At 53.2% G+C, this 116242-nt stretch overlaps 10 protein-coding genes and 1 long non-coding RNA gene across 25 annotated transcripts in view; 6 read left to right on the top strand and 5 right to left on the bottom strand.

Annotated features, from left to right (window-relative positions):
• Positions 1–634: 634 nt before the first annotated feature.
• On the bottom strand, positions 635–7135 carry LOC115502344. Its single transcript, XR_003965062.1, has 3 exons — positions 6516–7135; positions 1566–2325; positions 635–877 (listed from the first exon to the last, which is right to left on the bottom strand). It is a non-coding gene; the product is annotated as an uncharacterized LOC115502344 (long non-coding RNA).
• PLAUR (plasminogen activator, urokinase receptor) lies at positions 5965–20297 on the top strand. Of its 2 annotated transcripts, none has more exons than XM_030297614.1 (7): positions 5965–6332; positions 8214–8324; positions 10115–10255; positions 16518–16676; positions 17243–17377; positions 18504–18650; positions 19727–20297. In XM_030297614.1, exons 1-7 carry the CDS (start codon positions 6275–6277, stop codon positions 19978–19980), a joined length of 1005 nt encoding a protein of 334 aa, XP_030153474.1. In that variant the 5' UTR covers positions 5965–6274; the 3' UTR covers positions 19981–20297. The 2 variants fall into 2 exon arrangements, with proteins under 2 accessions (XP_030153474.1, XP_030153473.1); XM_030297613.1 differs by having other exon boundaries at positions 5967–6332; positions 10112–10255.
• Positions 20298–27102: 6805 nt separating this feature from the next.
• On the top strand, positions 27103–41469 carry CADM4 (cell adhesion molecule 4). The gene is made up of 9 exons (XM_030299573.1): positions 27103–27166; positions 36752–36898; positions 37224–37376; positions 37628–37762; positions 38137–38301; positions 38430–38520; positions 38895–39067; positions 39905–40033; positions 40577–41469. Exons 1-9 carry the CDS (start codon positions 27103–27105, stop codon positions 40684–40686), a joined length of 1167 nt encoding a protein of 388 aa, XP_030155433.1. The 3' UTR covers positions 40687–41469.
• Positions 41470–43679: 2210 nt separating this feature from the next.
• On the top strand, positions 43680–51642 carry ZNF428 (zinc finger protein 428). 2 transcript variants are annotated; one of them, XM_030298194.1, is made up of 3 exons: positions 43680–43933; positions 46468–46672; positions 50977–51642. In XM_030298194.1, exons 2-3 carry the CDS (start codon positions 46597–46599, stop codon positions 51477–51479), a joined length of 579 nt encoding a protein of 192 aa, XP_030154054.1. In that variant the 5' UTR covers positions 43680–43933; positions 46468–46596; the 3' UTR covers positions 51480–51642. The 2 variants fall into 2 exon arrangements, with proteins under 2 accessions (XP_030154054.1, XP_030154055.1); XM_030298195.1 differs by lacking the exon at positions 43680–43933 and adding an exon at positions 44083–44384.
• Positions 46632–48933, bottom strand: SRRM5 (serine/arginine repetitive matrix 5). Its single transcript, XM_030298190.1, has 2 exons — positions 48135–48933; positions 46632–48053 (listed from the first exon to the last, which is right to left on the bottom strand). The coding sequence occupies exons 1-2, from the start codon at positions 48720–48722 to the stop codon at positions 46632–46634; spliced, it is 2010 nt and encodes a 669-aa protein (XP_030154050.1). The 5' UTR covers positions 48723–48933.
• Positions 51012–66415, top strand: IRGQ (immunity related GTPase Q). Of its 3 annotated transcripts, XM_030298192.1 has the most exons (4): positions 51012–51098; positions 53057–53185; positions 61867–62398; positions 63623–66415. In XM_030298192.1, exons 3-4 carry the CDS (start codon positions 61869–61871, stop codon positions 64980–64982), a joined length of 1890 nt encoding a protein of 629 aa, XP_030154052.1. In that variant the 5' UTR covers positions 51012–51098; positions 53057–53185; positions 61867–61868; the 3' UTR covers positions 64983–66415. The 3 variants fall into 3 exon arrangements, with proteins under 3 accessions (XP_030154052.1, XP_030154053.1, XP_030154051.1); XM_030298193.1 differs by lacking the exons at positions 51012–51098; positions 53057–53185 and adding an exon at positions 61355–61416; XM_030298191.1 differs by lacking the exons at positions 51012–51098; positions 53057–53185 and adding an exon at positions 61431–61565.
• ZNF576 (zinc finger protein 576) lies at positions 58176–61309 on the bottom strand. 2 transcript variants are annotated; one of them, XM_030298197.1, is made up of 3 exons: positions 61222–61309; positions 60334–60434; positions 58176–58903 (listed from the first exon to the last, which is right to left on the bottom strand). In XM_030298197.1, the coding sequence occupies exons 2-3, from the start codon at positions 60416–60418 to the stop codon at positions 58476–58478; spliced, it is 513 nt and encodes a 170-aa protein (XP_030154057.1). In that variant the 5' UTR covers positions 60419–60434; positions 61222–61309; the 3' UTR covers positions 58176–58475. The 2 variants fall into 2 exon arrangements, with proteins under 2 accessions (XP_030154057.1, XP_030154056.1); XM_030298196.1 differs by lacking the exon at positions 61222–61309 and adding an exon at positions 60659–61215.
• Positions 66416–71733: 5318 nt separating the features above from the next.
• On the bottom strand, positions 71734–75438 carry LOC115502872 (phospholipase A2 inhibitor and LY6/PLAUR domain containing). Its single transcript, XM_030298686.1, has 5 exons — positions 75369–75438; positions 74431–74547; positions 72467–72619; positions 72102–72245; positions 71734–71920 (listed from the first exon to the last, which is right to left on the bottom strand). Exons 1-5 carry the CDS (start codon positions 75436–75438, stop codon positions 71766–71768), a joined length of 639 nt encoding a protein of 212 aa, XP_030154546.1. The 3' UTR covers positions 71734–71765.
• Positions 75439–76683: 1245 nt separating this feature from the next.
• On the top strand, positions 76684–102638 carry XRCC1 (X-ray repair cross complementing 1). Of its 4 annotated transcripts, XM_030298684.1 has the most exons (17): positions 76685–76859; positions 77210–77302; positions 86699–86809; positions 96502–96660; positions 97534–97608; positions 97704–97809; positions 98028–98137; positions 98213–98324; positions 98506–98764; positions 99063–99179; positions 99740–99833; positions 99968–100100; positions 100402–100456; positions 100549–100688; positions 101764–101854; positions 102242–102317; positions 102423–102638. In XM_030298684.1, exons 1-17 carry the CDS (start codon positions 76809–76811, stop codon positions 102534–102536), a joined length of 1896 nt encoding a protein of 631 aa, XP_030154544.1. In that variant the 5' UTR covers positions 76685–76808; the 3' UTR covers positions 102537–102638. The 4 variants fall into 4 exon arrangements, with proteins under 4 accessions (XP_030154543.1, XP_030154544.1, XP_030154545.1 ...); XM_030298683.1 differs by having other exon boundaries at positions 76684–76859; positions 98028–98324; XM_030298685.1 differs by lacking the exons at positions 76685–76859; positions 77210–77302; positions 86699–86809 and adding an exon at positions 88620–88694 and having other exon boundaries at positions 98028–98324.
• A 4346-nt stretch (positions 102639–106984) lies between these two features.
• On the bottom strand, positions 106985–109564 carry ZNF575 (zinc finger protein 575). 7 transcript variants are annotated; one of them, XM_030299601.2, is made up of 4 exons: positions 109473–109564; positions 109078–109192; positions 108503–108700; positions 106985–108030 (listed from the first exon to the last, which is right to left on the bottom strand). In XM_030299601.2, exons 3-4 carry the CDS (start codon positions 108582–108584, stop codon positions 107372–107374), a joined length of 741 nt encoding a protein of 246 aa, XP_030155461.1. In that variant the 5' UTR covers positions 108585–108700; positions 109078–109192; positions 109473–109564; the 3' UTR covers positions 106985–107371. The 7 variants fall into 7 exon arrangements, with proteins under 7 accessions (XP_030155461.1, XP_030155458.1, XP_030155460.1 ...); XM_030299598.2 differs by having other exon boundaries at positions 108503–108659; XM_030299600.2 differs by having other exon boundaries at positions 108503–108758; positions 109097–109192.
• Positions 109565–114912: 5348 nt separating this feature from the next.
• Positions 114913–116242, top strand: part of ETHE1 (ETHE1 persulfide dioxygenase) — a 17443-nt gene continuing 16113 nt past the window's right edge. The window contains exons 1-3 of the mRNA XM_030298681.1: positions 114913–115057; positions 115429–115573; positions 115683–115831. Coding sequence (XP_030154541.1) covers positions 114977–115057; positions 115429–115573; positions 115683–115831 — 375 coding nt within the window. The 5' untranslated portion in view covers positions 114913–114976. The remainder of the gene's footprint in view (positions 115058–115428; positions 115574–115682; positions 115832–116242) is intronic.

Below are 116242 nucleotides of genomic sequence, written 5' to 3'. Positions count from 1 at the left end.
TAGGAGGAATTATGTAATGTCCACACAAGCCTGTGGACCCACGCACACCCCCCTTCAATGCTCAAACCACAGAGTAAACGGAAGCACCGTCCCGTCCCTAAAATTCTCCACCTGAAAATAATGTAACCAGAGTTACAGCTTCTTCTTTCCTTCTTTTCTTCCATTCGATAAGTGGACCTTCGTACAGTTCTGTATTTTCCCTCAGTTTGGGATTACAAACTCTGTTGCAGCAAAGAACTTTGCACCACGATCGTTTCACACACGCGCCAAGTTCCCCCACGCGGTAAGTGGTTTGTGTCAAAAGGTTTGTCTCCATTTGTCATTTTGAGAACAATTGCAAAATCACCCTTCCTGGGATTGTACCAATTTATGCTCACACCAGCTGCGTCAGGGAGTGTCGGCTTCCGCACAGATTCACCGACTCTGTGTATCATCACTTAGTTTTATTTTTGCCAGCGTGTAGGGGAAAAGGCCGTGGCAGGAGGGAAATGGCCATGAACTCTGAGTCTACCTGGGCGGCTCGGTCGGTTAAGCATCCGACGTCGGCTCAGGTCACGATCTCGCAGTTTGTGAGTTCGAGCCCTACGTCGGGCTCTGTGGTGACAGTTCAGAGCCCGGAGCCTGCTTCGGAGTCTGTGTCTCCCTCTTCGTCTCTCTCTCAAAAATAAATAAACATTAAAAAAAAGAGAGAGAGAGAGAGATGGAGTCTATCTCCCTCTCGTCCACTCTGAGCCAATCTCAGAACTTGCTTTGACCATAGAAGGTGGCAGAAGCCATGTTGCATGAGTTGACTCTTGGCCTCGGGAGAGTTTGCAGGTTCTGTTGTCACCGTCTTGCTGCTGCGACCCCTTTGCCACTGTACGAAAGAGCTCCCCTCCTGCAAGGGCGGAGACCGCTCAGAGGAAGGCTCCGGGCCTCCCAGCCCGCCCAGCGAGGACCTACGAGTGAGGCCATCCAAGACCAGTCAGGCCCCGCCGAGCCAGCCCGGACCAGCTGGGCCCGGCCAACCCGCAGAGCCTTCGAGTGTAATATGTGCTGTTTTAAGCCGCCGCATTTTGGGGTGGTGCAACACAGCAAAAGCGAACAGATGCGAATCGCATCATAGTATCGCTTTCATGCTTCCTCTCTGGTCCTCTGCTAATTTTCTGCTGGTTCTTGGGAGCCCTGTTAGTTTCCTGAGGCTGCGGCAACCAGGAGCCTAGGACAGGATGACTCAGAATCACAGAAGTGCCCTGCCGACCCTGCATCGGGCTCCGCACGGAGCCTGCTTGGGATTCTCGCTCCCTCTGTCTCTCTACCCCTCCCCCACTCGCTCTTTATCTCTCTTCCCCCCCCCCCCCCCGCCAAAAAAAGAATTAAAAAAAAAAAAAAGTGCCAGGACTAGCTGCTGTAGCCCTAGAGGGCATTACTCTGAATTCAGGAAAAAAAAAACAAAAACAAAAAACAAAAACAAAAAAAAAACAACAAATGCACAAAAGAACAACAGAAATGCACTGTCTCACAATTCTGGAGGCTGGAAACTGAAATTGGAAACCCAAAAGCAGGGTGTCAGCAGGCCTGCTTACTCTGAAACCCTCTTGGGTGAGTCCTTCCTGCCTCTTGCCAGCTTCGATTGGTTTGCGGGCAATCTTTGGTATTCCTTGGTTTGCAGCTCTCTGACTCCAGTCTCTGCTCCCTTTATCCCATGGCCTTCTCCCTGTGTCTCTGTCTTCATGCGACGATCTTCCCATGGAGACACCAGCCGCTTTGGATTAGGGGCCCCGCCTCCTCCCCTATGACACCATCTTCACAAATTACATCAACAACAGCCCTATTTCCAAATAAGGTCACATTCTGAGTACTAGAAGTTAGGATTTCAATAGATCTCTTTCTTTCTTTATGGGGGGAGGGGGACTGGGGAGGCCAAGGAAGGAAGACACAGTCAACCCTCAATCAGGGCTCTTTATCTATTAGCGACATTAGCCCTTGAAGTACAATGATTATTTCTGCGGTTGCAACATAGTGGTGTGACTTGAGCTGCAAGGTGCTAGACATGGGGAAATTGTCTTTGTTGCACTAACTCAGCAGATCTTTTCTCCCCTCCCCAAGTCAGCCCTGCCCCAGAAGCCAGGGGAAGGCGCAGCCAAGAACACCAGTGGAGGACCGATGGAAAGAGGCTGGTGGCTTCTGGCTCCTGGTTCTTGTCCCCTCCCAGAGCGGCAACGTTCACCGTGATGGTTTTGCACGTGGGCCCTGGAGCCAGGCAGCTTGGGTCCAAATCCTGACTCTGTGCCCACAGGCCGTTACAGGCAAGTGACAGCCTCTGGTATTAGTTTCCTGTTGGCTCTGTAACAAATTAGCATCAATTTAGCAGCTTAAAACAACAGCAATGTACTCTCTTACAGCCCTGGAGATCTGAAATCTAAAACCAGTCTTAAAGGGACAAAATCAAGCCCGTTGAGTGTCTGACTCTTGATTTCAGCTCAGGTCATGATCTTGTGGGTTCGTGAGATCGATCCCCGTGTGGGGCTCTGTGTTGATGGTGTAGGGCCTGCTTGGGATTCTCTCTCTCCCTCTCCCTCTGCCTCTCCCCTGCTCATGCTCTCTAAATAAATGAATGAATGAATGAATAAATAAATAAATAAATAAATAAATACCAGCAGCAAAGTGTCTTTTCTCTCTGACCCTGCTTTCCTCCCCCTCTGTGTATAGTCAAATGTCCACGTGCCTCCCTCTGTAAGGACACTTGTGATTACATCAAGGGCCCACGAGGGTCATCTAGATAATGTTTCCATCTTGAGATCCTTAACTTAATCGCATCTGCAAAGACCCCTTTTACGCAGACGGTAACACTCACAGATTCCAGGGTTTAGGACCTGGAGATTTGTGGCTGCCATTATTCAGTCAATCATGCCTTTTCATTTATTTATTTAGTAAAAAAATTTTTTTTAACATTTATTTATTTTTGAGAGACAGAGAGAGACAGAGCATGAGCAGGGGAGGGGCAGGGAGAGAGGGAGACACACAGAATCCAAAGCAGGCTCCAGGCTCCGAGGCATCAGCACAGAGCCTGACGCAGGGCTCGAACTCACGAACCACGAGATCGTGACCTGAGCCGAAGTCGGACGCTTAATGGACTGAGCCACCCAGGCGCCCCCAATCATGCCTTTTTAAACTTTAGTTCCCCCAACTACAAAACAGAATCCTGTGAGGATTCACCAAGTTATAAAGATAAAGCCCTCAGTGGGGCTCCTGGGTGGCTCGGTCGGTTAAGCGTCCAACTTCGGCTCACGTCATGATCTTGCAGTTTGTGGGTTCGAGCCCCGCATCGGGCTCTGTGCTGGAAGCTCGGAGCCTGGAGCCTGCTTCGGATTCTGTGTCTCCCTCCTTCTCTCTGCCCCGCCCCTGCTCACACTCTGTCTCTCTCTCTCTCTCTCAAAAACAAATAAACATTAAAATTTCTTTTAAAAAAATAAAAAATAAATGAACATTAGAACGATTTTTTAAATAAATAAAGTCTCTCCTTTATGCCTCAGTTTCTCTGCCTGGAAAATGGGGAAAGAGGGGTGTGGAGTTCAGGAGTTTCCCAGCTCTTTCACTTCCTGGGGTGGGTGGGTGGGTGGGGTTCCTCTTTCATTCCCCATTTTTGCAGAGGGAGGCCCTGACAGGTGATGTCACCACATCTGGGAGGTGGCCAGGCCGGGATGGGAAAGCCACATTAGTGTCCCCTGGGGCCACAGCCGTGCGCCCTCTGACAGCCAGGTCAGGGGCTTCGGGCTGGTGGCAAGAAGCTGAGGGGGTCGTGGGTGTGCACTCACACACGTGGTCTCTGTGTCTCCCCCTGCTCTCTCTGAAGGAACTGGGTGCCGTTCTCTCCAACTCCCTCTGCGTCTGCCTCTGTGTCTGCCTCTCTCTGTCTCTGTGCCTCTATTTCTCTCCGTCTCTGTCCTCTCAGGTGAAGAGATCTCTCTCCCTGTCTGGCCGCCCCTGAATCAGTCTGTCCATGGCCCCTCTCCTCTCCTCCCCGCCATCTGTCACTCTGTCTCTCTCACCGTCTCTGCCTCTCCGTGTCTCTGTCTCTCGCGGTCTTTCTCCCTGACTCTGCGTGGGAGTCTCCTCTCCTCAGCTGGGGGAAGCCCCCGAAACCTGCAGGCCCCCCCTCAGGGCCCAGCAGTCAGGGAGGAGAGGGGCGAGGCCCAGGTGAGTCAGGAGGAGGAAGGAGCTGACATTCCTGGAGCTTCTCTGGGATCGTACATGGACCCAGCCTCCTGCCTGCCCCCTCTCATGACACGTCACTGGACCTCACAGGTGTGTGTCACTTGAGAACGAGTCACAGAGAGAAAGAGGCCGAGAGATAGAAAGAAAGGCAGGCATGGAGGGGCACCTGGGTGGCTCAGCAGGACCAGTGCCTGACTTTGGCTCAGGTCACAATCTCGCGGTTTGTGAGTTCGAGCCCTGCGTCGGGCTCTGTGCTGACAGCTCAGAGCCCGGAGCCTGCTTCGGATTCTGTGTTTCCCTCTCTCTCTCTGCCCCTCCTCCACGTGTACTCTGTCTCACCCTGTCTCTCAAAAATAAATAAATGTGAAAAAAACAAACACTAGGCTCTACTGCCTCTTAGAAGATAGGATTTTGGGGTGACTCTTCTTACTTTACCTTAAAATTATTACCTTAAGGCTTCAATGAATTAGTAAGAATAATAATGCAATACCTGTTATTAGAGCGGTAGAGGGAGTACTACTTACCCATTGCCTACTCCTCTTTCCCTCCCTTATTCTGTTCCAGCCACACTGGCCACTCTCCTGTTCTTGATCCCACCAGGACACTCCCACCTCAGGACCTTTGCACTGGCTGCGGCCCCTCCCTGGAACTCTTCCTGGACCATCTACCCAGCTTCTGCCCTCACCACATTCAGCCTCTGCTCACAGGCCACCTGCTCAGGGAAGCTCTTCCGCATCACCCCACTTAAACTAACCATGCCTCACTTGTACCTTGCACTTCCTTCACCACGGTTCGCTTTCCACCTTCCTTATCACTGCCCGACAACCGTAGATTAAACAACACATGTTTACTCCCCATTGGCAAGGGTAGGGACTTTGCTTTGTTTCCTGCTGTGTCCCCAGTTCCCAGACCAGTGCCTGGTACAAAGCAGGTCCTTGGTAAATGTTGAAGGAATTTGTTGAGCCTTCCTTGGGGACCAGCAACTACTTCAGACATTCCACCTGCATTAAATTGCTCTGATTGGTCGGTCAGAAGCACCCCGAGATGGAGAGACTAGACTGTTTCATCTTTTACATGTGATTTTATTTAAAAAAACATTTTTTTAACATTTAATTATTATTGAGAGAGAGAGAGAGAGAGAGAGACAGCATGAGCATGGGAGAGGCAGAGAGGAGACCCAGAATCCAAAGCAGGCTCCAGGCTCCGAGCTGTCAGCACAGAGTCCGACGCAGGGCTCGAACCCACGAACTGGGAGATCATGACCTGAGCCGAAGTCGGACGCCCAACCGAGCCACCCAGGCACCCCTATTTTGCTTTTTAAAAAATCTATTAGGGACCATTACAAACACACAGAAAAGGAGACAGAATGGCAAGTCAGTTACCCTGGTTACCCTGATATAATTGATACAAGTATTCTGCCTTTCTTGTTTCCTACAGCATTTTAAAGTAAACTCAGACATCAATGACATTCACCTCTAAATATTTAAGTCAACGTCTCTAAAAACTAAGAACGATTTCTCGCATAACCGCAAACCCATTTTCATAACAGCAAGATCTACTTTTTTGGATCAAGTGTTTTAAGGCGAATTAGAGACATTACATTATTCCACCTCCAAATATTCCCGCGTGCATCTCTAATGATAAAGACATTTCCCCACATAACCGCAACAGCATTATCCCTTCTCACAAAACTAACAGAAATCGTTAACAATAACTGATGATCAAATGTCCCATCAGGAGTTTCAAGCGTCCCGCTGAGGTCCTTCGCTCGAGGCCCCATAGCAGGAAGCAGGAGAATTGGAATTTGCACCTTGGCTGACTGGAGACGGCCCGTGACCACTGCACATGAGTCAGAGCAGAGCCAGCCCCCCTACTCCTGGCCGGCCGCGCCCTGGCGAAGGAAGTTTTTGAGGAGGAGGGGTGTGGGGGGAGGAGAGGGAGTCACCCACGCATCTGCGGCTGACTCGCTCTTTCGCAAAATCTCTGGGAGGAGCCCCGGGGCCACAAAACTGTCTCCTTCCCCAGGCCAGACTGAGAGGTGCAGGGAGGCCGCCGACAGGACCTGCTGCCACCAGACATGGGCCGCCCGCTGCTGCTGTCGCTGCTGCTGCTGCTGTTTCAGACCTGCATTCCAGGTAGGGACTGGATGCCGGAACCTCTGAGCGGGGAGCTGGGTCTTGAACTTAGAGGAGAGGGTGGGGGAGGGCGGTGGGCTCAGAGTTCGACGGGTTGGAGGGCGAGGGCTCAGTCTCCAGCACCCCCCCCCCCCACACACACTCAAATAATCCTGCTGTCTGCAGCCCCACACAGCACCGTACCTGGCCCACAGTAGGTGCTCAGGCAATTATTAGTCGAGCGAAGGCGTGTAGTTAACCACAGCCACCGTTGAGTGAGTGCGTTCTTTATTCCGGCCGCTCTTCTAAGCGCTTTCCTTGCAATTTCAAACTGGACGGGCTGGACTAGTCTTAGCCCTGCTTCAGAGAAGGAAACTGGCACAGAGAGGTTAAGTAACCGGTCCGAGGTCACACAGCCAGCCCTTGAGTAAGTGGGATTCTGACCCCCGCAGCAGGAACGTTGCGCAGACTTCTCCACGCTGTCGGATCTCCCCCCACCGACCAGCCGCTTGAAAGACAGGGAGGACGGCGCTTCATTTTACAAGAGGTCTAGAGAGGCCGAACGTCGCGGAGGCAGGGGCTTGGGATCCAGGGCTTGTCCCTCGAGCCTCGAGGACCTTTGCTTTCACTATCCCCTGGCCGACGCTACCCTCTCTACTCTTTTCCCCCGGAAATGTACCGGAGAGGGTTGAAAAGCGAGAGGAAATTGAGAAGGAACTGAGTCAAGGCGGGGCGGGAACGCGGGTTGCGGGGTGGTTCGACACTGAATAACCCGAAAAGCTCTCCGGATCATTCGTGGCCAAGAATGAGTAATGACTCCAGGGGAGTGCGAATTTGGGGTGGGGAAGGGACCCCCTGCAGGGGAGGTCTGGTAGGCGGGGATAGGAGCTGGGGCGGAGCTAGTGGGCGGAGTTATAACCACAGGACACGCTAGCGGGCCGGGGCTAGAACCTCGGCAGGAACTGGTGGGCGGGGAGAGAGCTTCGTGGGAGGAGCCTGTGGGCGGGGAGAGAGCTTCGGGGAAGGGGCCGGTGGGCGGGGAGAGGGTTTCGCGGGAGGAGCCGGTGGGCGGGGAGAGAACTTCGGGGAAGGGGTCGGTGGGCGGGGAGAGAGCTTCGGGGGAGGAGCCTGTGGGCGGGGAGAGAGCTTCGGGGAGGAGCCTGTGGGCGGGGAGAGAGCTTCGGGGAGGAGCCTGTGGGCGGGGAGAGAGCTTCGGGGGAGGAGCCTGTGGGCGGGGAGAGCGCTTCCGGGGAGGAGCTCACGGTTAGCCGGGAGAGAACTTAGACCGAGGCTACAGTTGTGGGGGTTAGAACCTCCAGAGGTCTGGTGGGCGGAGTTAGAACTTTGGCCTGGGCTGATGGTCGGGGAGAGAACTTTGGGAAAAGAGTAGAGTTTGGGGTCGTTAACGGGGGGGATAGTTGGTGGAAGGCACCGGGAAGTGGGGTAGAACAAAGATCAGCTGCAGTAGGGTGAGCGTAGACCGCCCCTCGGAGGGTTTGAGAGGCAGAATAGACCGAGGCCCGGTGCGGTGGGGGAAAGCACCTAAACTGCAGTTAGGCCAGACGGTCCAGATGGAGAGAGGGTGAGGACTGGACTTTCAGGATTGGCCCCGCGTGGGTACAGAATTCAAGGGAAAATGAGCCAGGGCGGGACTTTGGAGAGGTATTGTGGGCGGGGATAGAACTTTAGGGTAGGGGGACGTAGATACAACGTGGGGCTAGAGATAGACTGGAAGCAGCTGGCCTGAACCCAGGGTTGGAACTAAAGGTCGGGCCGAACGCGGAGCATAAACTTGAGTGCACAGAGCCTGGAGACTTGGTCCCGGTATTGGGGCATGAAGGGGCAAGGCGGGACCCTGGCACGGAGCTATAACAATCTTTCCTCTCCTCTTTCTTCCCCCAGCCTCCTGGGGCCTGCAGTGCATGCTGTGTGGGAGGACCGGGAAGTGCCAGGTGGAAGAGTGTGCCCCGGGCCAGGACCTCTGCAGGACCACCGTCATGCGCATGTGGGAAGGTGAGATTCCCGCACTTGGTTCCTGCAGGGAACTCGAGTGGCCAAGAACCCTCATCTCACCAGTAATCAGGGATAGTGCAAAGGAAAAAGACAAGGAGACCCCATTTCAGCCCACCAGATTGACAAGCATTCGAAACACTGACAAAGCAAAGAATGGATGAGAATGTGAGGCTGCAGACCCTGTTAATAGCGGGGGGGGGGGGGGGGGGGGAATTGGTGCATCCCCCGCAAAGACCAATTTGGCAGTATCTCGTACAGGTGAAGATTAGCATACCCCACAGCCAGCAGTTCAACTCCTAGGAATATAGAAAGCCCGAAGAACCTTGGACACACGTGCCCAGAGACACGTGTATAAGAAGGTTCTCAGCAGTGACGTCTGTGATACAGATTAGTCATCAGCAGAGGAGAAACATAGCATAAGCATACAATGTAATGCTGCAGGCAGTTTATTTTATTTTTTTTTTATGAAATTTATTGACAAATTGGTTTCCATACAACACCCAGTGCTCATCCCAAAAGGTGCCCTCCTCAATACCCATCACCCACCCTCCCCTCCCTCCCACCCTGCAGGCAGTTTAAATGAAGGAACTAGAGCCTTAGGCATTAAAGTGGATACATCTCAAAAACATAAGGTTGAGAGAGAAAAAGCACGTTGCAGAGTATGATACCTTTTAATATAAATAGTATGTAACAATATACAATAAACACTGTCCAAATAAACAACAGTATGTTAGGCACACCTAGTGTGAGAATTGTCTGTATCAGTAATTGCTTCTGGGCAGGGCATAAGGGCAATGGATGTGGGGGAGTGATCAGGAGACTTTAAATGTATCTTTAAAAAATTTTTTTTTAATGTTTTTATTTATTTTGGAAACAGAGAGAGACAGAGCATGAGCAGGGGCGGGGCAGAGAGAGAGGGAGACACAGAGTCCAAAGCAGGCTCCAGGCTCTGAGCTGTCAGCACAGAGCCCGACGCGGGGTTCGAACTCACAGGCTGAGACCATGACCTGAGCTGAAGTCGGACGCTTAACCGACTGAGCCACCCAGGCGCCCCTAAATGTATCTTTTAAATTTAAGTTCCTTTTTAAAAATATCTGAAACAAAATACAGCAAAATGCTAATACTTTATAAAGTTTGGTGACAGATACACAATATTTATTATATCACTGTCTTATACTATTTGGCAAGCTTGTAACATTTTCCTTTAAAAATTCCTATTAGAGAGGAGCCTGGGTGGCTCAGTTGGTGGAGCATTTGACTCTTGATCTCAGCATCGTGAGTTCAAACCCAGCGTTGGGCATGCAGCCTGCTTAAAAAAAAAAAAAAAATCCTGGGGCGCCTGGGTGGCGCAGTCGGTTAAGCGTCCGACTTCAGCCGGGTCACGATCTCGCGGTCCGGGAGTTCGAGCCCCGCGTCGGGCTCTGGGCTGATGGCTCAGAGCCTGGAGCCTGTTTCCGATTCTGTGTCTCCCTCTCTCTCTGCCCCTCCCCCGTTCATGCTCTGTCTCTCTCTGTCCCAAAAATAAATAAACGTTGAAAAAAAAAAAATCCTATTAGAGGCATCTCACTGCTAAGCTGGGCAGGAGGGGTAGATGGATCCAGAAGTTCTCCACAACAGTGTTGTCCCTAAGAGAGAGTAGGTTCTCTGTGCTGGGAGAGGGAGAGGGGAGACAGCTGGCCCCAAGAGAAGAGGTCAGCCCCAGAAGTGGGTGACCATATGACCAGGAGTATCAGAGGCCGGTTGGGCCCAGTGGAGCCTTTGGGGTGACAGAGACGCATTCCTCACAGTAGGTGACGAGCTGGAGGTGGTGGAGAGAGGCTGTGCTCACCCAGAGAAAAGCAACAGGACCATGAGCTACCGGACAGGCGTGAAGATCATCACTCTTACGGAGGCCGTGTGTGGGTCTGACTTGTGCAACCGACCCAGAGCTGGTGAGTTGGGCAGCCCTTGCCATCCCCGACCCCCGCACCGTCTCTCTGACTCAAACTCGTCGTTCTCCTGATCCTGTCCCCACCAGCCCCCATGCAAATGCCCGTCTAACAAAAAGGCTTAGAAAGGCTCAAGTTCCCACAGGAGAGGGTAGGAAGCAACGGTTCCATGTTGCTTGGTCATGCTTGCCGATTCCTCTTTCTGGACCCAGTGAGGAAGGAAATTGGCTAAGTCCAGACCAGTCACAATGACGTCAGTTAAGCAGAGCACCTGCGTTTGCACTGTTTCTTGTTCATCCATCCTGACCTCAAACTTCCATCTGTTGGCGGGGACTGAATCAGATGTTTATTTTCAGGGAAGGGACACTAGCATCATCTTGCTGTTAGATTTGCACAAGGAAAGCACTAATAATGGAGTAGACTCAATTAATTCTAATTGCAGATAATATTCAAAATATTTTAACAATATCAGTCGATGCATAAGGCACTGACCAGTCAGAACAGACTCCTGGAGCACCCCCCTCCCACCTTAGCTGATGAATCTTGGGAACATAGAGTTCTAAAGAGAGAGTTGGGGGGGGTGCCTGGGTGGTTCAGTCAGTTAAGCATCTGAGCATTCAGCTCAGGTCACGATCTCACGGTCCGTGGGTTCAAGCCCCGCGTCAGGCTCTGTGCTGACAATTCAGAGCCTGGAGCCTGCTTCGGATTCTGTGTCTCCCTCTCTCTCTGCTCCTTCCCCATTCATGCTCTCTCTCTCTCTCTCTCTCTCTCTCTCTCTCTCTCAAAAATAAATAAACATTACAAAAAAAAATTTTTTTAAGGAAATAAATAAAGAGAGAGTTGGGAGTGGCCAGGGGTCCACTAGCAAGCTTGGGGCAGCAGCTGTCAATTCAGTAATTTAGTAAGTAGTAAAACTATATCAGCCCCATTTCTAAGGCCATTTTATCCTGCGGGTGGTGAATGGAATAGTTGGTTAAACCCCATCCTGTACTTATGTGATACTGGGGATACAGAGGTGACCGGGACAGCTTTGGGCCTTACCACTGGGCTTACAGTCCGGTGGGGTGGGAGTGGGGGTGAGAGACCCATCACCAGACAGCGACTGCTAAGATTAGTCAGCGCCAGGATGGGGAAACAGATCAGAGGGGTCAGAGCTGTAATGGGGAAGCATAGTCCAGAACTTTCAGGACTGAGATAAAGGAAACAGACACCAGAGTGATCGGGGCTGGGAGGAATGAAGCGTTGGGGCTGTGGGACCCTAGGGGGAAATACTGGACTCAGGTCAGGGAAGTCTTCCTACAGGAAGCAATGACCAGGCTGGATCTTGAGGGATGAGTAGGAGTCAGATTATTAAAAAGACAGGTGGGGGGCGCCTGGGTGGCTCAGTCGGTTAAGCGGCCGACTTCGGCTCAGGTCATGATCTCGCGGTCCGTGAGTTCAAGCCCCGCGTCGGGCTCTGTGCTGACAGCTCGGAGCCTGGAGCCTGTTTCGGATTCTGTGTCTCCCTCTCTCTGACCCTCCCCTGTTCATGCTCTGTCTCTCCCTGTCTCAAAAATAAATAAAACGTTAAAAAAAAAAAAAAAAGACAGTGGGAAGGGTTTTCTGGGGAGAGCGACAGACACAAAGGTGGGTGAAAGTAGCGTGGCTGCGGGGAGCAAAAAACCGGCAAGAGGAGCTTGTGCACCTGGCAGGGTCATATCACACACGGCCTTCTAGGCTGTGGTGAGGAACATAGACCATCTGGGGAACAGTGGGAGGTCATGGAAGGGTTTTAAGCAGAGAGTGTCACCATCAGATTTGGATTGTTAAACAAATTATCCTGACCTCAGAGGGAAGCAATGATGGAGGGAGAGTAGATGAGGGGAGTCCAACTTGGAGTTGGCTGAGGCTGTCCAGATGAAGAAGAGGGCGACTGGATTTAGAATGTCAGCCATGCAGCTGGAGAGAAGGGGGGTGGATTTAAGAACTGTTTAGCAGAGGGGGCGCCCAGGTGACTCCATCGGTTGAGTATCTGACTCTTGGTTTCGGCTCAGGTCATGATCTCGAGGTTTGTGGGTTCGAGCCCCACATCAGGGTCTGTGCTGACAGCGTGGAGCCTGCTTGGGATTCTCTCTCTCCCTCTGTCTCTCTGTTCCTTCCTCACTCATGCTGTCTGTCTCTAAATAAATAAATAAATAAATAAACAAAAAGTTTTTTTAATTTTTATTCATTTTTGACAGAGAGAGAGACAGACAGAGCATGAACGAGGGAGACAGAGAGAGAGAGAGAGAGGGAGGGAGACACAGAATCCGAAGCAGGCTCCAGGCTCTGAGCTGTCAGCACGGAGCCTGACTCAGGGCCCGAACTCACGAACCGAGAGATCATGACGCGAGCTGAAGCCGGCTGCTCAACCAACTGAGGCACCCAGGAGCTCCCATAAATAAATATTCTTTAAAAAAGAACTATTTAGCAGGTAGATGAGCAGGACTTAGTGATGGATTAGACATGGAGATTGGTTTGCAGTTCTGGTCATGATGGGATCACATGTATTGGACTAATCTGCCAGTCACAGCCAGAAAAGCTGGGCAAATTATAAATAATTATTTGAGGTCACTGGAGAGCAGCAAATGAAGAGAGGAAGTTGAGATGGTACGATCCTTGAAATAAGGGAAGCACAGAAGTTGAGTTATGCAGACAAGCTGGGTGTTTCCTTGGGTGCACTTTCCAACTCACTGTTGAGGAGAGGAAATAGAACCCAAATAAGGGAGATCATCACTAGGCTGAGCAGACAAGGGTCAGAGTCTAGGGCTGCCAGAGTGTCTAGAAAATGAGAGGTAAAATCCTGGAACACATGGAACCACAGAAAAGGGAGTCCCCAGATTTGCAAATTTCTTTTAAGTCATTGGCAGGCTGTATGTGCATAGGGTGAAACTCCAAGAAACTCAGCAGAAAATAGTATCTGGGAAGTTACAGAACTGAGCAAAGATTCCAGCAGGCATATGATGCTGGAAAGACCAAAGTTGCCAAGTTGGAGAGAGAGAGGCCTTGGTAACCACCCCACGCTTTCCTCTCAGTCCACACCCGAGGCGTAAGGGCAAAACTGAAATAGACCAGCCCTAAAAATGCCTCCATCTGATCGTCAGCAGGAAGAAACCCTACCCCTCTTGGGAAGAAAATAACATTATTTAGAGCCTTTACAAATTTTCATTGTGATGTCTGGCATCTAATCAAAACTTACAAGGTACCCCGAAGAAAATAAAAAGGACCAATTAACAGGAAACCAAGAGAAAAATCCAACAGTAGAAACAGACCCGTAACGATTCAGATAGTAGAGTTATTAGGGAAATTTATTTATTTATTTATTTATTTATTTATTTATCTATCTATTTATTTATTTATCTATTTTAATTTTTTTTAACATTTATTTATTTTTGAGACAGAGAGAGACAGAGCATGAATGGGGGAGGGTCAGAGAGGGAGACACAGAATCCGAAACAGGCTCCAGGCTCCGAGCTGTCAACACAGAGCCCGACGCGGGGCTCGAACTCACGGACCGCGAGATCATGACCTGAGCTGAAGTCCGACGCTTAACCGACTGAGCCACCCAGGGGCCCCGACAGGGAAATTTAAAATAGCCATAATCAGGGCACCTGGGTGGCTCAGTCAGTTAAGCGTCCGACTTCGGCTCAGGTCTGATCTCACCGTTTGTGAGTCCGAGCCCCGCGTCGGGCTCTGTGCTGACAGCTCGGAGCCTGGAGCCTGCTCCGGGTTCTATGTCTCCCTCTCTCTCTCTGACCCTCCCCCACTCGCACTCTGTGTGTCTCTCTCTCAAAAACAAACATTAAAAAAAAATTTTTTTTAATAAATAAACAAATAAGCCATGACCAACAGAGTCCAAAAAACAGAGAATAGGATAAATTTTAGCAGAAATGTGGTGTCCGTTTTTTCAAAGAGTCAAACAGGAAATACAGAATAGTGACTGAAATTAACAGCTCAATAGATGTGCTTAAAAGATGTGTGCAGTGCGGCAAAAGGATTAAAGAACTAGAAGACAGGGCAACTAGAGGTATCCAAATTGATGCTAGATGCCGAGGATCAAGGAACCTGCCAGATTTCTGCCCTGGGGGACTGAAGAACTGGGCCACCTCAGAGATGTGAAATTCAGGAGCGAAGGACCAGTTTAGAGAAGATGGAGAGCTTCCCTTGGGGCACGTAGCGATTCAGGTGTTTGAGGGATAGTCAGGGGGCCTCCAGGAAGCAGTTGGGTGTACAGATGTGGAGCTCAGAGAGAAGTCCTGCCTGGAGTGAGTTCCCAGCAGACACATGGAAATGAAGTTAGGTCGATGGATAGCATCCCCATGGGAGAGCGCGTACCGTGAGAAATGAAAACTGCCCAAGACAGAGCCCTGGGGATCACCCACATTTAGAAGAACGAGATAGAAAAGTTCACCAGGGGACCCTAGAGTGGTATGGGAGTGGTGACGGCAGTCAAACCCAATGGTGTTTGTTGTTGTTGTTGTTGTTTTCATGGGAGTTCATGTTGGAATTTTAGTTATTTTTCTTTAGGGTTGGGGAGGATTTGGCTTTGGATGTAAATGATTCACCTGATTCCAGCAGCTGGCCTGCCAGTTGAGAGAGAGGGGCCGAGACCGTCCTCTCTCTTATGTAAGACTTGGCCCCAACTCAACTTGGATGTTTGGGGTCAGGAAGGGGAGGGCATGCCAGGCTCAGGAATGGTATGGGCCAAGGCCTGGGCAGAGGAAATGGCTATGGTGTTTCCAGGGAAAAAGAATTCATCCTCTTGGCCTGGACCAGAAGGAGTGAGAGGCCGAGTTTTCACAGATCGATCAAGTGAGGCTTGGATCCCTGACACAACTGGGGAGTGTATGAATTATCTGTGGCCGCATTGCAGATTGTCCCAAAACTCGAAACAAAATTAAGCGTGTATTATTTCACAAAGTTTCTGAAGGTCAAGAATCTGGAAGTAACTTACACAGATGATTCTAGATCTTTCATGCAGGTGTAGTCAAGGTGACTGCTGGCTCCAAAGGGAGCTTCACTCTCACGGACGATGTGATCCCGTGACTTGGGCAGAAGGCCTCAGTTCCTCGCCATGTAGACGAGTACGCGGAGTATTTGAGTGTCCTAACAATGTGATAGCTGGATCCCCTCCAGACCAAGGAATCCAAGAGAGAGCCAGGGAGGAGTTGCAGTGCCTTTTACGATCTTGCACAAGAGTTATACACCATCATTTCCGCAATATTCCTCTTAGTTATACAGGTCAGCCCCTATAAGGGCACGCATACCAGGAGCGAGGGGTCATGGGGGCTCGGAGATTGGCTACCACACGGAACGATAGCAGAGTTTTGATCAATTGTTGATTCATTCATTTAGCAAATATTTATTGAATATCTTCTCTGGCCCTGGCCCTGTGCTGGGTGGTGTTGGGACAAGATAATGATGGAGACAGCCCCCCCGGACCTACCCGCTGGGGCTCCCAGGGAGGACCTAAAGTGGGCGTGGCTGGAAGGGGACCCCAGAGGGGTACCTGATCCGGCCTGGGAGGTGAGGGAGGACTTCTTAGAGGAGGTGAAATTTGAGATGATGCCTGAAAAATGAGTAGGAGGAGACAGGGAGAGTAGGGAATAAGGAAGCGTGTTCTGCCTGTACACTCAGGGGCTGTGGGAAGTTGTGGAGGGGTAGAGCCTGAGGGGCTAGTGGAGGGCGATGAGGCAGGAGAGGTGGCCAGGACCCAGACTTTGATGGGCCTTGAATGCCGTGCTGAGTAGCTTGGATTTTATTCTGAGGGCACCGGGGAGCCATGGAGGGGTTTTGCGCAGAGCAGAGGCAGGGTCGGATTCAAGTATTAGAAGCATCCTTCCAAGCTCTGTGCTGAGAGCTCGGATTCTGTGTCTCCTTCTCTCTCTGCCCCTACCCTGCTCGTGCTCTGTCTCTCTCTCTCTCTCAAAATTGAATAAATGTTAAAAAAAAAAAATTAGAAGCATCCTTCTAGGGCTGTGTGGGGATGCACTTGGTGGGGTTGGGGGGCAAGAATGGAAGCCAGAAGGCCAAAGACAAACCTGGTGTTGAAGGCGGTCTGACCTGGTCATGGGGCTGGAAAGGAGGGGATGGATGCTAGAAAGATTCAGGAGGTGGGATGGGCAGGGCTTTGATGATTGGCTGAAGGGTGAGATGAAGAGGAATTGACGCTAAAGCGAGTCCTCAAGGGAACTAGATCTCCGGGACTCTCCCAGGGAGTCTCACCCTCCCGCCCCTCCCCGAACAGGTCGGCCTCCCACCTTTCCCCGAACCCGAAGCCGTTACCTTGAATGTGTTTCCTGCGCCTCATCAGACCTGAGCTGTGAGAGAGGCTGGGTCCAGAGCCTGCAATGCCGCAGCCCTGGAGAACAGTGCCTGGAGGTGGTGACCCACCGGACCCTGGAAGGTGAGCCCCAACCTACCAGCAGCTCCTCCTCCCTGCTTTGTCCCGTCCCAAGGCTGCACTTAACAACCACCCCAGAATAACAAGCATTTAAGCAAGGCAGAAAGTTAATTGTGTCACACAAAAGTCTAGTGATCCAAAGTCCTGGGCCACTAGGACAGTTCTACAGTCACCAGGAACCCAGATGCCTTCTCTTCTCTGCTTCCATTCTCAAGATTGCCTCATAGTCCAAGATGGCTGCCAGAGCTCCAGACCTCATGTCCAAGTTCTAGGAAGAAGAATGAGAAAAAGGGACCAAAAAATAGGCACTTTTCCTCTCGTGAGGGTTCTCCTTTCTGGAAGTCCCATAAAATCTTTCTATTTATATCACATTGGCCAGAACTCAGTCACATGACTACACCTGTGGCGGGTGGAAAATGCGTCTTTTGGCTAGATAATGGCTGCCCCAAATAAAATGAGGGTCCTGTAGTGAACCGCGAAGCAGGAACCGGGCAGATGACTGCTGCCGTGGGCAAACCCAGTCTCAGCGGAGGGCCAGTAGCCTGATCTCTCTCCTCTGCCCCCTACAGGCAGTCCAAGGGATGAGCACCACACCCGCGGCTGTGGCAACCTTCCTGGCTGCCCGGGCCCCACCGGCTTCCACAACAACCACACCTTCCATTTCCTGCAGTGCTGTAACACCACCAAATGCAACGGGGGTCCAGGTGAGGGGCAAAGGATGCGCGCCACGTGAGGCCTGGGGTCGGGGCAGGGAGGTGTACCCAGGCTGCTGCCACTCACTCGCAGGCCACCCCTGCCCTCTAGGTCTCTCCGTCCTCAAAGATGGGTTGTGTGGGAATTCGATGAGCCCGGCAAACCTTTACCGAGACCCATGCTTTATGCTTCCTAGAATCTTTCCACTGCTCACCTCCCTGGTCTGAGCCACCTGGAGCCCTTGCCTACATTGTTACAGTAACCTTGCTGGCCCCCCTGCTTCCACTCCTGCACCCTCCAGTCCGTGCCCGGCACAGCAGCAAGAGTGATTTCTTAAAAATGTAAACCAGAGCAAGCATGGGCCCCTCCTTCCTCACGTCGCTGCGGCGACTTCCCCTTGCTCTCAGAATAAAATCCAAAGGCCGTCCTGTGCCCTATGTGATCAGCACCTGTCTGCCTCACGGTCTGCACTGATCCGAACTCCATCCTGCCTCATGGCCTTTGCACATGCAGTGCCCTCTCCTCCAGGAACACGTCTCGCCCACGGGAGTTTGCCTAGCTGTCTACTTCTCATTTGTTAGGTCTCTGCTTTAAGTATGGCCCTCGGGGAAACGTGTCCCTGTCCCTCCCCTCCAGTGTAATCCAGCTCCCTTGTGTTATAAACCAGTACTGTCCAACAGAACTTCTCACAGTGATGGAAATGCTCTGTATCCGTGCCTTCCAACATGGTAGCCACTGCCTCATCTGGCCATTGAGCACGTGAAACGTGAACTGAACTTTGAATTGTAGTTAATACGAGCTAACTTCAGTGCCCATGTAAACAACCACACTTGGCTAGTGGCCACCATACTGGACAGGGTAGCTGGACTCTGTGGTCTTCCACAGCTGCTTGCCCAGTGCCTGGCCAGATGGGGGCTCAGGAGGAGCCGGGAGGTGGGATTTCTCTCAGAGGTTCTCTGAAGAACCCGCCAGAAGAGAGTGCCGTTCAAATGCCTGACCACAAGGTGGCTCCAAGACATCTCAGGCTGCGCGTTGACAGTTCTAGGGAGGTAATACATGGAGGGACACCCCTCCACCCCACCTGCCCAGACCCCCGTGCTAATTTCCTTGGTTTCTGTGTCCTTGTCTTCTTCCAAGTTGTGGAGCTTCAAAACCTGCCTCTGAATGGCCTCCAGTGTTACAGCTGTGAGGGGAACAGCACCCATGGATGTTCCTCCGAAGAGACTTCCCTGACTGCCTGCCGTGGCCCCATGAGTCAATGTCTGGAAGCCACTGGCAGTAATGGTGAGCCCCTCTAGGAGGCTGGGAAAGGAGAGTTGTGGGTGGGAGGCTGTGGGCTGGAGGTCGCCTTGACAGAGATGGGTCTTCCTGTGGAAAAGGTAGGACTTCCTTTGGGAGGGTGCAAAGTGTAGTCGGGAATTAGGGCTCCCATTAGGAAAATGGGTGTTTCAGCAACAGAAATGTGGGCTTCTCTGGGGGCGGGGCTTCCCCAAGTGGGTGGGACTTCCTACGGACATCACGGGCTCCCATCCTGTGCCATCCCTTCAAGTCTCTCTATTCCAGTGGTTCTCCACGTTTTTCATCTCAAAATTCCCTCATTCTCTTAAAAACTATTACTTGTGTCCATGACCTCTATAGATATTTACTGCATTAGAAGTGAAAAGTGAGATGTATTTATTAATTTATTTTAAAATAAAACTTCATCCCATCTGAACATATTTTTCATTTAAAAAAAAATTTTTAATGCCACTTTCCACAACGAGAACATTTAATGAGAAGACCGGCATTGGCCTACCGTTTTGCAAATATCTTTAATGCCTGGCTTAACAGAAGACAGCTGGATCCTCCTATGTTTTCTTTTTTCACGTTTTTTTTAACTTTTATTTATTTTTGAGAGACAGAGAGAGACAGAGCACGAGCGGGGGAGGGGCAGAGAGAGAAGAAAACACAGAATCCAAAGCAGGCTCCAGGCTCTGAGCTGTCAGCACAGAGCCCGACGCGGAGCTGGAACTCACGAACCGTGAGATCATGACCTGAGCCAAAGTCGGACGCTTAACCGGCTGAGCCACCCAGGGGCCCCAGGAGCCTCCTATCTGCTTCTGTATTCGGTCGGCTGCAAGATCACATATCCCAGGGTTTCTGGAAGACCCCACTGCACGCGTAAAAGAGCGGAAGAGCCAAATGCTGTTTTAGCATTATTATGAGAATAATTTTGACTTCACACTTCCCCTGGAAGGGCCCGAGGGACCACATTTAAAACTGCCGCTTTCTTCAGGTGGCACCCACCACAAGGTGGCATGTCACCTGGGGAGAATTCCAGGCCTAGCCCCAGGAGCTCACACAGCCTTCTCTCTCCTCAGGCCTGGGCAACCCAAGCTACACAGTGAGAGGCTGTGCAACCCCCTCATGGTGCCAAAGTCTCCACGTGGCTGAAGCCTTCAGCCTGACCCATCTCAACGTCTCCTGCTGTTCTGGAAACGGCTGTAACCATCCAGTCCTGGATCGCCAGCCACGCACGGGGGGTGCCCCCCGGCGTGGTCCTGCCCACCTCAGCCTGACCGTCACCCTGCTTATAAGTGCCAGACTATGGGGGGGCACTCTCCTCTGGACCTGAAGCCCACACTCCCCCCGCCCTGGCTGGATCCAGGGGAACCCTTTGCCCTTCCCTCGGCTTCCAGCGCTGCAGATCTGCTGTGTGACCTCAGGCCGGTGTGCCGCCCTCTGTGGGTCTCAGCCATCCCAGCTGTCAAGACACCTGTCTCACAGAGTTGCAGAACCAGAGGAGAAAAGCTGGAGATAGGCTGCAGGCCAGCAGGAGAGGTCTTGTCATATTAGTATCGTTGCACCATCGTTGTTATTATTAATTAATATTTGTTTTATTTAATATTTTATACTGAAATAAAGATTTTTATACCAGTGAACAAGGCCCGATCTTCCCGTCTCTGTAGCATCTATCTTTGGGAGGATGAAGGCGGGGCGGGGGCACCTTTCCTGGAATCAGGGGTCACGCTGCAGGACCTAGGCATTTGAGGCCCTAGCCTTGGGAACGATCCCATGTACACTCCCACCCAAAGCCACCTCCACATCGATTTGTGGGCTCCAACTCGCTCACCCAAGCACTCACCTTCCAGTCTCTTCTCCCGAGCTCCAAAAGGTCAAGACTACTTTGTTGTTCTAAGGAGCAGCATCTGCCTCTCCCAGGGGGCTCTGAGACAGGAGATGAATGGGAGGGTTACTCTGATGGCCGGAGCTCCCTGGAGGCACTGCAGTGAGGAATAAGGACAGGATTACATCTCCACTGATGCCCTGGTGGCAGGAGATAGAGGCTGGGCTATATTTCCTAGGATGCCTTCAGACTCACCGAGAAAAAGACACAACTATCATCTCAATGGCACTCTGGGGGCACAACACTGAAGAATCCCATGCTTGCTGAGGCAAACCCGTAGAGACAAAATTACATTCCCCAGCACCCTATGGCTAATGAACAAAAGGATGAGACATCTTCCAAGGTATCTGGGGCAGGTAAGGGACAGGGTTTCCTTTTAGGACCTCCTCTAATCACACATCACTGATGGTCATTGTGGTGACTTAACGAGGTGGGGTGGCATCTCCAGCTCTTGAACGGGAGTGGCTCTGTGACTGCTTTGGCCAACAGAAGGTGGTCTGGAAGCTATGTCATGTCGTGTTCTGGGCCCAGGCTTAAGAAACTGGCTCTGGGGAAGCCAGCTGCCATGTGAAAGTCCTCCTACACTGAGACTGCCGTGCTCTGGGGACACCCACGCTACTCATAACATGGATGCCATATGGGGAGAGAGCCCCAGATGTTCCAGCCAGCTCAGCCCAGACACCAGACAAGTGGGCAAAGGAGCGACCCCGGACATCGCGACCCCAGCTGACGTCATGTGCAGGAGAATCAGGACGCCCAGCTGTTTTCATTTCCTAGGAGTAAGTACAAACTTTCGAAGCAGGTGGCTTCCAGCAACAGAAATTTATTCTCCGAGAGTTCTGGATACTAGACGTTGGAAATCAAGGTATTGGCAGTAGATGTGCTCCTTCTAAAGTCGCTGGTGAAGAATCCTTCCTGGCCTCATCCTAGCTTCTGGGGGTTGCTGACAATCCCGGGTGTTCCTGGGCTTGGAGCCACACTTCTCCAGTCCCTGCCTCTGTCATCACATGGCCTTCCTCTCAGTGAATGTGGCCGTGTGGCTCCAAATCTCTCTCGCTCCCTATAAGGACACCGGGTCATTGGATTTAGGGGCCCACCCTAATCCAGTGTGACCTCATCTTAATCACATCTGCAAAGTCCCTATTTCCAAACAAGGTCACATTCGTACCTCCTAGGGGTTAGAACTTCAACGTATTTCTCAGTGGGGACAGGGACACGATTCGATCCACACCACCAGCCAGCAGCGAGAGCCAAGGTTTGAGATATATGGCCCCAAATGAACCATCCCACCCCCCTACGGCTGTTTAAGCCAGCCCATTTGGGCCCCGGTTCATTGTGGGGCAAGACATGCACTGATCCTGCTGTGCCTTGCTCAAATTCCTGCCCCACAGCATCATAAAATAAAAAGGTGAGGGTTTTCCACCACTGAGTTTTAGGGCATTTTGTTATGCTGCAGTGGTTCACAGGAACAGTCACTGGTTTGGTTTTTTGCTAACTCTCCCCACTATAACCTCCAAAACGGGCAAGACCTTTATCGGCTCACTGCTGCTGTCTTCGCAGTATCTAGAAGAATAATGCCTGGAACGTGGCAGGTAATTAAGAAAGAAAGTAGGGAAGGAAGGAAGGAAAGATCACATCTTCTAGGGTATCGTGCAACAAAAACTGGGCTAGGGCTACGTCCTCTCCTGATTCCCAACAGCAGAGACAAGGCCAAGGTAACATTTTCTGAGACGCTCTAGAATGAAAATTGAGGGTAGTTTCACCTTTCCCATGATTCCCTACCACAGAGGTGGGAGGCAAGAACTACACCCACCATGATGCCCTACAGCAGAGATTGGAGGGGAAGGAATACATTTCCCATGATGCCTTACAGCAGGAATGGAGGCTAGGACTGCATCTCCCATGAGACCGTGGGGCAGAGGTTGGAGGCTAGGATTACACCTCCTGGCATGCCCTCCAGTAAGGATCAGAGGTTTGAAATACTCGTCCCACAATGACCAACAGCAGATATTGAGGCTCGGGGATACACTTCTCATAATGTTCTACACCGGAGCCTGTGATCAGGACCTCATCGTTAATGGCTCCCAGGTTTTTGTGGAGGGATTTCGGTTGCAAGAAATAAAACCTGTTTAAGCTGACTTAAGCAAAACGACAACGTTATTGGAAGTTTAGAATCCAAGCAAGAGCTAGTCTCTGGGCCTCACCAGGGACAAGAAACAGAATTGACAAGCTGCGCGAAATCACAAGGCTGTCTCCCTTTTGCAGAATCTCTCTGTCTCTCTGTCTCTCTCCGACTGTGTGGTTTCCCTCGTGGGCTTCCGCTTTATTTTTCTGTCTCTCCAAAGACCACCTTCTTCTGCTTCACACAGAGGAGCCAAACATGCCCTTGAAATGTCAAGCACCAAGAACTCCTCGTGTCCCGGTTCCAAACTGTTAGCTAGCAGACAGGTTCTGATGGGGTCTAGTTTGGGCCAGGCCTCTGCCTCTGACCCTCTCTGCTACACCCAGGGAAGTTCCTATCTAAGTCACTGCGTACAGTTGTTCAGGCTGCGAACAGGCATCCACTGCTCCTGTGGTCCTACTATGCAGCCCACTCGGCCAGAGCGGGGAAAGTGACCCCTAGGAGAGAGATCCGACCACAAGGTTGGGGGAACAACCGAAAAAGAAAACTATCACTTTAATCGTTAAGCTTTAATGCTTTAATCTGTAAGCAGGGCTGCCTCCATACATTCTATACGAATCAGAGGCAACATGGAGGCCAGGGATGTGTGTGATCGGGCACCCAACTCAGAATGGTTGAAACAAAGAAGAAATTGATTATCTTACATAACAAGCGATCATGAGTCAGGGCAGTGCCTGAGTTGACTAATTCTGCCATGTCCTGAAAGATCCATTCAGGCTTGTCCACCTCATGGCCTCAAGATGGCCGCGGCAATTCCAGACATCACACCCACATTCAGAGGCAACAACAAAAGGCCATCTCTTCGTGGGCCTCTTTTTTGAAACAAAGAAAGCTTAACCCAAAACTCCCAAGCCGACTTGCCCTCACATTGTGCTTGCCTGACTGGTTTCATACACCTATGCCTACAACAACCAGTGGAAGAGGCCGTGGAACCACAATATTAGGCAAAAGTATATTTAGACCGCACTCCTGAGGCTTCCCTCACATCATCTGGCTATTAAAGAAAGGTGGATGCCTGGGGCGCCTGGGTGGCGCAGTCGGTTAAGCGTCCGACTTCAGCCAGGTCACGATCTCGCGGTCCGTGAGTTCGAGCCCCACGTCGGGCTCTGGGCTGATGGCTCAGAGCCTGGAGCCTGTTTCCGATTCTGTGTCTCCCTCTCTCTCTGCCCCTCCCCCGTTCATGCTCTGTCTCTCTCTGTCCCAAAAATAAATAAACGTTGAAAAAAATTAAAAAAAAAAAAGGAAAAAGAGGGAGGGAATGTGTAAGGAAAAAAACAAACAAACCACCCAGTTCTTCCTACTGTGTCTTTCTCCTGTGTGCCTCCTGTCCCTTCACTGCCACACTGCCGCTGCCACGCTCACAACACTTCTGTTCACCAAATGTGGGGGAGTTTTCCCCGCAGCAAGCGGTTCTCTGTGACCTGGGCCGGGTGTCCTACAACGTCACCCAAGGTTGACACAATCGGCCTGGAGATCGCGTCAGATCCCACAGGTTAAGGGCTCAGTCCCACAAACACACTCTCCACTTCAGATGCCAGTCACAAGGGCAGGTGGTCACCTGTGCTTCCGACCTACCGGTTAAAACTCAGAGGTTCCCATGATCCCCTCTTAGGGGTGGGTTAATTTGCTACAGCGGCTCATAGAATTGAGGGAAACAGTTTACTTACATTTACCAGTAGATTGTAAAAGGATATGACAAAGGATACAGATGAACATCCTGATGGAAGTGACTCATAGGACAAGGTTTATGGGAAGGGGCACGAAGCTTCTCCAGGAGCACCACTAGCCCAGCACCTTCTGGTGCTCACCAACCTGGAGGACCCCCCCTATCACATAGGCGTGATCGTTCTCTAACTCCATTTTTCACTCTCTCCCTTCTTGGGGGGGTGGGGGGGTGGGGCAGGATGGAAAATTCCAAGCTTCCCATCTCATCATGGCTTGCTTGCTCTATCCCAGGAACCAACTCTCACTTAGGAGCCATCCAGAAACCCACCCAGAGTCACCTCATTAAAACAAAAGACATTCCGGGGCGCCTGGGTGGCTCAGTCGGTTAAGCATCCGACTTTGGTTCAGGTCACGCTATCACGGTCGGTGGGTTCGAGCCCCGCTTCGGGCTCTGTGCTGACAGCTCAGAGCTTTGGATTTTGTCTCCCTCTCTCTGCCCCTCCCCCACTCACACTCTGTGTCTCTCAAAAATAAATAAACATTAAAAAAATTGGAAAAAAAAAAAGACATTCCTATCGCCCAGGAAATTACAAGGCTTTCGGGAGCTCTGTGTCAGGAGTCAGGGGCAAAGACCATATACATACATATATTTCTATTATCTCACAGAATGATATCGAGTAAACAATTAACATCCAGTCTGCACCATCCCAACATTTCCAAAAATTTACAATGAAACCCAGTGAAAGGTTTTCTAGGAGCCTCTGGGGAAAAGTATTTCCCCACTCTGCTGAAGAAGCTTAAACCTCTTCTCCCCCTCTCTCTCTTCCCCTCCCCTCAGTCTCTTTCAGTCTGGCTCTCTCCATCTCCTTGTGTCTTGCTTTTTCCTCTCTCCAGATGAGAAGGAAAGGTGTGGTTGCCAGTCATCTTGCAACATGAGGGGAGCCACTTACCCTTAGGACAGAGAGACAGACGGGCCATGCTGAAGCCAGCTGTATCCGACACTTTTTTCTACGTGGCCCAGTTCTCTTTCTCTGAAGCCACTTGGGTCGGATTTGCTGTCACCTGAATAAAAACCCTAATGGATAAAGTACCCTGATGTACCGCAGGGTGTGGACAGGACCACCACTCTCCTGATATCCTTGGAAGGGAAAAATGGCGGGGCCCAAAGAAGAGAGACGAGAACCAAACCAACATCTACTGGGGTGTCCTTCAGCTGAAGCAGGAGACGTTGGTTGGAGCCATGGGCAAGGGGACCTTTCTCGGGGCAAAGACAACAGTTAGCGACCTACCTCCCAACCCAGATTCCCACCTCCAGGTCAGACATCTCTCTTCCACCCGTCCTAAGACAGAGAATGCGAGGCCTCTTCCCCCAGTTTATAGAAAGGTGAACTGAGAATGGAAAAGGAGAGGGGTTGCTTAGAAGTGTGATCCTGGGGACGCAGAGCTTGATGGGAGTCTGGGTCCCGAAGACAGAGAGGATGCTGGGAGCTGGACACCAAGGACAGAAAGGGTATCTGGAGCTGAAGTCCCCTGGTGGGCCTGAATGTAGAACACTCCGGTAGCGATGGAGGTAAAGAGCAAGGGTTTTCAAAGTTGGGATGTCTCCGTTTATCTGACTGTCAAACGGGCCTGGGAGAGGTCGCGGTCTCCTACCTTCCTACCTTCCGTCGTTTCTCACTCTTCCCGGGTTCCAAGGGTGATAAACTTGCACCGGGTCTACAAGGTCCCACAGAAGTGGGCTCAGGGAGACCACTCCCCAGGAGGGAGAAGGGACCCAAATCTGGAGGGGTGAGTCAGCAACAATGATGGGAGAGAAGTGGGAAGCGCGCGTGGAAAGTCGGGGACACAAAAGAGACTGGGGCAGGAAGAGCGGGGGGGGGGGGGGGGGGCAGGGGTGGGGAAGCTAGACGCTAGGGCGTGGGAAACATCCACAGGAGCCTCTCCCTCTCTGGGGCTCAGGACTTAGGCTTCCTTCCAGTTGGTTCCCTTTCAGGGGCCCCTTTCAGGGGAGGGATGCATGATGTGGAAACACTGGATTCCTGGGTCTGGACGGTAGGAAGGGTGGGACCTGACCCCCGCCCCGCCCAGCCCTGCCTGGGAGATCCAGGACCTGCCCAGACACCCCTGTGCCGCCCTCCCGGAGGAGCTCGGGGTGGCTAAGGTCACAATCCGTCATGTGACACCTTCACCTGCACTCACTTGTCCACAGAACACCTCTCACACTCACCTTTCCCACAGAACACTCCTCCCTCCCTCGATGCTCACACCCTCACGCAACACTCCCCTCCACACACACCCAAGCCTTCACACACACCACTCACCTCCTTCCCCTCACGCAACACCTGCACCCTCGCACACCCTTCCACCAACACACTCACACTCACCCCTTCGCACAGCACCCGCAACCTCTGCCCTCACGCAGCACCCTCCCGTTCTCCCGCATCCCCCGCACGCCCCCGCCCGCAACTGCCCCGCTCTTGGGGGGCCCGCACCCCCACCATCCCCCCCACCCCCACCGTCTCTCGGCCCCCTGGGTCTCCCACCCCCTACCCCCGGTCCCGGCCTGGGCCCCGCCCCGGCCCCGGCCCCGCCCCGGCCCCAGCGCCCCGCCCCCGGGCGGGCAGGGGGCGGGGCTCGGGGGCGGGGCGGGCGGCGCGGGCGGTGCAGGTGCCGGGCCGGGAGCGAGCGGCGGCGGCGGCGGCGGCGGCGGCGGCGGCGGCACCATGGGCCGGGCCCGGCGCTTCCAGTGGCCGCTGCTGCTGCTGTGGGCGGCCGCGGCGGGGCCAGGTAGGGTCGGGGGCCGGGGTCGGCCGGCCGGGCCGGGGCGGGGGGCGCGCTGCGGTGACAGCCCGGCTGCCGCGGGGCCGCAGAGGCCGAACAATGCGCGCGGGGCCGGGCCGGGCCCCCTCCCCGGGACAAAGCGCAGCGCGGGCCGGGAGCCGGGAGCTGAGAGCCGCGAGCGGGGGGAGGGGGACGCGGGCCCCGGCCGCTGTGCCGCAGCCCCCCCCCCCCACCCCGCACAGGCCCGGATCCCGGCGGGGACAAAGGGACCGAGACCACCATTACCTCCCCCCCCCCCACCCCTTCCGCAAGCCCGCCTTCTCTGGGCCGGTCCCGCTGTCCTTCTGTTCGGTCTCTGCGTCCCTCTGTCCGCCTGTCTGTGAGTCCCTCAGTCTCTCTCCTTGTCCCCCTACCGTTGTCCTCTGTCCCTCGGTCTGGAAGTCCTGTCCCCCCTGTCTGTCCCCCTTTCTCCTTGCCGCCCTGTCCCCCACCTCTCCATCCTGTCTTTGTCCCCCACCTCTATCCCTTGGTCTCTGCCCCTTTTTACTGGGTCACTCTGTCCCCCCATCATCCTCTCTATTCTCCTTCTCTGTCCCTCTATATTTCTGCTGTCCCTCTCTGCCCCCATTCTCCCTCTCTGTCCCTGTCTCACTGTCACCCTTGTTTCTCTGTCCCTTTCCCTCTGTCCCCCATCTGTCCCATCCCCTTGTCTCTATCCCCTATCTTTCCTGCCCGTTTCTCTAGCCCCCTCTGTCACCTCTCTTCTTCATTCCCCCCACTATCCATCCCCGCCTCTCTGTCCCAGTGTCCCCCTGTCCCCCATCCCTCTGCTCCCCCCTTTACCCTTACAACCTCCCTGACCCCATCCTTAATTCCTGCACCCCTTCATCCCTCTGTGCCCTGGAGAGGAATTGAGTCAGACAGGGCATCCTGAAGGGCCTTGGAGGGAAGTGTGTGTGTGTGTGTGTGTGTGTGTGTGTGCGCGTGTTGGGAAGTGTGTGAGGAACCTTGGCATGTGGGCACACACGTGGATTCAGCAAATGCCTCGCAAATGCTGCCCCCCCCATTCACACACCCAGACCATAACTTACAGAGAAGCCCCCCTCCAGGACATCTAGGGAGCCATCCACATAGCCACATCACACACTGTGAAAAGCCGGACACCTCCACGATAGGGTGACCCTGAGGCTGGGGACAAGGTCAGGAAACGTCACCTACACACTCACACTCTCACACTGCGTGTGCCTCAAACCTGTCACAGGTCACCCCCTCCCCAGCGGGTGAGGCCGCTCTTAGGAGGAATGGATGGCTGGGAGGTGGCTGGGCAGAAGTGGAGGGCAGGATGCTACGGAGAGATTTGGGAGAGGTGTGTAGCCAGATGGCACAGGGCTGGGGGCCAGGGTTTATTTACATCCTGCCTCCTGCCATTTGCCCCAGCAGCCGACCTCAAGCCCCCTCCTCTCTCTGGGCCTCAGTTCCCCTTTCTGTAAAGTGTTGAACCCAGTGACCTGAAAGGGAACTCCAGCTCGGACCTCCCAAGGGGTTTCTGGCAAACTGGGTGCGGTTACACATCCCGCACCGCAGGGTTTGGGGCACAGCCTCCCTCTCCTCAGGACAAGGCCAGAGGGGCAAAGCCGACCTCTCACGCTGCACCTTGCTTTCTTCTAAAGTCTTCTGCCATTGCTTGGAAGTTTTACCATTTCCTTCTTTCTTTGCAGCAGACAAGCCACAATCCCCCCGCCCTCCTCCCCATGAGCGCTTTGGTACCTTAGCTACATGCCCTCCAGTTTTATTATTCTGTCTTCTTTTAGGCTCCTGAACCAGGTTCATAGAATCCTAGAACCAATGAATCCAGTAAACAAAGAACCTGAGGGTGTTTGAAAACACTGGCGTCTTTAGGACTCTAGAATCCCCAAGTCTTTAGAATCTTGCCACCTTTCAAATTCTAGAACCTTGACAGCGTTAGTTAGGATTCTAGCCTCTTGACAGCTTTAAAATTCTGAGATCTTGACCTCCGGGAGATCCTGAGTCTTGACACCTCTGACATCTGGAATCTTGACAGCTTAGAATCATGGGATGGATTCTCTCAGAATCAGAACCTAAGATGACGGCTTGCCCAGTTCAAGAGTCTTTTCTCCAGCGCTCCTGGGAGGTAGCTCTAGAGGCTTGTTTCTTGTTTCATGTTCAAGTCACTGCTTCCTGGCACCTGCATCCTACTTCTCTAAACTTTCGCTAAATTAAATGGCATGGGACGTTACAAGTTGGGAGAGAGCTGGGTGTCACGGGGAGCACTCTGGACTGGGAGCTGAGGAACCAGCCTCTCTGGTGTGATTTTATGTCAGTCCCTGCCCTTCTCTGAGCCTCACTTTCCCCCTTCCTTACAGCGTGGGGCTAGGGGGCTGGGGTACCTGGTATCAGAGGGCCCTGTCTGCTTTCCTTTTCACTGGATATTTCTGAATGACCTTGGCCGCCAGATTTCAGGCGTTGCTCACGGTCCCTCCATCATCTTCCTCTCCGTCACCCCTTTCCTCTCTCACTTTGGCCAGCCAGCACGAAGGAAGATGGGGGTCCCTTTGTGCCCTTCCAAAACCGAATTCTCTTTCCTGGCTCACACATCTGCCAAGAATACCAGAGAAGGAGGAGGAGATTGATGCCAAAGGAAAGAAGGGCCCAGGGTGGGCAGGCAAGAGGAAGCGAGAGAGAGATGCGTTGCCTGACCAGATGCACGCAGGCAGAACCAGAGATCCACAGGCCGGGAATTGGACAGAGCCGAGAGGGGCAGAGGGAACGGATATCCAGATACAGAGAAAAGACACAGCGACCGTTTAGAGTTAGGGGGCTTTGTAGAGGGGGAGTTTGTTGTTGCCCAAATGTTTTCCTCCCCAGTGACTCACTTTTCCCTGCTAGAGTTCTGACAGGTCACTCTGAGAGCAGGGGGACCTTGCCCCCAATATGAGTCACCCCAGGGTGCAGGCCTTGGGTGGTTTCTGTCACTGACCCCCACCCACCCATGAGCTGGATGCCTGAGTCTCCAGAGCGGGGGGTCAGGTTCAGCAATGGATTCCAAGACCTTAGACACAGCAGGGTTGGGGCCCGGGGTGGGTTAATGTCGTGCGAGCCTGGCCTGTCCCCGTCTTGGGGAACACAAAGGCAGCTTTCTCTCTCTGGGTGGGGGAGGTGGGGGGGGGGATGCTTGGAGACAGTCAGACTCGCCAGCGCCCAATGGCCTGTGGCACCAAGACCCAAGCACCCACTGGTTCCTGCCAGTGCAGACCCCAGGCCCATAGTCCTCCGAGAACCAGGCACTAAGGCTCCTCTGCAGTAACTCAGTGGGGCAAGAGGGCAGCGACAGAGCCTGGGCTCTCCTGGGAGGGGGTGACTAGAGGGTACTGGGGGTGGAGGGTAGGACAGTGAGGGCTCAGTGCAGGCCTGCACGCTTCCTGAAGCAGGAATTCCCCCATGACCCCACGCCCAGGGGAAACCTCCCACCCCCTGGCTGGGCCTGAGGCCCAGAATCTAGGGAGTTCTGAATATCCCAGGAACGTGGGGGCCATAGGGGGCACTTTGTGTGTGAGGCTGCTGACTCACCCCTACGCCCCCACCTGATGCTTGGTCCCCAGATAGGAGGGGGACGGAGGCTGGGGGAAGGCAGGACTGTGATTCTGAGGGTTGAGGACTGTGGACCTGCAGTCAAGTTTCCAGGAGAGAAGGGGGCTGGGGGCCAGGACTCCTGGGTCTGAGGGAGGAGGGGTCAGGGTTTTAGACTCTGGGATCTGAGGTAGAAGGCTAAGTGTCTCAGAGGGAGGAGGGGGCTGGGGGCTTGGACTCCTGGGTCTAAGGGGAGAAGAGGGCTGGGGATCCATACTCCTAGGTCTTGTGGGAGGAATGGAGGTACAGACTACTGAGTCCTGGGAGAGGAAGGGACCGGGGGTCCCACTCCAGGTTTCCGAGGGAGGAGGGGCTGGGACCCTGACGCCTAGGTCCTGCGAATACAGGCGCCTTCACAAGGCTGAGCTGGGGAAGAATTGATGCTTTGTGCGAGGATGTTCGGACTCCGCCATTGATGGGGGGCTGAGGGGGGGTTCATTCAGGACGAAGGGATGTACCACCTCCCTAGGGGAGGAAGTGGGGGAAGGAGGCATGAAGCCATGAGCCCCCCGGGGAGCGGATACGGAGGGGGTGGCTGTGACCTTCCCGGAACCGTGACCTTGAGACTCCCTTGGGTATTCGCTGACTCAGGACCCAGGAAGTGCTCCCCCCACCCTGTTTAGTCTCCGTGGAAACATCCACCAGCTGTGTACTCTGGACCCCTGGCTCCTGGGTCCTGAAGGAGGAGGGGGCTGGAAGCCCAGACTCCTGGGTTTAAAGGGGGAGAAGGCTGGGGCTCAGGACTTCGGGGGATGAAGGAGGAGGAGGCTGAGAACCCAGACTCCTGGATCCTGATTGGAGGAGGGGGCTAGGAGTCTGGACTCCTGGATCCTGGGAAAAGAGGCAGTTGGGAGCTGGACTTCTGGGTCTAAAGGAGAAGAGGGCTGGATTCTGGGTCTCTACCTATCACCTGCGCAGCCACTCTTTCCCAAGCCCTCCCCAGTCCCTTTTTCCAGGCACCATCCCCATGACGACTCCAGGCTGTCAACACCGTTTAAAGGGCCAGTGCCCAAGTCCCAAAAGCTTAGCCCTCTCGGACTAACAAGTCCCGCCTCACCACCCCCCAACTCCCCAACCCTGAAACAAAAGCTCCTGGGACATTAATATTCCAGGCACAGACACTGTTGGTTACTGACTCCTCAGGAGGGGGAGGGAACAAGACAAAAGCCCCCCACCCTCACCCCATGTGCACCCTCAAGCAGACAGCAGAGGAATAATTTGCACGGTAGGGGCGGGGGCAGATGCAGAGGTCCTGATGGCTCCCAGGAGATGTTGAGTTTCTGCCACTGACTTGGCCTGGGACCCCTGAGCCTCATTCTCCACATCTGTAAAATGGGGGGCTAGCACTGGGTTAGCCCTGAGGCCCAGGATCAATGGCTAGGCTTCAGGATGTTTTTGTTTTGTTTTGTTTTGTTTTGTTTTGCTTTGCTTTGTTTTGTTTTTTAAGCACCAGGATGTGCAGGCAGGCCAGTTTTCATGTGCACAGGCATGTTTCCGGAGTTGTAATAACAGTAGCTTTGCAGGAAGGGCTCCCTGAGCTTTGGGCACTGGGCTGATCCCTAGGAGACAAGGCACTGGCATCATCCCCATTTTACAGACAGGGCATCTGAGGCTCAGAAAAGTCATGCCGCTTGCCCAAGGTCACAAAGATGGCCAGTGGTCCAGCTGGGATCAACCCAGGTGTCTACCATGAGGATAATGATGTCACAGAGTCGTTGTGAGGTTGAAATGAAATCGTGCCCAGCACACGCTATTCATCCGTCAATCTCCCAGACACTTATCTAGCTTCAGGGACACTTCTAGGGAGGAGGGGTACAGCAGTGAAACCGATGGATTACATTCCTGCTTGCATGGGGTGTGTATTCTGGTGGCAGGGGACAAACACAGTAAATGAGTACGCGCATTACCAAGATAATTTCAGTGACATTTCTGTAGAGGAAATAAAACCAGTGGGGACAGAACAGAAAGTGTTCTGGAGGTAAGGGGACGTGTGAGGTGTGAGGGAGGGGGCTCCCTGAGGAGGTGTGGATGTGAGCAGAGACCTGAACGACAACAGGAGGCAGTGAAGAACATTCCAGGCAGAGGGGAGAGCAAGTGCAAGGGCCGTGGGGTGGAAACGAGTTCAGTGAATTTGAGGAAGATCAAGGCCAATGCACCTGGAGGAAAGGGAGTAGCAGGAGGGTGGTTGGAACTGTGGTCAGAGGGGTCCAGGTCACATAGCACCTTCAAGGTCCAGGGAAGGAATATAGATTTTACTTTATTTCCTAAGTGTCATGGGCAGCCTTCCAGGGTTTTTTTGTTTGTCTTTTGTTTTTGTTTGTTGAGAGAGAGAGGGTGCAGGTGAGTGAGGGGCAGAGAGAGAGAGAGAGGGAGAGAGAGAGAATCCCAGGAGGGGCAGAGAGAGAGAGAAGCGGAGCTCACCCTGTGCAGGGCTCGTGTTCACCCAATACGGGGCTCGAACTCAGGAACCATGAGATCATGACCTGAGCTGAAGTCAGATGCTTAACAACTGAGCCATCCAGGCACCAGCCTTCAGAGGGTTTCAAGCAGAGAGGTGACTTGATCTGATTTACCTTCTGGAAAACTCCATCTGGCTGCTATGTGGAGAATGGCCTGAGGGGAGGCAGGCATGGAAGCTGGGAGACCCCTGAGTAGCTCTTAAAGGTCAAGGTAAGAGACCGTGTCACTGGACTAGGGTGGCAGTAAAAAGATGAACTGATTTGGGATATGTTTTAGAGGTAGATGGATAGATCTTGCTGATGGAATGGATGTTAGAGAGAGGGAAAGGTTTTTGGCTTGAGATATTTACCGAGATTGAAAAAGACATGGGGAGGAAAAAATATGTGGGGCCAGGATTGGACATGTTGATATTCCAAGAAGTGCCAAATCAACCCGTAAGAGTGGCTTAAGTGCACAAAGCATTATATTCAAACCTAAGAGAAGTCCAGAAGTAGGCATCCAGGGCTTTGGAGGCAGCTCCACATCATCACCAGAGACTCAGGTACCTTCCAGCTCTTAGTTCCACTATCTTTCGTGCCCTTGTCCTCTTGGTCAAGTGGCTGCCAGAACTCCAGGCATCACATCCCAGTTCCAGGCAGCATAAAGGCAACCTGGAAGAAAAAGGACTTGTCCCTTTTCTTTAGGAAGTCCTCCTGAAATTACCATATGAATTACCAGGGAAGTCACTTATCCTTATATCGAGTTTGTACAAAACTTTTTATCACATGGCCTCATTTAGCTGCAAGGGAGTCTGGGAATATCTTTTTCTGCTGGACATAGGGCAACCATAAATATAATCAGGGTTCTTTTACTAAGAAGAATTATGGATGCCGGATTATGGATGCTGGGTAGAAAGCTAGCTGTCTCTGCCTCCATTCTCCAGAATTAATCTTTTCTACCCCTCAGCATCCAAATTGGGTTACCGAGCCCTCTTACAGGGAATATAACACTTCTGACGGTCAATTACAGTGATTTGCATCTACCTCCCCGTAAATCTTGAAGGCCTTCCAGGGCAGGGACCTCATCTGACTCATCTCTGGGCACCCAGCCCCTAAGCACCTACCTACTGCTCAGGAAATACTCGAATGAATGGGACAGAATGCAAGAGACACGAAGCCAGAGTTAGCCCACATTTAAAGGTAAATAACCAGATCTGATCATGGCACTTTCCTGCTTCAAAACCTCCACTGGCCTTCAGGGTAAAAGCTAATCTCCAGGCTTGGCCTTTGTGGCCCTCCACTAGCACATCCCACACCCCCTCCCCAGGGCTGCACAATTTCACCCAGACAACCAGGAGGTGGATGTGGATGCAAAATGTGGCACCAGAGAGCTCTGCATGCCAGAGATCCCGGCCCTTCCACTGCCACTCTAAGACCTTGAGCAAGTCATTTTCTCTCTCTGGACCAACTTTCTCACCCATGAAATGGGAATTTTAAAAAGCTGGGGATTGGGGTGCCTGGGTGGCTCAGTCGGTTAAGCGTCCGACTTCAGCTCGGGTCATGATCTCACGGTTCGAGAGTTCGAGCCCCACATGGGGCTCTGTGCTGACAGCTCGGAGCCTGGAGCCTGCTTTGGATTCTGTGTCTCCCTCTCTCCTGCCCCTCCCCTACTCACGGTTTTTCTCTCTCCGTCTCAAAAATAAAAATAAGCATTAAAAAAATTTTAAGCTGGGGATTGCTACTAGTGCCTAACCATTTGGGTACTCTGATGATTAAATGGAAATTATAGAGGTAACACCCTTAGCACAGAGCCTGGCACAGGCATAGCAAGTGCCTAATAAACAGTAGCCATTGTGGTTATTTTATTTTGAAGATGACCGTGACAATGGTGATGGTGGTGGTGATGCTGATTAATCCCAGCTTCGAGCTGTACTCTAGGCTGCTGCCTCTGCTGAAAATACCCCCTTACTAATCCCCTACCTTCCTCCTCTGATGGATTAATCGGGGTAGGTTAACCGCAATAACAACAGCCCCGAAATCCCAACGGCTTAACAAAAAAGTGAATTTCTCATTCACGTAACAGTCCTGTGCAGGCAGGTCACAGCGGGCAGTCAGGGCCCTGGGCTCCTTCCAGCTTGTGATCCCGTTCTCCTACAGGCTCCTTGGGGTCCTCTCCATTCAGCCAGCAAGAACGACTGTGATTGACATGAGCCAGCCTGGAAGAGGTGTTTCTCTGTTCCACCTACATCCCACTGGCCAGAAACCAGCCACATGGTCCCAACTAAGTACAAGGGATCTGAGGAAATGTAGTCCAATCGTGTGTCCTACCAGTTAACTTTGGTGGTGTAAGGGACCCTCCAAAATGCCGTGGCTTTAAACAACAATCATGGTTATTCGCTCTGGGAAATAACTCTGGGAGTCAGCGATCTGGACTGAGTTGGTTGGGCAGTTCATCTCTGGGTCTCAGCTGGAGTCACTCATGTGGCTGCAGTCACTTGGGGCTGGATGGGCCAGGATGGCCTCACTCACATGCCCGGCAGTTGGTGCTGGCTGCTGGCTGGATTTCTCTCTCCATGTGGTCCCTTACCCTCAGGGAAGCTAGTCCAAGCATCTTTACCTGATGGTCTCAGGGCAGCAAGAGGGCACGAATAGAAACGCTAGGCTCGAGAACCCATACAGTATCACTTTTAGGAAATGTGATCAAAACAAGTCAAAGCAAGTGGTTGGTCAAAGCAAGTCACAGGGCCTGCCCAGATCGACAGGATCAGAACGCCTGCTTTATGACAGAGGAGGGGCAAAGTCAACTTACAAAGGGCATATACAGGGCTGGGAAGAATACTGTGGCCATCACTGCAGACAAATTACAACGGGTGCCCAGGTGTGAAAGGTGGGATTTGGTGAACACCTAGCAGTTTCCCACACCTGGTGAACGGCTCACTCTAAAATCTGGATCCTGGGGCGCCTGGGTGGCGCAGTCGGTTAGGCGTCCGACTTCAGCCAGGTCACGATCTCGCGGTCCGGGAGTTCGAGCCCCGCGTCGGGCTCTGGGCTGATGGCTCAGAGCCTGGAGCCTGTTTCCGGTTCTGTGTCTCCCTCTCTCTCTGCCCCTCCCCCATTCGTGCTCTGTCTCTTTCTGTCCCAAAAATAAATAAACGTTGAAAAAAAAAATTTTTAAATCTGGATCCAATGGAGCTTTCTTCCAGAACCTTCTCTGATCACCCATCTCCCCAGGCAGCCTTCGTCTCCCCTTCCTCTGGGCTCCCCGTGTGCTCCGTGCTGTCCCCATTAGAGCACATACCACTGGATCGTGACTGTAGCTTCTCTGGAGCAGCTTGTCTTTACCTCCCAGAATCCAGCCCTCGGGAAATGTTGGCTGCAAGGAACTGAATGAGAGGGGAAAGAGAGAGATTGGCGATTTGGATGGGGGAGGAACGGGGGAGAGAGAAAAGACTGAATCGCAGCCCTCAACGAGTCTCCTATCCTGTCTCTCTGTCTGCTGGTCCAGGGGCTGGACAGGAAGTACAGACAGAGAATGTGACCGTGGCTGAGGGAGGGGTGGCCGAGATAACCTGCCGTCTGCACCAGTACGATGGATCCATAGTTGTCATTCAGAACCCAGCCCGGCAGACCCTCTTCTTCAACGGCACCCGCGGTGAGTGCTGGGGTAGGAAATCCTGAGTCTTGAAGGAGAAGGACTGGGGCCTGACCCCTGTGTCCTGAAAAAGGACAGAGGGGAGAGTGTGGACTCGGGTCCTGACAGAGCATGGAGCTAGGGGCCTGGACAACTGGTCCTGTGGGCATGAGGGCCTGGATCATTCTGGGTCCCCAAGGGAGTCACAGGTGGGGGTCCCTGCGATGCACGGGTATGGCTGGATGGGGAAAAGGGGCAGAGCGCAGGACTGTAAGCTTCTGGAGGAAGGGCAGGTCCGCGGAGCCAGAATTCCCTAGGTTCACTCCTTCCTGTTCCTTCCGTCTAGCCCTGAAGGATGAGCGTTTCCAGCTTGAGGAGTTCTCTCCGCGCCGCGTGCGGATCCGGCTCTCAGATGCCCGCCTGGAGGACGAGGGGGGCTATTTCTGCCAGCTCTACACGGAGGATACCCACCACCAGATTGCCACGCTTACTGTATTGGGTAACGCCTCTCCCTCCTCAAACTCATCCCCTCCTCCTTTCTCCTCCGCTTGTCCCTTATCCTGAGACCTGATTTTTAAATCTGGTTGTTTTTAACCTCCTCGACACCTGCCCCCAGGAAACACGGCCGGTCTTCCTGACCTCCAGCCTGTGTTTGACCCCTGCCACCTGGGACCCTTGTGGCACCTAGTTTCTTTGAGTCCACCTCAGTGCCACCGCTGACCGCCCCCCCTAACCCCTTTCTCCCTGCAGTGGCCCCAGAGAATCCCGTGGTGGAGGTCCGGGAGCAGGCGGTGGAGGGAGGCGAGGTGGAGCTCAGCTGCCTGGTTCCTCGGTCCCGCCCCGCCGCTGTCCTGCGCTGGTACCGGGACCGCAAGGAGCTGAAAGGTACTACCTGGGGTGGGGTCGCCGGGGAAGTGCCGGCGAGGGGTGGGACTGAGAGGAAGCGGGTCTTGGGACCTGCTGGCTTATAAGTGCGCGGGGCTTGGAGAAGAGCGCACAGGTTTCGCTGACCCTGGCCACCCAATATGCTGCTACGGAAGGAATTGACAGATGAGAGGGCTTGGGAGTGAAAGAGGGAGGGGCTTTGGGAAGAGGCACCTGGGGCTGCGGGCTACGTTCGGGGAGGGGCGTGGCTTGGAGGACTGGAGGCGAGGCCTGTGGGTAAGAGGCGGAGCTTGGCAAACAGCCTGCTTTGGTTTGGGCTGGGGGTGGGCGGGGCCGGAATCCTGGCCTGACCGAGTCCCGGCCGGGCCTGGCAGGAGTGAGCAGCGGCCAGGAAAATGGCAAAGTCTGGAGCGTGGCGAGCACAGTGCGGTTTCGTGTGGACCGCAAGGACGACGGCGGTATCGTCATCTGCGAGGCGCAGAACCAGGCGCTGCCCTCCGGACACAGCAAGCAGACGCAGTACGTGCTGGACGTGCAGTGTAAGTGCCCGGCGGGCCGGGACGCGGGGGGCCGGAGGGTCCCAACGCCAGCCGCTTGCCCCCGGGAGGGTTTCTAGCCCCGCGAGATGACCCAGACCACCACTCTCCCATCTCACTTCCGCCCACAGACTCCCCCACGGCCCGGATCCATGCCTCCCAAGCTGTAGTGAGGGAGGGAGACACGCTGGTGCTAACGTGTGCTGTAACAGGGAACCCCAGGTGAGCTCTTGGACCCGAGACTCCTGGGTCCTGAGGAGAAGAGACCGGGTACCTGGACACCTGTGTCTCGGGAAAGAGGGGACTGGGCGAACAGAGGGGCTGGGGCCCGGACTTCTGCGTCCTGAAGGGGGGAGGCTGTGGGGCCCTGGACTCCTGAATTCTGATAGTGGAACGGGCGGGGGACAGGAGGCTAGGATTCTTGAGACTCCGGTGATGAGTGGAAGCTGTGCCCGGGACTGTTGGTTTTATTGGTTAGGATGGGGAGAGTAAGGACCCTCTTACTGGCAGATACTACATACCTAGATTACCGAGAAGTCAGAATTGGATGCTGGCACCTGTGTCCCTAACTCTGACTATACTTCCCTCACGCCCAGGCCAAACCAGATCCGCTGGAACCGCGGGAATGAGTCTTTGCCAGAGCGCGCCGAGGCGGTCGGGGAGACGCTTACGCTGCCTGGCTTGGTATCCGCAGATAATGGCACCTACACTTGCGAGGCGTCGAACAAGCACGGCCACGCGAGGGCGCTCTATGTACTCGTGGTCTACGGTGAGGGCACGCAGCCGCAGGCCTGGGGGCGGGGCTCAAGGCGGGGGCGGGGCCTCGGAGGAGGTCTCTGCTCGTCCTGGGAGGCAGGGGGTCTTGGGAATGGGCGAGCTGGGTTGGATGGTTTAAGGCCTGCAGGGGTGTTTGAGGGGCCTGTTGCAAAGGGTGATTCTTTGGGGTCCACAGCCAACTGAATTCCGGGAGTTCTGCGACCAGACCGACCGCCTGGGTTCAGACTGGGCTCTGCAGCATCCTATTGCGCGTAACTCTGCGCCTTAGTTCCCTCATTGGTTAAGCGGAAATAAACAATAGCACCTACCTCATAGGGGTGTGAAGATTATATATGAGCTAAATATATAAAGCGGTTGGAATGGTCCCTAGCACAAAATAAGTGCTATGTGTTTAGCTCTTATGACAGTGGAGCACGAATTTTGGAAGTTGCTGGGCCCTAGCTCAGCATTTTTAAATACCTGGAGCGTTTTAGACAAGATGGGAAGGGACTTGGACCTCAGGTTCTGTGGGTCAAAGGAATCGAACGAAAAGAGATGTGCTGTTTCTGTTCTTTGGGGAGTGGTGGGGGGAGGGAGTGGGGTAGTACTGGCAAAATGATTCAGGGGCTGGTTCGGGCCAGTGTACAAACCAACACACGCGTTCTTTGTGGAAGTGGAGCATCAGGAAAGAGTGGAACCAGGACAAGGGGCCAGGCGTGGCAGTAGTTTGAGGGGCGTGACACGTAAAAGCGCGGTTAGTTGTGTGGATTGGTTTACAAGAGCAGCAGCGATGGGGCCAGGCTGGGACTGTGCTCTGATGACCTGGTCCTGCGCCCTGTCCCTCTGGCAGACCCGGGTGCGGTGGTAGAGGCTCAGACGTCGGTGCCCTACGCCATTGTGGGCGGCATCCTGGCGCTACTGGTGTTTCTGATCATATGTGTGCTGGTGGGCATGGTCTGGTGCTCTGTACGGCAGAAGGGTGAGTGGGGGCGGGGACTGAATTCTGCAGGGGGTGTGGTTGGTTGTGGGATTCGGGAAGGGCGGGGCCCTAGAGCCCGGGTTGGAAAGAGGGAGGGCGTACAGCCCAGAGGATAAGAGGGCGGAACCTAGAGCCGGGATTAGAAACCTGGCGGGACCTGAGGCCAAGATTCCGGGCTGACTTTTCGGCCTTGACTCTGAAAGGGGTGAAACACTGAAGGTGAAATTAAGGCCAAGAGTTTGAATAAAACAATTCATTTCCCTAAATTGTTGGATTCGTTGGGAGCAGAGTAAGGGGACACCACCAGGAGAACAGATAAGGGTTGGTCTTTCTTTGAACTTTCGGAGTCTTCCTAATTCTGCTTTTACCTCTTTCTCTGCCCCTGTTTTGCAATCCCCTGCACTTGATTCCCTCCCTGAATGTTCCGTTTCTCCCTCTTCCTTCGCCTGGTATGTCTTGTCTGTCTCCCCTTCCCGTGTATTTCTGTCCAACTCCTGGGTCCACATATATGTCACCTCTGTCTGGGGGTCTGTCACCCCTCAGGCTCCTATCTGACCCACGAGGCCAGTGGCCTGGATGAGCAGGGAGAAGCAAGAGAAGCCTTTCTCAATGGCAGCGACGGACACAAGAGGAAAGAAGAATTCTTCATCTGACCCCACCTCCACCCGGGCCTGGGCCTGGGCCTGGGCCTGGGCTGGGGTCCACCCCACTGCCAGCTGCAAAGACATTTACCAGAGTCTGGGATGGTGGGCTTCTCCCCCCACCACTAACACCTCAGACGCTTGGGCAGGGATGGGGGGTGTCGGATCCCAGGTCTCTGCAAGGGCCAGAAGCAAGGGCCTAGAGGCCTGGGCCCCCCAGGGGGCAGGGGCCAAAGGTCCGGACCCCCCAAGTCCAGGGAGGGCGGTAGGGATTGGGTTGGGGGAAGATAACTGGGGGAAGGCCAGGGCCCCTAGGCTGCAGAACCAGGTCTTGTGGGGAGGGGGTCAGATTCTGGGAAGGGTGGGGTGGGCAGGGAAGGGGAACACAGATTTCTTTGGGGGTCCCAGACCCCATGCCAGCCATTGTAGGAGTTCCACAGAGCTCTGGGCACCTCTTTGCAAAGCCATGTTTGCACGGTGGGGGTAAGGGTGGGGGGGGAGGGCATGGAAACAGGGATTCTGTGTCTTTGTGTCATAACTTTGATGGGGGCGGTGAGGGAGACAGCCCCAACCCTTTTCTCCAATCCCCAGGTTCCTGGGCTCCCCTTCCCCACCTCCTCCCCCCATATCTGTCCTATCCATATTTGTCTCTCTGTCCACCCACTCCTGGGGGGGCCTTCCCCATCTCTCCTCCAGGCCCTCCAGGGAGAGGGAAAGGAGTCTGGGGGGTGCGTTGGTCTCTATGGTTTTATATATAATATATTAAAAAAAAATTAAAAATCTGTATGAAAATATCAGATTGCACCCCCCTCCCCTCATTCCTGGCTTTTGCCCCCTTTTTCTTGTTTAAAAAAAAAAAAAAAAACACACATTTTGTACGGGGCGGGGAGGGGAACGGGGAGGGGGTTTGGCAATCCCACTAACCACCATTAAACTGAGGAGAGAACAAGTGTCTGGGGTGGCTGTGTGTCTGTCCCTCTGCCCAGAGCTGCACTATGTTGGGAGGGGAACTGAACTAAGGGAGGGAGGAGGGAGAGAAGTAAGATGGTTGTTGGTGGATAGTACAAGCCAGGAGAAGTTCCTTACCTCTTCAGGGGCACCTCCACCCTTCCAAGAAATCTGGTTTTTTCCCTGGCCACTCCTTCGGCCAAAAGCCACCGAGTCTTGAGTCAGTAGCCACTGAGCTACCCTGTCCTCGGCCAAAGGCCCAGATCCTTCCCCTGGCTTACCTCTAACCCGGAAATCAATCTCCAAAGGACCTTTCAATTAACTCACGTCTCGCCCTGTCAAAACCTGTGCCTGCTCTGCTCAAAATCTTTCCCTAGCTTCCCCATCACCTCTAGGTCAAGTCAAGCCCCCTTAGCCTGGCACTCCTGGCCCCTCATTCATTCGACTAAATTTTAAATGAGTGATCCTAATTTTAGATTAAAAAATACACTGACCTCTTTCTTTGTGCCAGGTGCTGCCCAAAGATCTGGAGATGCCATGATGAATAAAATAGGCAAATGTTAGGTGTTCTAGATGGCTTCGTACTAATCTGAAACTTGATCCTGTCTCTAGGCACTGAGGACTGAAGGGAAAAGGGTGACTCCTTTCTTACCCTCACAAAGCTTCCATGAGGAAAACAGGAAGCAAAAACCCTTTAATTTCAGCTTGCCATAAGTACTCTTAAGATACAATGCAGAGTGAGGGGATGGGGTACTACTAATTTATTATAGAAAACTTCAAATACAGAAGTAGACAGGACTATGAAGTCCCATGCACCCTTCACCCCAGCTCCCACAACCATCAACTCGTGGCCAATCCTGCTGTATCCACAATCCTGCTCGTTTCTCTAATGCAAATTCGACGTGCCGTCTTTGAAAGAACGGGAAGAGCCTGTTTGACACCTGTGCCAAGATATGAATGATGAGTCAAAGATCAGAGGGAAAAGCATTTTCAGGCAAAGGGAACAGCAATGGCAAAGGCCTGAGGTGGTAGGCACTGGTGTTTGAGGGGAAGTAGAGGTACACAGGGGCGGATAAAGAGGTGAGTGAAGTCAGAGACAAGAAGGAACAGACCACATGTATAGCCCCTGGGCCATGATAACGTTTAAGTATAATGGGAGCTCTTGAGAGTTTTGAGCTAAAATATAAGTCAAATATAAAAGCCTGGAATACTGCAGTGGCTTCCTATGTCGTCAAACTGTATAGTCAGAGCTCTTAACTCTACCTTTAGGAGCCTTTCCCCTCTCTTAATTCTGTTTCAGGCATACGTAGCAGCTATCACTTTCTCAATCAAACCATGCACTACTTTTTGCCTGTAGGCTTCTGCCCTTGCTGTTCCCTGCGCCAGGACTCCTATTCTATAGTTGGCTTCTATTCATCCTTGGCTTAAAGATCACCACCTCTTGGAAGCCTTTCCAGGCTGGGGCAGGCACTTCCCTCTGGCTCCCACAGCTTCCTATGCTTCACTCATCCCAAATCTGACCACTCTGGGTTGTGGTTCTGATTTTGTGTGGATCTTCTTCCTTTGATTGGGGTGCCAGGATAGGGGCCAGGTATGTCTCGTTCCCTGCGGAAACCACGGTGCCCACCAACACAGGGCTTGACACAGACGACGACAATAAATATTTCTGATGGTGGTGGGGGAAGGGGTTTGTGAGACTTAGTAAGTGTCTTGGCCATTGCGCCCCCTCTCCGGATGCAAACTGACGCCAACTAAAACAAGGCCACTCGCTAGTCCGCAATCCGTAAGCGCATGCGCTTTGCTCAGGCGCGCCCCCCGCCACCCCTCTCCCCCTATATGCTAATCACGACGTTCGGGAGTACAGCCTCTCCGGGGAATATGCAAATCACCCCTTCAGCGCCGTAGGGCTCCCATTGTCCCGCGCTAAGGTTATGCAAATAAGCCTCAAATCCAAGATCCAAGCCTAGCTGGCGCCCCCAACCCCTAGCTCATCTCATTTTCTGTAAGGCGCGTTCCTGCTTGCTCACGCACGCGCAAGCCTCGCAGTTTCTAGTTCCGTCTAGCTGCGGACTGTACCAAGTAAACCTGGACAGCAAGGGGCAAAGTCCGGAAGCCCCTGCGCGGGCCTAGTCGATGGCCCGACTCGGAGAGCCCCTCTCCCCACTGTGCAATGGGAATGGTCCACCTCGCCGCGCAAGCGCCCTAGGCGCTTCACGCCGCTTGTACACCCTCCTACCCGACTTGCAGCGCACGCGCAGAGCTCGGGCGTGCAGCCGCCGCCGCCGAGCCAGAGCGGGGGCAGCTAGTGCCGGTGAGTGTCCGGGATAGGGATAGGGGTGCGCGGGGCATGCTGGGAAGCGGGCGCTACGGCACCGCTGCATGATGGGAGTTACGGCTCCCATCACCGGGGCGAGCTGGCAGCGGTCTTGGCCCATCATGGCCGGAGGGCGAGACCCAGGCTCCCTTTTCTCCCCCAACACGGCTCCGTGCAGCCCTGGGGCATCCTGGGGAAACGGGACGCCCCGCCCTAAGGCATTGTGGGAGTCGGTCTGCTAGTCGTTATGGGCCTGGTGCATTCTGGGAAGGATTATTGTAGCTCCTTTTGGGAAACCGGCCCCTTTTGTCACACACCTTCCGCTCAGCATCTTGGACGCTTGGAGTGCTTCGACGCAGAGCACCTTGAAAGGCGGTCATTATAGGCCCAAGGCATCCTGGGAAGAATTGCCGCAGGGCATTGTGGGAACTGGTCCTTATTGTCTGTTGTAAGGTTTTGCTCTGGCTTCCTTGCCCTTCCGTTGTGGGAACGGGTGCCTTTTATGTTCTCACAGGGCATCTTGGGAGTTGGTTGCTGTAGGTTCAGACTGTAGTGGGGTCTTGGCACTGTGTTTTCCCTGTGGTAGCGAGGGAGTGTCATTTATAACCCTTTAAAATTGTGGAAACCAGTATGGCCACCATAGTCCTTATAGGAATGGGACTGCACCAAAGAATGCTTCCACCTAACATCTGGAGTACGCTGGAAGGGTCCTTGTGTGATGTGGGCTTGGGGGAGGGTAGGCTGGACTGGTGAGCAATGTCTCCAGGTAATCTCCTGGGTAGTCCTGATTGTAGTGTGTGGTTGCCAGGTAACATAGAACATCCACTTAAAATTTGAATTTCAGATAAATAATCTTTTAGAAATGTTTATCCCAAATACTGCTTGGAACCTATGTATATTAAATAATTTTCTGTTGTTTATCTGAAATTCACATTTAACCTAGCATTGTCTGCTTTTATTTACTTGATTTGGCAAATTATCCTGGCTTAAAGTAGAACTCCTCAGTTAAATGGGACCCTACAGGCAATAGGGTATTATAAGAACTCTCCTCTGCCAGTTATGAATCTTCTGTCCTTAAAGCCCAGATTCAGGGGTGTCTTTAGAAAGCTCCTTTACCACTGATACGAGCCCTCCCATGCCTCAGCCTCCTCCAGGCTTCACTTTTAATCTTTTTTTTTTTTTTTTTTTTTCCGGTCCCCAGCATTAAACTTGACTTCCAGACTTTGAAGGGATTGTGTATTTCCCATCACTGTATACCCAGTACCCAGCACGGGCCTTGGCATAAAGAGGCGTAGCTGAGGTTGCCAGTCCTTTCACTGACTTGCTCTTCCTAGCTCTTTACTGCCAAAGATTACAGTGGAAGACAAAAGAACTGCTGTGTGTGTGTGTGTGTGTGTGTGTGTGTGTGTGTGTGTGTGTGGCGAGGTACTGGTGAAGAGGGATAGGAAGGAAAGGACTCAGAGAAGGCTTGGAAGAGGTGGAGGTGGTGTTTGGGCTGGGAGGAGGTACAGAGGTTCTTGTGTTTGAGGTGGGCTTTGGAGAACGAGTAGGAGTTCTCTAGGTAGACGGTGGGGAAGGAGGACATTCTAGGCAGCAGTAGCAGGATTTGCTGAGACCCACAGATGTGAAAAGTCCTGGTGTGCACAGGGAGAGATGGTTAAGTCTGGAATGGCTGGGGTGTATAGAAAGGGTTATGAGTGGGAGTATTAACAGCCACTGTTACTGCAGTAACTGCCACATACCAGTGGTTTATATCGAATGAGCCCTACTGAATCTTCAAAAAAAAAATTCCAGCTGAGGGGCCATTTATGAGAGGTAGAATCACATGGCTTCAAATCCTAGTCCACCCATCAACCAGTTGGTGTGACCTTAAGCTACTTGTTAACCCTCTCTGTGCCTCAGTTTCCTCATCTGTACAAAGGAGACAGTCTGTCTCAACATAGGTATAAGGACTGCATGAGTTAAGCCCTGGAAGCTCCTTTTGTACTGAGAAGGAAACAGGCTAGAGAGATTAGGTCCTTTGCTTGAAACTACACAGCTAGAATGTGGCAGACTTGGGGTTCAGACCTGGACACCATCTTGCCAAGGGATAGAACTAGGGATGACACGAACTGGGGCGGCCATACTGCTTGTTTAAATACTGAAACACCTCTAGCCTGATTAGTATATCACCACTACGTCAAATAATCCCTACCCCCAACTGCCACTTTGGACCCTCTCCCAGCCCCCAGACTTTCCCACAGTCCAGCAACCAAAGCGTGAATTCCTGGATAGGCCCCTGTTCCACTCTCAGTTCTGATTGGTGCCCCTGCTACTACCCGCTGCTAAATATTTGGAATGTTACCTTTCCCCATTCCGCTGAACAAGAACCACAGACGGCTTTGTTGCCCAGATGGGGAAATTAAGATCTACAGAGGAGCTGGGGCTATCTTTTCCTTTCCCCCAGCGCTGAGCACACAGTTGGGCCCTGAGAGGCAGGTGCTATGTAAAAATTTATTGAGTCACCACAAGCCTTTCCTTCCCCTGTCCAGCATCCCGCTCTCTTTGCTGACATCCTGCATTGGAGAACTTGTGGCTGAGGTGTGGCTGTGGAGAGCTGGCCGGGGAGGGACACTGCCTAGCTGCTCCTCTGCTCCTGTCTCCTGTCTCCTCCCCTGGCCATGACAGAGACCCGTGAGCCAGCTGAGACTGGGGGCTATGCCAGCTTGGAAGAAGACGATGAGGACCTCTCTCCAGGTGAGGCAGCCTTAGAGATGGCGGCGTTACCTTGAATATCATCCTGGTTTGGAATTGGGGCTCCACTGAGAAATCTGGAGGGGGAAGGGCACCTTGTCTTGCTAGGTGTTCTGTTCTGACTGGGACTATGTGCCCTGCTAGTGGAATCCTTCTGGCTGAGACTTTTGGGGGTTGTAGATTGGCCAGGATTGCTCTTCTTATTAGGGGTTCTAGATCGGCTGTGGTCTCTTTCGTTGCTGGGGGTTCTAGATTGGCTGTGACCTCTCTCCTCTCTGGATTGGCTGCAATCTCTTTCTTTTCTGAAGGTTCTGAATTGGCTGTGATCTCTCTCATTTCTAGGGGTTCTGAGTTGGCTGTGGTTTCTCTCTTTTCTGGGGGTTCTGGTTTGGCTGTGCTCTCTTTCACTGCTGGAAGTTCTAGATCGGCTGTGATCTCTTTCTTTGTGGGAGGTTCCAGATGGGCTATGACTTCTCTCCTGGCTGACTGTTCTCGATCGTCTGTGATCTCTCTCCTGGCTGGGGCTTCTTTCCCTTCTGGGCATTCTATATTGGTTATAGTTTCCCCCCTTGCTGTGGATTCTAGATTGGCTGTGTCTTCTCATCTGACTGGGAGTTCCTTTCCGGGTGCGACTTCGTGCTCTACTGTGACTTCTCTTCCAACTGTGACTTCTCACCATACTATGACTTCTTGCCCTTCTGGGCATTCTAGACCAGCTCTCACTTCGGGTCCTGCTGGGGGTGCTAGACGGGCTCTCACTTCGGGTCCTGCTGGGGGTGCTAGACTGGCTCTGACTCTGGTTCCTGCCGGGGGTGCTAGACCGGCTGTGACCCTGGGTCCTGCTGGGTGCAGTATCCTGGTTGTAACTCTTGAGCCTGCTAGATACTTCACTTGGGCTGTAACTCCATTCCCTGCCAGGGGTGACCGTCTGACTATAACTCTTTACCCTCCTTGATGTTGATGGAGACTGGCTGGAACCTCTCTCCTTGAAGGGAGTTCCAGCGGGGCTATAACTCTTTGCCCTACTTGGGGTTATAGCCAGCCCAGAACTCTTCCCCATGCCTGAGGCTCCTGGTGGGCTGTAACTCTTCTCTCTGCTCACACTTCTAAGCTGGCTCTTATTTCTTTCTCGGTTGTTGTTTCTAGGCCGGCTGCAACTCTTGCTCCCACTCTGTTTTTTCTGGGAAGTAGGAGTTCTCATCCTGTTGGGCACACTTGGGGTGGCACCATGAGTTCTCATCCTGCTGGTAGTGCTGGCTCTGCTGGGTGACCTCTTGGAGCTGCGGCTTCCCCTTCTTCTGGGAGTTCTGCCCCGGCTGTGTGTGCCCCTCCGCTGGTGGAGTCTTACCCCACTGACCTTGCTGGCCTTGGTGTCGGTGCTGGCCTTCCTCGCCCTGGTGTCGGTGCTGGCCTGGCTGGCCCTGGTGTCGGTGCTGGCCTTGCTGGTCCTGGTGTCGGTGCTGGCCTCGCTCGCCCTGGTGTCGGTGCTGGCCTCCCTCGCCCTGGTGTCGGTGCTGGCCTTCCTCGCCCTGGTGTCGGTGCTGGCCTTCCTCGCCCTGGTGTCGGTGCTGGCCTTCCTCGCCCTGGTGTCGGTGCTGGCCTTCCTCGCCCTGGTGTCGGTGCTGGCCTTCCTCACCCTGGTGTCGGTGCTGGCTTTGCTGGGTGTTCTTGTCCCATTGCGGGCTCGGGACTTGCTGCTGGACTGTTTAGAAGCAGCTGTCTTCGTACTTGCCCACTTGGGAGACCTAGAACTGCTTGGGCTTGTGACCGAGTTAGGGGCTGTTGATGGCTTGGTGGGCACTGAAGCACTGTTGGGCTTTGCCGATTTGGTGGTCTTCAAGGAGGCCGGAGGCTTGGGAGGCACGGGGCACATCGAGGGTCCAGTGGATGCTGGAGACGTGCTGGGCTTTGAGGGTCTCATGGGTGGAGAAGGCATGGTAGGTACAAAAGGGCTTGTGATCCTGAAAGTCACAGTGGACATCAAAGACCGGTAGCCGTGGACAACCACCTGACTGCCTCTCACAGGCCAGCTGCATGAAGTCATAGTGGGCATTGAAGCCCCTGGAGGGTGGGTGGTGTGAAGTCAGTGGTAGGAGGAGAAAGAGGGGTGAAGGCCAGAGGGGTTGCCTCCATGTTTGGCCGCCATTCAGCGAGTATCTTCTGAGGCTGACTGGGGATGCAGCGTTGCTGGGGACATGGAGATGGGTCAGACCCAGGTCCTGCCTTCCCGGAGTCTCCAGGTCACTATCCAGGTGGTCAGGATATGTTGGGGTTTGGAGGGGGGGGCAGGGGCAGAAGTTCCCAGACAAGAGACACTAACCACCTGAGGCATGGAGGACCTCACAGAGGAGGTGACGTGTGAGCTGGGACCTTAAAGAGGAGCAGGGGTTTGCTCTTAGAGAAGAAAAGGTCACCAGGTGGGGGAAGAGCAGAGCCAAAGGCCTGGAGCGATGGGGGAGATCAGGGCCTCGGGCCCCCCTTGTTCACTCGACCCGCACGTCCTGGGCTGGGCAGTGTTGGGGACCCCAAGATGAGTCAGACCTGCCCTCAAGGGGTTCCCAGTCTGATGGGGGAGACCTGTTGGGGCCCAGATGGCTACAGCCTCTAGGACAGTCACAAGGGGAGACGCTGGGCCAGCAGGAGCCAGGGTGGAGGGAGCCACCGCCATAGACGACAGAACCTGTTCAGGGTCCTGAAGGATGAGTAGGAGGTCGCCAGGTGGCCAGAGTGGGGAACAGCCTTCCAGGCAGAGGGACAGCAGGACAGAGGCAGAAACAAGAGAGAGAGCTGTAGGGAGGGACATTAGGCCAACATTTATAACCCATTCTTCTAAGCTGGGTGATGCCGGGGACCCAGCAGTGAGTCAGACCCGGCCTGCCCTCCCTCTGGTCTGGTGGGAAAGGACTGTGTACCGGCACAGCCCTCAGGGCTGGGTGAGGACAGCCAGAGGGCAAAAGAAAGTGACTGGCTGCCTAGGAGACCTGGGACAGTCTCACTGAGGAGGGAGGCTTCCCACGGGGTCCTAAAGAATGATGTGGAAAACCTGGCTGGGCCACTCCCAGCAGAGGGAACAGCGCATGTGAAAAGCCTCAGAAAAGGTTTGACAAATTGAATGAACGCCAGGCACAGAGAAGGTGTCCTGGATGCTCAGGATGCAGCAATGAACCAAAGTCCCTGTTTTGGGGGACAGGCAGTAAACACATGAGTAGATGTCACCTACAGTAAGTGGAGGAGAAGAACAAAGCGGTTAAGAGCGTAGGGGGAAGGATTGCTGTTTAGACAGTGTGACCAGGGTGAAACTGAGAAGGTGACACTTGAGCAGACCCGGCGAGGGGAGGGAGCAAGCCTTGTCTATCTGTAAAAAAGGTAGCAAAGGCCCTGAGGCAGGTGTGTGCCTGCAGGGTTGAGGAGCCCCGAAGAGCCCAGTGTGGCTGACTCAGTTCTCACAGGACCCTTCTGGGCTGCTGGAGGAAAGTGAGGAAGAGGGGCCAGGATGGACACAGGGCAAGGCTGTTGCAGTCCTAGGGGATGCTTTTGGCAGACTGGTGCCGCTGTGGTGGGGACTCCCTCCTCCCAGACCCAGGCTCTGCATGCACTGGTGTCACCCTTTCCTGTATGGAGGCTTCATATCTTTTTCCTTTTTTAACCTAAACTTGTCCTAGACGTGTTCTGCATGCTCATGAAATCACAGCAATAGATCTGTACTTGCAAATCGATATGTTCATTCACTCAACTGCACACACACATACACACACACACACATTTATCACACACGTCATGTATGTATGTGTTTTAATTTGCTTGAATCCTGTTCAGGTGTTTGTCTTCCTAAAATGATCTGACGTAGGCCACCGCCCGTATTTAGCTTTCCCTGTTAGAGCTGTGTGATTGGAGGCGAGTGAGTCGCCTAACCGCCCTGTAGCTCAGTTTCCCATTTATCACTTAGGGATGACAACAGTGCGTCCCTCAAAGGGCTGTTGTAAGGATTCGGTAGGTTAATATAGAAGAACAGGGCTCTTAAAGTAGCAGTGGATGCTGTTACTGGTACTGTTTTTATTACTGTTACTTTGTCCTTCTTAAACCCTGGAGATGCAGTTCTTGCAAGACATTCATCTGCTTAATACACAGACACTGAGTGTCTGCTGTGTGCCAGGCCGTGTCCCATGTGACAGGGATTCTTCCATGGGGAAGGGCAGGGTTGTGTCCTGGCTGTCCCCTCCCTACTGTGGTGAGTCTGAATGGGGCCCCGGGAGGGGCACAGCCCTGTCCTCAGATGCCTCTGACTCTCCCTGTCCATCCCCCTACAGGCCCTGAGCATTCCTCTGACTCTGAATACACTCTCTCAGAGCCAGACTCCGAAGAGGAAGAAGATGAGGAGGAGGAGGAGGAGGAGGCCACTGACGATCCTGAATATGACCCTGGCTACAAGGTGAAGCAACGCCTGGGGGGGGGCCGGGGGGGCCCGTCCCGCCGGGCCCCCCGTGCAGCCCAGCCCCCGGGCCCCCCAGCCCAGCCCTGCCAGCTCTGTGGCCGCTCACCCCTTGGGGAGGCCCCACCAGGCACCCCACCTTGCCGGCTCTGCTGCCCTGCTACAGCCCCCCAGGAAGCTCCAGCCCCTGAAGGCAGGGCCCTCGGGGAGGAAGAGGAGGAGCCGCCTCGGGCTGGGGAGGGTCGACCAGCTGGGAGGGAGGAGGAGGAGGAAGATGAGGAGGAGGAGGGCACCTATCACTGTACGGAGTGTGAGGATTCCTTCGACAACCTCGGGGAGCTGCACGGGCACTTCATGCTGCATGCCCGGGGCGAGGTGTAGGCAGAGCCCCCCACCCAGGGAGCTTGGCTAAAGGGGTGGGGTGGGAGGAGGGGGCTGAGGAAATTGGGGTGGTCGCAATGGTCATGTGGGACGGGGTACCGCCGATCTGTGTCGTCTTAGCAGTAGATGTGTGAAGGCCAGAATAAAAGCCAAATTCTGTGTGTGTCGGTCCAGCGTGTTTGGTGTGTGTGCGTGCATGCATGTGTGTAAACGCTTGAGTGTGCGAGGCACGGGGCCTGGGGCATTTATCCCTCCCCCTCCCCCCTCCCCTGGCTCCTCCCTGGGGGAAGCTTAAGATCACTGTTGCCAAGACTACTAACATTTACTAAGGGCTTATGTTCAGGTGGCTTCCGTATATTTAACTCATAGACCCGATGACGTACAACACAACGGTTTTGCACTCATGTAATAGAGTCCAGGGTGGGTGTTTCCAGTAGGTGGGCAACCCTTCTCCGTATAGTGATTTGGGGACCCAGGCCATCCCTTAAGCCTGCTGTCGTCCACATGGTCATGGCTGAGTGGCCGTGGCCTGGGTCCTGCCGGTGGAAGAGGACGGTGAGCCTGGAGAGGTACACGTGATCTCGGACAGGCCCCCTGCCTGCAAGTAGCACAGCCTGCTCCTAGTTACGTTCCTTTGCTGAGAAATTCGTCACATGACCACAGCTCCCTGCAAGGGAGTCTGGGAAAGGCAGGTCTAGCCAGTGCCCAGAAAGCAGAAAACGGTTTGTGGAGGACAGTCGATGTTCTCTGCCACTGCCTGAGAACCTTTACAAAGAGGACTTTAATTATAATCAGAGCTGTGCTTCCCGGGTGCCAAGTGCCAGTCCAAGAGCTTTATATATATTGACTCATAGAAGTTGTGTATCTAGGAACTTACAAAAATAGAACCTTAATTATAATTACAGCTGCCATTTCCCCAGCACTTCCAGAGTGCTGCATTTTATTTGCATGAGATCATCAGGTCCTTAGAATAACTCTGTGAGGAAGGGATTGTGATCCATTAATTCATTTAAGCAGTATCTTCTGGGTCCCTGCTGTATGCCGAGCATTGGGAATTTAGCAGTGAGTAACATAAAATCCTTGTTCTCCTGGAGCTTACATGGGGCTGAGGTGGGGGGTGGGGGGGTGCAGTGGGCAGGGCCACTGGTAGAGACAGATAGTAATCAAGCTGGAGGGAATGCTGGGTGGTGGTAGATGCCGTGGAGAAGAATAAAGCAGAGAAGGGAGAACACTTCTGGAAGGCGGTTGCCATTTTAAATAGTATAGCCCTCCCTGAGGAGGTGACAGAGACCAGAGAGAGCGAGGGGGCTGTGCACTTGGGTGGGAGGAGGCAGGAGCCTGCCACCTGTCAGGGCAGAGCTGGAAGGATGAGGGCAGAGGGGAGCAGAGGGCCAGCTCCTTACAGCTCTGTTGAAACCTTGGCTCTCGCTCTGAGAAGGGACGTGCTAATTCATAGAAGTTTGGCACCAAAGCTCCTTTGAAAATAGAAGCCTAATTATAATGATAGCTGCCATTTATTGAGCATTTACTGTGTGCCAAGCCCCGTTCTAAGGCGCTTTACGTGTGTTAACTCATAGAAGCTTGGCAACTAAGAACCTTCAAGAATAGAACCTGAATGACCATAATGGCCATCATTAAATCAGCACTCACGGTGGACCAGGCCCTGTAAGCGCTTTGTATGGACAATCGCATCGGATCCTTATGAGGTAGGGGCTGTTATTTATTTATTCATTCATTCAACAATGACGTATTGAATACCTTCCAGACGCAGGCACTATTCTGGGAGCCGAGAGTAGAGCAGTAAACATGATGAACAAGAATCCCTGCCTTTGTGGAGGTTCTATTATAGAGAAGACAGAGACTTAGATATTTAAGTAAAATATATAAAAAGTATAGAACGTTAGAAGGTAGTAAGTGCTGTGGAGAGAAACAGAGTGGGTGGGGAGGCTTTGTGTGTGTGTGTGTGTGTGTGTGTGTGTGTGTGTGTGCGGCAGTTCCAAAGAGGGTGGTTGTGGAGGCTTCAGGGAAAGGGGGACTTCAGGCAGAGATGGGGAGTAGGGAAGAGTGGGGCCCCTGCACTGTCTACAGGAGCAGTGAGTGCAAAGGCTCTGAAGTGGGGCCCTACTTGGGATGTTGGCGGAAGAACACTTAGGGCATGAGACCCGTTGCTGAGGAAGGCAGGGGAAGACTAGGGGAAGGGCAAGGTCAGGGAGAGGCAGAGGGCCGGGCCCTGTCGGCTGTTCTACCAGTTTGGGCTCTGCGTCCCATGTCTGAGTCCTCGTCGTAGCCCTTAGAGGCACAGGGGCTATTATCGTGACCATTTCACAGCTGCTCCAGCTAGGGCACAGGGAACTTGACTTAGCTGCTACAGGTCGGTCGCACGGCTAATAAGCAGAACGCAGCTGTGATTCCAGACGACTGCATGCGGTGCGTACCTTCTTAACCATGAAGCCACATACCAGAAATGGCAGCCTGGCTCTCCACAGCCACCGTCTGACTGGCCGGGAGCGTGTTTGGTCTCCATAGAGTTACTGGGGTCTTCTAATCATGTGGGTTACCAACATTTAAAACTGGGCAGATTTCCCCTCAAAAGGGAGGTTTTTTGGCTTCCCTCGAAAATCGTGAGGTCTCGATCGCTGAGCCCACAATCGCAAGGAGCAGTAGCTTTCTGGAGCTGAGGAAGGCTTACCTCCTGCTAATGGGCGCTCCCTCCCACGTGCCCATTCCTCAGCATGTGGCATCTGGACCCCTCACACCTTGCCTGCTTCACTGCTTATGGTACCCTGCTTGGCCACAAAGAGCGTTTGCATCCTGATGCCTGTTACAGGGTCTCATACCAAAGCATCTGTCAAAGCCCACACTTTTCATCCTAGAAGCTCAGAATCTGGGAACCTGACATTTATCCACTCTTTGAATTGAGACTTTCATAACCATCACAGCTTAACATCAATGAATCTCAGAATCGTCAAGGCAGAAATCCACAGCTCGTTAAAACACCACGGATGGGTTTTAGTTCCTGGAGCAGCATGCTTACGCCCTCTTCTGCCCTGAGACAGGGCTTTGTTTGTTTGTTTGTTTGTTTGTTTGTTTGTTTGTTTTTTAAACCAGACTTTATTTTTTTCATGCAGTTTTAGGTTCATAGCAGAATTGAGGGAAAGAGACATTTCCTGTGTACTTCCTCGCCCCCACACACGCATACCTTCCCCTGGCATCCACATCCCCCACCACAGCGGTCCGTTTGTTACAACTGATGAGCCTATATTGACACAGCATAAGCACTCAATGTGCATAGCTTACACTGGGAGTCACTCTTGGTGTTTGTTGCACCTTCTGTGGGTTTGGACAAAGCGTAATGACCTGAGTTCATCATTATAATATCATAGACTGTTTTCACTATCCTAAAATTCCTCTTGTGTTCATCCCCCGACACAATCCTTGGAAACCAATGATTTTTTTTTTTTTTTTTTTTTTTTTTTTTTACTTTCTCCATAGTATTGCCTTTTCCAGATTGTCATATAGTTGGAATCATAAGACAGGGCTTTCTAAGCATAGATGTAGAGAATTATCTGTTCATCAGGAAAAATTCCTAAGGATATGAGAGGACTAGGAATCAAGAGACCTAGTCTGCTGCCAGGGTCGGCGGCGGGGTGGGGGGGGGGGGGTCATTCAGTTCCCCAGGGCCTGGTTGAGCTATGGAAACCAAGCTAGGAATTCCAAAGAGAGAATTGAACACAGGGGATTGGGTGTGCAGCTGGTTGAAGGCTGAAAGCACGAATGTGGACAGTTGAGGCCCCCAAGATATTCGTGTCTGCACAAAGCTCCCACCTCTAGGACCGGGCACAGAAAGAGAAGGGACATTACCAGAACCCAACAGGAGTTTGGAGGGACAGGCCATGTGCGGCTGTACCTACACCACAAGAGAGGCACAGTACCTTGTGCTGGGGGTGTAGAAATGCACTGGAGCCTGAGCTGCTGCTGTTAGAGGGATTCCAGCAGCCCAAAGTGAGGGGAGTCCCTTCCCCCTCTTTCTGTCTACCTTCTGCCCAGACCTCTCTTGGGCAGAACTTGAGGAAGCCAGCTCTGGAGGGAATCTGGGAAATACAGTTGCAGAAAGCCCAGCATTACAGAGCATCATCGGGAGGGCTGCAGGCCGAGAGACTCTAGTGGGCACAGTCGAGCATTTTTTTTGAGCCTCTGCAGTGAACATTGTCCTAGGTACTGGGGAAGTGAGGAAGACACACCGCCTGCCCTCAGGAGTTTGGATTCCAGAGTATGGACACAGATAATGACACGCACAAGTGGGATAGTCCCAGGTGTTGAAGGGTGCTAGGAAGAAATAAAGCCAGGGTGAGGTTCAATGGTGCTACTTTGGCCAGGCAGGTCAAGGAGGACCTGTCTGAGGAGGTGGCATGTGTAGAGTCCTGAATGATGTAGAGACAGCCTTGTAAAGTTCTGGGTTAGAGCACTCCAGGCAGAGGGAACAGCAAGTGCAAAGGCCCTGAGGCAGAAGCCAGCCTGGCATGTGTGGCTGGAGTGTAGTAAAGGTAGAGCAGAGAGGGAGTTGAGACTGCTTAGCGGGTGGGGGCCCCATCATTGTTGGATTTTTCTGGGCCTGGGTAAGGTGTCTCTGGATGTTATTTATGGAATCTCTTTGGAGGATTTTAAATGAGGAGCGATATGAATTGACTTACACAGGGGGTGGTCTGTAGTCCACTGGAGGGGGCAGCAGTGGTGGCAGGTGCAGGGGGAGCAGTTAGGAGAGCGGCTACGGGAAGGGCCGGTGAGACTCGGGAATCTAGTAGTATACAGTTGACCAATCTGACGGTAGTGGTGTAGGTGGGGGCCGTAGGAGTCACACTGGCCTGTTTTAAGGTTTTGAGACTCCTATTTGTCACCATCCAAGTGATTGTCTCATGGTTGGGGGGGTGTCTGGGGTTTGAGCTGAAGATAAAGATTTGGAAGTCACCAGTGATGCTATTTAAAGTCCTGGGAATCTATGACATCTGGAGAGTGGAGAGAACAGGAAGAACACAGGCAGGGTGGCTGTCTGTCTCAGGGGAGCATGTGTGATTAGAGCCTTAGGTTTGGACATCTGGTTTGGAAACTTCTGGGCTGTCACCAGGTGCAGAGGAAATATTTGGCTTTGGTGAAGCCGACATTTTTGGGAAAAGTGATGGCCAACTGACTCCAACCCAGTTTCCCCACAAGTCACCCCAGCAAAGAGATCCAGGCTAGCTAGCCCTGCACGAATCTTGTACAAACAAATACACACACACACACACACACACACACACACACACACACACAGCCCCCTACTAGAGGTAGTATTTCCCAGGGTGGGAATCCCGGTTTCCAGGCTCAGAGTAGATTGTATGTCTTATCACTTAGACAAGAGGTCAGCAAGCTTCTATTATAAAGGGCCAGATGGCCCTTTACTATTTTAGGCTTTGTGGGCCATACGGCCTCTGTTGCAACGACTCAGATCTGCTGTTCTATGCTGCAAACAGCCTGTAAGTTACGCTGCCTGTGACGGAGACCAAAAATAATGGTGACTTAAACAAGATAGAGGTTTATTTCTCTCTTCCATGGTAGTATGGAAGTGGATCTTCTAGCGCTAGGATGAGGACTCCGTTCTGTGGAGTCAACAAGCGACGCAGGCTTCTGCTGTCTTGTTCCTCTACCGTGGTCCTAGGTGGTTGGGTGCCATGTCCACACTCCGGGCGGAAAGGTACAGGAAAGGCGTGTCCCTCTCTGAAGCTTGAGCACTCTACCCAGGAAAGAACCTGGGTCACAGGGCCACACCCAGCTGCAAGGGACTTTGGGAAATTGTGTTTGTAGCTACCACGTACGTAGCTAAAAATTGGGGGACAGCTATCAGTCTCTACCGTGTCCCCGCTGTGGGTTTTAAAAACATCCATCAGTTCGAATAGGATCTATAATTATTGCATGCAGGACACCGGCCATTGACTCTAAGGGCAGGGCAGGTCACCCAAAGTCCTGACCACATTCAGCAGTGCCCTGGAGGGACACTCCACGGGGGTTAGGCCTTTCAAGAGCTGAAAATAGGATCTTAATGGGAACTCTCCCAATGTTGGCCAAATACAACAGGAAACAGAAGGTATCTCTGTTTGATTCCAAACCAGATTCCCTGCAGGGCCAGGCCAGCTCTGACCTGAGCTCCCCCCTCTCTGTGCCCTTATATTTCCTGGGAATATCTGCTCAAAGGCCAGAGTTCCTTGTTTAGATATTTCAATACAGACCTTTTCTGTTCTTAGATACTATTTGTTATTTTATTCATGTCATCTCACCTACACCCAGAAAAAAATACTCTAAGACCAGAATGGTACATAAAATTACTTAAGTGGGCAATTAATTATCGGGGTGTGTGTGTGTGTGCACCCGAATCCACCCAATACCATGGCCCCTCTGTGAGTGGGAAAGACTGATGGGGGGTGGAGTGGGAGGAGATAAGAACTTGATTGCATCCCCTACATGACTCAGAATACAGCTCCCAACTTGGCTGCCCCATCCCCAAAGGCCCACGTTGCTGCACATCTGGGATCCTTCCAGTGACATTACAGTCCCACAATACCTCGCCTTCCCCTCCCCCATTCAGGCACAAATCTGGGGGAACTTGTTCCTACGGCCCATGGCATCCATCTGGGAAGAATTAAAGGTGATTACACAATCTGTAGCTAGTTGTGATTTCAAACTATTTAATTGGGAATGAGGGCGATACAACAATTTTCCCTTTTGCTTGCTTTTTTTTTTTTAAACAAAAGATTTCACTGTTGTCTAATTTCACTGTATCCCTGAAGGCCTTTGTGTCCTCCAAAGACTGAAGCTCTAGATGAGAATCTTCTGGGTCCTATTTATCAGAAGTGCTTTGCCTGTCCCGGGAGGGAAGCAAATCCTTCCAAGGCCCCCATCCTATACCAGAGGTGGGTTCCAGCAGCCACAGAACCCCCGCTGCCCTAGGGAGGGCTTAACCTTCACTCAGAGCTCCCCCCGGGCATGCCGGATGTAGTGTTGATGCAGCCCAGCCTCCTGGGCAAAGTCCTGACCACACTCAGTGCAGGCGAAGGGGCCAGGAGGGGTGCGGGTCTCATGCGCCTGGCGGTGCCGCCTCAGAGAAGCAGCCTGCCCAAAGGTCTTGCCACAGTCAGGACAGGGGAAGGTAGGCGGGGCAGCGGCGGGTGCAACTGGCACGGAGGGCCTGGTGGCTGGACCGTGGCCACGCTGATGGGCGATCAGGGCCTTGGAGGAGGGGAAGGAGCGGGCACAGGTGAAGCAGATGAAGAGAGCCCCCTGCAGCTTCTGGGCCACGAAGTCCGCTGGGTGCTCCCGCTTCATGTGACGCTCCTGGAACTTGGAATCGGCGAAGGTGATGAGGCAGCGGGTGCACTGCGGGGCCCCCAGGTGGCCTGAGGGACGTGGGGAGAGGTCGGGGGAAGCCAGCAAGAGTCACCAGGACCTCTCCCGAGCCCCAGAGTCATGCCAACAATTCACATTCAGTGCTTACCACGTGCCAGGCTCTATGCCAGGGCTGGACAGTGGTCCAGACAAACTATTACTGGGCCTGTTTTATGGATGAGCAGACTGAGGCTCAAAAAGGTGAGGCAACCTGCCTGCAGTCATGAGGCTAGGTATGAAATGAACCCATGGAGTCAGAACTGGAACCCCGGGGGTCTGCCCTTCCAACAGAGCTGTGAGCACAGCCCCTGGAGCGAAACTGCCTGGAATCGAATCCCGGATCTACCTCTTCCTAGACAAATACAATAGTTTCCTCATCTGGAAAATGGGGTAATGACCCTATCAGAATCTACCTCACTGGGTGGTCGGGAGGAGTAAATGAATTACTTTATATGAAGTGCTTAGAACAGTGCTACACAGTGGTTTGCAGTTACGGGTGCTGAGAAAGGGAAGAGCAGCCGGGGCCTTCGTACCTCCCTCCCAGAGAAGATTCAAGATTAACACCCTGTCTTTTGCCTGTGCTTACTGGCAACATCCAACCCACAGCAAAACCCTTCCTTGAAGCCTTCCCCAAATCACCTACCACAAAGCCCCAATCCTAGGATCAGTCCTAACTCTTACCGAGAAGCCTTCACAGTGCCCCAGGGTGCCTGTGCTTCCTTAGCTGCTATTAGCAATAAACCAACTTGTTCAACTGTAGGCGTGTTCCCGGTGGTCTTTGGCTGGAGGGCCTTGACAGGGTGGCGGCTCGTTGTTACAGATAATCTCTTTGCCTCAATTCTCTCACCCGAAAGTAATACTTAACCAAGTTCAAAGGGTCTGTCCGGAGGACTGAGATAATGACGGTTTAACTCATAGAACACGCCTGGCATGTAATAAGCATTCAGCAGAAACTGTTGCCACCATTCTGTCGAACTGGCTACCTTGGTTAGCATCAAACCTTCCCTTTCTCTGCCGCTAATCCCCATAACAACAGCCGAGTCACCGGAGTAGCCGCAGCCTCTTGTGACAGACTGGGAAACCCAGGCCCAAGTCACACTGAAAGTCTGGGGGCCAGTTGGGACTGGAACCTTGGGCTTCCTCTCAGTCTCTGCCCCTTCCCAGTCACATCTCCCACCCCAAGCCCCTCTGGATGCTACTCTGTCCCTCTGAACTGTGGCCCCTTGAAGCTAACATGGATAGATCAGAGTGGGTACATCTGAGCAGAATAAGAGTAAGGGTGGAGTGTGGCGGTTCCCGGTAGGGCGGCTCAGAAACCATTTGTTACAGCCCCTCCCCAGCAGGCAAGTCCTTGTAACGCCTTGGACATTGAGATGCTACGCAAATCCTTTTAGGAGCCTCAGCCCCTGCACCCCACCCTCCTCTGGCCAGCAGCACTCACACACGTCGCCTCCTGGACTGCGGGGACTCCTCTCCTTGGACGAATCCTGCTGCTCCATGGTCTCTTCAGGATGCGGGTCCTCCATAGTGGCTGGGATCCCTCTGGTCAAGAGTAGCACGCATGACAACAGTAAATCAAGTGAAGTCGCTCATCTGTCTACAGCGTTAAAGGGCCGCTAATCCTATGACCTTTGACGGGCTCTCTTGCCCCCGTAAGACACCATCTTCTTGAACTGTAACCTAATGGAGCTCTGCCCTAGAGAAGTCTCAACCCTCCCAAGAGATTCGACTCCCTAGGTTTGTGACACCCCTTAGAGCCTTCTCACCTGTGTGCGACCTATGACCTACATCAAACTAATTCCCTGAACTCAGGGCACGGAACCCTGGATCTTTGACACCAGCCTCGCCCCCGTCTCCCACGTGTCTTGAGGCAGGTAGTGGCATCCAGGCTTTAGCTCGCCTCTTCCCCGGAGGCATCTTTCTCTGACATCCTGTAACTCTCCTTCCACCCTGAGCCCCCGCCGCCCACGCGCGCCTTCAACCGCGGCGTCCCGCTGCCCCCGAGCACTGCCCTCGGGTCCCTCCTCCCGAGGCGGGTAGCCCAGGCCTCTGCTTTTCTCCAGGCAGCAGAGGGCTGCCTTTCGTTGCGCCGGTCCGTCGCTCGTCACAGCGCCGCCACCCGGAGGGAAGCGGGGTAGGGCCCACCGAGGCTCAAGGTCCCAGTGGCCTCCATGCCCTTTCGCCTGAGGAGCCTCTCCAAGCCGAGATGCCGGATGCCATCCGGCAGTGATGCAGTCGCGCCAGCCGGGTCCTCAGAGTAACGGGAGGGGTCCTTCTCTACACTGGAGTGCGTTATGATGACGTGCCATGACACCCTTGCCGTACAGACCTCAGCTTCTGGCGCACGTGTGGCTAGGTGCTCATGGAGCGCAGGCGCTCTGGTTCCCTCATTGTTCCGAGCCCCGCGGGCTGCAGGAGCTGAGGAGCGGGCGTACGTCTGTTGCTTTGCGCAGGCGCCGCGAAGGGCCGTATCCCCGAGGTCGCGCTTCCAAGACACACCCCCTCCTTAAAGGACTGACGTCAGGTAAGAGCCCCTGGAACGTGTCTGGACGTTCCCAAATCCGGGCGCTCTCACCTCTTCGGCCTCCGTCCGCCGGACCCTAGGGGCGGGGCTTCTCAGCGGCTGATCAGCCGCCGCCAGCTGTGCTCTCGGGTGTGCCGGCTTTTTGCCCGGTTAGTGATTTGGAAGGGAGGAGCGGGGGATAAAAACATCTTTGTGTCTGAGGGAGGAGGGGCTGGAGGCCGGATCTTTGAAACAGAAAGATAAAATGTATCCAGAAAAAGGGCGGACAAGACGCCCGGATCTCTGGGGAATAGATAGGGCCTGGGCGCCGGATTTCTGCCTGGGAGTGACACCCAAGAATGGAAGGGGACAGGGTGAAGGACTGAAGTGTGACACCAGAGTGGGATGACTGGGAAAGGAAAAAGCTGGGTACTCCCTGACCTGTGTCCGCCCCACCCTTTTGCTTTCCAGTTATGCCACCGCCGCGGGGCGACGTGACCGCCTTGTTCCTGGGGCCTCCGGGCTCTGGAAAGTCCGCTCTGATTGCAGCGCTGTGCGACAGAAATGTGGAGACGATAGAGATCCCCGAGGGACGGCCGTACTCAGGGATCCCCAGCCTGCGAGCGGCGGGCCCCGGCCTCTTCCTGGGCGAGCTGAGCTGCCCACCCGCAGCGCCGGGGCCCTGGGCGGCGGAGGCCAATGTGCTGGTACTGGTCCTGCCCGACCCCGAGGGGAATGGGGAGCCCTTGGCCCCAGCGCTGGGAGAGGCGGCGCGGGCCGCCCTGGCCCGTGGGACCCCGCTGTTGGCTGTGCGGAACCTTCGTCCTGGGGATTCACAAAATGAAGACCAGGCCCGGGATCAGACAGCGGCCCTGCTGAACAGCGCGGGGCTGGGGACCGCGGCTCTCTTCGTGCTGCCGGCGGACTGCGGCAGCCGAGATGACTGTAAGGAATTGGAGCGCCTGCGGGTGGCGCTGCAGAGCCAGGCGGAGGTGTTGCAGAGGTAAGCGAGGAGTTTCCCGGTGGGTTGGAGACCGGGTCCTTTAGACCCAGAAGACGTTCTTTGAGATCCGCGAGATCCCACCCCCAGCGAGTTTGGGGCAGGCCTTGATCGGATAGCTGCGGGAGGGCCAGTTCTCTCGTCCAGGTCCCGCCCCTCATTGCAGGTTTTGCGGTCACCGAGGCTCTACCCCAAGCCAGTGCTGAGTGCTGGACCCTTTCCTGTCTTCTAGGCCCCGCCCCATCCAAGGGTCAGCTAGAGGTTCAGACCTGTTCTCCAGGTTCAGCCTCCTGTGAGCGTTCTGAGGTCACAAGCCCTGCCCCAGTGAGAATTTTCGGAGAGGAACTAACACCCAAATAGCAACGCCCCCCCACCCCCGCCCCGGGCAAAAGTTTGAAGGAGGGCTCATTCAGCACACAAGCTTGCGATCGCCGCGAAAATTTTACCCAAGGGTTCACTCTTTCCAGCACTCCTCATCCTCCACACCATCAGCTTGGTCGTCAAGCTATACCAGTCCACACCTTCAGTGAGCCTTGTTATTTCTGGGTTAGCTCTCCCACTTCCTTTCAATAACCCCATCTTGTTTCTGTGCCCACTTGCTGCCTACCTCCTGATTTTTTCCCCCCAACCCCTGGCCACCACCTATTTCATAGTCAAACTGAGGCTCGGTGCTCATTTTTTTTTTTTTTTACCTTAGCCACATCTCCTTGATGAGCACTAGTAGGTGAGGCTTTCCCCGTCATTGGCTGTTACTCCCCTCCTTACACCTAGTCTCAGCAAAGAGTGCCCTGGTGACCTTGCTCCTGTCGACAAGTGCTCCGCTTTCCTTTAGTCCACAATACAGTTGCAGGTCTGTCTTGGCCCGAGCTCGACCTTCTGTGAGTTTTGCTTGGCCTTTCTTAATCCTGCAGATCCCTTGGAAAAGGCCCCCCTTGCCCCGCCCCCAGCCTCAAGGCTGAATCCAGGGGATGATTTAGCAGGTTCCCTTTTTTAGGCTCTTTTGGAAACCTGATCTCAACCAACCCGCCCCATCCCTGCTTTAAGCCCTGGTTTCTTTGTGCTGTACCATCAGTCTGGCCCCTCCCTTTCCTGCTCCCTCTTCTTTCAGAGATTATTCGGGGAAAACTCCACCCCTCGTCATCGTAGCCTAGTCCTGTCCCCAGAACTCAGCTCTCTTGCGTTTAGATCCTCTTCTGCCCTTTATCCTCTGTCTTCCTGTCCCCTCAGGCTCCTGCCACCGGCTCAGGATGGCTTCGAGGTCCTGGGTGCAGCAGAGCTGGAGGCTGTGCGGGAGGCCTTTGAGACCGGTGGCCTGGAGGCGGCACTGTCGTGGGTTCGCGCTGGCCTGGAGCGGCTGGGCAGCGCGCGGCTGGACCTGGCCGTGGCCGGCACGGCTAATGTGAGCCTTGTGCTGAACACGCTCCTCGGGTTGGATCCCGGCGATCCAGATGCGGAGCCTGTTTTCATGCCCGCGGGGCCCACACCCTACCCGGCCCCGGAGCGTCCCAATGTGGTGCTCTGGAATGTGCCTCTGGGCTCCGCGGGCATTGCTGCCGCCCCCCATCCCACCCACTACGACGCCCTCATCCTCGTCACCCCGGGAGCGCCCACTGAGAAGGACTGGGCTCAGGTTCGGCCCTTGGTGCTGCCAGATGCACCGCTGGTCTGCGTGCGAACAGACGGCGAGGGCGAGGATCCAGAGTATCCCGAGGAAGAGGGAAAGGCAGAGAAGCCCGGCAGCGAGAGCTTAGAGAACGCTGGCGGAGGGGAGTTGAAGAATGCACGCGGTGAGGGAAGGGAGAAACGTGGCGCTGGATTGCAGAAAGGTAGCGGGGAAGGTTCAGAGAAAGCAGGCAGCGGGGAAGGTTCAGAGAAAGCAGGCAGCGAGAGTTTGCCACGTGTTGGCGGCGGCGCGAAGAAATCGGGCAGTGGGGACTCAGAGCGTGCGGCCGCACTGAGTCCCGAGGATGAGACGTGGGAGGTGCTGGAGGAGGCACCGCCACCTGTGTTCCCCCTGCGGCCCGGCGGACTCCCGGGGCTCTGCGAGTGGCTGCGGCGCGCGCTGCCGCCCGCCCAGGCGGGGGCGCTGCTGCTGGCGCTGCCGCCCGCGTCTCCCCACGGGGCCCGGATGAAGGCCGCGGCGCTGCGGGCCGGGGCGTGGCGTCCGGCCCTGCTGGCTAGCCTGGCGGCGGCGGCGGCGCCCATACCAGGGCTAGGCTGGGCGTGCGACGTGGCGCTTCTGCGGGGTCAGCTGGCGGAGTGGCGGCGGGCGCTGGGGCTCGAACCCGCGGCGCTGGCTCGACGCGAGCGCGCGCTAGGCCTGGCCCCTGGGGAGCTGGCGGAGCGGACGCGCTTCCCGGGCCCGGTGACGCGCGCCGAAGTGGAGGCGAGGCTGGGCGCGTGGGCCGGCGAGGGCACCGCCGGGGGCGCGGCGCTGGGCGCGCTCTCCTTCCTGTGGCCCGCGGGCGGGGCGGCGGCCACCGGCGGCCTGGGTTACCGCGCGGCGCACGGCGTCCTGCTGCAGGCCCTCAACGAGATGCAGGCCGATGCCGAGGCGGTGCTGGCACCCCATGTGCCCGCGCAGTGATGGGTGGGATGAGGGCCGGGGCTTCCGGGCTCCCAGCGTCCCAGCTGCTTGGCCCCGCCAGGAGCTGAGGACTCCCAAGTTCCGGTTAGAGGGAGGGGGGGTTAGGGATACAGGCTCTGGCCTGGGATGTCTCGGCCACTGGGGTAAGGGAGCTGGGGGGCCACCGCTCAGAGTCCCGGATGCTTGAAGGGGATGGGGGCTCCGACTACTGATTGGGATGTGTGGCTTGTAGTCACCCGAATTCCTGGGTCCTGAAGGGGAATAGAGTCTGGGGGACAGAGCCCTTGGTTTCCCTGGGGACCACAGGGCATGACACCAGACTGTCCTGAAGGAAACTGAGGGGTCGGCCTCCTAGAAGGGGTTATATCGTGGTCTTCAAGGGAAAGGAAACCGGGTCTGTTGGTCATCTAGCCCCCTGGGGAGGGAAGAGGTGAAAGCCTGGTCTCTACCCCAATAGAGATTCCAGTATGGAGGATGGGGTCCGGGTACCCCCGGGAGCTGGAATCTTTGGATCCTCTAGGCTTCCTGGAGGAAATGGGTCTGCATCCAGCCTCCCAGCTCCTCAAGAGGCAGTGGTGTGGAATCTTCATTGGGGGTCTCACACTCCTGGCTCCCAAGAGGGCGGTAGACCTTGGTTTCTAATTCCTTGGTGGTGGGAGGTCTCCATCTACAGAGGGGAACAGGGCCGGGGCGGGGGAGGGGGGGAGGGTTGTGCGAAAGAGCTGGAGAACAGCTCTTGGGGAATAGATAGCTAATATTTGTTGTTCTAGGGGCCTGGCGACCCAGATTCCTTTCCCAGCTGTTGTGGGGAGGATGGTCCCACAAAAATGAAGAGGGGGAGGCAGGAGGTCTGGGCATGGTGGGGCCTGCGGGTAGCCAGAGACTGGGAATGAGGCCTTCTGGGTGTGGAAGGGCAGAGACCTCAGAGGTCTCTCCCACAAATCCCTTAGGGATTTGGATCCCAGCAATTGCCTTTCTCTGTGTGAGTTTGACTGGGAAAGGGATATGACTGCCCGCATTTTATAGGTGTGGAGTGATTCAGGGGGTCTTTGGGGAGTCTCTAACTTTGTCCCTCCCTCCTCCAGCGGTTTCTATCTCTTTTTGGTCTTGATTTCTTCTGTCACTAAACCTAACTCTTTCTGGCCTTGGTATTTTGTACTCCTGCCTTTTTGGGCTAAAGCAGCCATAGTGCTGCACTAACCCAGACACTTCTGTGTTGGCTACCTCAGGTGTCTCCAAGAGGTTCTGCCTTCTGGAGTACACAGAGTGCCGCAGAGAGCAAGAGGCCCACAGAACAGCTAGGTCGTGTTCCAGACCGCGGGAGTGCGCCGTGAGTGAAGCAAAGGCAGAAACCACAGTGCCTGGCTATGTTCTAGACTGCCAACCATGGGTAGAAAAGATGCCACAGGTCACAATTCTTCAGTGTCAAAAAACAGAAGGGGGGGACCTGAGAGTCCATTCAATAGAATCTCTTTTATGAGAAGCGGGGGAGAACAGAGCCCAGGGAGAGCAGACTCTAGGCCCAACAGCACACAGGAAGGTCCTATGTGGTCTGGCCCCTGCCTATTCGAACTCCCTGCCCCTCCGCCATCTCCCAACCAGCGTGATCTTCCTTGCAGTGCCTGGGTGGGCCACACTGGGTCCTACCCCAGGACCTTTGCATTTGCTGTTCTTTCTGCCTAGAATGCTCTGCCCCCAGATCTTCCCATGACTGGTTCCTTTTTGTCTAGCGAGTCTCAGCTCAGATGTCCCCTCAGAGAGGCTTTCCCTGACCACTGTAACTGAAGTAGCCCACACTCCCCCATTACTCATCTCGGCCAGTTGATAATTTTCCTTGTAGCAATTATTACTGTAACAAAATTACCTTATTTATTTATTTATTTATTTACCTATTTAATGGCTATTATCCTCTTGCCTGTCCTGTTCTCTTCTGTAACCCCAGCACCTAGAAGAGTGCTTGACACACAGCAGGTGCTTGTAAATATTTATTTTAATTCATTAATCCATGGCAGACCTGGGTGTAGATTGTCAGCCTCTTGCCACAGGACAGGGACAATGCACCGGGTGGGGAGAAAGAGAAAGAAGCATCTGATGGGAGAGAAAGCTCCTGTCTGAGATCAGGGGACCTGGAATGCAGGCCCGGCTTTGCTACTGTCGCTCTGGGTGACTTGGACCGGTGCTTTGTTTTCCCATCTGTGAAATGAAAGGGCCTGACGAGAACCATAAGTACTTCCAAGATCTTATCTCCTTTGACGGCGGGAGACAAGGGTGACCACTCCGAGGGGTAGACACTTGGGAGATGGTATCCCCATGTCCAGCTTGAACCCCTCCCGGTGACACAGTTTATCCCATCGACGTTGAGATGGCCGTGGGGCGCCTGGCTGGCTCAGTCAGTTGAGCGTCCGACTCTTGATTTCGGCTCAGGTCATTGATCTCATGGTTCGTGAGTTCAGCCCCCGCATCAGGCTCTGCACTGATAGCGGGAGACCGTGTGGGATTCTCTCTCTCTACCCCTCTCCTGCTCACGCTGTCTGTCTCAAAAAGAAACATTAAAAAAAAAAAAAGTTGAGATGGCCTGGCCGAGATGAGATACTGAATGGCTTCTGGTCTGTAATCTCCAATACCACACTGTCTCTCAGTCTCACGTGCCAGCCGTGGGAACGCAGGAGAGGAAAGCGGTGCTGTCCGATAGAAACAGTGTGAGCCACATCGATCATTTGAAATTGTCTGGCAGCCACATTAGAAAGGTAAAAGGAGGGATGCCTGAGTGGCTTAGTCGGTTAAGTATCTGACTTCAGCTCAGGTCATGATCTCACAGTTTGTGAGTTCAAGCCCCACATGGGGCTCTGTGCTGACAGCTCAGAGCCTGGAGCCTGCTTCGGATTCTGGGTCTCTCTCTCTCTCTCTCTCTCTCTCTCAAAAATAAATGTTAAAAAATTAAAAAAAAAAAAAAGGTAAAAGGAGACAGGGTCAAACTACTGAGAATATGTTTTACTTAACCCAGTATATCCAAAATATGATTTCAACATGTAGTCCGTATAGAAAAGAAAGACACATTTTACATCCTTTTATGCTGCCTTTGAAATCTGGTATTTTGCACTTCCAGCACCATCTCGTTCAGAAACTTTCAACAGAAATAGTTCTGTTTAGCTTTCCTAAAATGTGTTGTTGGAGAAATGGATCCACGTCCCCAAGTTGTCCCACTGATATTGAACGGTCTTCCAGCAACGGAGACGTGTATCAATTTTTAATGAAAAGTAAATGAAATCTAAAACTCCCTTTCTCAGTGCCACGAACCCCGTTTCCAGTGTTCAGTAGCCACATGACCTGGAACACTTGCATTATCCCAGGAAATCCCATTAGCATAGCTCCAGGGTCAGACAGCCCTGCTGACATTGGGGTGACCTTGGGCAAGTCCCTGAGCAAGTGGCATCTACCTCACAGGGTAACTAAGAATAGTGTGTGTACAGATGTGCAGCCCTCTGGAGAAGCCTACTGCAGCCCTCTGGAGAAGCCTGGCCCACTGGGAGCTCAAATGTGACTCTGGTCCATGCCTCCAGCCCCAGGCTGAGCCGACTCTAGGCTAGGCGCCTGTCTCACACCCAGAATGCCTTTGCTCACAGAGTGCCCTCTTTCTGCCACTCTCACCTGTCTGACACCTCTGCCCTGTGCCTCGCTACTCCAAACTCCCTCTGCCCCCATGCCAATGGGGATCGTGCCAGAGATCCTATCTGAGAAAGCAAGACCCAATTCCGTTTGCCTGTGTCTCTGTCGGGGAGTGCTGATTGTGTCTGTATCATCGTGTATCGCCACGGGTTGGGCGTTGTGACTAATCTGGAGGGTGGTTGTCTTTTAAATTATGACTTTGGGTGGGAGGCGTAAGGTGGCCAGTGAGGCATGTGTCCCGGGTAGCATCCAAGCAGAAAAGACTAAGACTCCCTTGAGAACTGATTGCTGGCTCCCCGTGGGGCGTGTCTACATCCTACTTCTGGCTGGAAGACCCTCGAAGGCAAGAATTCAAGGAAATGTATGCTGAGTCTTGGCGTTGCCATTGCCAGAAGCAGAATAGGCACAAAACAAAAAACTCGGAAGAGACAATCTCATCACCTTAGCTGAGTTTCAGATATTTCTGGGTTATGATGAAGACACTTGTATCCACTGGGGTGGGGAACCTTAGAGGGCTAATCAAGGGTGTGGTTGGCCTGTGGTGCTTTCTTGCAGGAGTGAATAAAGACGAGTAGAAATCCCACTGTGTTGTCTCTCCTTTGAGGGTTTGAAGGGGTAGGAAGATGCTTGGGATATTGCTTGGGTCTGAGGAAGGGGCTGGAGATAGCACTGGGTCTGAGGGAGAAGGGGACCAAGGGTGGGGACTCCTGGGCCCTGGGAGAGGAGGGATGGTGAAGGTCTGTATGGGAAAGAACCCCTTGAGCTGGAACCCAAAGACTCCTGTGCCTGAGTTTTGCCACCCTGGGAGTGGGGGAGAGGAGAATGGAGGTGGAAAAACGACATTTAGACCTTAGGAGCTTGTGACGGTAAAGCATCCTAGCTCTGGAAGCAGCTTGGCCCATTAAAGCCTCCAATTTCTTCAGCTTCTCTGTAGCTGTGTCCTTGCAGAATCCGTTCTCTTGACTCGAAACCTGACCGTGTGATTTGCCTGACCACAGGAACAACAGCGAACGCGATAAAGTAGAGGCTTAGAAAGGGTTCACATACAGGGATTCCTCTCTCACCGCCCTTGGAATCCCTTCCACCACTGGGACACCAAGTCCAGGCTAACCTGCTGGGTGAGTAGAGGCCAGGTGACCCAGTCAGCCTTGACACCCCCACTGCCAGCCAGCCAACCCTCTGAAACCGAGCTGCCAAGCCGACAGGAGCCGCACCCAGCAGAAGAACCACCCAGCTGATCCCAGACCAAATTGCGGAATCATGAGCTAAATAAAAGATGATTGATTGTTCAAAGCAACAAAGTTTTGGAGTGGTTCGATGTATAAAGATACAGCCAAAGATCACCGATGCGGGCTTTTTCCCTCTGTGCTGTGGTCCCTTCTCCCCCTCAACACGACCCGAAGATCAGATCTTAAGCTCTGCCACTTTGTAGTTGCGTGTAACATCCCACGTCTGAGCCTCAGATTTTTCTGAAAACAGGGCCGAGAGTAACAGTCCCTATATCACAGGGAGTCTTTATGAAGAGAAAATGAGAAACACCTGCTAGGGGGCCGTGACGGCTTCATGCCTTTTACAAAATATGTCCACACTGGGGAGCGACTTCCTAGCCCCCCGTGGGGCTTGGGGGCCATGTGATTAGCTCCATTCTATGAGTTGTGTCAAGTCATTTCTGGGTCACGGCATTTAATCACCCGTGTGAGACTTTTCCGGTGCACAGAAATCAGCAACGCTCGAGCTGGAGGCTGCTGTATGATTACCACGAGCAGAACACCCCGTGGACAGTGCTAGACATGGAGGGTCGGAAGGAAGCGACTATTTGTGAGTGGGGACTTGTTCGACAAATCCTACTCTTCTCCCTCCCACCGGAAGGGTAGTACACCTCCTTGCCTGGTTGATGTTGGCTTTGACCACGAGATTGCCTTCAATCAGTGGAATGTTAGCACACCTGACCTCAGCAGGGGCTTTTAAATTTTTTTTTTCAACGTTTTTATTTATTTTTGGGACAGAGAGAGACAGAGCATGAACGGGGGAGGGGCAGAGAGAGAGGGAGACACAGAATTGGAAACAGGCTCCAGGCTCTGAGCCATCAGCCCAGAGCCCGACGCGGGGCTCGAACCCACGGACCGCGAGATCGTGACCTGGCTGAAGTCGGACGCTGAACCGACTGCGCCACCCAGGCGCCCCAGCAGGGGCTTTTAATGCACTTGGTCACTGTGCTCCTGTGCCTGCTGTCAGAGTGTTAGCCAGGGAACCACCGATCCCAGAATTTGAATCCTCCCCAACTGGAGCCAAACCAGCTAATACAAGGTCAGAAGCAGAGCTACCCCAGCCACCCACAAACCCTCAGCAAGAAGCATGCTTGTTGTTTACGGCTCGGTTTGGGGACGGTTTGTTATGCAGCGTTACTCCAGCATTAGTCGACTAATACAACTTGGTTGCTTTAAACCAGTGAAATTAGGGACTTGCGTGTTACTGCAGCATACTGATTGATGACAAGGCTTAGCACCTTCCAGATAATGGGCACTCATTAAGAAGCAGCTGTTCCGATGATTATTATTTACAGATGTATCGTTTCCAGAACCGACATTGTCATAAAGGTGCCAGGCACTGCACTAAGTGCTTTTTTTTTGCTTTTCTTTCATTTGACCCAACAACACAATGAGGTTATAACTATTAATACCCATGTTTTGCAGATGTGAAAACAGGCAAAAAGAGGGAGAGGTGATCATGGACTCTGGGGTCTGATCCTCCCTAGAGGTTTGCCCCAAAACAAATGGCCACACAACCCGTGCCTCAGTTTGTTCATCTGTAAAATGGGGATAGTAATATCAAGTTCACACAGTCGTTGGGGTTATGAAATGAGGTACAGCACGGAGAACACTGCACAGGGGCCCAGCGGGGAGGAATCCTGTAATAAATGGTGGGATCTTCTCTCCCTTCCTTGCAAAGAGAGGGCTCGCAAGGGTTAAGACCCCTGCTTTCTGCACCCTCGCTTCCTGAGATGCATCACATCACAAGAACTCGGGCTTGCTTTGTTAACCTGTTTAATTTATAGGCACATGGCCAGGTGTAGACTGAGGACAAAGGGAGACTTCAAGCCACATGATCCTCAGCGCTTTACTCCGCCCTGCTAGGGGCCTGGCGGGCTGGAAGGCAGTCTGCTCGGCGGAGGAAGTACAGATAAGAGGCTGAAGGCACCTGCGCCCCGGCCTTGGCGAAGCAGGCACTCTCCGTGGCACAGCCCCGAGTGGCAAATTTGGGGGTGATGAGACCTGGGAAGGGGGTTTCAAAATGGAGTCGGCCCCTAACTCCTCCTTCCTCATGACCCCGTCCTCCCTCCCCCACCCCTGTCCTCACCCAGTAACCTGGAGCCACCATCTCCCCTAGAGCCTGGAAGCATGGGCCTCCAGTTCTGGGGCCCCTGCCCCCCCTAGAGATCCGGGTTCCCCTCACCGGCCTGCACGTTGCCAGCGAAGTAGACGCAGTGGGTCTCCTGGCCAACGCAGCGGGCTGCCTGGGTCCCGGGGCATGTCTCCTGAAAGGGCGCGATGCAGGCCGGGCACTGGAGGCCGTTCTCCGTACGATTGTTCTGGGGAGCTGGGGGTGAGTGGCGCGTGAGAAGCAGGGGGACGATTCAACCCTTCCCTCACCTCACAACACCCCTGGGGAACACGGGTTGCCAATGGATGACGGACACTGCATTTGGCCGTAAGGAAATCGGGTCGCAGCAAGCAAGTTGCCCCGATGCGGGGCAGAGCACACACCGCGGGCTCATGGGGCGAGCTGGAAGCGACTCCCGATGCGGGGCTGGCACTTACGGGGCACCGAGCCCTGGTTGCAGCCGTCGCTCTGGCAGCAGCGCGTGTTGGACACCATATAGTCCTTGGGGCCCATCGTGGTGGACACGAATCCCGAGTAGCAGTCGCTGTACTTCATGCAGGCCTTGTAGGTGTTCACCGCGTGGCGGCCCTCTGAAGGACGCGGGACAGGAAGGGAGGGCTCCGGCAGCGCCCGCTGACCCCACTCTGGCGTGGACCCCGGCCTCGGGGTCTCTCCCAACCCCCGCCACTGCCTAGAGTGGTCTCTTCCGGCGCCACAACGCCATGCCCCTTTAGCTACCCGGGATCCGGTCTGGATCGTTTATTAGGTGACGCCCCCCCCCCCCCCCCCCCCCCCCCGCCCCATTATCCTAGCCCCCAGCCTGGATGGTCTCTTTCAGCTCCCCACTGCCAAGCCTGACTTGGGCCCTTCCGCCCAGCCCCGCGGCTCTGCCATCCTCCAAGGGTCCCTGCCCCAAAGCGCCTTTGGCTACCCCCATGCTTGTGTGAAACTGTCTCTTCCAGTCCTCTTCACCTTCGCCCTCCCTCCCACCTTCCAAATCCCTTCCAACAAACCCTGGGAGGCGGCCCCAACCCCTACCCTGCAACACCCATATCCTCTAAAGTGGTCTCTTGCCTCCCTCCCTGGCTACCCCCAGCCTTGCCTGCAGTGGTCTCTTCCAGTCTTCCTGGCCTTCCCCCTCCCCACCGTGTGGTGGTCTCTTCCATTCCAATCCAAGGATTTTCCTCTACACCCCCGAAGGGCTTTTCCCACCTTCCTCTCCCTCCAACCTCAGGGTCTGATCTCCCTCATGTATGCCTGGGGTGGTCTCTTCAAGCCCTTCGGGTCCTTTGGCCCACCTGCCAACGCCACCACCCTCTGTCTCACCCTCCTTACATGCACACCCGCACCGGTCGGGGTGGTTTCTTCCTACCCTCCTGGCGGCCTTCATCTCCTGCCCCAACCCCATCCTCTCTCCTCAGCTTTGAATCAACACTCCATCGCTCCCCTTCTCCCCAACCTTCCTCAGGTCTGGGACGGTCGCTTCCATTAAAGTCATGCCTTCTCCCATGTCACCCATCTGCCTCCAGCTCTCTATCTCTACCTTTCTTCCTGACGATTTGCTCCATACTTCAGGGTTATCCTTCCTCTCCTGCCTGGCACGGTCCCTTTTATGTCTCTTCCTCTACCTTGGTGTCATATCACCTCCTCCTGTCAGGAATGGTCCCTTTCCCGGGTGCCTGGGTGGCTCAGTCGGTTAAGCTTCCCACTTCGGCTCAGGTCATGATCTCACTGTTGGTGAGTTCGAGCCCCTGTCGGGCTCTGTGCGGACAGCTCAGAGCCTGGAGCCTGCTTCGGATTCTGTGTCTCCCTCTCTCTCTGTCCCTCCCCCGCTCGTGCTCTGTCTCTTTCTCTCTCAAAGGTAGATAGACATTAAAAAAAGAAGAAGAAGAAGAAGAAGGAAAGAAAGAAAAAAAAGGAATGGTCCCTTCCAGCCCGCACCACCCCAACCATCCCCTGGTATTTGGGACGGTTCCTCCCTCTCACCCAAAGCGGTCAACCTGATCACATTCTTCCAGACCCACCCCAGCCTCTTCTCTTCGATTCCTCCTCCCCTTCCATTCTACCTCCTGCCTATTAGATACTTACCCCTCACCAGTTCTGTTCCCCTGTGTCCTTTCCTTTCCTCACCCCCTTCTGCCTAAGAAAGTCTCTATATCTGCCCCCCACCCACCATCTAATATTTTGGAGAGTCCCATTTTCAGAAATCCCTGACAACAACGGCTCCCATCATCCCATTGACTTCGCTTTTTTCCACCCACCACCTCAAGACAGTCTTTCCCTCTTCCCTGACCTCCCACCACCAGAACCGTGACCGTGACAGTCCCTCCCTGATGTGGCGCTATCTTCTACCCTTGAAGGCACAACCCCCTCCCCAGGGTGGGACGCCAGGCTGTCATACTTGTGCAGGACTCCCCCACGACGACCACGCACGCGTCCTTGCCGGCCTCGCAAGTCTTCATTTTTCCGCTGCACGTGGGCCCGGAGCCCCTGCACACTTCACAGCTCAGTGGGCACCCTGCGGTGTAGAGAGCCAGGCTGTAGTCATGAGGGGTATGGTCAGCGGAGCACGGGTTTGACTTCAGAGTCCAGAGGGAGATGGAGGCACAGGGGACCGGGTTTGGAGTCCTGAGAGAGGAAGGACAGGTGTCTCTCTAATTGCTCATGGGTGGGGCACTGACCGCTGTCCAGGGAAATGTCCACTGCTCTGGCTGGGACGCGGTGGTGATGCCAGCAAAGCTGCTTCCACGGGCGGGAAGCGACTCCACCAGGGAGCCTGTTTACCTAATTATAAGGCTGGGGACTTGGGATGCTAGGGACTCCTGAGAAAGCTCGGGGACAGGGAGGGATCCTGGCGAAGGTTTCCATGGGCTTTGGGAAGCTTCAGGTCCAGCTGTTTCTTGGACGCAAGACCAGATGTAGGTCTTGGAGGTGGCAGGAGCTCAGGCAGGGGAACCCGAGGCTGGGGTCTTCATCCCAGATCAAGAAGGGAGAGTCAGGACCAGGAGGGCTGAGGGCATGGACTCCTTGGTCCTAAAAGAAGACACAACTCGGGGCCCAGACACCTACCTGGGTCCTGGGAAAGGTGGGGCTAGATTCATATGTCTTATTTCGAGACCCTGCCTGGGGGGGGAGGGGTTAGAGGATTCGGAGCCCCCCCAAGCTCCCCCAGGGAGTCAACCACATGAGCTTCTCCTTTGGGGCCCCAGGCTTTCTCTTCCTTTAGCCTCTGCCTTCACCATGAATCTGCATTCCCAGGACACCTCCACTTTCCCCCTCAAGGACCGTGGTGAGTGCTCTCTCTCATGGTCCTCATGGTCCACACCCCTTCTCACTTACCCAGACCTAGGAGGGTGCAGAGCAGAGTGAAGGCCAGAAAGAAGGTCCCCGGTTTCATGGAAGCCCTCATGATGAGTGAACCTGCAGTCCTGGGTCCCCAGCCCTTATAGGGAACTGAGGAGGGGCGGGTCTGTATCCACCTTCACCCTGGGGTGAGACATAGCTGAGGTAAGATCTCAGGGCGGGCCTTTGTGGCTCTGGGTTGGGGATATGGAACCAGAATTCAAAAGGGACATGGGCATTTCATGCTCAGCCCCGTGCTCCACAGGGACCCCAGGAGTCTGGGCTTCTAGCCCCCTCTTCCATCAGGACCCAGAAGGTCACTTTCCTGTTTTCTCACATTCTCATGGCCCTTCTCCCCACCCCCCCCCCCACCCCCCGCCTTTTTTTTTTTTTTTTCTGGCCTGAAGCCCAAGGTCAGAGTTGGGTCACTTGATTTCCTGTAGGTGTAGAGTGGCTGCTAGGAGGACTGAGATCCCCTCTCTTCTCTCTCTTTCCAAGGAGTTACCCAGCGTGGGTGAGGCCCTACCTGGGAGCGCCCAGCATGTCCCGGCTCGTTCTGCGGGGGCCTGGGCGCCCTGTTTCTCTTCCTTCTTCGTGTGCTTGGCTCATATTCCCTGTCTTGTGTTTGGGCTGTCCCCAGCTCTGATCCTGCCTGGGGCTGCACCCCTAGGTCTCACAGGGACCAAACAGAGGGATGCCTGTCAACGGTCAGGGGCGGGTGTGGTAGGAGACAGATGCCCACAGGTCACATATTGGAAAACTGAGGCATGGGTGGAAGCACTCTAGGCTCCGTGTGTGGATCTGGTTTGAATGCATGCTTTGTGTCTTATGTAGGTCCTTGACGCACTCTCTCTTGGCCTCGGGCATAACCCTGGAGAGATCGGAGATTTTGTTCGCGTGTGTGTGTGTGTGTGTGTGCGCGCGCGCGCGCGCGCATGGTTGTGAGGGTAGCAGGGAAGAGCGTAACCGCAGGAACTGGTGGAGAGGATCCCGCTGAGGTAGGCTCCAGACTCCCTAAGAAAATCGACTCGGGTTTGCGCCCTCTCGATTTCTAAGGCTTCGGTTTGGGCGGTGACTGCATTGTCCAATGAGAATGGCGAATTTCTTCTAGGGGCCAATCCCGGAGGCCGCTCCTGTTGCCAGGCGCCCAGAAAGCAAGGAGTGAACGTCACCGGGAGGAGGGGCTAGAGAGTGGTGAGGCCGGGGAGAGGCGGGGCTTAGAGGAAAGCCAGTTGCTAGGGGACTAAGCGCCTCGTTCCCGAGAGGCGCGACTGGGCTTGCGCAGTATTTACGCGAGCGCCGGCGCGCCGCGGTTTGAAAGGCCCGAGCCCTGTGCGCTTGCGCACTTTAGCCCGCGCAGGGAGCACCCCCTCTTCGCTTCCCCCCAAACTCGGACTTCTTTCATCCTTCGCGCCTGGCGAAGCCCAAGACGTTGACATGCCGGAGATCCGTCTCCGCCATGTGGTGTCCTGCAGTAGCCAGGACTCGGTGAGGAACCGACATGGGGGGAGGCTGGAAGACGTAAGGGAATCCCTGCGGGGGCACTGCGAGAACTTTGGGAGTGTAAAAGGGAACTTCACGGAAGTCCACGGCAGGTCAAGGGGAAATTCCAGGAGGCTATAAGGGAACTCTGGCAGAGGTGTGGAATGGGGGAACTTGCGGAGAGGACAGGAGGAAGTGGGGAGCTTCCAGGGGAAAATGTTATACGGGACTCAAGCAGAGTGTGGTGGGATTAACGGGGAATTTTAAATCTGGGGGATAGCAGAGGGCTCTGGAGAACTGGGGACCGAGCTCTCATCCCTGTACCCTTACTTTCCTTTTTCTACTCTTCTCTGCAGACCCACTGTGCAGAAAACCTTCTCAAGGCGGACACTTACCGAAAATGGCGGGCAGCCAAGGCAGGCGAGAAGACCATCTCTGTGGTGCTCCAGGTGATCCTGCCCTCCCCCTGTCTCCTTCCTAGTAGGAGTCTGGAGACTCAGGGTCCAGACACTGCTCTTCAGTCAACTGGCAGTGGGTTAAGCCTTCTGGACTTCAGCTTCCCTACCTGGAAAATGGGCAGTGTGATGGCTGTGCCCCTTAGCAGAGAACAAAGGTGGTCCAAGGACTAGGCCTAGGGTGACTATAGGAATCAGTGTGTGGCCTGGGTAGGTTGCTTCTGCTTTCTGAGCCTCAGTTTCCTCACCTGGAACAGAGTGAATCGTTTTCATGTATCTTGCCTTCTGAAGTCCTTGGGCTCCAGGTTGCAAGGTGTTCTGGAAGGTCATGTAAGCCAATCAACCCCATTTTAGAGATGGGAAAACTGAAGCACAGAGAGGGGAGAAGTGAAATGGCCGGTCTAAGCACCATTTCTGGAATGCTTGCCAGGTTCTTCTGAGTGCTTTTGTACGTGCTCTCACCCAACCTTCAGCCCAGGCTCTGAAGTTGGAGGGAGGCTCAGAGGAAAAAGGGTGGTTTGACCCCAGGTGGTGACAGAATTCTAAACGGGCTAGTGGAAGGAGAGAGCTGAGTGTGTTTGAAGCATCTGCTCTGTGCTGGATCCTGGGCTGGGTGTTTTACCTGCGTGATCTCACAGGGGCCGTTAGCACCATCAATAAATAGCTTGCTAAGACTCGAACCCAAGTGGGCACTCTGAGCCACCTTGTCACACTTGCTATGTGTTCATACGCTGGCTTTCTTGATTTTGCCCATATTCCTTCTGAATGGAGGGGTGGGGAGGGATGTTGGGGAGCAAGGCTTTCATGATTGTGTTGGACATATTCTCAGTCTCTCTCTTGCCCAGTGGTTCCAAAAAAGTTTTGGGTCACAGACCCTTTTAAGAATTAGAGACAAGCTGAGGATTCTCTTCCCAGGAAAAGTAAGACTCTAAGACTTCCTGATTTTAGTTGAAACATCTAAGTGTCTAACATAGTAATAATAATAATGAGAGCTAATATTTATTCCAACATTACAACTGCCAGTTACTGTTCTGAACTCCACACATGGCTTAAGTCATTGAATCCATAAAAACCCCATGACCTAGAGTCTGTTATTACCTCCATTTTACAGATGAGGAAACTGAGGCCCAGGGAGGTTATGCCACTGGCCTAGAGCCAATGCTTTAAACTGAGAGAGGTACAGGTTGCTCACGATCTAGTCTTGGGATCTGGGTTCAAGTCCCCAGCTCTCCCTCTTACTCATTCTGTGACCTCAGGCAAATGTTTGCCTTTCTCTGAACATCTTTTCTCATCTGTCCATTGGGAATAATGAGATCTAAGCCCAGGGTTATTGTGAAAACTCGGTGACATAATGTCTGCACAAGTGCTCCATCAACATGTAGATGTTTGTGTAAAGGGAGGGATTCCTGTTTTTATTACTGGGTGACGATTCTGCTGGGCCCTCTGAGGATCAGGTGACCCCAGGAGAATCACATTCCAGTCTATACCCCAGTTGCAGTGGGAGCAGAGAGACCAGAGGCAGAAGAGACACGACGTGGGGAGGGGCCAGAGCAGAGCACAGGATTCTCTGGTCCAGGAGACAGGGAGGTATTGCAGCTGTCACCGAAATGGGAAACCCAGAGAAGGGGCAGCTTGGGAACCTGTAGGTGGAATGTCTGGTGTGCTGTGACTTTGGGACATCCAAGGGGAGGTACTCAGGAGACACTTAGGAATCGGAACTGAACCCGGAGACAGAGGTGTGGAAGTTGTCAGCACAGGGGCAGGACCTATAGACTCAGGAGTGAATGGATTCTTTTTTTTTTTTAAGTTTATTTTGAGAGAGAGGGAGCGGGGGAGGGGCCGAGAGAGAATCCCAAGCCGGCTCCGCACGGTCAGCATTGGGCTGCCACTGGCAGTGTGGAGCCCGACACAGGGCTCAATCTCACAAAACCGTGAGATCATGACCCGAGCTGAAATTAAGAGTCAGATGCCCAATCGACTGAGCCACCCAGGCGCCCCAGGAGTGAATGGATTCTTATGTTCATTCATTCATTGAGTAATTTTTTATGAAGCACCTCCTATAGGCCAAGCACTGTTTTAGGTCCTGGGGACAGGACAGGACACAAATATGTCAGTCCTGTGGAGCTGTCATGTTAGTAGGAAAAGTGACCTAACTTTTCTAACATGTCAGATGGTGGAAGAAAATTCACCCATCAAGAGGAACGGAGAATGCTGCAGCTGGGAGAGGAGGCAGTGGCAGGAGGTTTTTATTTTAACAGGGATCCAGGAGGGCCTCCCTGAGAGGGTGACATTGAGCAGAGTGAGCTGTAAATATCCAGGGAGGAAACACAGACTGTGAGGCGGCCTGGCGCCTGGCGTGCCGGAGGAGCCGCAGGGGGACTGGTGTGGGTGCAGTGGATTTGGCCTGGTGGGGGAGGGGGCAGGTGGGACATGAGCTAATGGGGTGGGGGTGGAGGGCCCCCAACACACCCAAGGCCTGAAAGCCACTGTTAAGTACTTCAGCTTTTACTCTGGACGAGACAACCACTGAAGGGCTCTGAGCAGAGGAGGAGCAGAGTCGGACTTAGGTTCCCACAGAACCCTGGTGTCCGTGTTGAGAATTAAAGCACGGGGGGCGAGTACAGGAGCAAGCTGCACAGCACCAGCCACGTTAGAGACACTTCGGGAAATCTGACCACATTCGGCGACTGCCAGGATGCAGGGCGACTCCAGATTCACGGTAACTTTGGGTCTTTTCAAGCAAGTGAAAAAGGCAGAACTTTCTGGACACCGATGCCCGTAGACTGATCTGTGGCACGTTCTTCTCCCCTGTTTTTTTTCCTCCAAACAATATGATGCAACATCTGGATATTGCCACACAGGGTTCAACCCTCTGCTTGTGACGGCCACACACACCTTTTTTGTTTGCGGCAGCTGAAGGAGGCTCCGTGGATAACTTGCTCCCGGGAGGGGAGTTCCAACTTCTTGGCTAACCGCTCCTGGGCCGGAGGGGATGGCTGGGACCAGGTCCAGATTGCTCCGGTGCCCCATTGACATGCGCTCTTTGAGAGAAATGGTCAACAGGGGCGCCTGGGGCTCAACAGGGGCGCCGGTTAAGTGTCAGACTTCGCTCAGGTCATGATCTCACGGTTTTTGCGAGTTCGAGCCCCGCGTCAGGCTCTGTGCTGACGGCTCAGAGACTGGAGCCTGCTTTGGAGTCTGTGTCTCCCTCTCTCTCCCCCCCTCCCCCGACTCACACTCTGTCTCTCTCTCTCTCTCTGTCAAAAATAAATAAACATTAAAACAAAACCAGAGAGATGCTCAACAACAGGGTGGCACACGTTTGGATTTTGTTGCTCAGTGGTTTTCCAACCACTCAGTTGGCCCCCATGGTGTTTCAAATCGGTTCTTATTTGTGTAACGAGTACAGCAAAGCACACGGTTCAGTGAACCCTCACACGCGACAACCTAGGTGCTCCCCCCCACATGGGTAACAGAAAGTGCCCAACCCCCCATCGCCCCCTGCGCTCCTTCCTGTCACCACCCCCCACAGGGTAACCACCATCCCTGACTTTGAACCGCACAGATTCGTGTGGCCTGGTTTGGGATTTTACATAGATGGAAGCACGCAGTATAGACGTCTGTGTCTGGCTGCTGTCACTCAGCATCCTGTTTGTTACTTTGATCCCTGTGGGTGGGTGTAGCCGTGGATGGTTCGTCCTCATTTCTGTATGGTGCTCCATGGTTGGTGATAACCCTTGGACTTTATTTATTTCTTTTAAACATTTTTTTCATTTATTTATTTTTGAGAGACACAGACCAAGTGTGAGTGGGGAAGGGGCAGAGAGAGAGGGAGACACAGAAGCCGAAGCAGGCTCCAGGCTCTGAGCTGTCAGCACAGAGCCCGACCCGGGGCTCGAACTCACAAACCGCAAGATCACGACCTGAGGCGAAGTCGGACGCTTAACCACTGAGCCACCCAGGAGGCCCCGTCCGTTGCCCTTTTATTAGCTGAACTTTTTGAATGAGTATCATGTGTATACAGTGCGAAATTTAAAGGGCACAAAAGGGTTTACACCTCCCTCTCCTTGCTTCCACCCCCTCCCACTCTGTCCACCGGCAACCACTGTTAGGAGTTTCTCACGTGGCCCTCCTGGGTCACTGTGTACATACAAGCACATTAATATCCACCTCTTCCACCAAGTGCCTAGTATGGACACTATTATCCCCCATGCTTTCTTTCAAATGACAATGTATTTTGGAGACCTGCTGGCACTAGGCAAAGTTCTACCTTATTCCTTTAATTTTTTTTTTAATGTTTATTTTTGAGACAGAGAGAGAGAGAGCGTGAGCAGGGAAGGGGCAGAGAAAGAGGGAGACACAGAATCTGAAGCAGGCTCCAGGCTCTGAGCTGTCAGCCCAGAGCCCGACGTGGGGCTAGAACCCAGGAACCTAGGGATCATGACCTGAACCAAAGTCGGATGCTTAACCCATGGAGCCACCAGGTGCCTCTACCTTATTCCTTTAAATGGTGCATAACACTACCTTTCTTGGACATGGAACCTGTTTGTTTGATGTTTTGTTTTGTTTTGTTTTGTTTTGCGAGGGAACAGGGAGGGGCAGAGGGAGAGAGAGAGAATCTTAAGCAGGCCTCGTGCTCAACACAGAGGCCGACGCGGGGCTTGATCCCATGACCTGGGATCATGACCTGAGCTGAAATCAAGAGTCAGATGCTCAACCCGCTGAGCCACCCAGGTGCCCTGGAACATTTTTCTTTTTTTTCTTTTTTTTTTTAACACAGTGTCTCTCAGGAACTCTGTGAACCTTCCCAGCTGCATTTGTTTTACTGTCATGAGTTAGGTCTTCTTCCTGAGAAAGGTGCATATGAACCTGGCCGCAGAGGACAGACAGTTAATGCTTAAGCCCTTCTCCTAACCACTGACCCTTAACAGTCTTTTTTTTTTTTTGAGATAAAATCCACGTAACATGAAATTCACCATTTAATCATTTCCAGTGTACAGTTCAGTGGTTTTGGCATATTGACAGCGTCCTGCCATCACTGCCATTAATTCAGAACATTTTCAGTGCCCACAAGAAACCCCATAACCGTTCCATATTTACTCCCAATTCCCCTCTCTCCAAGCTGCCCCCAGCAACCGCTGGTCTACGTTTTGTCTCTGTAGATTTCCGGACATTTCACATAAATAGGATCACATGCTATGGCCTTTGTGTCCGGTTTCTTTCACTGAACCACGTTTTTGAGGTTCCTCCGTGTCGCGTGCATCATTACTCCCGTGTCTTTCTACAAGAACACTGTTCCATTACGTGGACATACCCTACAATGTCCATCCATTCAGAAATTGATGGACATTTGGGTTGTCTCCACGTGTAAACACTAGGGTCTGGAATTCTTTATCAAAAAGAAATACTGGGCGCCTGGGTGGCTCAGTCGGTTAAGCATCCGACTTCAGCTCAGGTCATGACCTCAAGGTTCGTGAGTTTGAGCCCCATCTGGGGCTCCGTACTGACAGCTCGGGGCCTGGAGCCAGCTTTGGTTTGTGTGTGTGTGTGTGTGTGTGTGTGTGTGTGTGTGTGTGTGTGTCTCTCTCTGCCCTTCCCCTTGTGCTCTGTCTCTCTCAAAAATAAATATTTTTAGAAAAAGAAGAAGACATACGGGGGAGTACGTGTGCATGTTTAAAGTAGAGGTAGTTGATGTATGCAACTAACATCATTCATTCAGGATATAGATAGGGGCTTGTGCTTTGTCGTGTGGGAGAGGTAAAGATGTTGAGTTTTTACCTCAAGGGTTAAAATAGGGGAGTTGAGAAGGAGTGTTGGTTTACAGTCAGGCAGGTGGGTTCCAAATTTCTCTCCTAGTCATTAGCTGCATGTGACGTGAGCTATTTATTTGACCTCTGACCTTTAGTTCCCCCATCTGTAAGACTGGGATAGTAACAGACCCTTCCTTCTAAGGTGGCTGTGAGGAGTGATGGCTGGCCCAGGGAGAGCTTAGCTAGCCGTGATAGACAGAATAATGGCCCCAGAAAGATTTCCCATCCTGATCCCTGGAACCCGTGAATATGTCACTGAACACGGCAAAGGGGACTTTATAGATCTGATCAAGTTAGGGATCTTGAGATGGTGAGATTGGCTTGGATTATTTGAGGGGCAAGGAGACCCAATATCATCACAAGGGGCCTTATAAGGGCAAGAGGGGGGCAGGAGAGCCAGAGAATGAGATGTAGAGATAGAAACAGAGGTCGGCGTGATGCTGTTGCTGGCTTCGAGGGTGGAGGAGGGGCCACAAGCTGAGGGATGCATGTGGCTTCTAGAAGCTGGAAATAAGGCAAGGAAACAGATTCTCCCGTAGAACCTTCAGAAGGAACGCAGCCCCGCTGACACCTGGATTTCAGCCCACGTAAGACCAAATTTCAGACTTCTGACCTCCAGATCTGTAAGAGGTATTGCTTTCTGCCAGTAAGTTTGTGGTAATTTGTTACAGCAGCAGCAGGAGACTGATACACCGAGCCCCTGGCACGCAGTGAGAATCTGAAAGTGTTGGCCATGATGACCCCTTTGTGACAGATGGGGACACTGAGGCAAATGCCTCACCAAAGCCACCTGGTCAGGAAGGGCAGAGCCCGAGTTACGATTCAGGGGGCATCTGTTCCTTCAGCAGGTGGTTAGTAGGGGCTTCCCGTCCATCTGTCCATCTGTCCACCCGGCGCGTACCGAGATAACAGTAGCAGCTGATATTTATGGAGCACTTGCTCTGTGGCAGGCACTGTTCAAGGGGCTTTGTGTATGTTCCTCACTGGAACCTTCACACGACTCTGAGTTAGAAGTTGCTACCGTCCCCATTTCACAGGTTAGGAAACGGAGGCACAAGGGGTGAAATGAAACTATTTGCTCCGGGCTCACACAGCACTAAGTAAGCAGAGCTGGGAAGGGCCAGACCCTGTCCTCTGTGTTCAGGACACAGTGGGGGGTGGCTTAGGTCTCGTGTCTGCCCTCATGGAGCTTGAAAGTCTGGTGGGGGGAAACAGATGGGCGACAAATGGAACTAAAAAGTGTAGTTACGTACATAATATTGAGTGGGGATACTGAAGAAAAATAAAGCAGGGTTAGGGGTAGAGCATAGCACCTGGTTAGGAGGTGAGGGGCCAGCCTACTTAGGTTGGCCTGAAGAGGTGACGTCTAAGCAGAGACCTGAATGATGGAAAGAGCCGGCCGTGGGAAGGTTTGAGGGGAGAGTGGTCTGGGCAGGGGGCATGGCAGGTGCAAAGGCCCCGTGGTGGGAAGGAGCTGGCCTCTTCTTGGCACAGAAGGAAGGCCCGCGTGGCCGGAGGAGAGCCACCCGGTGTGGCAGGAGGCTGAGAAGTCAGACTAGGACTTCCTGGGCAGCGCCACACACTGTCCCAGGACTCAGAGCTGGAAAGGCAAGAGGCCAGCTTGGCTCAGCCTTGGGAAGCCCCTTCCCGCAGCACCGCCTCTTTCTCCGACACACCTGTGATGTGGTGGAGGCTCACGTGTGGGACGCCAGCCAGCCAGCCTGCCTGGGCTCCAGGCCCCGCTCTGCCACTCGCCAGCTGTGTGACCTGGGGGGCGTTACGTAACCGCTTCCTGCCTCCGTTTGCTCACGTGTTAAATGGAGATAATAATAGCCCCTGCCTGGCAGAGCCGTTGTGAGGAGAGAAGACAGACACATGCGTGACGTGTCTGGTGCAACGTGAGCACTTAGATGTTTGCTGCCAGTGTTACTGTGGTTGTTATTCTGAGTCATCTGAGCCCCCTTCAGGAGGAGGGTTATTATGACGGCCCGCCCATCCCCCACAAAAGGAAACTGCCGCTCAGAGAGGTTGCGCGTCACCCAGGGTTGCACAGCTTAGAAACGGCAGGGCTGGATTTGCTCCCAGGCTTGCCTCCCCCAAGGCCAGGCTCCTTCCTCCCCTGTAGTGATGTCCCTATTTCTAGCAGTGTGTAGGTGAAGTCTGGGCGACCTCCTGACTGGGGGTGATAGAGCCGACACTAGAGCGTCAGACGATCCTGGGGTGGTGGCCTAGGTACCTTTGAGTGTTGTTAATAACTTGTCACTCTAGGAGCCAAATAAGAGAGCCCCAAACTGGAAAGAAGACTTGCCTCAGCCGTTCCTAACTGCCTTCCACCCCCACATGGCTTTGTGTGCTTTAACTGTCAGCGGGGAATAGCGGAACGTTTGCAGGAAGCCCTCCTACGGGTAGCTCTTTTCTTCTTTCAGCACATAATTAAATTGTCCAGCGTTGACTAATAATGCCTCCTGATTGACGAGGGTAGAGCGCCTACTACCTGCTGTGCAGTGTGGCCTTAGTCTTCATGTGTATGACCTTGGGTCTGGTGATTATCCCCATTTTACAGATGAGCAAACCGAGGCTCCAAGAGGTTGGTTATATGACAAGGTCGCATAGCTAGTGTGTGGCAGAGCTGGGATGCAAACCCAGGAGTCAGTGGTGAGCAAAACCACACTGGGCTCCTACCCTGAGGGAGCATCCACGGAGTCCTGTGTGACTGGGGGTAAGAGTGACACACGTGCCATTTGTGTGCATGATTAAAAAGAAAAAAATTTTAGGGGTGCCTGGGTGGCTCGGTCGGTTAAGCGTCCGGCTTCGGCCCAGGTCATGGCCTCGCAGTTCGTGAGTTCGAGCCCCGCGTTGGGCTCTGTGCTCACAGCTCGGAGCCTGGAGCCTGCTTCGGATTCTGTGTCTCCCTCTCTCTGCCCCTCCCCCACTTGAGCGCGCGCGCGCGCACACACACACACACACACACACACACACACACACATGCTCTCTCTCTCTCTCTCAAAGATAAACATTAAACATATTTTAAAAATAAAATAGAAATTGTTTAGTCTGAGAGAGAGAGGGAGCATGAGTGGGGGAGGGGCAGAGAGAGAATGGGAGAGAGAGAATCCCAAGCAGGCTCCACACTGCCAGCGCAGGGCCCGATGTGGGGCTCGAACTCACAAAACCATGACATCACGACCTGAGCCGAAGCCAAGAGTCGGACGTTTAATCCACTGAACCACCCAGGTGCCCTGTGCGTGTGACTATTCGAATGACGTTGTCACTCTGGCAGGTGCTACCAAGGAGGGCTCCGTGGTGGCACGTTATACACCGATCTGGCAGAGTCTGGAGGAGTTGGGGGAACAAGTATACGGGCTTACGCCTTCATTCAGTGAATATTTTCTGAACTCCAACCCTGGGCCATGCCCTGTGCCGCGTGTGGGGGACACGGTGGCCCCACTCACCCTGGCCTCCGCAGTGTCACAGAGTTGACATTGCAAGGAGCCCAGAGGGGGGTTGTCCCTCTCCCGAAGCGCCACAGTGAGCCCAGAGGCAGAGCAGGCACTGACGGCGGGCTCTCCCCCTCCCACAGCTGGAGAAGGAGGAACAGATACACAGCGTGGACATCGGCAACGACGGCTCGGCCTTCGTGGAGGTGCTGGTGGGCAGCTCGGCTGGAGGGGCTGGGGAGCAAGACTACGAGGTAAGCAGGGCCTTGAGATGGGCCCCACGCTGTTCCCTGCCCCCAAGCGCCCCCCCCCCCCACCCCGCGCCCAGGTGGAGATGAGTCACACTGCCCTCCGCCTCTGGAGGAGCAGACCCAGGTGATCCACTGCGCACCAGCACAGACACCCAAGTGCGCATCGGGGTGGTGTGAACAGCCAGAGGCGCTGGTTTGTTCTAAGAGGCCGTCGCTGCTTGAGAGCAGAACTGCTTTTCTCTGGTCCCAGAGGTTCTCACAGATGTCCTGGCAAATTGAGATTCCGTGCTGTTTGGGATGCCTCTGTTAGTCACTTTATACGCGCAAATGTTTACAAGGAGGAATGCCTTTTGCTCTATTACAAGTATTTTAAGAGTTGGCACGATCCTTTTGTTACTGGTTGAATTCATTAGCGCTGGGCTGGGGAGATCATAGTTAGCCAGCTGGCTAATTCACAGAATGTCTTGGGGTAGAAATAAACCTACTTGAAAAAGCAAGTTTATAATTGTAAGTAAACAAACCAGTTTTCTACAAGGTGAGGATTTTTCTTACAGTGACTAATGGTTTTTAATTGAAGTATATTTTGCATCCGATAAAATGAACAGATCTTTTTTTTTTAATGTTTATTTTTGAGAGAGAGAGAGAGAAGGAGAGCACACATGAGCGAGGGAGGAGCAGAGGGAGAGGGAGACACAGAATGAGAAGCGGACTCCAGGCTCTGAGCTGTCCACACAGAGTCCGACGCGGGGCTCGAACTCACAAACCGTGAGATCACAACCTGAGCTGAAGTTGGATGCTTAACCGACTGAGCCACCCAGGTGCCCCTAAAATGCACAGATCTTAATGTACAGGTTAATGAGTTTTGACAGCTGTGTACATCTGTGTAACTGGCCCCAAATGAGGACACAGGGCAACAACCCTGGAAGGTCCCTCACACCCCTTTGCATTCACTTCCCAAACCCACACCCTCACCAGCTCGGGCAGCCTCTGGTCTCTTCTCTGTCATGATGGGCTAGCTTTGCCTGTCCTAGAATTTCCTACAAATGGAATTTCACAGTTTATACTCTTTTCTCGTGGCTGGCCTTTTTCACTCATCGTCCCGTTTTTTGAGATTCTTCCCTATGGCATGTCAGCTAAGTAGTGTTCACCGTAGGCAGAGACCATGATTTATTCCTCCATTCTCTTGTTGATGGGCATCTGGGCTGTGGCCACTTTTTGATTATTATGAATAAAGCTGCCGTGAACATTTTCGTACAAGCCTCTGCATGGTGATCTCTTTAGGGTAAATACCCAAGAGTGGGATTGCGTGGTCTTAGGGTAGAGGTAGGTTTTAACCTTCTTAGATATCGCCAGTTTTCCAAAGTGGTTGTACCATTTTATATTCCCTTCAGCAGTAGATGAGAGAGTTCTAGTTCCTCCACATCCTTACCTATATTGATGTTGCCAGAGTTTTTAATTTGTTAAATTTCAGCCATTCATATGGCGGGTGGTGGTACTTTAATATGGATTTAATTTGTCTTTTCCTGGCAAGTAATGACATCGTATAACCCTTCGTGTACTTTTTAGCCCTTCATTTATCTCATTCTGTGTAGTGTCCATTCAAGTCTTTTGCTTGTTTTTTATTGGGCTGTCTTTTTGTCATGGATGTTAATGATGGGTTTGTTTATTTTTTTCCGTCTTTTTTTTTCAGATACGTATGTTGCAGATTCCCCCTTCTCATTATCTTTAAATTTCTTGTATTAAAGTATAATTAACATACAGTGTTATATTGGTTTCAGGTGTGCAGTGTAATGATTCAGCAATTCTATACATCGCTCAGTGCTCATCATGATCATTATCTAACAGTGCCTTTTGATGAGCAGAAGCTGATGAAGTCCAGTCGATCAAGGTTTTTTGTTCTTTTTTTTTTTTTTTTTCTTACTGCATAGTGCCTTTTGTGTCCTATAAAAAACATTCACCTGTCCCAAAGTAATGATGATAGTCCCTGTATTAATTTCTCATTGCTGCTACAACAAATGACCACAAACTCGGTGGCTTAAAACTGTAACACAGACTTACTGTCTCACAGTTCTAGACGTCAGAAGTCCAAAATCAGGTTCAGGGGGCTGAACTCTTGGTGTTAGCAGGATGGTTCCTTCTGAGGCTCTAGGGGAGAATCCATTTCCTTACCTACTACAGCTTCTAGAAGCCACATGCATATCTATTTCTTGGCTGTGGCCCCTTCCATCTTCAAAGGTAGCAACCACAAACTGTAATATGTTTCCATCCTCACTTTGACTCTGACTCTCCGGCCTTGCCCTTTATTTATTTTTTTTAATTTTTTTTTTTTAACGTTTATTTATTTATTTTTGAGAGAGGAAGAGAGAACACAAGCAGGGAGGGGCAGAGAGAGGGAGACACAGAATCTGAAGCAGGCTCCAGGCTCTGAGCTGTTAACATAGAGCCTGACGTGGGGCTCAAACCCACGAACTGACGTTGGGTGCTTAACCCCCTGAGCCACCCAGGTGCCCCTCTCCCTTTCTTATAAAGACCCTTGTGAAGACACTAGGCCCACCTGATAACCCAGGCTTATCTCACCATCTCAAGGTACTTAATCACATCTGCAGAGTCCCTTTTGCCATATTCACAGGTGTCAGAGATTAGCACATGGCCCTCTTTGGGGTGCTGTTATTCTGCCTACTGGCATCTTCTGTGTTTTTTTTCTAGAAGCTTTATAATTTTAGATTTTACGTTTATTTATTTGTTTGTTTTATTTTGAGAGAGAGATAAAGAGCTAGAGGGGAAGGGGCAGAGAGAAAGGGAGAGACAGAATCCCAGGCAGGCTCTGCACTATGAGTGCAGAGCCTGATGCAGGGCTCGAACTCATGAACCGTGAGCCGAAGTCAAGAGTTGGATGCTTAACCGATTAAGCCAGCCAGGGATTTTACATTTAGATCTCTGATCCATCTCAAATGAATTTTTTTATATTGTATGAAGTAGAGGACAAGGTCCTTTTTTCCTTTTTTTTTTTTTTTTTTTTTTATGTTTGTTGAAAATACTAAAAAAAAAAAAGATTTTCCAGGCACCCATCCTTGGGTCAGCCCATTCCCCTGTCTCTGGAGTGTACTGTCACTTTTTGCTAAAAAAAAAAAAAAAACAAAAACAAAAACAAAAAACTTTGCTGCTTTAACTCTAAAGAAAGGAGAAAAAAAAAAAAAAAGATTTTCCTGGGGCACCTGGCTGACTCTGTCAGTGGAGCATGTGACTCTTGATCTCAGTTGTGAGTTTGAGCCCCATGTTGGGTGTAGAGATTATTTAGAAATAAAATCTTTAGGGGCATCTGGGTGGTTTAGTCAGTTAAGCCTCGGACTTTTGATCTCAGCTCAGGTCACGATCTCACCATTTGGAGTCTGAGCCCCACGTCGGGCTCTGCACTGACAGCATGGAACCTGCTTGGGATTCTGTCTCTCCCTCTCTCTGCTTCTCCCTCCCTCTTTCACCCTCTGGCTCTCTCAAAATAAATGAACTCCAATAAATAAATAAAGTAAAATCTTTAAAAAAAGGATTTTTCTTTTCCTACCGAATTGTTTTGGCTCTTTTATTGAAAATTAATTGATCATAGATATGTAGGTTTATTTCTGTACTCTCTATTCTGTTTCATTGATATGTATGTTTATCTTTAGGTCAGTACCCCACTGTCTTCATGATAAATATTGAAATCAGATTGTGTTGGACTTCCAACTTTGGTTTTCAAGAGTCCCTTGATTATTCTAGATCTTTAACATTTATTTCCATGTACATTATTAAACCAGCTTGTCAGTAAGTGTATTTCTGACTTATAGAAAACTTACGAAAGTAGTACAAAGGATTCCCCTATAATCTTCACTCCGATTTCTCAAATGTTAACACATATGTACGTATTTTTTACTGAACTGAAAGTCATTTGCGCATGTTATTCCTGTTAACAACAGCGGATATTTCCTAAAAAGAGAGATATTCTCTTAACCTCAGTACATTTATTAACGGTAGGAAATTAATGTTGATCTAGTCCTCTGCCATCTGATCTCAGACCTTTTTCAGATTTTCTTCATTATCCCAGTAATGTTCTTAATAGCAGAAGAAAATTCAGGATCATGCATTGCATTGATTTGTCATGTCTGCTTGGTTTCGTTTCCCTAGGAGTGGTTCTTGTGACTTTCTTGGTATTTTATGCCGTTGACATTTTGGAAGAATAGAGGTCAGTGACTTTGTAAAATATCACTCATTGTACAGACTGTGTGACGTTTCCTCATGACGAAATTTAGGTCATACAGCTTTGGCCCGAACACCACAGAGGGGATGCTGCGCTCTCAGCGCGTCGGATCACAGAGCACACGCTGTTGAGCTGCTCTAACACTGATGGTGTTAACTTGGGTCATTTTATTAAGGACCAGGTTTGGCCACTGTGAAATTATTGTCTTGCCCTTTGGAAATGAATAAGTATCGTTTAGGGAAATACTTTGAGGCTGCATAAATACCTTGTTTCTGCACAAACGTGTAGTCACGAGTTTTCGCATCTGTTACTGGTTCTTGCCTAATTATTGCTGCTGTTTGAATTATATTCTAAAAAAAATTTTTTTTTAACATTTATTTATTTTTGAGACAGAGAGAGAGCATGAATGGGGGAGGGTCAGAGAGAGGGAGACACAGAATCTGAAACAGGCTCCAGGCTCCGAGCTGTCAGCACAGAGCCCGACGCGGGGCTCGAACTCACGGGCCGCGAGATCGTGACCTGAGCCGAAGTCGGCTGCTCAACCGACTGAGCCACCCAGGCGCCCCTGAATTATATTTTTTAAAAAAATGTCATTTCCCAGTTGTTGATAGTATAATAACAACACAGTTGATATTTGTGTATCGACCTTGTATCTTGTGACCTTGCTAAATTGAGTTACTAATTCTTGTAGGAGAATCCTATGGAATTTGTGTAGATCCTTGGGGATTTTTTTTTTTTTTTTTTAACAAAGATAGTGACACTGTATGTGAATAAAGATAGCTTTCTTTCTAACATTTATGCTTTTGTTTTTCCTTTTTCTCATTTTCTCACCCTGGCTAGTATCTCTAGTACAATGTCAAATAGAGCTGGTGAGGGCACACATCCTTGTGTTGCCCCTGATCGTACAGGGAAAGTGTTGAGTCTTTACCATGAAATATGATGTCCGCTGGAGATTTGGCTTACCCATGTCCATTGTCAAGTTGAGGACGTTCTTTTCCAGACCTGCTTTCATTAGAGCTTTTTCGTGAACATGTGTGGACTTTAATCAAGCGCTTTTTCTGATCTGTGAGGTACATTTTCACAAACGAAGGTGTCCTTTAGCAAACATTCTCGTTCTCAAGGTTATATTCAGTTGTAAAAAGGTAAACTGAAGCACGTTGAATTTTGGCCAGTTTATTTGAGCAAACCATGCAAATTGGGGGCCCAAACTAAAAATGATTAGGAGTGCTGTGTGGGCAGGCTAGGGCAGAGTTTTTTGTTGTTGTTGTTGTTGTTTATAATTAAGCTAGCTCCTGCTGCCACAACTTTTTTTTTAAATGTTTATTTATTTTTGAGAGACAGCAAGCAGGGGACGGGCAGAGCGAGAGGGAGACACAGAATCCGAAGCAGGCTCCGGGCTCTGAGCTGTCAGCACAGAGCCTGACACAGGGCTCGAACTCACAGACCACGAGATCATGACCTGAGCCAAAGTCGGACGCTTTACCGACTGAGCCACCCGGGTGCCCCAAGCAGAGGTTTTTGTAGAGAAGATGCCAAAGCAAACCGAAGAAATGACTTAACTGGCTGTAGCTTTAAACGATTGCCTCGTTTGGAAAAATCTAGTTACTTGGTAGCTGTTAGAATAGTTGTTGAATTTCATTCTCTCAGACTTGAGAAATTGAGTCCGCTGTTTATGATTCGTTGTGCATGCATTTAATTTTCTGACTCTGGCTTAGGTTTGGGTTTATTCACAGAGGCTCCCTCATCACTAGAGTCACCCAGTCTAAAACCCCCACTTGGTAACTGTTTTAACAAAGTCAGCAGTCCTTGGAACTATTAAGAAAAGTTCTCTGTTCTTCTTGGCATAGAGATTTGGATCAACATTCTATTTATAACGATGACAACTGAGGAAGTGTGTTTTTAGCTAAAATTCTATCGTATCTGTTTAGGTGAATGTCTATTATTCGCCCTCTATCTAGCAAGATGAAATGGCTACTCGGGGCTTTATCTTTTCAAAGTCTGAAAATGCCTATGCCCAAGAGTAACTCCTAACCAGGACTGAATTAAAGACTCCAGGACTTGTGATGTTTGGCTTCCACCCAGAGACCAAGTAGGGCTGGAAGAGTCAAGGAAGAAAAGGAAATTCAAGGGCAGAGCAGGGCTGGTCCACTTTGGTGTCTCCTGTCCAAATCAGGCGTGAGGCCCCGACTGTCCTAACCAATACCACTTTCTACAAAATCAGTATGTTCTTTTCTTCCCTCTCCAAATTCTCCAAGGGAGATACATAAGCTTTCGAGGTTAAAACAGTCTAGAGAATAAAGGTTTAACCCCAGAGCCTCAAACACAGTGTTGGATAATAAAACAGTCTGGACAGCTAGAGTTGTTTTCTCCTTACAGTGAATGGGAGGAGCCTGTATTGAGGAAAGGAACCTCCGAGTGCGGACCACAGCTGCCCACCACAGTCTACCTTGCCCCTTCACCGTAGTTACTCAATGGTAAATTCAGCTCCCCTGTCAGCTCATAATCGGGCCCTTTGCTAAACAAGTCAAGGCCAGGGAGATGGCTTTCCTTCTGTATAACCGGCCTTGTCTTTGTTGTTTCCTTTTCATAATCAGAGCTGAGCACAAAGAGACCGATAGATTCCATGCTTTCCTCAGCGAAAGGCTTTGTTTTCTGATTTCACAAATCTCACGGCATGTCCGTGAGAAGACACTAAGTAAAACAGAATATACCCACCTCAAGTTGGATCACTGTGTAAGAAAATTTATCGTTTCCTGAGGAGGGGAGTACAGCATTAGGCAGACCCACAGTTGATATGGCAGTCGGAGGTGGAGGGGGCTCGGTTGGCATCTGTTGTTTCTTTTGGACTTGCTGCGGGATTACAAAATGATTGCTGCTGCTCCATCCATCACGTAGTAGCACCCAAAGCAGGAAGTGGAGGAAGTAGAATGGCAGAAATTCAGTGGCTCTCTTCGTCCTGTTTCTCCGTGTTGAGGAAAGAAGATCTCTCCTAGCAGCCCCAGCACCCTTCCTCTTACCATCCCATTGGCCGACTGGGTCATGTGCCCGTCCCCAAGCAGCCATTGGCAGAGGGAATTGGATTGCTTGGACCAATCCTGGTTCACCCCTTAGTGTTGGGCACACAGCTCTCCCACTCTTTTCAAAACTGCCTGGACCGTTTGCTTCTCTTTTGTCCCTTCATCACGCTGTCATGATGGAGCTCCCTTTGTTTCTTTAAACTATTAAATATATTTTCTTTGTGGCGCCTGCGTGGCTCAGTTGGTTAAGCGTCTGACTCTTGGTTTCGGCTCAGGTCATGATCTCACAATCTCATGAGTTCAAACCCCATGTCCAGCTCTGTGCTGGCAGCACGGAGCCTGCTTGGGATTCTCTCTCTCCCTCTCTGCCCCTCCCCAACTCGCACTTGTCTCTGTCTCTCTCAAAATAAATAAACTTAAAAAAATTAAAAATGTATGTATATATACTTTCTTTTATATTGTGCGTCTGATCATTTCAGTGTATGCAGCCTTTGTGAGTCTGAGTCTGTACTTTGTGGTTTCTGTTGCTTGTTTCCACGTGCCTCACAGCAGTGTGTGTGTGTGTGTGTGTGTGTGTGTGTGTGTGTGTGACTGTCAACTTCTGTACTCTGAGAAGGCGTCTGTGGGAAATCTCTGAGGACTGGTTTGAAGTACATTCCTCCAACGAGGATTTGCCATGGTGTCAGGTGACCCTGTCTGTGTACGTGGGACCACTCAGAGCCTTCAGCTTGGGTTTTTCCATGCAGAGAGCTAATACGAATCTTTTACTCCAAATGCTCAAGAGCACAGACTTGTGCTTAGGAATCCTCCAGAGAAACTGTTCATCTTTTCTCTGCTGTCCTCTAGAACTAAGGCCTCCCACTGAGTCACTCCACAAGGCACATTTTCCCCTAATTTGTTCACGGAGGGTATTGCCCTTCGAGGTGACTCCTCTCTGTGTGATTTGGTGGTGGTAGCCTTCCTGGCTTGGAGCCCAGTCTCTGTCTTCTGTCCCCCTTCTGCCCCTGCCACCCATTAACATTAAATTCTCAGGGCGCCCGGGTGGCTCAGTTGAGTGTCGGACTTTTGATTTCAGCTCAGATCGTGATCTCACGGTTCGTGGAGCCGAGCCCCGTGTCGGGCTCTGCACTGACGGTGCGGAGCCTGCTTGGGATTCTCTCCCTCTGTCTCTGCCCCTTCCCGCTCTTGCTCACTCTCTCCCCAAATAAATAAACATTAAAAAAAAATTAAATTCCCTGGCACCCAGAGTCAGCACTCAATGCCACCCGCCCTATCAGTCAGGGTCCTGCCAAGAGACTGAGAGTCACCAGTTATTTTAACAGAGAATTTAACATAAAGAATTAGCAACTAGGTATTGGACCAGAGAGGCAGGAAGAGTAAGGTGTGGTGAGGTAATGCAGGGAGCAGCTACCTCCCCTAGGGCTGGGGGACCGGAAGGACAAGGTTGGAATTACTGAAACTTAGACGCTTAGAAGCTTCGAAGTGGGGTTCCTCAGAGCTGAAACTCGGACCCTGAGGGGCGGGCGCTGGAAACCCTAGGAGAGGCTGCGGGATGCCGGTTCTGCAGGTGTTAAGAAGCTGAAACCAGATTCATCTGCTGCCCTGGGGAGGGGCAGCTGCAGAAGCAGGAGCACGGAGGGGTGACACTCACGGGAGCTGCTAGAAGGAGGGAGCTCGTCCCTCCACCCACCTCCCTCCTCTTGCCTCTCAGCCTCTCTCTCTCTCTCTAGCTCCCCCTGTTGGCAGGGTCCTAGAAGGAGCGGCAGGAGAAGCAGAAATGTCCCCGAGCGAATCACTTAATAACTGGTGCAGCTCCCCTACCCCTTTGGATTCTGCTCTCTCCTTTTTTTAAATGTTTGTTTGTTTGTTTGTTTGTTTGTTTGTTTAGAGAGAGAGCGAGAGCCCAAGCAGGGGAAAGGCAGAGAGAGACAGAGACAGAGACAGAGACAGAGAGAGAGAGAGAGAGAGAGAGAACCCCACAAACCGTGAGATGGTGACCTGAGCCAAAATCAAGGGTTGAACGCTTAACTGACAGAGCCATCCAGGCGCCTCACTTCTCTCTCATTTCTGGCCGCTGATCATTCCTCTGCCTTTCCATTGACTCAGCCGTGCATTTCCAAAAGGTGTTTGAATATTAGGCCAGTCGTGATTATTCTGTGCTGGGGGTTCCTTAGGTGGTTTAGCTGGCTCTGTGGCCGGATATAGAAGACTCCGTGAAAGAATTTAGAGGAGGTTCATTCAGACTTGGCAGTGGAGGGCTCTCACTGGAGCCTGTGTCAGGGAGGAAGTGACTGGAGGCCCAGAAGCAAGGGAAGGGACAGACGTTGAGGTGCAGGCTGGATCTGGCCTCCCTAGCCCCTACTTGGGCCCCTGTTCTTTTTCCAGCCACTAGGAGGTGTCATTGAAATCAGTCAGCCCTAGTTCTCCTTCGATGTTCCTTCTTCCAGGTCCTGCTGGTCACTTCGTCTTTCATGTCCCCTTCTGAGAGCCGCAGTGGCTCAAACCCCAACCGCGTTCGCATTTTTGGGCCCGACAAGTTGGTCCGGGCAGCAGCTGAGAAGCGCTGGGACCGCGTCAAAATCGTTTGCAGCCAGCCCTACAGCAAGGTACCTGGGGTGGGAGCTGAGGGTGCAGGGTCCTCGGTCCTGGGCAAGGAGAGGGGCGAGGGGCCAACACTGAGTCCCAGAGGACTGAGCTGGGAGGACGGGGCATCTGGTGTCCCTGGGGGATTATGAGGCAGCTGGGTCCCGGAGGTTTCTGAAGTGGGTTTGCGATCCTTCTCCCAGGTGAGGCTTCATTTCCTAGAGGATGTCTGAGAAAGGCAGACTGCAGGACCTCAGGGGAGGAGAAGGGGGGCTGCTGACTTGTTAGAGGAGTAGTCTAATAGTTACCATCATGGGATCCGGGGTCTGACGCTGGGCCCACCACTTCTTAGCTGTGTGACCTTAGGCAAGTGACTTAACCTTTCTGGCCTCAGTTTCCTGATCCTAATAGGGTTGCTGTGGGTTAGGGATGCTAAGCTGTGCTACCAAAGAGACTCAAGTATATCATGACACCACACAGTAGAGGTAGACTTCTTACCCATGGACCTGTCTTTGGGAGTGTCTGTCCGGTCATCCAGGCTCCCCTAGCCGGTAGAGCGGGAAAGAGCCTGGAGCAGTTCTGTGCTCCCGAAGTGGTGCACAGTGCTCCCTCCCATTCTGTAGTCAGGAATTTGAGCATGTGGGAGAGGATTCGCTTGGACACCGGCAGCCTTTGTCACTCGCTTTGAGGCTGACGGAGCTGATGCACGTAAAGGGCTTGTCGCCGCACCTGGCCCAGAGTTAGGGCTCACTGCCAGCTTGATGCTGTATTGTCGCCATTGTCCTCTGGGCACCTCCCTAGACATGTGTGTCCATAGGAGGGAAAGAGCCAGAAGGGGGTTTCCCCAAGGGGCTCTGCCTTGGCCGCACTTCTTGACTCCCACCCTCCTTTCCTAGGACTCCCCCTATGGCCTGAGTTTTATACGGTTTCACAGCCCCCCAGACAAAGAGGAGGTGGAGGCCTCACCCCAGGTAAGCTCTCCCCACCACCTCCCGGAGCCCTCTCCCTACCTCTTCACCCCCACCTGCCAACAGCCACTCACCGTACTGACCTTGTGAGACCTTAGAAGGTGACCAAGCTTGGCCAGTTCCGCGTGAAGGAGGAGGATGAGGGTGCTAACTCCCTGAGACCCGGGGCCCTCTTCTTCAGCCGGATCAATAAGACATCCCCCGGTGAGTGCGGAAACGTGAGTCCCCATTGAGTCCAGGGTTGGAACCTGGACTTGGGTCTGAGGGAGGAGGAGGCTAGAGGCTCCCAGGTCTGAGGGAGGAGGGGGCTGGGGGCCTGGATCACTACCGCGTTACGAGAACAACGCTCTGCCCCATGGGTAGGAGGTGAAGGGTCTTAGGGCCCAGCCCCCTCACCCTGGATCCACTTTCTCCCTCTGTAGCCACAGCCACCGACCCAGCAGGACCCAGCTACGCAGCTGCTACGCTGCAGGCCTCTAGTGCCGCCTCTTCGGCCTCTCCAGTCTCCAGGGCAGTGGGCGGCGCCTCCAAGGTGAGATTATCAGACCCTGGTGGGGTGGAGAAGGAGGGGAGAAGCCACAGGCCTCGTCTCATCCCAACCCCTCAGCCTCAGGAGGCCCCCAAAGGGAAGAGAAAATTGGATTTGAACCAAGAAGAAAAGAAGATGCCCGGCAAAGCATCAGCCCAGCCCTCACCACCTGCCCTCAAGAGACCCAAATGTGAGCCCTGGATTCCTTGTTGTCACAGGGGCCTGTGTTCCTGCCTCCTGGGAGAGGAGGGCTGGGGGCCTGGAATCCTGGGGTCTGTGGGAGGAGGGGCCGGGGCCCCTGGGTCTGAGGGAGGAGGGGCTGGGGTTTAGTCCCAGCAGTACTAAGTGAATCTACTCTTTGGCTTCCCCAGTGCCAGCTCCCACCCGTACCCCAGCCAGCAGCACCCCAGTCCCTGCTTCAGCACGAGGCACAGTGCCAGGGAAGACCCGAGAAGCCACGGAGCCCAGGGGGCCCCGAGCTGGCCCGCAGGAGCTGGGGAAGATCCTTCAAGGTGTGGTGGTGGTGCTGAGTGGCTTCCAGAACCCCTTCCGCTCAGAGCTCCGGGACAAGGCCCTGGAGCTGGGGGCCAAGTATCGGCCAGACTGGACTCCAGACAGCACCCACCTCATGTAGGCCGGCGCCCTCCTCCCCGCCGCGCTCCCCGCCACCCCTCTGTCTCCTCCATCTTACTTTCTGTTTCTTCCTGTCTGCCCGTCTCTGCCTGTGTCTCTTCCGTTCTCTGTATCTTCTGCCTCTTTTCTGATTCCTACATCTGTCCCTTGGTCTCCTAATGTCTTTTTCTGTTTCTCTCATGGCCTTCTCTTTCTCTTTTATTCATGTCTTTCTTCCCCTCTGTCCCCGACCCTCTTTCCCGTTTGCCCCTCAGACCACACCTGGCTGACCGCACCTTCCTTCTTCCCCCACCAGCTGTGCCTTTGCCAACACCCCCAAGTACAGCCAGGTCCTAGGCCTTGGAGGCCGCATCGTGCGGAAAGAGTGGGTGCTGGACTGTCACCGAATGCGGCGGCGGCTGCCCTCCCGGAGGTGAGGCCTCGCTGGATTCATGGCTACATACACGCATGTGCGCGCACACACCATTCCTGCCCCGCATCCCGTGGCCCGTGCCGGGCAGAGCTGGGGATCTGGAAGGAAATCAGACTGGGGCCTCCGTACGTGGAGAACACAGGGTGGGCTCGCCCAGCGTCAGCAGGCTTCTGAGAGGAGGGGTGGGGGCTGCGAGGCTGCCGAGGAGAGAGGACTCGCCTGGCGTCCCTGAGGCTCCGTGAAGTCTGCTTCGGGAGCATGAGAAGCATGGCAGGCTGGAGAAACAGCATTCAAAAGGCTCTTGTGCCTGGCACGTAGGAAATGCCGCGTGAGCAGGAGCTGTTAGGGTCCAGCTAGGGGAGCCCCTTTCCTGGAGTGTCAGCCACGTAAGGAACCGTGAACGTGGCCTCAAGGTCTTTGAAACAGGTTCAGCGGGGCCCTTCCAAAGGTGGAAGGTGAGGCATCCCGAGTGCTTCACAAATGCCAGTCCCCGTGGCTTCCTGAGCACCCCTCCGCGAGACAGGATGTGCTGTTTATCTGAGGCCTGATTCCTCCCCTAGGTACCTCATGGCAGGGCCAAGCTCCAGCAGTGAGGATGAAGGGGGCTCTCACAGCGGCAGCAGTGGGGATGAAGCCCCCAAGCTCCCCCAAAAGGTCCTATGCCCCCTGTCTTGGTGGGGGAGGTGCGGTGGGAGGAGGACGTGGGTCTGTGGTGGTACCCCAGACTCTCCACTCCTGCCTTCTGTGAGAACACACGCTCACGCCCGTGCTGTCCCCTCCCTCCTCAGCGCCCTCAGACCAAAACCAAGCCCCCTCAGGCAGCAGGACCCAGCTCACCCCAGAGACCCACAACCCCAGAAGAGACCAAACCAGCCTCAACAGGGCCTCGGGAAGATACTGACACTGAGGGGGAACAGTCAGGTCAGAGCCTGAGAGGGGAGGGCCCTGGACTCCTGGGTCTAGGGAGGAGAAGGGGCTGGGGGCCTGGACTTCTGGGTCTGAAGGAGAATAAAGCTGGAAACCCAGATTCCTATATCTAAGGAAGGTGGGGCTGGATCCCAGACAGTGGATCTGGGGGAGAGGAGGCTGAGGGTCCCAGGTAACTGGATCTGGAGGGCCCTTGAGCTTGGGGGTTGGCATGCCTGCATCTGTGTTTGGGCAAAAGACTGGAAGGGAGGATTACCAAGCACGTGCCTTGCATTGACTAAGCTTCCACCTGCAGAAGAACTGGGCAATGGGGCAGAAGATTCTGGGGATACTGAGGATGAGCTGAGAAGGTAAGGCAGGGCTGGGGGTCAGGGTGGCCCCAGGCTCGGGTGGAGGTGATCTGATCTGCACGCTCTTCCCCCACCCCTGTTGGCTCTCTCAGGGTGGCCGAGCAGAGGGAGCAAAAGCAGCCCCCTGACCAGGGGGAGAATGGCGAGGACCCGTATGCAGGATCCACAGATGAGAACACAGACAATGAGGGTCCCCCAGAGTCTCCCGACCTGCCAGTTCCGGAGCTCCCAGGTAGGAAATCCCTCCGTGCCTCCCGAAGTGGGATTGGTCTTTCTCACTTCTCCGCCAGCCCTGGGATCGCTGCTGTACCCCCTGCTCCTCGTGACTTGTGACTTGCCCCCCCACCTCCTTCCCCCGCAGTTCCTGCCTCTGCTACCTTCTTGTTGCCTTGGGCCTGTTCCCTTCTGCTTGGCATCCTCCCACGACTTCTCTCTCGGTTCCCCCTCCTGACTTCCTGCTGTGACCACCTCCATCATAGCCCAGGGCTTTCCACCCAAGTGCGAACGGCACCTCCCTCACCTGCCCCCCGGGTTCGGTTCTGTTGGTGTGGGATGTCACCCAGGCACACAGACGATGTGGGCACCGATCTCTGTTGGGACCCGGGTGGTGTTGGCATTGCTGTTTGTCACCCCAACATGAATGCAGGGGACGCAGGCTGGGGGGCAAGGGTCAGAGCCTCGGCCAGTGGAGAATGGAGGGAGAAGATGGGCAGCCAGCGCCTGAACAGAGGTGAGGGTCGGTGGCCACTGGAAGAGGCCGTTTCCACCCGGTTCCTTGTGGGTGATGGGCACGTAAGCGCTTTGATCCTCCATGGCCCCAGAAGTGGCATCAGCAAATTGATGGTCTGGAAAGCCCTACTAAAATGGAACAAAGGAAAGAGGCATCCAGAAGGTCAGAGCCAGAGAAGGCACTGGCTGAAAAGGGGCGAGGCAGCCAAGGTGAAGAAGTGACAGGCTACAAAGCTTTTAACCGCACGGAGCTAGCTAAGTGCCACCTGCCCATCTGGGATTTACCTCATGTAAGAAACACATTGCAGTAATAGTAATTCGTAATTACTATTACAGTAATAGTAATAGTAATTCTTTCACCATTAAAGAAAAAAAAAAAAAGCTCCAGAAAGGTTTTGATGGGCCTGCCCAACTGGGAACCGTCTGTGAGCGACATCTCTGCCAGGGTGTTCACAAACACCCCTCTCCGTCCACTCCACTGGCCTTCCAGTCCTGCCTCCAAGTGTTCTGCGGCTCCTGGCTGGTGCTTTGAAACTCCAGTGGCCTCACACTTGGCTCTCCCACCATCTCCCCTGCAGACTTCTTCCAGGGCAAACACTTCTTCCTGTATGGGGAGTTCCCTGGGGACGAGCGGCGGAAGCTCAGCCGATATGTCACAGCCTTCAATGGGTCAGTCTCCAGGGGGTGGGGGCAAGGGTAGGGAGGAGGGGTTGTGGGAAGGAAAGCGATCGGGCCCGTGGAGGAGGTGAAGGGCTGCAGGGTGGGCACAGGCCCTGCTCGCTCTGCTGGGCATCCCTGGATAGATAGCTTCCCCTCCCATCCCCTTCTCTAAAATGAGGCTCCCCCGACCTGCCTTCTGAAAGGATTAGCAACATTGGGAGGCCTCGGTTTTAGGGCTGTGGCAAGGTTGGCACGTGGGAGAACGGAAGGGGGTGCCCAGGTAGCCCTTGGGAGATGTAGGTGAGGAGGGAGGGAGGATGGCCTTGGAGAACAGTTGGGGGCTAAGATGTCAAGAGAGGGGACACCAATCCTCTGCTTCTCTCCTTCTCCCGCCAGGGAACTTGAAGACTATATGAGCGACCGGGTCCAGTTTGTGATCACAGCACAGGAGTGGGACCCCAGTTTTGAGGAGGTGAGTTCCAGCAGGGCAGGGAAAGGGCCACCCAACCCGCCCTTGTGTCCCCTCCGTCCCCTCCTCACTCACATGTTCCCATGTGCACCCCACTCCACCCTGCAGGCCCTGATGGACAACCCCTCCTTGGTGTTTGTCCGCCCCCGATGGATCTACAGTTGCAACGAGAAGCAGAAGTTACTTCCCCACCAGCTTTATGGGGTGGTGCCCCAGGCCTAAAGTATGAGCCTGCGTGTGTGTGCACGCGTGTACTCAGGCGCGCACACACCCATGTGCGCACACACACAAGATGAGCTTAATAAAGGTGACCTGTTTGGAACAGCTGGCCCTCTGTCTTACTTGGAAGTCTCCCAGAGGCTCCCAGCTTTCTGTCTTATGTTTGGTTTCTCCTTCCCTCTGAGGGCCAGGTGTCTCGGCCACCTTGAGACTCCTGTCCTGGGGTCCTGGAGAGAACGAGTAGCTCTCCATCAGGGGGTTGGTCGGGAAGAAGCTCTTTGTTACTTCTCCCTGGCCGTTTACCCCTATGGTGGCAGAGAATTGAAGTTCTGAACCTCTGAGCCCATTCCTGGGTCTTGTTTGTCCCTCGTGGGTCCTGGGCTGGAGGCCTGGGTGCTCATGAGGTATGCCTTTCTCAGCCGTCTCAGCCCCCCTGGGCCAGGGACATCTCCCGTTCTCAGGGCTTTCAGAAGTGGCCGTATAACTGTCACCAGGATGTTTTACATTACCTCATTTGGGAAGTAAAATAGGGGAAGGGGCATTTTAATCAACCCACCCAAATCCTGGACCCCCTTCAAGCCTGCACCACATTTAAGTTGGGGACTGAGAGTGTGTTAGAGAATCTGGGCGGAAGCTGGGATGGCATTCTGGGCAGAGGCCATGGCGTGGGCCAAGGGCAGGACATGGGAACGAGCCTGGCTCCCCAGGGGCAGTTGCTTAAGAGACTTTAAGGGCAGATCTGTCTGGAAGGGTGGACGTAGCCCTTGCAGCTGTGCTGTCCAACGCGGATACAGGTAGCTATTTAAATGAACTGCACTGAAAGGAAAGGAAAAATTTACTTCCTCGGCCACACTGGCCACACTTCAAGTGCTCAGTGGCTGCTGTAGTAGAGCGTACAGATAGAGAACAGTGACATCACTGCAGAAAGCAAGAGGACGGGGCTGTCCCGAAGGTCTGTGAACGCCAGGTCGAAAAGCTTGGACATTATCCTGTGGCCAGGGAGGTCAGGAAGGGGTCTGAGCAGAGCAAAGGGCAGTCAGAGGTAACAAATTAGCCCAAACCCGGTGTCTTAAAACAACAGAAATGTAGAACCTTCCAGGTCTGGAGGTCTGAAGTCCAAAACGGGTCTTACTGGGCTAAAACTCAGGATGTAGGCAGGGCCGTGTTCCTTCTGGAAGCTCTGGGGAAAATCTGCTTCCTTGTCTTTTCCCCAAATCCCCGATTCCCCTTCTGTATTCAAAGCCAGCAGTGGCAAGGGGAATCTTTCACATCACCCTGACGTTGACTCTTCTGACTCCTGCCACCTTTAAAAGATCCTCGTGTTTACCTCGAGACCACCTGGATACTCTGGGATAATCTCCATGTTTTAAAGTCAGCCAATTAGCAACTTTGATTTCTTCAACCGTAATTCCCCTTTGCCACATAGCATATTGGCGGGTTCCAGGGATTAGGATGTGGATGTCTTTGGGAGGCCATTGTTCTGCCCACTGTGCCCGCTATGGGTGAGGCCGTGGAACTGCAGTGTGAAAAACAGATGAGGCCCCACTCACGGGGTGACATTCCTCTGGGAGAGAGACTGCAGCACTGAGCAGTGATAAACGTGTGAGGCAGATAACGCAGGGCAGTGTTACAGTGATGGGCAGGGTGGCGTGGTTTAGATAAGGTCAGCGGGGGAGGCATCTCAAGGGACTGATTCCTCTGCAGGAAGAATTCCTCTGCAGTGAGAAGTAGGGGAGGTCTGGAAAAGCAAGTGCAAAGGCCCTCGGGCAGGAGCTGGCCTGAGCTATACACGCGATCCACCCTGGCTCATCAGGTCCCGGCCTGCTGGCCTTGTTTGGGTACAAGCAAATCCCATCTCTCCGGGCCTGTTTCCCCACCTGTACAATGACGTTTAGACCAGAGATCAACACCCCTCAAGTGCGTTTGCGTTCCTGAAACTTGGATGGTGGTGTGGTTGCTGCAGAGGGCATCTTCCAGAACAGCTCTGTGTGTAAACATTGATACAAACCGCACTTCCGGGTGTGGAAGGACTTGAATCCTCACCCTTGCCCACCCCTCCCCCAAGGCTTTGCTGAGTGGACTGTGGTCTGGCGGCCTGCTAATTTGCACTTGCCTGCTCAGTCCTACCCCTTATGCTGGATACTTCCACAAAGCATCTCTCATTCCATCCACACATTTTGGATCTGAACTCAAACACTCCCTCCTCAAACATATCTTTTCTAACCCTCTATATAATAGTATGTGCTAGGTATATATACACTCTTCTTGTATCTCTTGTCATAGTTGTCACTTGATTTATGGTCAAATTTACCAGTCTTTTCCTCTACGATGTGCATTTCTCGTGTCGTACAGATTCCTTCTGTACCTCTGAGGTTACTAAGATATTCTCCTTTATTATTTCCATCTGTTTTGCTTTCCCAACTTAAATCTTAACTCACTAGAAACTTATTTTTGTGTATGGTATGAGACCGGGATCTGTAAGATTCCTATTGCTGCTGTAGCAAACTATCCCAAGCTTAGGGGCCTTAAACAACACACATTTATTTTCTTACAGTTCTGCAGGTCAGTGGTAGCCCAATGTCAGTCTCAGTGGGCTAAAATCATGGTGTGCAAGGCTGTGTGCCTTCCGGGGAGGATCCATTTCCTTACTTTTTCTAGTGTCTAGAGGCTGCCTGAATTCCTTGCCCCATGGCCCTGCATCCCTCCAGTCTCTGCTCCCATTGTCACATGGCCTCTGACCCTTCTGCTCCCCTCTTTCCCATATAAGGACCCCTCTGGTTACGTTGGTGGGGGAGGGGGGGCTGGAATAATCAGGATAATCTCCCCATCTCAAGGGGATAATCTCCCTCCTTTAAAGTCAGCCGATTAGCAACTTTGATTCCTTCATCCATAATTCTCCTTCGCCCCATAGCATATTTGTGGGTTTCAGGGATTAGGGACTGAACATCTTTGGGGGGCCAGTATTCTGCCTAACCACGCCCAAGATCCTTAATCACATCTGCAAAGTCCCTTCTGCCATGTGTAAACTAACATGCTCCCGTCCTGGGGATTAGGACGTGGACCTCTTTGGGGGACCATTATTCTGCCTCCACAGGGTCCCACTTGGTTTTTTTTTCCGTACCTCTCAGCTGGTTCACAGATTAGCCTGTCCTTTCCCCACTCACTGACAGCAGAGATCTGCAAATGACATCCCATGGGCAACACCCAGCCCACCTACTATTTCTGCAGAGTTTTACTGGACCACAGCCACACTCATTCACCCATGTATCATAACATGTACAGCTGCTTTTGTACCACAGCGTCAGAGTGGGGGTAGTTGTAGCAGACACCGTGGCCTACAAAACCTACAAACATATACTGTCAGGCCCTCATGGACATGTGGGGATTGTCACTAGTCAGGACCCCCGGTAAGCACAGGTCTGTTTCTGAGCTCCCGGTTCTCTTTCACTGGCCTGTTCCCAAGCCCATGCCACGGATGTCATTCATTGAATGGCGTCTTTGGCCATGTCAACATTGAAATAATTCTTGGTGGTGGCTGCCTCCCCTACCCACCCCCCCCGCCCCGCTTTAGGGTTTTTTTTTTTTCTTTTCTTTTCTTGGTCCCTACTTGATTAGTGCCCGCTTCCCTCACTAGACCAGGCTTGTCTTGTTCACTGGTGTGTTCCCACCACCCTGGGCAGGGGCCAGCACACTGTGGGCACTTAATACACATCTGAAGAGTGAAGGGCAGCTCCAGGTTATCTCAGTCATTCTTACTTTATAGCAGGAGAAACAGGCTTCAGGAGGGAAGTGACTGCCAGAGATGATGCCTGCGTCCTTATAAAGGCCTTATAACACTCCCATGTTCTAGATAAGGCATCTGACTCCAGAGAAGGGTCAAAGCTTGTCCAAGGTCCCCCAGTAGTGGGTCAGGGCTGGCTCTAAAGCTTGAGCTTTAAAAAAAAATTATACTGGGGTACCTGGGTGGCTCAGTCGGTTGAGTGTGTCCGACTTCGGCTCAGCTCAGGTCGTGATCTCGAGGTTCAGGAGTTCGGGCCCTGCATCAGGCTCGCTGATGTCAGCCTGTCAGCGCAGAGCCTGCTTCAGATCCTGTGTCTCCCTCTCTGTGCCCCTCCCCTGCTTGTGACCTCCCCAAAAATAAATACTTAAAAAAATGTTTTCTCTCTTGGTAATATACCCTTTGTTCTTGCTTTCACTATTTAGTATATTTAGGGACTCTTTCCCCATCTGTACAGACTTTTTTTTTTTTTTTCTCCTACGGCAACATAGTCCATTCTGTGGCCCTACGGGAATTTATTAGCTGGTCCCCTACCAATGGGCACTTGGATGGTTTCCCATCTTTGGCCACAACCATCCCACTGTGGACATCCTTACCCTTACGCCTATTTCAACGTGCTGAGTTTATCTACAGGATAAGTTCCTAGAAGTGGAATAGTTGACACGACCATGTGTGCATTTAAAATTTTTTATAGATACAGTCGAAACGGCCAAAATGCAGGCACCAATTTAACTCACAATAAGGAGAGACCCTGTTTCCCCACATTCCTCACCAACCCCCGGTGCTAGCAAGACTTTTTACTTTTGCCTTATGAATAGGAGGGAAAAAACCGGAGCCAGGACTTGCTTTCAACCCACAGCTCCAAACCCATAGTTTGGGGCCCAGTGCTAACTATGGGTGACACCTTTCCCTTCCCCAAACAGGTGAGCAGAAGTCCTCAGCCCGGTAAGTTTGAGCCCAGCGTGGAGCAGAGGCGAGTCCATACAGCCCAGCTTAGAAATGCCACCTCTTCATTGACCTGGGCGGGCGGCAGGGGGGCGCTGTGAGCCAAGGGGAGGGCTCACTCGCGCTCGCCCTGGCTCTCAGCCTGGTGGTGGCTGCGTTGGTGAAGGAGCAGGAGGCGTCTTTGGCCAAAGGCCTGATCGCAGCTGGAGCAGCGATGCCGGGCCGTGGCCTGGCTGCCCGGCGCCGTGGGGGGGTCATGACACAGGCGATGGGCGGCCAGTTTGGAGGGGAAGGAAAAAGCCTTGGGGCAGTGCGGGCAAGGATAAGGGCGGGCGTCGGTGGCGTGGTGGGTGTGGCGGTGGGCTGCGAGCTTGGAGGGGTAGCAGAAGGACTTGGGGCAGTCCGGGCACGGGTAGGGGCGGGCAGGCGCATGGGTCCAGAGGTGGGCGGCCAGCTTGGAGCGGTGGCCAAAGGCTTTGGGGCAGTGTGGGCACGGGTGTGGGCGGGCACCACTGTGCGTGAGGCGGTGAGCTGCCAGCTTGGAGGGGTAGGAGAAGGCCTTGGGGCAATCGGGGCACGGATGCGGGCGGGCGCCGCCATGTGCCAGCCGGTGCGTGGCCAGCTTGGACGGGTACGAGAAGGCCTTGTCACAGTCGGGGCAGCGGTGCGGGCGCTGGGGCGGGGGCCGCCGGCGGGGTCGAGAAGGCGCCCCCGCGGACGTGGCAGGCCCGGGAACCGACTGGCTGGGCTTCTGCGGCGAGCCCTGGTGGGGAGCTACAGGACAGGAGGGCGGGTGGGCTCCAGGCATCAGCCAACAACCTGAATTTAGGCCAGGCTTCCCTCCCCTGCCCCCCACCCCGTCCCAGCCTTGATACTTGGAGTGTATCTGGACACTCAAGGGTCATACTGAGATTCCTCAAATGATCATCCTAAGGGGCTCCAAAGGGTTACGGAGCTGGAACCCCAAAGCGACTAAGATGTTCGTTTCTAGTACATTCCCAAGTGATCACCCTGAAATTCCACATATCAAACCCCCTGACCCTCCTTTAATTTTCTGAGCCCCAAAAATGATCACTGAATTTCCCCAACGCCAAATAGTACGATTCCCCAGAACGCGATTCGGAGCAACCCAAATGGCCATCACCCTAGGCCTTCAAACTTTCGCCCTGAGATTCCCTCAAAATGTGATTCTCTTGGCCCCAATTCCTGTAGAATGCCCCCTACTCACAGGCGGGACTGCTCTCACCTCCTCCTTTGGTTATAGGTTCCTTGCCGGTGGGACTAGGATCCGTGTCCCCGGCCGCGGACTCCGCATCTCGTTCCAGCATCTTGCTGGCCCAGGAACCCAGAGGGAGCTAGGCCACGCCGGTGATGATCAGGCTGATGGGGATAGGCTATAGGGCCTAAAATCACGGACCAGTGTTTTAGGAGCGAGGTCTTAAGTCTGGAATCCAAAGGCAGGGCAGGTGTTGCTTGCGGGCCGGCGGAGCCTAAAAGCACAACTAGCGGGGGTTTATGCAAACGTGACCCTTTGCAACTTAGACCCAGGCTTGGAGCCCTTGAACGGAGTGGGCGAGGCCTCTACAACTTAAACTCTGGGGCTGTCCTGAGCGCAGAGCTGCCGAAGCCTGGATCCACAGTGGGCGGGACCTCCCCCCATTAGAACCTCCCAGCAGTGGAAACTAAGACGGGAATGGGCGGGGCCATATAAATAGGCTCCAAAGCCACTCAGACCCAGGGGAGGGGCCTTCCAGCGGGGTGGGCGGGTCTTTTACAACTCTGTCCCAGGGGAGGGGCCTGAGCTCAGTGGGCGGGATTCACCGCCAATAGGTAGCTTTACCGGAGTCGCGGTTTAGTCTCAGTCCATGGACGCCGCGTGAACTGCTTCCTTCTTGTTGCTAAATTTCATCCCCAGCGTGGAGGGTAGAGGGGAGACCTGGAGGGAGATGCAGAAAGAATGTGGCCTGTCTTGCGATTAAGAGACGCCTAATGGATTTCTCCTTCGGGGTCTCAGGCGTCCGGGCCTCAGTGCACCCCTCGGAATCATGGCATTCGGGCACCAATGCACCCTACCAAGGCTCAGGCACCAATGCAGTCCCTCCGGAACCTATGCATCAGGACTCCAACCGATTCTTTTCCGGGAGATCCTGGCGTCCAGCCCCCAATCCACTTCCCGAAGACCCAGGCATCCAGGCCCGGACCCGAGCCCGGCTCACCTGCGGAAGGCCCCTCCCCGGGGGCGGGGCTCCGGGCCCCTCCCGCAGCGGCCGCTGCAGCTGCTGCGCTGCCCTCGGACGCGGCGGAGCTGCACCTCCCGGCGCGCGCCCAGCGACGGGAGGGGAGGGAGGGTGCGCGAGTTGCTCTGCCCAGCCTCATTTCCATCCACTCCTCCCACGCGGGGCCCGGTGGGGGCGTCAGTACGCATGCGCAGTCGCGGCCAGCTGAGGCTGCCGCGGGAGAAGAAATCGAAGGGGTGGGTACGCGAGGCAGGCAAGTTGGTGAGCAAGCGCGGAGCTAGTCTAAGGGCCATAGGAAAGTGTACTGCGGCTTGCGGGGCCTACGGTGGCTGAGTGGAGTCAAGCACGTGCAGGACCTAACTCGGGGAAACTGGGTTTAGAGATCACTGAGACACTGCCCAGCATAGGCACCTTCCCTCTCTGTGTCCCCCTTCCTTTCGAGAATTCGTTGGGAGCCTGAGTTCACTCTCCGGAGGGAATTGCAAGGAACGTCTGCCCAAGGCTTTTGCAAAGAAGTCAGGCCAATTTTTCGTGAGTGGGCGGGGTGAGACTCCAGGTTCAGAGAGAGCTGAGGTCCAATAAAAAATGTGTTATTTGCATAGGCCCCCGGCACCCTTCGCCATTGGGTGATTCAAGAATCTCAGCCCCTCCCACCCCAATGCCCCGGCCCAGATGTGGTAAGGGGAGGGGGACGGCGGTTCCCGAAATATCCCAGCGGGAGTTCTTGGGAGGGTTGGATCTCCTGGTGCCAGGCCCTGGGTGCCACGCTTGGCACCCTTCCCCGGGCCGTGACGGTGCACTTTCCTGCCCAGCACGGGAATGACCGTGAAGTGCCCATAAAAATGCCCTGCATGGGTGGGTCTTCAGTGTGATAAGGTCTGGCGAGTCCTGGGAGCCCTGGGTGTTAGGTGTAGGGTTATTCGAACTCTGGAGCCGGATTGCCTGGGTAACCAGTTTGGAATCTTGTCTTGGCCACTTTCTATCTGTGTAACCTTGGCCAAGTCCCTTCATCTTTCTGGGGTGTTAGGATTAAATTCAGTAATCAATGGCAAGTTTAGACCAGTGCCTACAGTGCTCAATGCATGTTACCAATATTACTTTTTGTTTTTATTGTGCATTGAAATAGGCCATGATAGAATCAAAGTTGTCCCAGAATAGCAAGTTCAGAGAGCTCAAGGTGGGAAGGAACATGCTGCGTTCAGGGGATCTTTCCTACCTCCATCCTCCAAACTCACCTTCTTTCCAGGGCTGGTACATCCCATGGTCCATCCTACTTCAGGGCTTCTGCACTAGCGGTTCCCTATGTCCTCCCCCAAGGTCATTCCTCCATCAACATAAGTGTCTGACTCCCCACTCTGATCTCATTTCAAATATTACCACTGCAGAAGGCCTCCCCTGTCCACCGTAGCTCATGATGCTCCCTTCCCTTCATTATTCTGTTGTCACATCTCCCTGGTAGGCACTTAATACAGTATTCCTGTCCTCTAGAATGTATTCCCTGTTAAGACGAACAACTTGTCTGCCTTGTTCACCCTCTGTCCAGAACAGGGTAGGTGTCCAATAAATCTGTATCAAATAAACGCTGGAAAGGATTAACAGCCAGAAGTTCTCTGTGATGAGTAGATAGACGTTGGGGACAATACAGAACTTGAGGTCAAGGAATTAGAAAGAGGTCTAGCTGAGTGGGAAACCAAGGAAGGGTTTTAAATATGGGAAGTGGCATGAACTAGTTTAGGTCTTCATGTACTCTCTCTTTTTCCTTTTTTTTTTAAAGTAGGTTCCATGCCCAGTGTAGACTCCAACATGGGGCTTGAACTCATGACCCTGAGATCAAGACCTGAACTGAGATCAACAGTCAAGCGCTTAACCAACTGAGCCACCCAGGGGCCTCAATATACTCTTTTTTAGAAAATTGTTTTAGTTTATGGAAAATTTCAAACATGACCAAAAGAAAGGAAGGGGAAGAGTATAACCAGCCCCTCACCAATCCATCACCCACATGACCAATTTTGTTCCATCATCCCCTCCCCCATTAAGTCCCTTGAGTTATTTTGAAGCAAATTCCACACATTTCATCCAGAAACACTTAAACCTGTGTTCCTAAAAAATAAGGACTCTCTTTCTCTCTTTGAAACACAACTAAAATATCATTATCACAACTTTCAAGCTTTAGTCATTTCTTTTTATTTTATTATTATTTTTTTTAATGTTCATTTATTTTTGAGAGATGGATGAGCGACAGAGAACAAGCAGGGGAGGAGCAGAGAGAGAGGGAGACACAGAATCCGAAGCAGGCTCCAGGCTCTGAGCTGTCAGTACAGAGCCTGACGTGGGGCTTGAACCCATGAACTGTGAGATCATGCCCTGAGCCAAAGTCGGACCCTTAACCGACTGGGTCACCCAGGCGCCCCAAGAGTCATTTCTTCACATTATCACATTTCTGCCATTGTCCCCTGCATATCTTGCTTTTCATTTATAAGAACAATGTTTTATTTCAAACATACAGAAAGCGTGAGAATAGAATCGTTTTTTTTTTTTTTTAATGTTTTTATTTATTTTTGAGACAGAGAGAGACAGAGCATGAGCAGGGGAGAGGCAGAGAAAAAGAGGGAGACACAGAATCTGAAGCAGGCTCCAGGCTCCGAGCTGTCAGCACAGAGCCCGACGCGGGGCTCGAACTCATGGAGAGTGAGATCATGACCTGAGCTGAAGTCGGATGCTCAACCAACTGAGCCACCCAGGCGCCCCTAGAATTGTTAATAATAGAAGTGGCTGGCATCAGCAATTATCTATTGATGGCCAATGTTTCATTCCCCCACCCACTCCTCCCAGATGATTTTGAAGCTATATGCTGGACATTATATCCCATAAATATCTTTGTATTACACTTGTTGCGTCTGCATCGGAATTTAAACAAGATCCACACACTGTGTTTGTTTTCTGTGATTCTTTAATCTGTCATTGATATTTTATTTTATTTATTTTTGAGACAGAGAGAGACAGAGCATGAACAGGGGAGGGGCAGAGAGAGAGGGAGACACAGAATCTGAAACAGGCTCCAGGCTCTGAGCTGTCAGCACAGAGCCCGACGCGGGGCTCGAACTCACGGACCATGAGATCATGACCTGAGCCGAAGTCAGATGCTTAACCGACCAAGCCACCCAGGCGCCCCTATTTTTTAATTTTTTAGTGTTTACTTATTTTTGACAGAGTGGGGCAGGGGCAGAGAGAGGGGGAGACACAGAATCTGAAGCAGGCTCCAGGCTCTGAGCTGTCAAGGCACAGCCTGATGCGGGGCTCCTACTCATGAGCTATATAATGACCTGAGCGGAAGTCAGGCGCCTGATTGAGCCACCCAGGCGCCTCTTTTGACTTTTTTTTTTTTAACATTTATTTATTTTTGAGACAGAGAGAGACTGAGCATGAACGGGGGAGGGGCAGAGAGAGAGGGAGACACAGAATCGGAAACAGGCTCCAGACTCTGAGCCGTCAGCCCAGAGCCCGACGCGGGGCTCGAACTCACGGACCGCGAGATCGTGACCTGAGCTGAAGTCAGACGCTTAACCGATCGAGCCACCCAGGCACCCCTGACATTTAAAAAAAAATTTTATGTATTTATTTTGAGACAGAGAAAGCTCAAGTGGGGGAGGGGCAGGGAGAGAAGAATCCCAAGCAGGCAATGTCACTGCAGAGCCTGAAGAGCTGGATATGGGGTTCGAGTTCACAAACCACGAGATCCCGACCTGAGCCAAAATCGGATGCTTAACCGACTGAGCCACCCAGGCGCTCCTGTGATTGATATTTTAAAAGGCTCACTCTGGTTGCTGCATGGAAAACAGACTGTAAGGAGGCAGAGCAGAAGCCAGAAGCCCAGCGAGGTGGCTGCTATATATTAATTATAATATTAACTACCAGCATTTAGTTAGCACTTCTTGTATACCTGAAACTATCGTGGGTGTTTGGTATACGTTCTTTCATTTCATCCTGACAGCAAGTTTTTAAGAGGAGGCGATACTATTATCCCCATTGTACAGAAAAAGGAAAATGAGGCACAAGGAGGGAGGTCACTTATTCAAGGTCACACAGGGTCAGGGTCAGGATTTAAACTCCTGCAGCCAGGCCCTGGAACCCACGTAATTTGCATTTATGCCTTGCTGCCTCTTGACTGGGGCTGAGGGCGTGATGGTGGAGAAGTGGCCTGATTGGAGAGGTTAACTTAACAGAGCCTAGATAGGGGTACCTGGGTGGCTCAGTTGGTTAAGCGTCCGACTTAGGCTCAGATCACATGATCTGACGGTTCATGCGTTTGAGCCCCGCATCAGGCTCTGTGCTGACAGCTCAGAGCCTGGAGCTGCTTCAGATTCTGTCTCCCTCTCTCTCTGCCCCTCCCCCCACTCGCACTCTGTCTTGTCTCTGTCTCTGTCTCTCTCAAAAATAAATAAACATAAAAAAAATTTAAAACAGGGCCTAGTGATGAATTGGAAGGAGTTGAGGATGGTGATGAAATCACAATAATAGTTTTGTTCTGTGCCAGGCGCTCTCCCAGACTCTTTACATGTCTGAACTTATTAGATCTTCACAATGAGGGAGGAGCTCTTTTCAACCTCATTTTACAGATGAGTATACTCATACTGAATGAAGCCCAGAAGACGGTAAGTTTTGAGCCCAAGGTCGCACAGTTGGGAAGGGGTATGCCCAGGTTTCTACCTCTTAGAAACCTCTTCTAAACCTCTTCTGCCGCCTTAGGGCGGCATCTCACAGCTGACCTAGAAGGTGTGCATGCCTTCAAGGGACTGGGGAACAGTCTAGCAATCCTACAGAAACAGCAAGAATGGGCCCCAGAGTGAAGAGGTCTTATTTGGGGGGAACCTCACAGTAAAGAGTGCTTGAGGATCCCTGCTTTCCTGTTTCCTCCTTCCCCTGAGCTCCTGGCAATCCCTGAACCTTCTTTTGTTTCAGCCCTGATGTCTGCACCATTCCCCTCACCGACCCGACAGGGCTCACCTCCAGGTCCCCAGCTTCTCCCAGCTCGGGCCAGGCACACAGGAGACCCCAAGTGAGGAATAAATGTGCAAAATTCTCTCCTTGACTTTGAGCTTTTCTGTCTGCCTGTTTCTCTCCTGAGAAAAACCACCGGAAATACACAAGGAGTCCCGCTATCAGTGTACTGGGGCCTCCTGTTGGGTTTTCATTTCTCTCTCTGCCCGTGCTTCTCCCAACGTCTCTCCCTCGCCTTTTGAGTGTCTCCCCGTTCGCCGTTTCTCTGTCTCACCGTCTTCTCGATCTCTGAAGTCTCTTCGCCAGACTGGACCCCCACCCCCACCCCAGCGGCCGCGGGCGCGGCCCCTTTAAGACGGCCCCGCCCCCGCCCCGCCCCGCCCGCGCCGCGCCGCGCCCCGCCCCTCCCCGCCCAGGTCAGCTAGTGGGCACCCGGCTTCCGCCGGCGCTGCGCCTCAGCTCGGTCCCACCCGGCCGCGAGCGCGATGGCGGGGGCTACACTGAGGTTCGCCGGGCGGCAGCTCAGCCAGCGCAGCGGGTCTGGAGTCCCCATCCTCCTACGGCAGGTGCGAGGACGCTGGACCCGCAACGGGACTACTGGGCGCTGGGCGGCGGCAGGGGCGGGACTCCGGGTTCCTTGAAAGGGAGGAGATCTGGGATCCCCGGGGCTTGGGGCCGGACTCCTGAGTCCTAGACGGAAGAGGCTGCTGGAGACCCTGATTTGGCGGGGGAGTTGGGGGGGGGGGATTGGAAAGTTGGGACTCCTTAGTTCAGATGGAGTAAGGTGCAGGGGCCCCAGACTCCCGACGCCGAGGGGAAAGAAGGGTTTCTGCTTCTGGATCTTAGGAAGAGAATCGAATCGAGGCTCGGAGTCCTGGGTCCCCAGTGACTGGAAGTCTGGTTCTGCGCTCTCACCTGTCCCACGCCCCCTTCCCAGATGTTTGAGCCCAAGAGCTGCACCTACACGTACCTGTTGGGTGACAGAGAGTCCCGTGAGGCCATTCTGATCGACCCGGTTCTGGAGACAGCGCCTCGGGATGCCCAGCTGGTCAAGGAACTGGGGCTGCGGCTGCTGTATGCTGGTCAGTCTGGAGACCGAACTCCTGGGTCTGAGGGAGGAGGGGGGTGGGGGCTGGGAAGCCTGCGTCCTCCTCTGTGCCCTCCTGGACCTGGCCCTCCTTTCTCCCCCAGTGAATACCCACTGCCACGCGGATCACATTACGGGCTCAGGGCTGCTCCGGTCCCTACTCCCCGGCTGCCAGTCTGTCATCTCCCGCCTTAGCGGGGCCCAGGCTGACTTGCACATTGAGGATGGGGACTCCATCCACTTCGGGCGCTTCGTGAGTTGGATCCTGGGTCCCGAGAGGGTGGTGGCCTGGACTTCTTGGACCTAAGGGAAGAGGGGGCTGGAGGCTTGGGCTCCTGAATCCTGGGGTAGGAGGGGCCTCTGGCCTGGATTTCTGATCCCTGAGTTTGTCTCTGGGAGGAGGGCGCCATAAACCCAGGCGGGGCACTGGGGCAAGAGGCTGGGCAGGTGTGTCTTTGGCCAGGCCCCTTAAGTCAACAACATTTGTGGAGTTTCCTACCACCTTGGAGCAGCTCTTTTGGCCTGGCATCTCCATAAAAGTTGATCGAGGGCTAAAATTCTGAAGCCAGGGCTGAGGGAGAGACCCAGCGCTGTCTTCTAGAGCCGCTGTTGGAGGAAGGAGCCTCCTGTTGCCCAGAGCCAGGATCAGGGTGAGGCCATCGAG

The sequence above is a fragment of the Lynx canadensis genome, chromosome E2, assembly GCF_007474595.2.
Source record: "Lynx canadensis isolate LIC74 chromosome E2, mLynCan4.pri.v2, whole genome shotgun sequence".
NCBI lineage: Eukaryota > Metazoa > Chordata > Mammalia > Carnivora > Felidae > Lynx > Lynx canadensis.
Note: the sequence above shows the minus strand (reverse complement) of the source record. Positions and strands in the feature narration are given on the sequence as shown.

Excerpts from the sequence above, each read along its gene's own strand:
- IRGQ (XM_030298192.1), top strand. The coding sequence starts at position 61,869 with ATGCCACCGCCGCGGGGCGACGTGACCGCCTTGTTCCTGGGGCCTCCG. Across the intron at positions 62,399-63,622 it reads CAGGCGGAGGTGTTGCAGAG|GCTCCTGCCACCGGCTCAGG; the intron begins GTAAGCGAGGAG and ends CTGTCCCCTCAG.
- PLAUR (XM_030297613.1), top strand. The coding sequence starts at position 6,275 with ATGGGCCGCCCGCTGCTGCTGTCGCTGCTGCTGCTGCTGTTTCAGACC. Across the intron at positions 8,325-10,111 it reads CGTCATGCGCATGTGGGAAG|TAGGTGACGAGCTGGAGGTG; the intron begins GTGAGATTCCCG and ends CATTCCTCACAG. Across the intron at positions 10,256-16,517 it reads GTGCAACCGACCCAGAGCTG|GTCGGCCTCCCACCTTTCCC; the intron begins GTGAGTTGGGCA and ends CTCCCCGAACAG.
- ZNF428 (XM_030298194.1), top strand. The coding sequence starts at position 46,597 with ATGACAGAGACCCGTGAGCCAGCTGAGACTGGGGGCTATGCCAGCTTG. Across the intron at positions 46,673-50,976 it reads CGATGAGGACCTCTCTCCAG|GCCCTGAGCATTCCTCTGAC; the intron begins GTGAGGCAGCCT and ends ATCCCCCTACAG.
- XRCC1 (XM_030298683.1), top strand. The coding sequence starts at position 76,809 with ATGCCGGAGATCCGTCTCCGCCATGTGGTGTCCTGCAGTAGCCAGGAC. Across the intron at positions 96,661-97,533 it reads GCAGCCAGCCCTACAGCAAG|GACTCCCCCTATGGCCTGAG; the intron begins GTACCTGGGGTG and ends CTCCTTTCCTAG. Across the intron at positions 97,609-97,703 it reads AGGTGGAGGCCTCACCCCAG|AAGGTGACCAAGCTTGGCCA; the intron begins GTAAGCTCTCCC and ends GTGAGACCTTAG.
- CADM4 (XM_030299573.1), top strand. The coding sequence starts at position 27,103 with ATGGGCCGGGCCCGGCGCTTCCAGTGGCCGCTGCTGCTGCTGTGGGCG. Across the intron at positions 38,302-38,429 it reads GTACGTGCTGGACGTGCAGT|ACTCCCCCACGGCCCGGATC; the intron begins GTAAGTGCCCGG and ends TTCCGCCCACAG. Across the intron at positions 39,068-39,904 it reads CTATGTACTCGTGGTCTACG|ACCCGGGTGCGGTGGTAGAG; the intron begins GTGAGGGCACGC and ends TCCCTCTGGCAG.
- ZNF575 (XM_030299601.2), bottom strand. The coding sequence starts at position 108,584 with ATGCTGGAACGAGATGCGGAGTCCGCGGCCGGGGACACGGATCCTAGT. Across the intron at positions 108,031-108,502 it reads ACCTATAACCAAAGGAGGAG|CTCCCCACCAGGGCTCGCCG; the intron begins GTGAGAGCAGTC and ends CCTGTCCTGTAG.
- LOC115502872 (XM_030298686.1), bottom strand. The coding sequence starts at position 75,438 with ATGAGGGCTTCCATGAAACCGGGGACCTTCTTTCTGGCCTTCACTCTG. Across the intron at positions 72,246-72,466 it reads CAACCAGGGCTCGGTGCCCC|CTCCCCAGAACAATCGTACG; the intron begins GTAAGTGCCAGC and ends ACTCACCCCCAG. Across the intron at positions 71,921-72,101 it reads CGCTGGCAACGTGCAGGCCG|GTCTCATCACCCCCAAATTT; the intron begins GTGAGGGGAACC and ends CCCCCTTCCCAG.
- SRRM5 (XM_030298190.1), bottom strand. The coding sequence starts at position 48,722 with ATGCCCACTATGACTTCATGCAGCTGGCCTGTGAGAGGCAGTCAGGTG. Across the intron at positions 48,054-48,134 it reads CCGACACCAGGGCGAGCGAG|GCCAGCACCGACACCAAGGC; the intron begins GCCAGCACCGAC and ends AGGGCGAGGAAG.
- ZNF576 (XM_030298197.1), bottom strand. The coding sequence starts at position 60,418 with ATGGAGGACCCGCATCCTGAAGAGACCATGGAGCAGCAGGATTCGTCC. Across the intron at positions 58,904-60,333 it reads CAGTCCAGGAGGCGACGTGT|GCCACCTGGGGGCCCCGCAG; the intron begins GTGAGTGCTGCT and ends CACGTCCCTCAG.